The 144,179-nt window shown below is 40.4% G+C and overlaps 8 protein-coding genes across 10 annotated transcripts in view; 3 read left to right on the plus strand and 5 right to left on the minus strand.

Annotated features, from left to right (window-relative positions):
• Positions 1 to 15,671: 15,671 nt before the first annotated feature.
• Positions 15,672 to 27,022, minus strand: LOC117486441 (rac GTPase-activating protein 1-like). 2 transcript variants are annotated; one of them, XM_034134875.1, is made up of 17 exons: positions 26,861 to 27,022; positions 26,380 to 26,476; positions 25,669 to 25,871; positions 25,264 to 25,418; positions 23,269 to 23,338; positions 23,104 to 23,157; positions 22,832 to 22,909; positions 22,571 to 22,685; positions 22,334 to 22,482; positions 20,933 to 21,097; positions 20,754 to 20,849; positions 20,379 to 20,577; positions 20,134 to 20,239; positions 19,002 to 19,134; positions 18,484 to 18,595; positions 18,209 to 18,317; positions 15,672 to 17,198 (listed from the first exon to the last, which is right to left on the minus strand). In XM_034134875.1, exons 2-17 carry the CDS (start codon positions 26,459 to 26,461, stop codon positions 17,123 to 17,125), a joined length of 1,902 nt encoding a protein of 633 aa, XP_033990766.1. In that variant the 5' UTR covers positions 26,462 to 26,476; positions 26,861 to 27,022; the 3' UTR covers positions 15,672 to 17,122. The 2 variants fall into 2 exon arrangements, with proteins under 2 accessions (XP_033990766.1, XP_033990765.1); XM_034134874.1 differs by having other exon boundaries at positions 17,010 to 17,198; positions 26,380 to 26,479.
• A 4,696-nt stretch (positions 27,023 to 31,718) lies between these two features.
• On the minus strand, positions 31,719 to 34,917 carry minar1 (membrane integral NOTCH2 associated receptor 1). The gene is made up of 3 exons (XM_034134865.1): positions 32,950 to 34,917; positions 32,190 to 32,405; positions 31,719 to 31,913 (listed from the first exon to the last, which is right to left on the minus strand). The coding sequence occupies exons 1-3, from the start codon at positions 34,915 to 34,917 to the stop codon at positions 31,719 to 31,721; spliced, it is 2,379 nt and encodes a 792-aa protein (XP_033990756.1).
• A 1,808-nt stretch (positions 34,918 to 36,725) lies between these two features.
• LOC117486585 (ellis-van Creveld syndrome protein) lies at positions 36,726 to 44,532 on the minus strand. Its single transcript, XM_034135097.1, has 20 exons — positions 44,073 to 44,532; positions 43,855 to 43,968; positions 43,549 to 43,635; positions 43,032 to 43,258; positions 42,844 to 42,928; positions 42,573 to 42,671; positions 42,344 to 42,472; positions 42,096 to 42,257; positions 41,774 to 41,990; positions 40,757 to 40,905; positions 40,570 to 40,668; positions 40,275 to 40,487; positions 39,672 to 39,781; positions 39,303 to 39,504; positions 38,951 to 39,169; positions 38,687 to 38,822; positions 38,294 to 38,396; positions 38,070 to 38,196; positions 37,863 to 37,959; positions 36,726 to 37,790 (listed from the first exon to the last, which is right to left on the minus strand). The coding sequence occupies exons 1-20, from the start codon at positions 44,250 to 44,252 to the stop codon at positions 37,645 to 37,647; spliced, it is 2,901 nt and encodes a 966-aa protein (XP_033990988.1). The 5' UTR covers positions 44,253 to 44,532; the 3' UTR covers positions 36,726 to 37,644.
• A 299-nt stretch (positions 44,533 to 44,831) lies between these two features.
• Positions 44,832 to 60,213, plus strand: LOC117486560 (limbin-like). Of its 2 annotated transcripts, none has more exons than XM_034135067.1 (23): positions 44,832 to 45,340; positions 46,085 to 46,160; positions 46,599 to 46,780; positions 47,106 to 47,162; positions 47,300 to 47,477; positions 47,599 to 47,699; positions 47,846 to 47,911; positions 48,031 to 48,165; positions 48,459 to 48,598; positions 49,096 to 49,420; positions 49,697 to 49,936; positions 50,166 to 50,341; positions 50,671 to 50,830; positions 50,948 to 51,124; positions 51,244 to 51,557; positions 51,941 to 52,115; positions 53,604 to 53,747; positions 54,673 to 54,900; positions 55,043 to 55,266; positions 55,366 to 55,453; positions 55,594 to 55,769; positions 58,779 to 58,880; positions 59,117 to 60,213. In XM_034135067.1, the coding sequence occupies exons 1-23, from the start codon at positions 45,107 to 45,109 to the stop codon at positions 59,511 to 59,513; spliced, it is 4,095 nt and encodes a 1,364-aa protein (XP_033990958.1). In that variant the 5' UTR covers positions 44,832 to 45,106; the 3' UTR covers positions 59,514 to 60,213. The 2 variants fall into 2 exon arrangements, with proteins under 2 accessions (XP_033990958.1, XP_033990959.1); XM_034135068.1 differs by having other exon boundaries at positions 46,638 to 46,780; positions 59,117 to 59,513.
• Positions 60,214 to 60,425: 212 nt separating this feature from the next.
• Positions 60,426 to 62,543, plus strand: LOC117486552 (cytokine-like protein 1). The gene is made up of 4 exons (XM_034135059.1): positions 60,426 to 60,681; positions 60,771 to 60,815; positions 61,511 to 61,657; positions 61,755 to 62,543. Exons 1-4 carry the CDS (start codon positions 60,535 to 60,537, stop codon positions 61,854 to 61,856), a joined length of 441 nt encoding a protein of 146 aa, XP_033990950.1. The 5' UTR covers positions 60,426 to 60,534; the 3' UTR covers positions 61,857 to 62,543.
• Positions 62,544 to 69,109: 6,566 nt separating this feature from the next.
• msx1a (muscle segment homeobox 1a) lies at positions 69,110 to 71,054 on the minus strand. Its single transcript, XM_034134873.1, has 2 exons — positions 70,545 to 71,054; positions 69,110 to 70,340 (listed from the first exon to the last, which is right to left on the minus strand). Exons 1-2 carry the CDS (start codon positions 70,969 to 70,971, stop codon positions 69,928 to 69,930), a joined length of 840 nt encoding a protein of 279 aa, XP_033990764.1. The 5' UTR covers positions 70,972 to 71,054; the 3' UTR covers positions 69,110 to 69,927.
• Positions 71,055 to 129,346: 58,292 nt separating this feature from the next.
• On the minus strand, positions 129,347 to 131,230 carry LOC117486548. The gene is made up of 4 exons (XM_034135055.1): positions 131,082 to 131,230; positions 130,575 to 130,878; positions 130,255 to 130,384; positions 129,347 to 129,863 (listed from the first exon to the last, which is right to left on the minus strand). The coding sequence occupies exons 2-4, from the start codon at positions 130,870 to 130,872 to the stop codon at positions 129,485 to 129,487; spliced, it is 807 nt and encodes a 268-aa protein (XP_033990946.1). The 5' UTR covers positions 130,873 to 130,878; positions 131,082 to 131,230; the 3' UTR covers positions 129,347 to 129,484.
• Positions 131,231 to 131,234: 4 nt separating this feature from the next.
• Positions 131,235 to 144,179, plus strand: part of stx18 (syntaxin 18) — an 18,838-nt gene continuing 5,893 nt past the window's right edge. Inside the window, exons 1-2 of the mRNA XM_034135054.1 lie at positions 131,235 to 131,463; positions 141,020 to 141,087. Of these exons, the coding sequence (XP_033990945.1) occupies positions 131,311 to 131,463; positions 141,020 to 141,087 (221 nt within the window). The 5' untranslated portion in view covers positions 131,235 to 131,310. The remainder of the gene's footprint in view (positions 131,464 to 141,019; positions 141,088 to 144,179) is intronic.

Genomic DNA, 144,179 nt, shown 5'->3' on the forward strand with positions numbered 1-144,179 from the left:
CTGAACCTCTTGTCAGCCCCTGATTTTTCCTTCAGTGAAGACAGAAAGGAGCCTAACATAAGCCAAGATTAAGCTGTTGCTGTGGGTGTGCTAACCACGTTTTTCTTGCAGTCCTTTAGAGCCGTGGTGGCCAGGGGTAAAGGTCAAACCTGTTTAGTTTAAGCCTTCACTTTTACAGAGTAATTACACAGGAAAGACTGGAAAGAAATTTCACTTGGGAGCAAATGTAGTTCCTTATAGACCCCTATGGATTTCACTTGGAATTCCTTTCTCTTCAGCTGAAGCTTGGACCATCCCTAATGTATATTTCATAGAGATTCCTAATGTCAGGCTCTAATGAAAGTACAATACAGGGGAATGTGTTATGTTTAAAGCTTGAGGGTTATCACCAGTCGTACAGTAGATCTGGGTCAGTTGCTGTCTCTAGCTTTCACAAGGAGAGGGCTAAAAGCAGGAAGTGGGAGGCCCTGATGATTGGACCTTCTGGGAGAGATCACAAGCTCAGCCAATTAGCTGAAGACAGTCTGGCGTGAACTTTGACCCTGTCTTTTGTATTTGTATTCAACAGAGGGATCTGCATTTGTTCATTAGGTATATTCTCTACTGTCTGGAGTTTACTATTACACAAGCATCAGAGGAAGAGCTTGGCTACAATTGGTCCAATTACAATTTATCTTGAGCATTTTGACGTTTATAAGAGAGAGAGAGAATATGTGAAATAGGATGATATGAATATGAATTATCTTAGAAAGATATAAGTCCTGAAACTCTCTGACCTTTTTGTAAACTTTTGCCCTATGTGCGCCAAAAATATTTTTGATTTTGACATGTTGTGGTTTGTACAATTTTAAGCCTATAAAGGATATGTGATTTTCTATTAGGGAATAGTTTGCTAAGTCTTCACCACAACTTTCACTTCAAAGGCTAACGGCCAGCCCTCATTTAAGATTAAACCCTGACAGAATTCAGCTGCTGCTGTTCATCAGCTCTCTTTTAATGGTAGTCTTTTTTTGGAGGGATATTGTTGTGCATGTGTGTCAATTAAAAATCCTGAAAACCCAAAGCTGTCTGCCTCTTCTTTCACCAAGAAAAGAAAAATCAAAGCACTACCCATCAAAAACAACTGCTGGTTTTTAGTAAGTAAACATACTGAGGAGAATTCCAGTGCATTAAGCCTCCGCTTTCATTTTTAATTATCTCCATCCACCAAAATGTAGTTTCAGAATCTCTCAGTTGATTGGGTTGTGTTTTCTCTATGAAAAAAAGCATGTAGCACAAAAAGAGCACATTATGTAACGTGTAAGACTTCCTTTTCTCTTGTATTTCCCTCTGAGACATAGTGCAATATGTTTCTGAAGGTTTAGCAAAATCCTGATCAATACTTTTATGCTCTGAATTGTGGCATTATGTTATCATACAAAGGCAAATGACATGGAAGTGTTATCATCAGGTATTCTTTCCATTAGCTGGTCTATAATGATAAGAGTTGTCTCCTCTCCACAGCTAATCTTTATCACATATAGCTCCACTGTGTTTGAGTTGGCATTTTACATCTCAGATATGCAGCTTACGTGTTTGCACAGCACATGTGTGGCTCTGTGTTTGCGTGTGAATGTACCGAGCACATGAACCTGTCATCACTATTTAAATGAGGTCTCTCATGCATCATTTCGAAATGCTTGACCATCTGCGGGCGTTCTCTCCACCCTCAGAGGGACTTGGAAAGCATGGCAGTGGCTAACAGTGAGCCCTCTGTGTTTGCACAGGAACACAGTGTGAAATCTGTCATGGCCTCTGTTTATACTTCTGTGCTGCTTCGTGTCTCACCCTGCTGGCGCGCGTGGGTCGCAGTCTGGAGAGGGCCTGATCCTCTGGCGTGGAGGAGGTTTCTTTTTTATCAATTTTTCAAACTGTGTAATGGTGTGCAAGCTTGGCCAGGTGCCTCTCGGAAAATAAATGTTAACCGTGAGGAACTTAAATAAAGGCTAAAAATCCCAATTTTATTTACACAAACATGAAAATACAGAGGTTGGCTAACATGAGCTTTTTCTATAGTTCCTGAATCCCAAAATAGTTAATTTTCTAGCAAATTTAGTCATAGATTAAATGAAAAAAAAGTAATTCATCATATGAGGTTAAAATGTTAACATAGGTTCAGGAGCATGGCCACGCCTAAAACTCCGCCTCAAACCACGGCCACCCCTATTTATATCCGGCAAAAGCTTCCGGCAACCGCTTGTCTCATCTTTCAACCCACCCTCCCTCACCCTTCTACCCATAAACATCCTCTGCCCATCACCATTTATATCTAAACGGTGCATATCTATACTGCGTATACTAACATTAAACTCCAGGTATCGTCTGGGGGACCGTAATCAGCCCACGCAGTTCATGCCGGAGACGGAACCCCCACTCTGAGTCTCCCACAGCACGGACCATAGCTCGTCCTCCCAGATCACCTCTTCACCCCCCTCATATCCTTCACATGTTACTTCAATAAACGCACAAACATCACACTGTTGTGGCGTGGTTCTTGCTAGTGAATTAATATTAACTCGAAATTAGGAAACTATGAAATGTTTTGAGAATGTATTTTTCACTATTTCCACTATTTGTATTTAGATGTACATTTGGTAAACTGTTATTATTCTCATGAGGATGGCTTATTATCATGTTTTAATTTTAAGTATTGAAATCTGAACAGCATATTGTATTGTATGTATTTTTCACTATATTTTGCGTTACTGTTAATACTCTATAGTCCTCTGCAAATAGTTTTAGTATTGCATGTTCATGACGTTTGGTGTGGTAAGCACATTCTAACAAACTAAATCCTTCAATGGACAGCTTGAAAATGTTTGTGTATCAAAGTCAAGCTAAGAAAAATACACATAATTGAGAAGGAAATCAAACTTTTATCCCGTGTTCCCACTTAAGGTCACCAAACATTGAAGTCAGCTCAACACAAGTGGTTAAATCTGAGAGACAAGAGACAACTTTGGGATGATTGACACGCAACAGCTGGGGAGGAGGATAACACAAACATGGAATACAGAGTGACATGCACACAGGTGTCAGTCACAACGGCTAATTAATACAAAGCCCTCAGTGTTAATGAGAAACGATGGGCTGCACCTCTCATTTCTGTCAGTTTACCTTTGACAAACTTATCAGCGAGAAAGACTCAGTGATCTCAAGGAAGTTTGTAGAAAGGAGAATTAATAGAGAGGGTTGTGTTTTCTGACACTTGGTGAGTTCCCTGGAACACCGGGGACACATATTCATGTATAAAAGACGTACAAAAGTGCGTTTTGCATGATAGCTCCCCTTTAACTTAAAGGTAGTTTGAGAAACCGGCTCGAGATACACTTTTTGTTATATTCCATGGAATGCTCTTAACATCCCGATAGCAATGAATATCTTAAGTGCTTTGACAAAAAATCCATAAAAAAATGTCATCTGTGGAAGCCGTAATACTGTAAAAAGCCGGCCCGGCTAAAATAACTGGATGTCAGCCTTCACAAACTTATCTCGTGCCCTCATTGGTCATGTGCGCGTTCGTGTGTGTTGGAGGAGGGGCTCTATAAGGAAGTGGCAGATTTTCTCCGGTTGTGTATTTTCAAATTCTAGCGATCTCGAGCCGGTTTCTCAAATGTACCTACCTTTAACTTGAATTTCAATAACAACCTTTGAGTATAAAACATATTTTTATTCACATTGTAGTTTAGATTTACATTGAGGAGTTGTGACTGCTAGTTATTCCGTTCTTGGTTAGATTAAATGTTTCAAAATACAGCTGTTTGAATACTGTATATGATTCAAAGACACAATAATATAGTTGACTACTTAATGCATATAACATATAACTGTTATTCAAAATATAATAACACTTTAGCCTAAAACAGTATTGTGCTCTTGCAAATAATAACTTCAGTAGTGCATTAGGTTATAAGTCACAGCTTGCTGGTTGTTTTAGTGCTTTTCTTTATAAAAGATTGTAAAAAACGATGAGCTATCAAAGCCTACTTGTGTAATCTAAGCAAATTATTTAAACAACATTTGTATAGTAATGACTCAGTCTCAAGCATTTTGATCCATATAAGAGGTTTCCACTGAGGTCTATATTAAGACTCCTGCACAGGACCTCAACTGTAACAACATCAATAACCATCGAAGGCCGACTCAAGGTCATAGTCATAATAGTCATAGTCAGCTGTGTTTGTGTTTGTAGTCATCCCAGAACCCTCGTCGCTGGATGTGTTTCTCTCTGGTCCCGGGGCCTGATTCTGCTTGAGAAGTTCTCCGAGCAGTTTCTTGTAGCAGGAATATAACTTGTTCTTTGAATGCAGTTGAGTTTGGTTAATCTGGCACACGTCTGCTATCATGGAGCTGTTGAAGGGAATCTGATCTGTGTCTTCTTTTGAATAAACTGAAAGAGGGAAACAGAAATTGCATGATTGCTAAATCTTCCACCATGTAAAAGAACATTGTGACATAAATTGCATTTGTAAGACTAAATGTAGTTGTCCATAACTTACAGGCGAGGCCCAGGGAGAGGTTGAGAGTGGCTTGTAGGATACACAGCACGGCTAAAGTTAGGATACCAATTCTGAGAAGTCTCCTTTCTGTCGGTGTCGAACAAGCACACACACACACACACACACACACACACACACACACACACACACACACACACACACACACACACACACACACACACACACACAGAGACTTTAGTCACTCTGTAATTCGAGAGCATTACATTTCTATACAACCCCCTTTAAATATTGACCACCACCATCATGATCTAAGCCAGTGGTTCTCAACTGGTGGGTCGCGACCCAAAAGTGGGTCGCGGACCCGTTTCGAGTGGGTCGCGGATGTGTGAGTGAAGAAAAAAAAAGTTGAAAAAAAAAAAATTGGAATTTTTTTTTTTTTTTTTTGGGGAAAAAGTCCAACTTTTATTTTGAAGGCCCGATTTTCTAACGCTGTGCATGCAGTCGGCGTTGGACTGGAAGTACCGGAGACCATAAACGGTTTTGAAAACTTCTGTCACGATCATCTTCTCAATAAAATATCTTTGCTGTTGTTTTTTCGAGTCTTCTGACCAATCAGAATCAAGATTGTTGCCGGAAGTCCCCACGGAGAATAACTTTGCGGTAGAACTCTTCTTTATACATCCATGGGTACAACTTCAGATAAAAATGAACACATAATGAAATATGACCCCCGGTTTGATGATTGACAGGTCACAGAACAATGGGAGCTATCTACCCTTACCACAATTTAAAGTAAGTCACACAGACTATCTCCTCTTTGCTCTTCTCTCAGCAAGATGTCAGAACAAAGTGAAAAACAAACAATGGCATAAAATATTATTAATATGTCGGGTAGTAATAGATTTATTTATTTTCTTCTCAGAGTGTACCAGAATGCGTAGTTTATGTTAGTATTTCTAAAAATCTCCAGACCCCCTTCTGGGGTTGGGTTTTCAGTATGTGTGTATAGTTCAGCTTTGATTCCATCATCTCATTAAACCTTTTTTAAAAGCATACTTTGGTTCTGTGAAGGGATATAAGGGATATATGCTCTGTACTTCACTTTAATTAATATTGTATGCTCAAAAGCGTATATATTACAGCACTATTTTTTGTTGAATAGATTTGAGTGGTTCAAAATGTTGGGTCGCGATGTATTGACCAAGTAAAAAGTGGGTCCCGAGGCCTGACCAGTTGAGAACCACTGATCTAAGCAACACATCTGATCATGGTTTGCTGAGGTTTCACCATTTTGATATCAAGTTCATCAAAACGGTAGGGTAGTTAGTTAGTGATCTTTTGTTGTTGTTGAGAAAACACAAGAAACAATCATTAAGCCCTGTTAAACAATGCTGATTTGAAATGAATCTCTAACTGTTATAAATGATTCTTAATTGACTGTGCTCCTACCTGACTGCTCATAGGCACCGCTGTCTTTTTCAGTCCCCTGAAGATCATGCTGTATGGTGTCGTATTCAGAAAGCTCCAACTCCTGCGCCATGGTCAACCACTGAGTGAAGCTTTGGGACTTCAAATCACCGCTCCTCTGACAATGCCAAGGGTTTATATACCGTCCGATATGTGATTACTCAGTAATGTGTGAGTGGTTTTCTCCCTTATTTCGAAAAAAGGAAGTTAGAAGTTGTTTTGAGAAAATATAGCCAAGAGTTAGGTTTCGTTATGAGTCACCAGCTTAAAATAAGAGACAAATTACTATACCCACATTTAATCACTCTTTCACTGAACCGAAACTAATTCGGTGCAGGGTTGGGAAGGCTTTTTGAAATGTAAGAGGCTACAGATCACTAGTTACCCAGTTAAAATGTATGTGACAATTTTATTCTTCCCAAAATATTATTTTACTAGGCATTGAAACCAAAATAAGTTTTAAAAATATCAACTGAAACTAGGAAGTGTAAACCTCACATCAGTATACTCAACACTCATTACAGTCAAACTGGATTTAAGAGTTGAACAGAGCAACAGAGAGATCACATTCTACATTTTAGCTTTTTTACCAAAAAGAATATATTGGGATTTATCCACTTAATAATAGTAGATATTTAATTTGTTTTAATTTGTAATGACATTTCATGTGACTAGTTTATCCCCAATACTGGTTGTGTGACAGACACTGTTCTACCGGGCCAGACGGGCGGTTAACCAGAATTGAGAAGACGTTTCTTAAGAGGATGTGAGAGTCCAGTCACCCACAAGGAAATATCTTAAGCAATGTTTTGTCATTTTCGCTTCTCTCTTCTGTAGAAAAATCTGTGACAGCAGCCAGGAACTGTGGACAGCTATTTAAACATCGAGCACAGATTGAAGAACATCTGCATTCATGTTGAGATGTGTTTGTTTCCACCTGATGAATATATGTTTAATATTAACAATTCTTTTAGCTTTAATTTGGTCTCCACCAACTCGTGAGGAACATTTCTGACTTTTTACTTGCTACTATTCTGGTCAAAGAATTGAGGTATCAATACATATCAATACTGAGTGAAAAGGACCTCTTTAACATTCACATTGTCATTTATCCATCGTTAATTTAAAAACATTTACTGTAGCAGTTTCTAAGCCGGGGTCTTAAACCAGGAATTCACAACTCATTTACTGTAGGGCTACGGAGGGATAGCAGGCTCATGAAGTGGCATGTAACTTAACTTAACTTGAATTTCAATAACAACTTTTGGGTATAAACATATTTGTATTCACATTGTAGTTTAGATTTACATTGAGGAGTTGTGACTGCTAGTTATTCCGTTCTTGGTTAGATTAAATGTTTCAAAATACAGCTGTTTGAATACCGTATATGATTCAAAGACACAATAATATAGTTGACTACTTAATGCATATAACATATAACTGTTATTCAAAATATAATAACACTTTAGCCTAAAACAGTATTGTGCTCTTGCAAATAATAACTTCAGTAGTGCATTAGGTTATAAGTCACAGCTTGCTGGTTGTTTTAGTGCTTTTCTTTATAAAAGATTGTAAAAAACGTTGAGCTAGCAAAGCCTACTTGTGTAATCTAAGCAAATTATTTAAACAGCATTTGTATAGTAATGACTCAGTCTCAAGCATTTTGATCCATATAAGAGGTTTCCACTGAGGTCTATATTAAGACTTCTGCACTGGACCTCAACTGTAACAACATCAATAACCATCGAAGGCTCCTGACTAGGGTTGTAAAGGGGCGGAACTTTTCCAGTACATTTCCGGAAAGTTTCCGCAAAGTTTCCATCGGAAGTTAAGCTGGGGAACTTTGGAAATATTCGATGCAAAATTAAACAAAAAACATGACATTTCAACAGATTTCTTTTCATTTTAACTTTTTTTTTTTTTTAAGTTGAACAGAACAAGTTTTAATTATTTTATTGAATAATTATTTGTTTCATTGAAGAACGAAAACAGGAATGTTGAGTTAAATATTACTCATCCCCCCCAACCCCATTAAAAAATGAACAAAAATGCACCCCCCATCCAAAAATGTTAAATGAAAAGAGCCCTTCTCCCTCCAAACAGTCCCATTAAACATGCAAATCTTCCTTCAAGCAATCCTCTGCATTTTTGCTAAACCCTTTCAGTCAACGGGCTCTTCCTGGGCCTCATCAACATCCAACTCTGAGTCTTCCTCTTCAGTGTCACTGTCCAGCCTTGTTGAGGATGGCTCTGTGTCAGGCTCAAAGAGCCTTAGGTTTGCCCGAATGCCAACCAGTTTTTCCACTCTCACATTAGTGAGCCTGTTGCGAACCTTTGTGTGGTCTCAATAGCCATGCAGTAAGCAGTGTGCTATGGCATGGATATTCAAGTGTACTTGAATGGCATCTGTTTGTTTTAGTCAAGATTATGCTAAAATATACTTTCCCCAACTATATTTAAGTTCCCTATGAAGAGCCAAAATTCAATTTTGAAAATTCCCATAAATTCCCATAAATTCCCATTAATTCCTGTTAATTCCCATGGAAAGTTTCCATCTTTGAAAATACCCGGAATTTTGCAACCCTACTCCTGACCCAAGGTCATCATAGTCAGCTGTGTTTGTGTTTGTAGTCATCCCAGAACCCTCTTCGCTGGATGTGTTTCTCTCTGGTCCCGGGGCCTGATTCTGCTTGAGAAGTTCTCCGAGCAGTTTCTTGTAGCAGGAATATAACTTGTTCTTTGAATGCAGTTGAGTTTGGTTAATCTGGCACACGTCTGCTATCATGGAGCTGTTGAAGGGAATCTGATCTGTGTCTTCTTTTGAATAAACTGAAAGAGGTAAACAGAAATTGCATGATTGCTAAATCTTCCACCATGTAAAAGAACATTGTGACATAAATTGCATTTGTAAGACTAAATGTAGTTGTCCATAACTTACAGGCGAGGCCCAGGGAGAGGTTGAGAGTGGCTTGTAGGATACACAGCACGGCTAAAGTTAGGATACCAATTCTGAGAAGTCTCCTTTCTGTCGGTGTCGAACCAACACACACACACACACGCACACACGCACACACGCACGCACGCACACGCACGCACACACACACACGCACACACACACACACATGCACACACACACACACTTTAGTCACTCTGTAATTCGAGAGCATTACATTTCTATACAACTCTCTTTAAATATTGATCACCAAATATTGACCACCACCATCATGATCTAAGCAACACATCTGATCATTGTTTGCTGAGGTTTCACCATTTTGATATAAAGTTCATCAAAACGATAGGGTAGTTAGTGATATTTTTTTAGAGAAAACACAAGAAACAATCATTAAGCCCTGTTAAACAATGCTGATTTGAAATGAATCTCTAACTGTTATAAATGATTCTTAATTGACTGTGCTCCTACCTGACTGCTCATAGGCACCGCTGTCTTTTTCAGTCCCCTGAAGATCATGCTGTGTGGTGTCGTATTCAGAAAGCTCCAACTCCTGCGCCATGGTCAGCCACTGAGTGAAGCTTTGGGACTTCAAATCACCGCTCCTCTGACAATGCCAAGGGTTTATATACCGTCCGATATGCAGTAATGTGTGAGTGGTTTTCTCCCTTAATTAGAAAAAAGGAAGTTAGAAGTTGTTTTGAGAAAATATAGCCAAGAGTTACAGTAGGTCTCGTTATGAGTCACCAGCTTAAAATAAGAGACAAATTACTGTACCCACATTTAATCACTCATCTTTCACTGTGTACCGAAACTAATTAGAGGTTTGGTTTACAGCATTTTTATAGAAATCATTCAAAGCAAGTCTGCACTTCCAAATTGTAAAAAACTGAAAAGTGAACCAATTTATAAAAGGTCTTAATCTAGGTCAGTGAAATCTTGTAATTGATCCGCATGAATCAACTGAACCCTACTAAATCTTGTATTTTACAAAAGCCTATTGAAAATTGATGCTGTATGTTTTATTAGTTGTATTGACAGTATGTAGGATGCATTCTGTCTTTGTATTCATTTGACCACATTGCCACTGACACTGAGGAGAGGAAGCGCTCTCTGTGAACCAGCAGCCCTGACATGCTTCCTCCATTGCTTGCTTAAAATATGGATGAATGGTGATTGCATTCATTAACTTGAACATGTAAAAATAGAGCCCAGCTTTGACTTTATATTCCTAAAGTGTTGATTGCTAATATAAAAACAACAGGTGTTAGATTTGAATGTATAATTGGTGGGTTATATTTAGTGTGGCGTACTTTATGAGAACGCACTTGTTTCACAGCACAGTAACGTTATGACACTAAATAATTGAGTGTTTTTATTTTTGTTTAAGCCTTTAAATGAATAGCCGCAGCTGGCTGAGGAACATTTAGTGACAGGTATCAAGTCACGCATGCAGGGTGTGATAAAAGGAGAATGCATAAGTTTGTAAAACGGCTGTCGACCTTACAGTTGAGATGAAATCACGATTGTGTGAATTATACGTGTGATAAGGCTCCAACATAAGCTGGTCCCTGTTCAGCTTTCCATGAACTCTGATCTACCCAATTTAATGTTTTCCCTAGAGGTGAAATCCAAGGGAAGAAGATGTTAATACCTGTCACCTGAGCAGACAGCGTAATCACCTTTTATATCATATTAAAGCTTCAAAGGTGCAAATGATATACATACTATATATATACTTTATAGCACTCTCAAATCCTAGCAACCACCGGGTACATGATAGAGTTGTGGAGATGGGTGATATTAATGGGTGTGTTCGGCTGGAGAAGAGCTGCTTCATGACACCAAAGTGGATTACAGGGAGCAACAGTGCATTCTAGTGGCATCAAGAAAATCCCACAGGAAAAATGTGGTTAATTTTTCTCAGATTCATATATTTTTATGGCATGACCAGTTTGAATGTTGAAATATTTTAGTTTTAACTGATTAAATACTGCAAACGATCTTACATCTTTTTATTTAGATGTAAGGTGTTTAGATAATGCTTGTTTAAGGGTGCCTATTGCCTTTTCGCTGTGGGAACTATTATGAGATCAGCCCCAGATTATTAACACCAGTTCTAATGATGCTTCACCAATGCTGCTAAGGTTCAACATGAGCCAAACTGACAAAACAAATTGGTCGTTCCAGTGGTACGCTACAAGTGAAGTTCATGAAAAGAGACGACAGAAGAGATGAGATGTGGGGCTGAGTGGTTTAGAAGATATACGTATATCATATATGGTATGTATACAGTGTTTATAGCTGTCCATCCATGCAGAAGAAAACAATCCCAAACTCTGAGGCAGAGGGGCGCACACGCACGCACACACACACACACACACACACACACACACACACACAAAAACACTTGCACACATGGTTGCTGCCCACACTCAGCCATTCATGCCCGGAGCCCCTCTCACACTATTCCATATCATGCACCCGTGCACACACATTCACAATCAATTACATGCATTCAGATGCACTCGTGCAGGAGGGCACACACACAAACACCCAGCTGCATGCATACAGGTATTTCATGTGTGAGCGTGTGTGTATCGGCATGTGAGTGCTCGGCTTTTGAAAACTATACATAAATCATCGAAGCAATGGCAGCAGTCAATGGTGTGCATGTGTGTGTGTGTGTGTGTGTGTGTGTGTGTGTGTGTGTGTGTGTGTGTGTGTGTGTGTGTGTGTGTGTGTGTGTGTGTGTGTGTGTGTGTGTGTGTGTGTGTGTGTGTGCACAGATATGGATGGGTCCACTAGTGCCTCCAATGATGCCAAACAGGCCATGGTGTCACTATTCTGGGAGTGACACCATGATGATCTCTATTCTTCAATAAATATTCTTTTGCAAAGCTAGGCCAAAAATAACTATTAAATGGATTTCCACAAAATGTGTACAAGCACCTGTGGGCCATACAGGACGAAGTTTACCTTCTGGGTGTTACATTAAGATTCACGAAAACCACCATTAGCTTTTTTTGCATTACATCAACCAACAGTGTTCTGCGTACAGAGGCTTCAGACATGTGTGGCGTTTTTTTTCTTGTACAGGATGACCAAATAAACCCATTATCCTTGTGAGGAAATGATCCAGATGTGGCGTGTTGTTTCTCATTAGTGACATGCAGCTCACTCTTTTCCCTGTTAAAACAAATACTCTATCTTGGCCTTGTGTAGGACAGCTGGAGATGAGTACTCAGTTGAGTGGAAGAATAGAAATCAAAGCACTTGCCATCTTTTAGTGACGATTTGTCTAATTCTGGTATGTCCAATGGAGGGGGGGGGGTTGGGTGGGTGAGAGATGAGCAGGGAGTTGGGGAATTAGGAGATGGTGTGTTTGTGGTGGGGGATGAGAAGAGAGACAGAGAGAAAGTGTGTGTTTGGACCAGCTGCACAGCAAATCTGTTTATTCTGCACAATTTGGCATCAAACACAACAGACTGCTGAGTGCCTGCTACTGCTTGTGGTGCCCCATTAAAAGGGAATTTATGGCTGCCTTAAGAGCAAGCCCGGATTACACATTTTCCGTCCTCCTCCCTCTTTCTTTCTCTTTGAATTTGCTCTTCTTCTTTTTTCCGGCTGTGGTGATGGTAGTGGTGTTTTTTTGTACTTCTATTTCTAGCGGCAGCTATCAGACAAGTCGTCAGAACGGCTCATTACAGACCCAAACGGGCACGTATGGTTGGCATGCCCACCTATACCTGTCAGCCATCTCTGCCATCTCCACTGTCACTCCAGTGGTGCTCAGACATCACATTGAAAATAGCCTGCCCTGGTGGCATCCCCTGGACTCAGTATACACAATAGTATACATGTAATATTGTATAACATCCCCCCTCTGAGGCATTTTGTTGAGAGCTGTGTCATGGTAACAGGAAGACATGTCATCTATGTTGTGTGGGTATTTTTAGAGGACAGTTTAATGACACATCTTTGTCTCATTTCTTCCAAGATGACTGAAATAATCAAGTCCCTGCTTAATCTTTATAACATCATGAAGCTGACAGCTTTTACCCATTTAGTTTGCATTAATTTGTAACCAGACTTTGAACTTGTGCTGTAAAGAGAGCGTGAACTCGGGGCCCACATCTCTCTCCATAAATCTCCTCGGCCAATGATAAATTCATATTTAATGACCATGGCCATCGTCTGTTAAGGAGGAGCATTCTTTCATTATTGCCTCTTTCCCCTGCTGCTTGGTCGAGATAATTGATTTCTCTGTGGTAACAAGGTATCGACCATGCATGGTAGCCGGCTAAGGCGGCAGTTCGATTCAAAGGAGGGGTGGAAATGGGAAAAATAATATAGAGGGGAAGAAGAGATGAGAGCAGGAGCATTGAAAGCCAACTAGCCGTGCAATTATTTGCAGTTAAAAAAACTCCCTGGCTTTAGGTGGGTGTAGATTGGACAATGACTCTTCTCTTGTTTTAAGGGCTATTATAGGCCTAGCGCAAAACGCACAGGATATTTCAGTGTTGAATGTTTTATTCACCAAATGGAAAGCATATTGATCACACAATCTGGCACATAATTCACTGAAAACAGCGTCAGAAACAAATCTGGAGGAGCACTTTTCAAGCACATGCTTAGCCTGCTAAGGAAGCAGTATATTGGTCCTCATGTTCATACATTTGCACTATTACACTTTGCTATATTAACCTTATGTACTGCCTCTTCTCGCTGCACATTTGGATGTGATTTCAAAAGCAAATCTGCATGATCTCTAACCTAATAATAGTGAACAGGTTTAACAACGGCACAGTAGGAACATAGACATGACCCCAGCAAGTAACAGAATATGTAAAACAATGTGTTTCATGGGAAAAGTTATATACAAGACATGAAAGAAACATTGGTCTACCGGTTAACATGGCTTTTTCCCCCCCCTAACAAACGTATTGATTAGACCGGTGGATTTTGACTGGCAGTTATTGAGTTGACATCTCTGAGGTGCCGACATTATTGACCTGGAGCAGGCGGAGCTGCAGACGCCCACTACATGCTACACAGCAAGGGCTTGACACATACTGTATTTTCAATCAGTCAATAACTACACTAAACCTTATGAATTGAATAATGTACGGATTGTATTTGGCTTGCAGAGACGGCAATAGTTCTGTTTCTGGTTCCTTTTGGCATCACTGCCTACAGGTCACTCTATAAATAGAGGAATTAAATAGTGCTGTTGTTGTTGTGTGTTTACCAGCTTACATTTTAATTTATTTAAGAGCTCTTAATTGGACTAGTTACTCATTTGGCCCTCGTTGGTCCCACAGCAGAGTGGAGCTCTATCACTGCACACAGGGGCATGCTGGGATATGGAGCTACAGAGACACACTGTACACAGCCAGCTGTTTGATGTCTGCAACCGCAGAGCGTATGCTGCAGCGTACAGCATAAATAAACACACAATCCCCCGATGAGAGGACAGATCGACACACAGGAGACCTTATTTCAGGCTAATGAACTATTAATGCTGATTTGAAATTCAAAAAAAAATTCAGAGGGTCTTCTCTGCAGTCGTTCATAGCTCTTTGTGTGTGTGAGAGAGAGAAAGGGTTCATTTGGATGAACTCTGCACACCATATTTTCGTTTCTCCCCCAAACAGCTGGGCTCAGATCTCAAAGGGACTTGTGTGTTGTTGAAGCACTGTATTGAATGGGGCCATACAAAATGTATGTCAATGGGTTCAGCCTGGTTTAGCACTCTCAACAGTAAGTGTTAATGGAATAACTATAAGATGTATAAATGATCCCTGCTTTAATTCATAATAATGTTGGCCCTCATCGCCTGCCCACTCAGCCCAATAGATTATGGAAATAGCTGTAATGACTATTGGAACAATGAGCCAAATTGAATTATCATTCAGCGCCACATCGGCTTTGGAATAACTGAAGCTGCTCTTTTGCTTCTTCAGAGACGATTTTAAATTAAAAAAGCCAACATTACATTTCCACCAGGAAAATGAGTGTTAACATATAGGTTTAAGGCTGCACGCATTAGGCATTAACAGCATACTCACAGTTAATAGGGTAACACAAATCCATATTCAGGTGTTTTTTCATTTAATTGCAAAACAAAGCCTACATGTATGCCTCACATGCTCTAGGGCAGGGGTGTCAAACTCAATTTAATCGCGGGCCACATCAGCATTAGGGCTGCACTCAAAGGGCCGGTTGTAACTTTAAGACTATATAAAAATATATATATAAAATAATGTATTATATTACATTATTGCCTCTGCATTGGATTATTATCAGATAGGGTAATAACTTCATAATTAACTATGTCTGAAAGCAGAAGTCTGGGGCAAATAATTTCAAGTCTCTTCAGTGAGATTGTCACAAAATGATTTAAAAAGAAAAGCCAAATTCTGGGAAGGAACTTCAAAAGGAAGTGACATTTAAAAAAAAAAAGTAACATTTAAAAAAAGTCTAATTCTGAGAAAAGGGCAAATTCTGAGAAAAAAAAGTCTAATTTGAGATGCATTGTAGGAAATGTAGTTTATGGGCAACGTGCTTCTGTAAATCATCATGTAACCGTATAATAAACATATAATATTCCTTGCAAACTCTTGTGGGGCCAAAGAAAATGAAGTCACGGGCCAGATTTGGCCCCCGGGCCTTGAGTTTGACACCCCTGCTCTAGGGCCTCATTTAAGCAGAGTTCATTGGAGCACATGTAAGAACACACGCCAAGACAAAAGGACCAGTCATTTGATGTTTTATTTTTAGTTCAGCTGTGAACTTTTTTTGTGAGACATGTTTAACATTTATTGCACAAAATCTGTGGTGAAAGTTACTGAATTAGTTAAGCTACATTACATTAGAGACACCGTATAATGGAATCAAAGTGTACAAGAGTGTATAAAACATGCAGTATTACTGGAGTACAACCGCAAACATTGCAAACGTCTTCATTTTTAGGCAAATCATGATTATATTTGGTTTTAATGACTGAATACTGTGAATCTGGTTTCATCAACATAAATATTTCTCTTCTAAATAACTCATACTTAATTAAGGATGTCATCATCACGCTGAAATCTGGAGCTTGTAAGAAGCGTGACCGTGAGAGCAGCACGCTAGGAAAAAGTCAGAGGAAGTGTCACTTCCTGTAAGAAAACTACAGTGATTAAAATACTGATTGGGCATGCAAATTAGTTTTTACATTAAAACATTTAATAAGCACCAGATTTTAGTTTGTGATGACCACACAGATGTAATCTCAAACCTCTGTTTGTGAGAGAGAAAAATGTTGACTCAACTGTTCTAGGTCACAGGAATAATTGTACAATTTTCCAATTATCTGCTGATTGTAATGAGTGTCAGTAACCCAGACTTTTTTGTGCATAATATACAGTAGATCATTGGTTAGGGCTTGCCCATCAAAAGTGGTGCAACAGCAGCCTCTTGTGGCGTGTGTTTCCAGGTAGAAAACGCATTTACTCAGATTGTTACACCGACTGTGCAAAATGCAACAATACTCCCATTCTATATCAGTGTTAACATTGCAGTAAAGTATATAAATGGCCATGTTTGTTATACTTCATAGGACACAATCACATAAATATAAAACAAAATGTTAAAATCAAGAAAACAAAAAAAGGATATCAGTTCCAGGACAATGACAACCAACGCCAATACACAAAGAGACACTGACCAATAATAACATTTCTTTCCTCTTTGTCCAATGCCACTGTTTGCTTCACGTTTGCTTCACGTTTGCTCGAGGCCCCCCCCCCCCCGTCACTGCGGTTACAACCACAGGTTCAATGATGGCCGCACACAAGTGAATGCATAGCTTTGGGAATCAAACCCAAGAGTTAAACACAAAGCACAATCTGTGAATTGTTGAAAACGGTCGCTGGGTCAAAGCCTTCAAACCTCGTACAATCATATAGATGTCCCACAGTTTTGGTATAAAAAATAAATCATTAGTAATCAAAGATATAAAAACAAAGTTGTGCGGGAATCTTTTCAAAGAAGAAATCTGGTTAGAAAGTCTTGAATAAAAAAACTCTGTTATAAAAGAGTTACATGCTAAAAATTACACAGTAGTTTTCCCACATGATTATGTGAACATTGGCTATATTCAGTTATTGCAGTAGGTATCCCAGAAGTACAATATGGGTGGTGTTTTTTTTCTCCTTTAGCATTACTTCAGCTGTGGAGAGGCGAAGAAGTTGCCCTGGCGATGACAGGCAGCTGACCCTTTGCTTTTGCTCCCAAATCTGGAAGATGAGGGGGACGAGGGTTAAAATGTCAAGCTTAGTGAAAGTCATTTTAACAATTGCAATGTGAAGACAAATGTTTTGAGGTTCAGTCTAAAACTGGAGCTTAATCTGACTGTAAATAATTTAACCAGATCTTTAATACCTCCGTGTCAAACTGTTAACACAATACCTTGGATTATGAAATGTATGCGACATTTTGTCCCGTACATGCATTCATTCATTTAAAGCAGAATGCTAAATGATTATTAATAATTTAGTTTGGAATATTGTGAACATGATCTCGGTTTTTAAACTTTTTTATATAAAGTTAATACCAATATTACATGATCATTTTATTTATAATTCAAGCCAATAAATTAATGGCCCTGCACTTTTGGTACACACGGGTGTTTTCACTAATGCCAAATTAGACCTCCAGGACATTTTGACTTGTCATAGTAGAAAGCACTGGTGTTATTAATAACATTAACGATAGCTCAGTTCAATAAAATGTCCACGAGAAGCAGCAAAGGTAATACCAGGACCCTGAAACTGAAGCTGCCAAATTGAATTCCGCTATCAGTCATTTTGTTATGTTCTTTTGTACAGGTCAAGGTGAAATGTGTAAAATATAAATTTCATGTAGAAGGAATTAAAATGTGTTTCACAAGCCCCTTTGAAATATAAAAACTGTAAATGACCTGCAAGAGAGGTGAGAAATGTAATAAGTAATAGTGTGATTCCAAATGTTCTATTAATTTCAGCAAAAGATGTACATTCATAGTCATATTAGTGCCAATCATAGTTTTTACCATCCTCACATCAGAAAGTTAGTTATCCAAGGTCGACAAATGAATTACCAACTTGGACTTTCTCACTTAAAATAAAAAGGCAGCTAGATGATAATTAACAAAATAATTGGTTACAGGCTTGCTTGGATTAGGCTAGGTGACATTTGAAAAAGCTAGCCCTACTTTGTCTCTGATATCTATTAACAGACCTGAGTGAGAGAGAAGGAGTGAGCTTACATGGTGCTGCTGGAGAGGGTCTGCTTCATGCGCTGGGACAGCGAGCTGGAGGAGGGGGTTTTGGCCATCATCTGGTGCTCTGGAGTGGTCAATGGTCCCAATATGCTCACTGCAGAAACATTGAAGATCACTTGTCATCCAAAGATGATGAGTACAACTGCTCAAATAAAGTGTTATACTCTTTAATGTCGTATCATGTGTACCATATAAAACGTTTAAATTAAATAGAACACAATGTCTTATTTCTATCCACTTTTACTTTTTCAATGATTTACCTTGGTGGTGGTCTGGAGTTACAGTTTGGTGAGAGCTGTCGATGTCAGTATAATCAGGATAAGCAAACTGGCCCCAGTAGTCAGCTGGAATAGAGAACAGGCGCTCCATAACCTAGAAAGACAAAGTAAATCCAGTAAGTGTAGTCACAAACATTCTTAATCACATCTTTCTACATAATAACACTGATCTTGAAGTGAACAAAAGCAAACAAACATCCATATATTTCACCATTGTGCTGCTGTATAAACAGTGGACTGTGAATGTCTCATTATTATTACTACATGTTACTTGTTAGACGCTTTTATCCAAAGTGACTTACATACTCAATACTGTGGGCAATCCCCACAGGAGCAATTTGGGGTGAAGTGTCTAGCCCAGGGACACAACGACATGCTGACTGCAGTGGGGTTTGAACCTGTGCTCCCCTGATCCGAACACCAACGCACTAGGCCACTGCGCCACAGGCCCCCCATGTAATGTAGTCAGAGCAGTTATTCTTTACTCTCTTTCACTTTACCCTTGGTTGTCTGCTTGTGTCATGCAGGATGGTCATTGGTTCTGGATCGGGAACAGCATGACCCACAAGAGTCGGGCCGAACACCCTGGCCAGGTTGTTCACATCCATCTTAGTATCCACACACTGGGAGACCCTTGGGGGGGAAAAGGGTGAAGGGGAATGTCAGTCCTAACTGAAATGAAAGATGACCTGTACTGCAGAGATGTAGGAGGTTACAGAGGTAGGACTTTGCAAGAGACAATAAGAACATTCTATGGAACCATAATCTTTGACGAAAAAACGACACCGTTAATCATCAAGATATGCTTTAAAACTCTTGGAATCACTGAGATTATTTTACCTTACATTTAGTTAAAGAACATATATGTTGTATTGCCCCACAATGTTGTTTTGTGAACATCCTTTTTAGTAAAAACTAAATAAAGAAATCATAAGATATCCCTGAATAAATAATAAAACGGGGCCCATTTTTCACCACAACAAGCTGGACAACATTTTGAAGCCACTTGTGAAAAAAGAACAAGATTATCCCTGTAATGGCAACTCACTATGATCAACCTACTGTGGTCATTTTTAATCCTGAGACACTATAAGGTGCTGTTTACACGAGAACGCAAACGGTTATATCCGATACTTTCCTCTTACGTATAGCCCGTTCGTTCAGACGAGGCCGTAACAGAAACGCGGAAACGGACCCCGCAAATAATAACGGGTCCCAAGGTGGATAGATCTGCAAACGGAACGCTCTGGGGGGCCAAACGGCTCCGTGTCTGCTACTGCTACTGACCATGCTACAGATGTAAGCGCAAAATCTACAGCTCCTCTACCACAACCATCAGCAACAAGTGGACATGGAGAATTACATGAACTACATGTTGCTAAATCCACCGCGGGGCATAAACAGAAGGGCAACCATGGCAACCATGCTCGGGGGTCTTCTTCGCTGCTTTTGGTGTATTTTGTGGCGAAAGTGCAGCGCCACTTACAGGCCCGGCATATGTACTACAGCGTCTCCAGCGCTCCCGAGCGGTCTCGTGTGAACGGAATACTTTTTTGATATCGTATTCGGTTCGTTTGCGTTTCGTATGCGTCCCATCCCAGTTAAGCATTTCTAAAATGTAGAGAAAATTACTTCTGCAGATGGATCATCAGGCAGGCCAGAGTGTCTCGGTTGGGCTGTGGCAGCTCACCGATGGCCTGGAACAGCATGGCGAGACTGTTGCCATCATCCTGGATTTCTACAAAATCAATAACACCAGTCATTTAGTATCAATATTGAAACATTTACTTAAAAAGGCATACAATTGTGTAGAAATTCAGACCAATCAAGAGCACTGGCATACAGCAGTCTTCTTTCTACAAGCCTCTGAAACTCACCGGCTGCTTCCATGAAGACTTTGTTGAGGTGGAAGGTGAGCAGTGGCTCTGGGAGGTTTCTAAGGAAGTCTTTGAGGACACCTGTGATGACATTAATGTCTTCCACTTTGTGAAGCGGAGGCAGAGTCTTTCCTCTAATCAGCTTCTCCTTCAGCTCTTTCACATGGCGCTCTTGGCCGGAGATTCTGTAGAGGCCAACCTGAGGCAAAGGAAGAGATAAAAGAAACAAGCTCTCATTATCCGGCTTTCTGTGATACCGTACTGCTGAATGAGATTACTAATTAAGAGAGAAATTGTAATCGCACAAGGGGAAAAGTATCAGAGCATAACACAGAGGTGACAAGTAAACAAGGACTTTAATATTGTCTGTCTCACCTCGTGTAGGCCTCTGTGTTCTATCTCCTTAATGCAGTAGATAACCAACACTGGGATCTTCGGGGAGCTGGCTGGAGCAAAGTCAGCCAGGGTGCTCTGCACACAGAGTACATACGATTTATCTAAATATAATGCATTATAAAATAGGAAAAAAATAGTGTAACATGCCTTTAATGTACCTCTGTGTTCTTGATCTGAGTGCTGACCGCTGTGGGGCTACAGGGCAGGGGGCAACTGTCGCGACACTCTGGGTGGGTCACAAGCCGACAATCCTGGCAGCGCAGGTACATCTTCCCAAACTTTGTTTTTCTCCCACATGGTACGCACACCTCAGACTTGATCACCTTAGTGAGGGAAAAGTGACAAAGATGAGTATATACGTCAAGTAGTGATACTTAAACAAGGTAAAGAAGTTTGTACTGTTAATTAGTGTTACTTTCGTTGACTAAAACTATGACGAAATATGTTCGTCAACAACCTTTTTTTCCATGACTAAGTCGAGACGATGACGAGACGGCACCGACGTCAGTAAACAATAACTGTAACGATATCAACATGCAATATCGTTGACGAAAAATGACGAGACGAAAATGTAGTTTATTAAATAAAAACGTTGCCAAAATCTCTCTTTACTTTCGTTGACGAAAAAGGAGGAGACAAAATATTATCAAAGATAACGTTACATCTCTGATAGTCAGTTTTTTTTTCTCCAGCAGTTCCATTTCCGGTGCTGCGGCTGGGCACCAGTTGTGTGTCTGTGCTGCGCGCGGCGGCACATTTGAATTACACCGGGCCAGCGGCACACTGAACTGTCAGGAAGACTCGGATCGAACTAACCTTATTTAACAGAAAGGAAAATGGCAACAACAGGGCTTGGGAGCAGTGGTCGCGTTAACCGAATATCCCCCCCGTCAGCGCGAGTGAGTGACGAGTTGTGTACAGACCCGTCGGGTAATAATAGATTTGGACTGTATATTTACGATCCTGTCCGTCAAAATGACGGACAACGAAAAAGTCTAATGCTACCACTGCTTGGGAGAAAGAAACAAGGCGATATTTGGGCCGATTTTCACTACAATGAGGCGGAGAAAAAAAGCAAATGCATTGCTTTATCAGAAGGGAAGCAATGTGGCCATAACACAGGTAAAACACCACAAACCTGACCAGATACTCTCTGCAAAGCTGCATTCTTAATCATTCAACCTGTGTTTTTCATCAAATAAGGATAAGATATAATCTTGTTATTAAATAAGTTTGACACAAATGACAAATTATTGGTTTTGGCTAGCCTAGTTTGACTGACATTTTCAATATAATCTGATGACTAAAAAATACTAAAATGTCAACAGTTTTCATTAACAATTAGTAGACTAAAATAGTTAGTTTTCTTTGACTAAAATAAGACTAAAATGCTCAGACTTTTAGTCGACTAAAACTTGACTAAATAATAACAGGATGAAGGTGACTAAATATGACTAAAACTAAAAAGGACATTTGACACAGGACTAAGACTAAATTGAAAAATAGCTGACAAAATTAACACTACTGTTAATACAGACACACAAATTATACAGGCTTACTGTTTTTCCGATGAACTGGTGCTTCTTTCCTCCTCTGTTAGTTCTGGGGGTTCGGAGCTTGGCGGTGTAATGTGAGACTGCTGTGCTGGGAGCCTCACTGGCCGTCTCTGAATGGTCAGTAGTGGTTGTGTCTCCCCATGCTGGAGCAACTGTCGGCGACATCTCATGTTAGTAAAGTCTCCAAAAGGTGTAGTAAAGGTCCCATAAAGTCAATAAAAAGATCTTAAATATTCTTACCGCTCTTTCTGCTGCTTGTCCAATACGGCACGGTTTCAATAGTAGAGACCGCTTCTACAGCACCGCCATTTACCGGCACAGTGATGGTGGTTTTGGCAATTATAGACTCATTCATCTGAATTGTAAAAAAATAAACAAACAAATAAAATATGTTTAATGCTCTGTCAAACCAAACTGGTGGAAATTGGAAGAGTTTGTTTAGAATAAAAGCTATTTGTGTTAGTGTCATATGGTGCATTCAGCTGCAGGGGTCAGCAGTACCCTGTCTGATGTGCGTCCAGAGGAGCGAGGTTTCTTCAGTGCCTGTGGAGGAACCTCTAAGAGTTTTCTGGAGGAACGCTGTGGATTAGAATTTAGATAAACATTTTAAAAAACACTTTTGTATGTATTGGCTGATGAAAATAAGAATTATACAGCAAGAAAATGCTGTGCTGACGTGTATAAACATGTTTTAAAAGGTTTTGTCAAGATGACTTCATCGTTAATGCATGCAGGAGGCAGTTATTCAAAATGGGAGTAAGGAAATGACTCACTCGTTTCTGGCGCTTCCTCAGTCTCACAGTCTTCATCACGGAGGAATCCCAGTCCTAGAGGCAAAGAGGAGAGATAGAACATGCAAGTTAAATAACTTACATCAACAATGTTGTCTTACTAACTGATCCTTAAAGTCAACAATCCAAGAAAGTGGGTGAATGTACCAGAGAGTCGTCTGTTTGGTCGTAGCTGATGTCTGACAGCAAAGAAGCTGATTCATCAATGGTAGTTAACCTGTAAAATGGATTCAAGTCAGAAATTATTCTTAAGAGATTTTATTGACGAACAAAAAAAAGTCCAGGTGTACAGTACACTTAAGTAAAAGTTCAAGAAAGGATGAGGCACTGAGGTTAGATGAACACACACAATCATTAATATTGTCTATGAGTACTGTCTGTATTGCCGATACCGATCGCCGATCCGATCGAGTGGGCGGGGGCTATGGGGATCTTCCATTTAAAGTGATGTTTAAAACTCAGCTAATGGGGCTCATTCACTGGCGCTTCCACAAACAACAACCAACATAATTATTACATTCAAATGAATGAAGTTCACATTAACTTTGGATAATAACACTGGAGAAATGAGCAGAAGCGCTCTCTTTTCCTCTCTCTCTCCTGACAGCCCGTCAGTATCTCATGCAGCTCGCTGATCCAGTAATGAGTTTAAAAAAAAAAAATGGTATTTAACCTTTATTTAACCAGATAAAAAAGCACTGAGATAAAATCTCATTTACAATGCTGACCTGGCCAAGAAGGCAGCAACGTTACACATAACACAAACATAAAAATACAGAGAACATAACTAAGAAAACAAAAGACGAAAAAGCAGTCACTACATTGTGCACATTAGGACAGTAAGAAAGGTACACTACTTATTACTGCAAGAGCAGCTGGTGGTAAGGACTTCAGACAACTTCAATTTAAAAACACACTACAGGGACAAGTGCCATCAGTTTGAGGCTTGATTGAAGGTCATTCCAAGACCAAGGACCATAATAAGAAAGACTCCTTTTTCCAGCCTCAGTCCGCACAGTAGGTACCTGGAACCGTATCCAAGCACTGGATCTGAGGTTGTAAGAGTCACAAACTGGAGCAAATCTGGCACATGTGTACAGTGGAAGCTTACCTAAAATGGCTTTATACATGAATAAAAACCAATGCTGCATCCTACGCATAGTAAGTGAGGACCATCCAGTTAGGCTATACAGTTTGCAATGATGAGTCCTATAGGGTGCATTTGATATATAACGCTGTGCAGCATGGTAGAGTGGGTCAAGTTTGGCCAAAATAGTGGGACAGGCAAATCTATAAATGGTATCACCGTAGTCCAGCTGGGACAGGAATAAGCCAGAGACCAACCTTTTACGGGATGAAGTTGAAAAACAAAATGTAAGTCTGAAAAGGAAGCCAAGAGTGAATTTCAATTTCTTTGTTAGAACTTCAATATGGTGTTTGAAGTTCAGATTACTGTCCAACCAAAAGCCCAGATATTTGTAGGTATCGACAAACTCAACAGAGACGCCATCAAGGGTGTCAATGGAGAGGCAAGAGGACGCTGACTTGGGAGCAAAAAGCATTTGGTTTTCTTACTGTTCAATAGCAGTTTTGAGTGACCCGACAGTGAAGAATAAATATATTTATAACTAGTTTAGCTTGTTCCAGAGGTAGATAAAATAGCTAAGTGTGTTAGGTCTAACTCTTAGTGTGTGTTTTGCTCCGCTCACCGGTCCGTCACAGCAGGTGGAGCTGCAGGATTTCTGCTTCACACACGTTGCATACCGCTATTTTATTGTCATTTTCAGACACCTTAAAATACTGCCAGACTGGTGAAGCCATTTTGGCGAGCTTGTTTTGCCGCGCGTCATGTGATCGGCTCTCCCGATCGGCATTTATAGAGAGCACCGATCGATCGGCAGAGAGTGAATATCGGCCGATATCGATCGGCCGCCGATCGACTCGCCATACAAGGTACACAAAACGACAATATAATCAATCAATAAAAACAGAAAAACAGAAGACGTGTGGTGTGTGATGTGATCAGGGTGGATATGCCAGTGTGAAGAGATAAGACGTGATTTGAAAATGGAGAGAGTCAGTACAGTACACTGTTAATGGTGCTCCTCTGGCTGTTTTAGAACCAGAGGAGGAGGGACTGACCTTCGACTGGAGTTGAGGTTGGCTTTAGCAGCCTGTGCTGCCTGGGAGTGGGAACTGAGGAAGGCCAGGGCGGAGCGCTGCTCCTCACTCAGGTGGACACTGTTACCGTTGTTTTCTGATATCAGCAGCTCTCGGATCAGCTGTAGCTGACGATCCTGTTACAACCACAAACCAACAGGAAATTAAAAAGAAACCAATGAATGTAGAGAAAAAGGTTCATTATTCCAACAAACAACCGTTAGTTAAAATATTCATGCAGTGACCAGCAAGGTGAGCTTTACATAGTGTAGTCACCGATGGCATTATCTGAAGAAAAGATTAAAGATTTTCCCTTTTCTAATTTCCCATTTCTCCTATAAGCCATTACATAATTATATGACTTATAAGTATTGTAGTTGCACAAACCAGCTTCTCGTAGACTGCCTCAGCTTTCTGCCGCCGGCGGATCTCCACATCCACCTGGTTGCGGGCATGCTTCAGTTTGACCTCCAGGGCTCCCCTTTCAGTCTCTGTTTTAGCCAGCACCTCCTTAGTGGAAACCAGCTCGTCACCTGACCGCTGCCACTTCTTCCGGCACTCCTCAAAGTTTGATGCCATCTGGAGGAACTCTGAATAACACAACAGAAAAGGACATTGTGGTATTGCTGCCATGCACAATATACTTTTTTCCTCTGTTGCTGTTATGTGTTCAAGCTCTCTAAAAACCAATTTGGTTTGCAGTGGAAAATATGCAAATTACCTTGAAGCAGAGCACAAAAAGACAAAAGACACTGGGCTCTGCTGTAAAGTGACATTTCTTTTATGTTATTTAAAATGGAAATGAGTGGCATTATATGGACTATTGAAATGGAAATGATGACAACACCCCAATAGCCATTTCAACCCCCTTTTGTGTCAGGCACCATCAGCATCCACAGCTCTCTGTAGCAGTGGGTCTGGCAGCCTTTATTTACTAAAGCAGAAGCTCTTCACACAGTACTGCAACTGCACCCAATACTAGCCTTCTAAAGTTAGCACCATGCTATAGCGGACCAGCCTTACTAGGCTCCATTGTGTTTCAATGACAACATTCTTCAGAGGTGGCAAATACCAAAACAAAGTGTGGAAATAACTTACGTGGTTCAATGCCCTCATGCAGGCCCTCCACCTGGGCTCTGAGGCTCTGGAACTGGTTGTTCAGGTTCACCACAGACTCCATCGTGTCTCTCTGCTGCTACTTATGGAGTAGAGAGAAACAGGTATATGATAACTCCAGTTAATGCTAACCTATTTATGTTGTTGCTGTGTCAACCATTTAACGTTACTCACATGTCAGTAGGTTAACATTCAAACATGAGAAGTGAAACACGCCTACATTAGCTCTAGCCCTGTGCTAAAGAAAAACAATTTGTTGTTGTTAGCTACTTATGTCGAAGCGTTCGCTATAACATAACCGACACTGTATTCAAAACAACTATGCACTTCGCTAGATAAACGTTAACATTACTGCGGATGTACAGTAAGTAAGCTATCGGGCTGCTAACATTAACATAACAAGTGTATGTTGACTTAGCTAACTATCGTCATGTTGGTCAAAACACAAAAAAAAAACACTTACCTGTGCGATTGTGTTTCTATGAGAGTGTGGCTGACATGTAATGTAAAGACGTCCGATGTTAAAATCAGAGGTTAAATGGTTTATTCCCTCTCCAGCAGCAGAGCCACACCTGTCTGATAAAGTTTGAACATTCTTACAAGAGTTCAAAAATCAGCGCCGGTTTTTTTCTTCGTGGGCTGGGTTGGAGGAGGTCGGTGAGCGTTATCACCCCCAACGGTTTTAAAGGTGGTACTGCAGGGCGTAATGGCCATAAATGCTGCAGCGTCCTCTGGTTCCCAAAACTTAAAGGCTCAAAGGACCCCCTGTGATGCTTTAGGGGTATAGGATTATTCACTAGATGTTAGCCTTATGATAAAGTGGGTTTTATGCATACTATATCGTCTGGGGGGGACGCTGGGGACATGTCCCCACCACTTTTTGAAATGGCCAATTTTGTGGAAATAAATAGCGTGCACAAAGAAATGTCCCTTGGAGGGGGTGTCCCCTTTAGGCTGGCCATGACACAAAATCTCTCAAAACATGAAAACTCACTTCAAAGGAAATTAAAACATAAAAAGTCCTGTGCCTTTGCGTATGTTTCTTTCATAAAGCAGCAAATCTTTGTCCCCATTTAAAAAGAAAATTGAAATTATTATTTTAATTTTTTTTGTTGCTTAGCATTTTTTAATTCAATATCTTTTTCAAGTTTTATATAAATATGTTTTTTAAAAAGTCATGTATTTAATTATTTTCTTTTTTTAATGAAACCTTTTTTTTCAAGTTAGTCTTGTATTTATTTATTCCTGCATGTATTTATTTTCATATTATTTATTTCTGGGTTTGGTTTGTTTTTTCCTGTATTTATGCGTTTTTACCATGGTTTTTACTCATGTCATGTTCTGTCCTCCATACATGCACACTGATGTTAAATCTGTAGAAATCGTCCCCACCACCTTTTCTAACAGTGTGTTATTTTCATAATGCATTAGTTATATGCAGTGGTGTAAGTAGATTTACTCAAGTATTGCATTTAGGTACACATTTGAGGGACTTGTACTCAACTTAAGTACTTCCATTTGTTGCTACTTTCTACTTCTACTCCACTTCAATTAAGATGTAAATCGTGTACTTTTACTACATTTATTTAATACTTTAGTTACTTTGCCAATTTGGATGAATGATGTCAAATATAATCAACAATGTAATAAGACTTAAGTTACACCCAGAGTCAAATTTAACATCTACCCTGCAGTATACAAAGTAATTGAAGTTGGCTGCACCTTGCATTAATTTTTACAATCAAAAATATATGATATATTATATTCTGAAATGGGCCAATATGCACGAGTATACTTCTTCTTTTCGTACGTTTGGTAAGTACATTTTGATGCTAATAATGTTGTACTTTTACTTGAGAAACATTTTGATTGCAGGACATGTACATTACACCCTGGGAGTTCTACTTTTACTCAAGTACAAGATCTGATTACTTCTTCCACCTCTGGTTAAAGGACATTATATAGGCCTATATTATTATGATAGACGAGCTCAGGAGTCTTACCCTGCATTCACCCAAAGTCGTAACATAAATGAATATACAACATTTTAGTCAATTAGTAGTGTGAGTGTATTTAATATGTATAATTTATTAAACATTGATTTTGTCATTTATTTTTCCAATTGTAATATCTCTTTCAACTGTCCAATTAATTATTAATTATTGAACGGATGGCAGCTTCAAGACTTCTAACATCCTTTTAGAGTAGGGAATAATGGGGGTCATACATTATGCAAAATGTTGCCTATAATGACCCAATCAATATTTGTAATCTACCATACAGAAAAACAACAATACTTTTAAATATCTGGATCAAACTCTGTATCAAATATGCTCTGGCGTTTGATAAGTCCTTTCTTTCAAATATCAGCTTCCAACTGTGCCTGGTAGCCCCATTGGTATTGTAAATAACCATAAATGACTGACCATAAATAGCCTTTTCTTTTGCACAAAAAATAAGCAAGTCAATTTTGCTAAAGGTTTGTGAGTCCAGTATCTGCTGTGTCCTGCTTCCAGTGCTTTGTATCACAAATATTCAATTCTGTATAGTGAAATTATGTATGAAATCGTAAAATCCTTTGAAACAGCCAGTGTATTCTGGTTTGTGAGCCTGGCACATGGGATGTTCACAACAGCATCATTAATCAGCCATGCATGGCATATCTGGGTGCAGCAGAAGCTCTACTGTGCAACATTAAATCAGGGTAACACACACAAACACACTAAATCAATTGCAAACCATTTACATGTATGTCTTCATAACACATCAGACTTTATAAACAACTCAACACTTTAACTGATTTGTGTGTACTTGTGTGTTTTTATGATGCATTGACAGCCTGATTTAGCTTCACACTTGTCCCCAGAACATTGTGTGTTCTGAATGCTGCAGGTCCATTAGAGGTAGTTTGAGATAATAAGACCTGTCAGTCAATATGCGCTCTCCGTCTTACTCCATTATTCATCTCTATGTGTACATTTCCTCTAGTCACAGATCATTTAACTGCAAGGATTCTCCTTTTACATCAATCATCGTCTGTCCATTCTTAAACTGAGTTGACTTTTAAAGCTATTTGCATTCATCTGTAATTCGGCATTAAACCTTGCACTACCAACCAGGATCTAAAAAAGGGAAGTAATTTGTCTTTGTATGCACCATTATACCAAAGTAAATTCCTCGTATGTGTAAACGTACTTGGTAATAAAACCGATTCTGATTTTGAATTAATATTGCAAGTCAGAACGGTTGCTTTCATTGGTACATTTTTTACTTACGTAATGTTTTTAAAGAATGTGTGTTTAGAACACAGTGCAAACATTCTATTTATCAGATCATACAACATATTGTAAAAGGCATGTTACCACTTTGTTGAGTTTATTCAGACAGCATATAACTTGTACTGCAATACCTGTACATATATTCTTTCATTTACAAGCTGCTCTTAAGACAGAGTGTTTACCTGAATGATGAGTTCATAGCTGTCCTTCTAAAAGGTGTGTGGAGAATAAAACAACAAAATCAAATGTGAAAAAAGTGTCAGGAGGCTCTAATGCACCAAAGTTTCAGAGGAAGCACCTGCGGATTGTGCTGACTGCAGGGTTAGGCCTCCTCAGTGGCACCATTGGAAAGGTAATGGATCCACAAACAGCCTCATGGGGGACACTTGGCAGATATACATCTATCTACTTAGGAGGATGCGTTGAAGCAGAACACACCCTCTTTACATCCTGTCTATGTGCGCACAAAGCAACATTAACTTTAAGCGTCTGTATACAGAAAAACAAACATTTGGATTTATGGCATTTTCCCCAACAATATGCATAGTTTCTGTCCACTTTGGTGCATAAATGGAAAAAGAGCTTATCTATTGTTAAACAGAAACATATTCATCCATATCTGACAAAGTAGAGGGAGTAGACACAAAACAATATAAACACCTAGAAAACGTAACGCAAATACATTAGCCCTGCAGTTAAAAAGTATTAAGACAGTGTCAGGGTTTGAATTTCACTATTTAGTTATTGACAAGGGTAACACATATTGTAAAGTCAGTCTCTTAAATTGACCGCATTGTAATGCACAATGTATTAAAGGCTTATCTTCGAATTCAATCAATGCCATAAAACCTTACAAGCCTCACAAAGGTAGTTGTTATCGAGGACATATTGAATTTCATTAAATGTTTCCAGTGTGCATGTTTTGTTGTCAGCCCCCGACAGACTTTACAGTCTGGCACCAAAAGTCAATTTATATATAATGTCTCTGAGTTAACAGGATGTTTTTACAAAATGGATTGTCACACCACTGGCAGGACTCAACATCTGTGAAAGGACACCGGATAAATCTGATGGTGCTAAGTGAGTCTGCAGGTATGTGGGGAGGCTTTGGCCAAGTGAGCATAGTGATAAGATAATGTGCATAGATGCACTCCAAACATCCCATCAATTGGATTACAAGTGTAATATCCCACTCAGAGTGTTTACTGGAAGAGGCTCCCTCTTTCCTTTCCTGCTTCAACAACAACAATACTTTTATCTTCCATGTTTTGAAACCTGACACTTGGTAAACACTCCAGCCCGAACACATTCAAGAGTGGATAAAATAGCTTATATTTTATAGTTTGAAAAATGGCAGCGAACTCTATAAAAATAATATTTCTATTGATTTAAGCTTGTTAAAGCAGTATATTGTGTTGCTTCATGAAAAGAAAAGAGCATCTAAACTGAAAAAAGTAAAACAGTTGTTTCAACAGAATCTGTTACTATTTATGAACTGTAGATGTAAAACTCTCATGTACTAATTACATTTTTATCTTAAACTGAATTAAAAGAAACCTGAAAGTGGTGGTATTGTGATTTTTCAGAAAAGGGGTGGAGAAAAAAGGAGAACAAAGATTGCATTGGCACAGTATCACTAGTCTTACCATTCCATCTCAGAGATATCATGACATTATTTTAAACATTCATCCTTAATTACTTTTTATTTGGAGCTACCTGAAACTATTGATAAAGAAAAATTGTGGAATAAATGGCATGGGCGATTACTTACAATTAGTTGTAACTGCACGAGGGAGTGTGATTTCTAAATAAGCTTCACTTCAAATCCTCCAGTGGAAGTCATAAATAATGTTCCTGCATGCAGCGAGGTGTAAAAGGTGACTGAATGTTAACTGATCTCTGATCCAGATCTATGGTCCAAGTGCCACAGTCTCCCCTTTCTCTCTCTCAATGAAAAGGGCGTTCACTTTTCTTGGGTACAGCACATAGCTGCTGAAAATAAATAACTAAAATGACAACGGAATTAGATTTCTGACAAAATCTTCAAGACCCAATGGTGCAAATGGGAACGACGATGATGAGAATGATAGTCACTGCAGTGAGAATGAGTGCAAGCAGCTTGCAGACCTTTGCCCGGCGGAGGTCAGCCTCTTTACGCCTGAGAAGAGCATCGTAGCCAGGAGAGTAAATGTCGTCCATCCAGAACTCCATGTTGTTGGGGTTCAGGGATTCCTGGGTCTGGGGAATATTATGACATTTAAAGATTTTTTGAGCAGAAATAATCCTATTTAGATGAAATCCTGATGTTAGGAAAATAAGAATATTGTATTCTCTTTCCTGCTTTGAATGATTATGTGATGTGAATTGTATTTTACTCCCAATTTTCCATGATGCATGTGTACAAATGAAATATATTTAATTTATTCATTTTAAACATTGACTTTTTATAAAGTCAAGCTACACATTGAAATTCAATTTGTTTAAAAAAATATTTTTACAGTTAACAAATCTGACCTGTAAGTCCAAAGGGGAGATCCGGGCCTCTCTGTCGTCTACAGTCCATACGGGCCTCACCCTTCCCTCAGACAGTCTGGGCTCCAGGACCTTCCCAGATGCAAGTCCTCCTGTTAGACTGCTGTCTTTGTTGCGGAACAGGGACGAATTAAACACTTGTTCCATCAGGTTGGGTTTTTTGGAGAGTAGGTGAGCTGTGCTGCCTGATTCATCTGCCTAAAAGAGAAATGGACCAAACAGAAAAAAATATACAGACTGTTTACACTACATCAATTTAAACCTTTAAAGAATATGACATGTTTCTTAAAGCCCTGACAAAACAGCTCTATATCTATTATTCAATGTGTGTTATAGTGTATATATTTGTGTTCAATGTGTTAGATTCTCCATTTTTACTTATATACATATTTAATGAGCATTGTTGGAGCGAGCGAGCCGGAGATCTACACTTTTCATTCCCAACTAAATGTAATTGTTGAGCATTTGACAAAAATAACTTTTGTTCACTCACTGTAAATGTTTCAACCAACACACCACAAAGTGGCCTGATGTCAGCCTACCACACAATCACATGGGTTTACCCAGCAGACCACAGGGCCAGCTACTGGCCTAACACATTAAATGGTTGCATAGCATGGTAAGTATTGTACTATTTTTGCTTTAAAAAATGTAACACTGATTAAGGACTGATATTCATGTGCTGAAACACTGATCATTGAAAAGAAAATATAATTAAATATATGCAGTAAAATGACTCTACCTGCCCATGTGTAGCTTTGCCATCTTTACTTTTTGAAAACGACACTGTCCAGTCTCTTGCAGAGTTGGAGACTATTAGCTGTTTAGAATCAGAAACCCCCTTTTCTTCAATCTGGGTTTTGGAGGTGCGACGAGACGATGCATCCTTCTTCCCTTCTTTCCCCCCTTTTGAATCAGCCAGAACATTGCTGCTTTCTGTTTGCTCCCCTGCAGCGTTCCACCGGCTCCATTCAAGACTACTCGTGCTGATCCCGGGGAACAGATGCTCAGAGACTGACAGAGGCTGAGGATCCGATGACTCAGAAGGGGTCATAGGGTGGCTCATAAAGGAGGAGACACCACTGAGAGGCTCCAGCCATCGCCCGGTGCCTTGTCCATCAGTGATAGGCTGCTGGATCTTTTCATCCAGCCGCTGCAGTGCAGACAATACCTGCGAAATCTCAGCCTTTACATCATTCAGTGTCCCAAGTTGTCTTTCTATCTGGCTCATACGGAGCAGCAGCTTACATACACTGGCCTTGAGCCCATCATCGCTGCTTTCAAGGGAGTGAAAAAGCCTTGATAGTTGCCCTAGGCGACCGCGTCTGGCCTCATGGGTGTCCTGGTTAAGGGCACCTGGTCCATCACTGGGGTGCAGGACTCCCGTGGAACCGCACATGCTTATATCATCTAAGAAGCGAAAGATGGCGCTGATGTCATCCTCACCTAACTCTGGGTCATCTAATGAGGTCATGAAGGAGAAACGATCAGCGTGGACCAAGCTCCGGAGGCGTCGGGTGTCCGGCGGGTCCGTCTGTGTTCCCTGAGCCTTAACTCCATCGCTTCCACCTGGCAATCCACTATCCCCACTCTCACCTCCTGAGGACCCCCCTAAATTGCTCATAACAGGGGTTGAACGTCTTGGAAGTTGTCCCCCTCCTATTCCAATGCTCCCCAGGCCTATCCGATCCTCTAGACTGTGACTCTTGTTGCTCCAGAAGGGCTTTTGGGTCCTGGGAGGTTGTAGGTGCCGAGGAGACCACTCTGGGATTGGCCGGGGTCCAAAGTAAGTTGAGTCCTGTAGGTCATCGAGGCTCTCATGTTTAACGCACGGCTCTGTTGATTGGTGGACTGTTGCTGGTGATGGGTAAGGATTCTGGATTTTTTCGAAGCTCAGATTGTCAAAGCCTTTCTGTCCTGTGTTGGGACTGGGAGACTCGCTGTTAACAGTCACCTGCGGTATTAGAGGCGGCCGGTTATGGAAGTCTTTCTTAAAGATGCTTCTCTTCTGGTCGACAGACGATCCCTGTTCATCTTCAAACACTTCTATGGGCGCAGAATCTCCACTAGACACGCTTTCTGTCTCCAAAGGTAGGTACATATTATCCATGACCTCGTTGTAGATTTGACCACTGGGGTACAGAAGTGTGGTGTGAGGCAAGCTGAAAGACACAGCCCTCGTCCTGATTGGAGGGGAGGACAGAAGTGAGATGGGATCAGGGGGAAGACTTCCTCGCTTGTGGGCAGAGTAATTAGATCTTGGAAGCAGCAAGTGCTCATCGATCGGCCTGCCACCGGAGTCAGAGTGGGCACGTGGTCTTTCTCGACCAGAAAGGTTCAGCTGTTGGATTCCAGGAAGGTTGGGGCCGGGGGACTGATCGGCGGGGAGGATCATTGGTTGGCTGTCATCAGGAGCCCCTGCGGTCATTTGAATAAGATTGAATATTGTTACAATATCTGCAGCGACGCCTATGGGGGATAGCCCCTGGCCTCTGGTGGAAACCCGGTCTCTGAATAGAGTTGCCGGGAAACAGGGGTCCTGGCTGGCAGCAGCAAACAGTAAACTCCGGAGCTCAACGAGGTTCTCCAGGTCAAAACGGGTGCTGACCATGCGACAAAGATCCTGGAAGGTCAGCCATTGACGCATATTGGCCAGTTCCTCCAGTATCCCCAGAAGGACCCCAGAGTATTCCTGCTGCAGGTTAGCCATGGCTGCTCACCTAAGAGAAAAAAAGAGGCAATTCGTGAGCCAAAGTAAGCCAATTTGTGTAGCAACCCTTCAGAACAAAGATGTTTTAAAATGATCTACGTAACAAATAAAAAGCCATTAAGACAAGAGAGAAAAGTGAGAAAAGAGAGATTTATTAAAAGTACAATTATAAGATAATGATGTAATTTGTATAGCATTATATTATATAAGAAGAATAGGCCTAATGAAGCAATAGAAACAAAACAATAATGTTATACAGTATTGGTTTATTATTAAAATATATATTTGGCTCTACATCCTTAACAATGCTATACATGTTTATAATATAAATGCATTAATAGTATTAATAATACACCAAACGATTTCTATAAAAATATAATCTTGATTTATAGTTTCACTATTACGTTGCATTAGTAGCCTAGCATATATTTCTTGATATGAAAGTACCATAATATGTATAGGGGTAGTGGATAATTAATCAAAGTAGACTTTTCAGCTAGAAGGGAGAAAGCCCTTTAAGAGGGAATTTAGAAAGTGACCTTATTTTTGTGTCCTAAAATAACTGCTCATCTGACCAGAGGACTGTCACGCTGCGCACATCTTTACCTCACTGGACATTTTTAGTCTTCTCATTTCTAGTAACGGCCTAAGGGAACACTCGTCTTTTACAGAACAAATGCGGCATATGTGAATTTTAACGTGCATTCAGTAACTTTATTTCAGACAGATTTAAAACGGTCTAAAGATGAAGGCAGGACAAGACGTTTTGTTGGAAAGCGCCCACAAATATTTACCTTTTGTGCATCCGCTGGGACACCAATGAAATGTCAGTGTTGCAAATGCAATACGGACTGCTAACATTTTGCCAAAGGTGTAGCTTTAAGCAGAGGTGAGCATAGTAGTATTTCCACTTACCTGGTTCTATATATAGAGAATCACGGTCACTCCTGCGTCCATGAGAAATGACAAATAAAATCCCGTTTTACGCAAATAGCAAGGCCATATTCCAAAACGATCCGGTGCGGCTCATACTCTCACACTCCTTTCATGGGCTTCTCTGTTTGTAGCAGAAACTAGCCCACAGCTCAGACAGGAGAGGAGAAAATTAGAAATCAGGTCATCTTCCCACAAGTCTTTGCAGTCCCCTAAGGGACATTAAAACCCATCCAAACGGGTTCCCCTCAACACAGATCACTGATGACACTGGCCAAAGTCAACAGTGTACCCACATTTCTGATTGATACCTAGAAAGGAAAGCACCCTGTTGGCAGGACACTCCGGTGTATGAGTGGCCCAGGAGCATATTTCCACAGGGTGCCATAACGATAATTGGTTGAGTGTGCAAGTAGAGCCTATAGCAATAAAGGACAGATTAAAAATGTATGTTTGCTAATTGACACTCCAACCTGACAGCAAGCCATAAGGTCTAAGGTAAATTGTCTGCTAGATTGCTGCCTACACACAGAACTGTCTGCCAGACCTCAGCACCCTCCCCCAGACTTTTCACCATTACTCTGCATTATCATCCATACAGGCTTGTACTTAAAACTCCATTAGAGCAAGAGAAGGGCAAGGCTTTCATCGGCGAGTAGTAGCACTCCACTACAATCAGAATGGACATCTCTAAATTATCTGACAACTCACAAAAAAGCACATCCATCATCCCATGTACTCAGGAATCACTGGGAATCAATGAGGTGAATGAGCCGTGTTATGTGGATTTAGGTTTAAGACAATACAGTATGACTGCAGGCCTGTAGCATAGGAGTTCTGTATACAGCGGGGAAACAAGTACATAAGATAAATAATGCATTCAAAAGATAATCTACTTTTATTTTAGTGCATTATTTGATGGTACATGGTACAAACAAGAATATAAACTGAGTACAAATATAGTACAGTATAGTTTTTGACATGTGTGCACACCACCAATGGACACGATTTCAGCAACATACTTTAAGCACACTTCTAGAAACATTTCAAATTAGACTGAACATTCAATAAGGTACAAATACCTCTTGCTTAAAAGGTACTGTTGACCCCAAACATACACATTTCCCCTTTAACCTGTAGAGCAGGGGTGCCCAATACGTCGATCGCGATCGACCGGTCCATCGCAAAGGTAGTTCATGGCATTGAAATCTTTTTTTTTTTTTTTAAATGTTTAGCCTATCATCCATCCTTACTATGGCATTTGCCACTTGATTGACGTACAGGTAAGCCAGTCTGAGTTGTATTGTGCCATACGGGTTCATGCAGTTATGAGGGGGCCTCACCTCCTCATCTGAAGCGCAAATGCGGCGCAATTAGTGTAAGCGCGCCACATTTTTTCCACCGTTTAGTCCACTAGCATCCACTAGCACCATGTAGGTAGATCATTTGGGCGTGGTCATTTTAAAAGTAGCTCCCAAGCTGAAAAAGTGTGGGCACCCCTGCTGTAGAGCTATTTATCTAAAAAGTGTTGGTATTAGTTACCTAGTAATGTCACTTCCCTTGTGGTGCTCAAAGCCCCAAAAATATTTCTAGAATCATGACCCAGTTACTCAAGATAAACCACAGACTTTGTTGACCTTTATAAAATAGGCCTATTTTTTTCCTAACATACTACAAATGCCAGTCATCGTGCAGAAGAAGGTAGCAACAGAACAGTAGTGCCATTATTACCAGCTAAGAGACAACATTTTTTTACAAGACATTTACTATATGAATATGTAAAATGTTAAGGTTTCAGCTGAGATGAGATTCTCGTTCTCTTTTCTTCTTTGGTTTTGTTTTCACAGGAGCTACAACTGTTGGGGTCAGAGAAGGATTCAAGGCTGGATCTAAGGCTGGGTTCAGGGCCAGCAGGTCCAATATAGCAGCACCCTGGTAACCTGTTGAGATATGACACCATGAAGGACAGAGATATACAGTATATGAACTATCTGAGCTAAAACGGGGCTTACCAGTGTTGTCCTCTTCCCCGCTGGGTTCTGGGTCGGGACTGCGGAGAGAGACTCGGGCCAAGGCTGCCAGCTCACTTATAAAGCTCTCTTCTGCATCCTAATGGATACAAAAACAAAGTGCTTACAAACAATGATTGCAAGATCGTTAATCAAGTCATAAACCTAATGTCCGACAGGGAAGTACAGAAGAAAAGGAAACATCTTAACCATGATCTGCATTTTGATTTTTTCCATGTTCTGGTCCTGGGCTACTTTCTTCCGCCTCAGTTCCTCATATATCATTTCCTGGTCCAGATCACACTGTTCCAGCACCTTCCTTTTGTGGAGTTCAACCCTGACACACAAGAAAACAATTGTATTTGTATCTGATGTATTTAAGAGTAACACAATTGTGGAGGGAAGAAGATCAGTGTTGTGTGCGGTTGTTGCACCTCTGTTGAAACTCAGCAGAGGTGGGTTTCTTGCCCCAGTTCACCAGCTCCCTCAGCAAGGATCTGCTGAGCTGACTGCTGCTCTCTTGTTGCTCTTTTACCTCTGAAGAAACAGAATCAACACACAGTCACATTTGTAACTTTTTGATCTACTCAAATGTGTATCTTCTGCTGTCTACTTAAATTACGTTGAGTAGGTTATAAGGTTATATATAACAAGTCGAAAAGCAATCCAAATATTCTATCTTGTATTGCAAATATTTTCCCTGTGAGTGAAGCATCTACTACATGCATTTATTAAAAGATAAGGATTAAGGTTGCAGCTGTAACAAGATCAAACCATTTTTTAACACAAGTAAACATGTGTATGTGAGTTGTGATTGTTAATCTCACCTGGGTTGATGTTTGTCTGATCCTGCTGTAATTTCTTTATGATGTCTTGTAGGTGGGAATAGTAGCTCTGGACCAGTGCAGTGAGAGAGTCTTTGGTCACATACACGCTCTCCGAGGCAGTCTCTGTCAGGTGGCGCTAAGAGGGAAAAACATGTTACTCTTTTTTTTCATAAACACAGGTAAGACAATAATATCTGACTTTGAAAACATATCTCCAGAAAAAAGTAAATAAAGTGTTATACTAATTTATTTCCCGAACCCTACCTTCAAGCCATCGTCCTGCTTCGGAGAGGCCTCAGAGGGCGAGTTCTCCATCATCTGTTGGATGGCGTGGCTGAGGGCGTTGCCTAGCACCAGCTGTGCATGGCTCTGTAGAAGCTCTGTCCCTGTTTCCAGTTCAGACAGGAACTCCTGCTGGAAGCTGTGGCCCACCAGCTGACTCTCTGGACCCAGATGCCTCTCTGCTAGGCTGGCACTGCTATTCTGTGATTGGTAGATGCAACAAATGTGTTCAATCTGCTGTTAATCTATTACTTTAGATAAATAAATGGACACATGCTGTATTTTGCAATGGTTATGAGGTGCCTTAAAGAATGTGTTCATCTTTTTCTCCCACCTTGAGGGTTGGATTGACACAGGACTGGCTTTTACTGGGATCTTCCATCAGCACAGCTCTGAAATCAGTCTGAGACAGTGCCTTCAGCTTGGACAGCCTCATCTCCTTCAGCATGTGCAGACAGAAGTGCCTGACCACAAAGTACCTCTGCACCGCCACCAACAGGTGCTCATGTTTCTTCTCTATCAACCTCCCCACGTAGCTGGGAAGAATATTGCATTGCATTATTTCCGAGTATCTCATAACAATTGATTTCGATATTGTATAAGTGGATATGGCTGGGTTGTACATCTGTTTTTAGTACATCAGGAACTCTTTTACAACCTTCATACTCTAAAACTACTTTGGACAGAGGTTTTCCAATCTCACCTGTTGAGTGTGTAGCTCTGTCTGGCCACCATGGCTCTGAGGATGGTCATCTGTTGCTCACTCAGATATTTGAGGCAGGCCTGCACCAAAGCCATCTCCTCACTCCACACCTACAGAGAAAATGCTCAGTTAAAAACAATGGAAAGCCCCTAGAAGGATTAGACTTTTGCAATTATCTCAAGATATATGTGCACACCAACTATGGACAAACTGTGCTGCTGTCAGTAAAGCAGTAAAGGAAAGTCGATATTAGAATGGCTAATTACAAGCAAAAAGGGAGTGCCCTACATATTATACTTTTGGGAACCATCTCAAACAATGGCTTAAGGCGAATGAAAACTGTGATCACTTATAACTTGACATGTAGTACAATGTAATTTGTCTTCTCTTCTTGTGTAATGTAGATTTGTATATTCTGACATTTAATGTTTCTGTTTTTGTTATCTGCCTAGGGACTACGAATGCAGGTAAGCTTTTTTTTTATAACTCTAAAACAGAGTTGATGTCCCTATCAGATAAAATAATGAATTGTACCTAGATCTAAGAGACAGAGTTTAAAAATGAACCTGCTTATAATCATTGATGGAGAAGCTGTATGTGTACCTGTCCATCTCTCTCCAGCTGAGCCCTCATGTCCTCCAGCTGCAGCTTGGTAGTGGTCTCGGCCTGCTGCAGCTGCTCAGCCAGCTCCTGCTCCAGGTCCAACCACAGCCTCTCGCAGCGCTCAGCTGACACGTTTGACTGGGTAGCAACGGAGGTGAGAAAAATATCTTTGACTAGCTCTCCGATCTTTTTGGACCAGGAGGTACGGAGTTTCTAAAAAAACACAAAAACAAACATTAGAATAAAGCAAGTAAACAAAAGAATGCACACAAAAAGAAACTGCAGGATGTTTTACCTTCCAATAGTCACAGAGCGATTCAGCCACCCTGTTTTCCTGCTGCTGCTCCAAGTCAGAAATCTGCTGCCTGTGTTTCATCAGCAGCTCCAGGTACACCTGAAGGAAGGTTGAGGATCAGATTTAAATATCAGTGGGATCTACAAGCAGATCTACATAGTGAGGTATCAGAAGGAAATGTTGTGACCTTGGTGAGCTGCTGGATGTCTGCGTGAGGCTGATCCAGTTCCAGGGCGCGGCTCTTCTCCTTGATCTGGCTCCTCAAAAGCTTCTTCCTCTTTGACTCCATTCTGCTGCACTTCTCATTCACCAGCTCCTTTGTCTTCCTCGTGCACTCTTAACATGATACAATTATAGTTGATAAAGCCAGTTAAAATACTTTGGTATAAAATGTTCATTAAAACAGATTGTTCTTTTAATATGAAAGATGTTGTTAGTGACAACATACTCAATATGAACTATTACAAAAACTTGTTTATATTGTTAAATTATTTGTGATTTGTATGCCTTCCAGGACCTATTTTGTGATTTTGTATACAGTGGAAAGAAAACCCTATTTTCCTATAAAGGTTGTTAAATGCTTATGTTTAAAAAGAATACATATGGTTTTCCTAATGATTAAAATATGTACATATTAACAAATATATTTCCACTTACCATTTTTACTTTGAGGGTCAAACTGCCGTTAGTAATAATAAAAAACATAAAAACTGAAGAGTAAAATCAATCCAGAACATAAAGTATCTCTCCTAACTAATGTAAGCATTATTTGCATTTTATTGCACAATATATCAGAAACAACACAATGTCATAAGTGATGTTGGAAGATAAAACATGAGTCTGGGCTGCAAAGATAGGCATGATATTATATGCTGTCCTGGAAGAACCTGGCCTTATTTAGGAGCTAAAGAGGATTCCCAGAAAATGGTCTATTTTGAGAGAGTCATTTAATTTAAAAAGTAGGCTAGAGATTGTCCACTGATACCTGCCAGAACTAGTTGAGTATGTTGTAAGAAAATGTCACATATCAGTATTTGAACAAGTGCATTACTAACAAAATGTGTTTTTTTCAGTTTTGCATCACATTGATTTACCAACAATATGCTATCTATGAAATGCCTCCTGTCTATTGTCTTTTGACCTGATAGTACCTTGCAGTGAATTTGTTTCGATGACACTGAAACAATGTTTACTTGCATCTTACCCTCAGTGCACTGTTGAAGGCCTTCGGTCAGAGTGGCCTGAACCTCTGAAAGGATCTTTTCCATGTGGCTAAAGCTCAACATGTCATCGCTCGTCAGCTGCTCCAGTGTTGTTGCTATCAAGCCCTGCCTCAGAGACACTTCCCTCTTCAGCAAGGCAGGTTGGGATTGAATAAGCCCCGCCAGCTCCTCCCACCACATCAACTTCTGCTGGATCCTCTAAGAGAAGTGGAAAGCAACTTTCCCATTAGTATATTATGTTCCTCATATGAGGATGAGAAGCAGAATGAATGCTGTGCCAATCAATAGCTCGTATTGCATTACATTGAGATCCGCTTCTTGTGTGTTCATCAGGTGGTTCTCTACTAACAGAAGAGTCTTGATGAGAGAGAGAATCACTTCCTGTGCTTCATCTGGAGAGAAAATGCTGGTCTTCTTCAGCAGATGCTGGCCCAAGTCCTCCACCTGTCTGCTGAAACCTCTGGACTGTAAAGAGACACGGACATTAGTTTTCCTATCAGAACAGTCATTGTAAATAAAGGTGGTTTACCAGACTATCTCTTTGCTTTTACCACTTGCAGGCCACGTTCAAGAAGATCTTTTTGGGCTCTCTCTATTTCCTCCAAAGTACAGGGAGCATCGTTATCTTTCTCACTGTCATTGTGGCCTTTTGGCAACTGTTTCTTTAGCTCATTCAGTTCCTGAAATGACAGATAACAATATTTTTGATGGTGTATCTACAAAAGAAAGTATTTTAGTGTGTGTGTATGGATGTGTACGATACATTTGATTTGACTGTACCTTTTCTTGCATTTGAAGAATATTCTTGGAGAATTCAGCATCATTTTTGTCTTTTGGAAAGCGACTGCTGAACATTACTTTCAGCATTTGAAGAAACATCTATTTGCAGGATAAAAGAAACAAGGGAAATTTAACAACCATGTCTGCCCTTTTAACTTTTGCCTATTTAAAGAAATATGCATATATCATTAGTTAACTATACTGAATCAAGTTAAAAATATAACTACTATCTTTTTAACTATTTTATTAAGCCAAGATGAAAAAAACTCACAAGACATTTTTCTTCCTGAAGCTGGGAGCACTGTTGTTGTATATCCTGCAGGGCCAAACAGTAAAGGCTGATCCTGCCTTCAAAACTGTAGAGATAACAAATAAATATCCTCACATACAGCCAACTTTGGTTTGTGCAAACTAAGATTTACAGTTGAGGTTTAACATTTTAAGACTCCTGGTTCCTACCCTAGTTGTGTCAGTGTCTGAGGGTAGTGAGAGACCCTGATGAAGCTCTGGTTCTGCAGACTCTTGGGGACGAGCGAGGAGGAGATAAACTGACTGCTGTTGTCGTCGTTGTCCTGCTCTTGGCTCAGAGAGTCTCCGTCAGTGGAGGAGGATGAGTCGTCGTTAGGCATTGCTGGCAACTTGGAGTGCTCATGCAATGATGGATTAGACGCTCCATCTGCTAAAGGCTGACAGATCCAGTGAAAGCTTGCAGGTAAGTGTTTAAGTACAATACACAAACTAAATTGCAACACAATTGTTTCTACCTTACTTAACATTGGATTACTTTACAGTTTACTACCTACTCTTATGCTACCATTTCTTTTGAACAGCACACATTTTGCTTTCTTGATTTAATATAATTTAGTATACTAAAGTCACAATACAACTTATACAGTTATTTGTGCACACAAAATAAAAAGTTCATTACTTTGTGTAACGAGCAGAAAGTGTATGTCATCATTTATGATAGACTTACTCTGTATTTTTGATTGATGGGATAAACCACCTTTGCTCTTGATGCAAATGCAGCCACATCACTCCTCACGGGTGGCTGTTTCTTTTCCTGGACAAAAAGTAAACAGACATATACTGTAAGTGGGAAGTTCATTGTTAAGCATCACAAATTGGTAACCCTGAAATAAGCATTAACAGAGTCCTGTGCCACACATTACATAACATATGGCAGTCATGTTCAGGTATGTTACATCCATTTAGCAGTTTATATTTCATGTAACTAGGAGTGTACAGCTATGCAAAGTAACAGTTGAACAGGGAATAGTACTTTTTCCTTTGTGGTGCCACTTGGAGCCTCTTTCCTGCTGTTGCTGATACAGTCACTTTGGTTGTTTTCTAATTCTCCATCATCAGGTTCAAGCAGCCGCCTTGCATTGTGACCCTAATGGGATGATACACGACAATATGTTACGTTCAAGGGCGTAATATGATGTATAGATGATACCTGGTAAATAAAAAGACTGGGTGTGTAGTGCATTTGATTACTTGTCTCGTCAACAGCAAGGGCTTCAGGCAGAAGACATATAACAGAGCAGCAGCTAATATTCCCGAAAGCCCTCCACACACTGTCGCCACAGTTAACAGTCCTGTGTAGATGTGCAGCGACTCTGCGAAACTGACCAACACATTCATGCTGCATTCCGTTATCACGTTCTGCTCTGTCATTTCTCATCAAACAGGGAAAACTAATGTAATGTTTGTTAGCATGTTGTCCACTTCACCCAGCTAACGTTATCAACTCATCTCGAAGAAAGTAGCATCTTGCTGTTCACGCCGAAGTTTCTTGCTCAAATAAGTTTTACACGTCTTTTAAAGGATTTCGATTTTGAAACAAATACAACCTACAATTTGGTACAACTTCTTCCAGTAGAACTTATTTCCCCTAAAGACAAACTTAAATGTTGGCCAATGGGTAACACGGAGATTTTAAGAGAAGGACAGAGCTGCGGCAGGAGGACAGGAGAGCTAGCTCACATTTGGCCGGAAAAAGATAAATTAGCCTTCAACATAAAAGCATAATAATGGCTTTTGGTAGAAAAAGCCCTTACGCAAATACAGTTTGATACTATTAATACTCACGGCGTTTAGGTGTGGTTTCTTGGCAGATTTATTTCTATATTTTAGTTGTTGAAAGTTTCAGTCTCCCCACGGGCTAGCCTACGTTGTTTTATTTTGGAAAGCCTTAACCGGAAACACATCTGTGTACGTTGTTATTAACGGGGCTTTAGAAGTTATCCGCTTTTTCCGAAATTTAGGAAATGTTTTCCGAAGTTGTGCAGCAACGCCTAATATGGACCTATTGTTGTGTAACTATTTAACAGCTTTCATAGTATCTCCTGAAGTATTCGCACACAAGTGAGATGTTAATGATAGTTAGACGAGCTGCTACAACTGATGTTTCTCAAGAAAAAACGGTGGAAATGTTTGCATCGCGGATTTTATCAGGGGCAACATCCAGACACCCAGCCAGCTAGCTAGCTAGCGGCTCTCCTTGGGGAGAGTGGCACACCGACTTACGAATGCTTCAGGGACACTTAACCGTGAAGAGGATCACGATATGGTCATTTGTTCTGAATATCCAAGTTGTGTGTTTGTGTCCACCTTCTCTATTCTCTCCTTGGTGTCACGATGTAACCCGGCGTGAGAATGTTTTGGGTTACAGTGCCAGACATCAGCTTGTAGGGTACAATACATCTCAGGAGGGATCATGGATCACAACACAACTACCCCCTCCTTTCTCTGACAAATGGGAGGTAAGTGGCTTTATTGTGACACTATCATATTGAAATATATATATTTATTATCTGATTTTCATTAGGATTGTACCTCTTTAATCGACTGTAGATGTTGTTTCTACATGAATACTCTGTTACAAGTAAAAGTCCTGCATTCAAAATGTTACTCAAGTAAAAGTCCTGCATTCAAAATGTTACTCAAGTAAAAGTACAAAAGTAGTGGCATCAAAATATACTTTAAGTACTCATTATGCAAATTGGCCCATTTCAGATGAATATATTATATGTTTTTTTACTATAATTATTGATTCATTAATGTGTTTATCAAAGCTGGTAAAGGTGCCACTAACCTTAAATGTTTTGTATACTGCAGAGTTGCTCCAGGTGTAACTAAAGTCTTATTTAAGTGTTGTTTATATTTCTCATTAATCAAAATCTGCAAAGTAACTAAACGTATTAAAAAGATGTAGTAAAAGGACACTATTTACCACTGAATTCTAATGGGGTAGAAGCACAAAGTTGCAGAAAATTGAAATATTTCTGTACTTAGTTAGTTACTTTACACCACTGTATTATTGTGTCCCTTAACCTTAATTTAGCAATCAATATGTTGATTCAGTTGCCATTATGTAATCAGCCCTATAACAGATGTTGCTTTGAGGGGTACACTTGTCCATGCATGTCATTACGCTGTCATTCATATGTTAATAAACATGTTGCATATTAAATCCACAAAACTGAATGCCCCTTATCCATTGTCAGAGCCTCTCCTGTATCCATGTGATGCAACATGACCCCGGAGGGAAATCAGCAGAGCAGACATTGCTTAGGATGGATGGTTTGTTTCTTTCTCGCAATTCTATTCATCTAAAATACGGTGAAAACAAAATGTGTATAAGTGTAAACGTCATTAGTCGGTACATCTGGCCTGTGTTTCTCTAATGCTGTTCACATAGATGTTTTTTTTTATTGTTGCCTCTGTGTTTAGTGTCCTGTCTGTAACTTTGTGTGGTATTGTTACCACTGATCAGGTCTCTCTTGAGAATTAGACCCTGTGTCTCAATGAGATTTTACCTGTATAAATAAAGGCTAAATAAAAAATAGAGTTAGGTCCATAATAGCTACGTATAGGTTGAACATGTAGTTATCTATTAGATAAAAAACCTTTGTTTACTATGTATGAATTTACTGTATGTACGTAGCTGCTTTTACTGATTTATTTTAAATGTTAGCCTTTGTAACTGGATGTTCAAACCCCCAATATTTAACCTGACAGATGCAATGGAAATCAATGGACGCTTGGTGTCTTCTGCAGAGGGGCCGCTCTCTTCTTCAGCGTCCTCTGGTCTATGGGGACGGCCTCTTTACATGCCACTCTCCTACCTGTCAAAGATCTTGCCCCTCAGGAACCGCAGAAGCACACTCACCAGATATAACCCGGGCCTCACTCTGCCTCAGGTGTGTTTCTACCAGGTGCTTGCATCCCTTCAGTCATTGTTCATGTATTTCAGTTTGATGTCAAACCTGTAATGTGTATTATTTTGTTACTGAACAAGTCAGTTGTCCATCAGTAATTTCTTCCCTTTGTTTTTGCTTTTTCTCATATTGGGTTCTGACTGTTTAAAAATAAGAATTTATGAAATGCATACACATACCAGACAAACTGACATCATTGCTTAATATTACATCATTCACATATTTTGTAACTTTACTTTACATGACACGAAGAAAAATTATTATGTTGGGAGAAACTAATCATACCTTGTGTTGAATGTTTCCGCAGATTCAGAGTGTGGCACCTCCATCCTCATCTGAGGTCAAGTTTCACAAGTGTGCACAGGTACGTCACACAATTGTTTAATCCAGCCCTTTCTACTATCAGCATTTAATTCCCAAATATTGGACCAATTTTAAACTGCACATAAACATGTTGAAGACTGTTCAGTCACTCTCCCTGCTTGATCATGTGTCCCCCAGCTGCAGCCGGACACTGACCCTCCTCAGCTGACTTTCTGCCTGCTGATTCACAACGTGGGTGGCACCAACCTGTCTCAGGTGGCTATTCAGGACTCCATCTCTGGAATAGTACCCCTAAAATCTGAAGGCAGGGTGGTGGTAATAGGCTACCAGGAGTTTTCCATTGATTCACTGTCTGGTATGTCTTGGAGTCAATTTCTTTTGAAAGATGATTGTATTGATTTGACCTTTTTAAAAATGTAAAATATTTGAATTTTCTGCTTCCACAATACATAACATAAGATTGATTTGAACTTTAGCTGGATCCAAAGTTTTTTTCAACTATACCGCTCACATAAGGAGTCGTAAGACTGAAGTCCTGGACCTTCCAGCTTCTCTCACCTTTACCAACGCCTCACAGGTATTTTTTATCTTCTACTTGTTTCTGCTCTTTCCAACACAAAAAGCAATCCCCCAACTGTTTAATTTCACCATGTCAGCAACTGTCTATCACTCCTGTACATTTTCTCTCTTCTAAACCCGATTATTGTTTTCTTCAATCTACAGAATGATGTCAATACGGTTAGTCCAATAAAAGCTAATCTAACGTTGAGAGTGAATTCCACCGACAGGGTAAGCTCCTTAACTGGAAACACACCTGACCGCAGCTTCAAGCATTGCATGTTTTGTTCCTGCTTTCTGATTTGTGTTTACTAAATGGATTTGATGTCTGTTTTTGCTTTCAATTTTAGATGTATCTTAACCATGGGGTCCATTTTGCTGGATTTGTTGCTGGGTTCTTTGTCACGCTGGTGCTGCTGTCGCTAGGGTTTCTGGTCATGAACCTGATCGGCCTCAGATCCAGGCTGAACCTTCTCCGGCAAAGGGTATCACAAATGTTATTTCTAATCCTAATAACTGCTAATTAAACCTAAGTACCTTGTTAATTACGTATGCTATATTGTTGTGTTTGTAAATGTCAAAAAGGTGTTGTGATGTGTCTATTAAAAGGATTTATTTAGTTGACAAATTTGTTTCGTTGACCAACTTTTTCAACATAATGTCTAATTATAGTTAACTGTTTTGTCAAATTAACGTCAGTATATGTTGCTCATTTTTTAAAGTTTTATGAATTACGTCAGTCATTTGTTAATATATTGCATATATCATCTTACTTTAGAGAAACAGGCGTGATTCTGTCCCAGAGTATGCACACTGCAACATGAGTGAGACCATAAAAGATGAGGCCGCATTTGAAGACAAGATGGTGGACACGATGGTGCTGGAAGATCCCCAGAACATGTACCAGGCTTTGGAGAAGTGAGTAAACTAGGAGGGAATTTACCATCTTTTCATTGTGCTTGAGACCCTATAATGGATCTAAAAAGAACAACATTATCGGCAAGTGAAAGAAATGGGACACTCACTGCTTGAAAACAGGATATTATGTATTAAACGGATGTTGGGAGTTTATGTTATTCATTAAGTAAAAAATGTAAGTTGAAATTGGATTCATTAAGTAAAAAAATAACTACATTAATGCAGTTATTTCCTGCCTTTTACAATGAGTTGTGATGGTGTTGCTTAGAAGAAACTGTACTTGTGCTTTATAAGGCTTTGCAATAAGCTACTTTTTCACCTAAATCAGTAATCGTAATAACATGTTATTCTCTCACATATTATGATGTTTTCTAATATAACATTTTTAATGTCTTTCTTACCTATCAGCTCCACTGATACAATGAACGTTTTCTGCCTTTAATGATGCATCTCACTTAAATCCCATAAAGTTTACTCTGCATTTTATCCCGTTATAGCCTTGAAATGTCCACGCTGCTGCATGCCACCAAAAACCTGGAGGCCACCCGGATTCAGATCTACAAGGACGTGATGTCCTCCCTGCTGGGCGACCTGCGCTCCCGGGGCTATACCAGCGCCCAGGCCCAGCAGAGGCTCCTGAGTGTGCTCCACGGACAGATGCTGGGTATGGAGGGCCGGCTGAAGGAGGAGCGAGGGGCCCGCCTGGCAGCTCTGAATGGCCGGTGTAACCTGGAGAGCCGGGAAGAAATGGAAGCAGAGCATCGCAGAGAGGCTGCTGAGAAGAACCAGGCTGAGCTGCTGTGTCAACATGCAGACCAACAGGTGAGTCAAAAGTAGTTTGGTAGGGAAATAACATTCATGTTTAATTTTCTTGAATATGAAGGAATCCTGTGTATAACTTTCATCACTGTTACTTAAAGGCTTTCTAAATCTGGTAGAGCTGGTGTTGTGGCTGCCGGATTTGGCCCCTCTGTAACTTTGGCCAGGATGGTCTTAATCTCACCAAAATCACACTCTAGTTTACTCGAACAAAAGCAATTTACTCTGAGCCTATCAGTTGAAATATTAACTGTAAACATCTTTCTGTAATGTAACTAGGAGCTCCTCCACTGCAGTGTCCTGCTGGAGAAGCTGCACAAGCTGAGTCAGAGTCAGCTCCAGCGCATCCTGTTGGTCCGTCATGAGGAAGCCTCGGGGAAGCTCCAGAGGCAGATCATCGAGTGGCGCCGAGTGGAGCTGCACAAGATTTTCTCAGAGGAACTGGAGGAGGCCACCAGGATGGGGGAGCTGGAGAAGAGCACGGCCAAGAGTCTTCAGCACGATTACTTCGCCTGTCAAGTAAGCAACCAAAATGTTTTTCAAAATATTAGAATTGACCTTTTGATTGACATAATTATGTTGGTTTAGTTTGAGCTTTAGACATTCAAAATTGATTCCTGTAAACATGGCAAACAAACCATGGTGAAGAACTTTTGCCATTTTAGATTTTCCTTATTCTTTGCTTCTTTTCAGCCGTATAATTAAAACACATAATGAGACATATCCTTACTTCTTTTTTGTTTCTCAGGATCAGCTTGAGGAGATGCTGGATGTGGTCCTTGCCAACCACCGCTTTGTGCTCGCTGAACGCAACGCACAGAGGAAGTTCTTGGTGCACAGCCTTCACAGCCTCAACAGCCTGATTTCTGACAGCTTCTCCAACACCTCCAGCAACCTGGACCGCTGGTTCACTCACATCAGGAGGTCGGTGCCCATATTGGTTAGAAGTGATGATCATTTCACAAAGCTAAATTATAAATCTGGCCAAGTTAGCTTTTATTGCAGTTTAATGTACATTTTGAGAATTGTATCTAAAGTGCATATATTTGTGTTTCAAAGTATATAATAGAAAATATATTTTGGTGTACACACTTGCAAGACAACATTTAATGAGTACGTTTGACTGAAGGTTATTTTATTGCTTTTATTTATAGTACAGATAATAGACTGGAAATGGAGAGATGCAGCGAGGGCAGCAGGTAGGACCCTGGGGTTGTGTTTTTTAACCCGGCATGGTTTCGTCTCTCCACCAGAGGGAGCCTCGTGTCTGCCGAGCAGATCGATCAGCTGCAGGAGAAAACACAGAAAGAGCTGCTGATGGTGAGGCAGAGACTGGATGAGTCTCTGAGCCAAGAGACGGGGGCCATGCGCTGTGGACTGATCAAGAAGAGGCGGGAGCTCATCTCTGACATGGTGAGGAGAACATGCGTTTGTTGGATTTTTAAGCAAACACCCTATTTTAATGTGTATTGATACCTCAAAACCTGTTCATTGCATACTTTCTTTAATCCTGCTCCCTGCTCTCTGCAGCTCCGGGTCCACAAACAGAGACAGAATGACCTGTCGGGGCTGTCCAAGGGTCTGGAGGGACGGATAGATGTAGCTCAGCACCTGCACTGTTGGAGGAACTTACTAACAGCTCACAGTTTGGAGCTAGCTGAGCTCATCAACAACCTGGATGAAGAGGCTGCTGCAGACATCCGCAAGGTGCCAATCTTAACATTTCACATTCACAACCTTATCACTGAAAGATACAAAAGAAAGACATATGAACATGCCACTTAGTTTGATGTACTCTCTGTCTTGATCCTCAACCTGTTCTCTAGGTGACCATGCGTGTGATCCAGGGTGCCATAACAGAACTCAAAGCCATCCAGCCCTCTGCAGCCCAGGCCCTGCTGACGCTCCTGCCTCCAGGGGCCCAGCGCTCCCTGCTGCAGCTGGACCCGGAGCCGGCGGGACCAGGGACTGCTCAGGGACCAGGTGCGAGCGCGCTCCCCCAGGGCCAGGAGAGGCTACACCAGGAAGGAAAGGCAGCGCTGCGCACCCTCAGCTGCAGCAGGGAGGCTCTGAGGGGAGCCATGGAGAGAGAGCTGCAGGAGCAGAGAGAGCTCCGGGCGCGCTGCAGAGCTTTCTTCAGGTCAGTGATAGCATTACAGTGCTCAATAAAATAGTTATTTGGGTGTTTTCCTATTGGCTGTGGAATTCCGGGAGTAGTTTATATAGAATGGAGACATAAATTAGCACTTTCTGGATAATATGACAGTCTTTAGACAATTTAAGGACATCAGATTATGGTTATCTCTACAGCGAAAGGTTTAATATACAAGACTGGATTCAAATTCAAAGGCTTTATTCCTATTTCCACAGCAGCTACAGCATGGTTTTGGCAATGCAAATCTTGAGTCCCAGGCTATAGCATCTTTAACAAACAATAGTTAAACCATACTGGAATGATGTTATCCTCCTCTCAACACAACCACGTTGTCTCATGGTCCTTCTTCTTATTTCCTTCTCTCCCAGTTGTTTGTGTTCGTCCCAGCTGACTCTGTCTGAAGATGACCGGCTCAGGATGAAACTAGAGTTTCAGAAGTGTCTGTCCGTGATGGACCGCTGCCTGGTGCTGCCCCACGCCGTCTCCAGAACCAAACTTCACAACGCTCTAGCAGCTTGGAGAAAGGAGAGCGAGCAACAAATGGTGAACACATACAATCACACATATCTGAGTGAAGCTGTTATGTTCCCAAAACCTGTGTGTGGTTTAGAACGTTTCTGACTTTGGCTAGTGCTATTGGTAATAGCCACTAAAATGTAACATTTGCTACACTTCTTTTGGTGTATAGTATTTCCATCAACAAGGGCTCTATGGCGCGTTCACACCGGAGTACTTTTCCCGTTTAGTTCCGTTAGTACCCCTTATGTTGCGTTCACACCAAAAAGAGTACTTAGTGCCGGGAACTTTTACCCTAATTTTTAGTGCCTGAGAGGTGGTACCAAAAAAGTACCAATTTCTATTGGCTGGGCGAATTGCAAACCACGCCCCGTAAAACTCTGAAAAGTTTTGTGAAGCCGCCATTGTATTTGTGGCATTAGCATTATTAGCATTAGCATTAGCCCCGCGCACCAACGGAGAGAGAATAATTTATGGCAACACAAAAAAGAACATGGGAGCGGTGGAGTGATGAGGAGGTATCGGCGTTCTGGCGATTTACTCGGAAGGCTTCTACTGAAGCCAGTCCCCAACTCCGGGGACTTCCGGCCGGGGACTTGTTGAGTTGTTTGCGGCCTGCCAGTAAACCCAAAGCAGAAGAAGACGAAGTGACGTCAGCGGCTCATTTGCGTAATCTTCCCTCAGGGAACTTATTCCGGTGTGAACGCGATTGGTACTTAGTGCCCTGGGGTAATAAGTGCAGGGGCACTAAGTGCTGGGCACTAAGTACCGCAAAGTACTTGGTGTGAAAGCGGCTATTGTATCCAATATATTTGATTGAAATGTCTGGTGGAACACTGCTAATGCTATTGAAGTGAAAAATCTTAAGTATGAGTCTTGGTCCAAATTGTAAAGTAAATTCCCCTTTATAGTTTGGCGCTGACATTTTTAAATGATAAACATATTAGTAAAAGCCATTGTTAGACAAAAGGAACAAAAGAGACATTGATCTAAACCACAAATCCCTATAACGGTGTATTTGTATTTTATTTTTACACACAAATTGTGACAAGAACAAGCAAAAAATCCCCATTTTCACTATACACAGATTATATGTTTGCACTATAATTAAGCATTATAGCTCAATTATAAAGATTAAAATGTGATTCTCTTATAATGTGTCCTTCTCATGGGAAAGCATCTCTATGCCCACCTATTTTACTCTGTGCTAACTTATGGTCTTTGTTTAACATTTCATCATGAAACTATTCTAAAGCCCAGATGTAGTCAACTACAGCAGCTGCAGGATATAATGGTGCATTTAATGTTTTCAAATACGTATGAAATGGAGAATGGCGACCGCCAGTGAAAACCACGCTGCCATCAGCCTCAATTGTGTGGCCGCTGGATGGGTGCATTGTAATTTTGAAATAATACGGGCTCCGCAGAGTGGTTTGATTTCTAATTGCATCATATCGGCATGTTTGGAGTCATTTTTGGTTCCAAAACAACTTATGGATATTGTGGTTTCTGCAGACAAATATGCAATCCAAGGGGAAAACCAACGATGCCAGACCAAAAACAGACACCTCTGACCTGCTGCTTTTCCAGAGAAGGCTGGAGGACAGGATCCAACTGTGTGAGAAGGAGAAGGAGACGGAGAGAGGCCTCATGGATGGGGTAAGGCTGTGAAATTACCTTTTACTATAAGTTATTGTTAAGTCTAGTAAGTTACTGAAAGAAGAGAACGGTGGGTGTAATACAGCTGGGGGGGGGCAGTTTATTGGGGCCATTATTGGTCAAGAAAATGTATAATAACATTCCAGCATATTAAAGTTAATGAGGTACCCCAGGGTGGGTAGTTCCTGTAAAAAGGAAAAAATTCTGCCAAAAGAAATACAACATTCATCATGCAGGTCTCCTCTCTCAACTTTCTGTCTTTCTTAAGCTCCTCCTACCTGAAGGGTATGGGCAGTTCGCTTTCTTTATACAGTAACCTGTACTAGTCATTCATTTTAAACATCATCCATATCAAGATTGTGATCACGATGCTTTGATATTGAGGCGATTTTATGAGAAGAATAACATGCTGTGATAAGAGGCTCTAGCTAGCTACAATATTGGTCGCAAATCTTTGGTCACGGTTAGCAGGACGCTAAATTATTAGAAACCTTTTCATGTCAGATTTATTCTTTTGACAAGTATAAAGCCATCTTTCTTTTTGGGTTGCTTTGTAGTGATGGCTGTAGAAATAGAAACTTCTGAATTAGTATATTCAGCAGTTTAATCAGGCTTTTACCGTCTGAAGGGACTTGCAAACACATCTCCATTTGTAGAACAGATGATAAAAAATGCCTTCAAAATGTATCTGATTAGTCTCCAAGAGGAGGTTAATCAGTCACTTTTTCTAGTATTTCTGCCTAATGTCACCTAAAATAAACGACTTGGCTTTAAACAATAATAAACCCTAAGATAATTGGTAGCAGCAAATCTGTTCCTTCAAGTTAATGACAATCTGTGTTGATCCTATATGCCTATCCTGCACACAAGGTGGGTGATAAGTTTATAACGGATGACTGAAATACATTCATTCTCATTTTGCCAGGTGACGGAGGAGATGCGTAAAGAGAGAGAGAATGACCTGCGCTCTCAGGGCGACAGCTTGGCGATGCAGATGGCTACCATCCACTACCAGAAGGCTGAGCGGAGGACCAAGGTCCTGGAAACCTCCAGAGCAATGCTCACTCTGCACAGCCTGCTGATACAGCAGCTCAGAGACAGGAAGAGCCTGGAGAGACAAGACATGGCCCAGAGTATAAACAACCACTGCATGGTAAGTCAACCTCTGTGGTGTAGCATTGCATCTTGGGTGGGATGCTCATGGAGATGTAAAAGGGTTCAAATGAATGTGTAATTCTGAGACTGTAACGTTCTCATTATAGACCTTAATTAGTGTAATTTGACCCTTGCTACAGGGCCTGGAAGAAGCAGAACAGCAGCTTCAAAAGGAAGTAAAGGTGCTGGACGGCCTGCAAATGTCTCCCTCCAGAGTCCCAACGCAGAGAGAAGACCCTGATGAGGGAGACGGGGAAAGTGAGGAGGAGAGAATGTTTAAAGTGCAGCGGGATTGCAGGATGACGTTCATCCTCCAGGGGGCGCTGTACAAAAGCGATCAGGTCCTTGCGCTGTTGGCTGAGAGGTGAGCTGTCATGTCAGAGTTATCTCAAGAGAAATAAGGAATTTCGTGGGTTGACACAGGCGGTTAATTCTCAGTGTTGAAACTCTCTGGTGATTTCAGATTGCAGGAAATGACTGGCAACAACCAAGCCATGGAAGATTTAAAAGAGCAAATGGAGCTCAGGAGACTTTATGCAAACTGTGATCAGGTCTGAATTTATTTGTTACATTTTCTTTTTCCACAGCATGGAAAAACACAGGGATACACTAACTTCTGTGTGCAGGTCAAAGGAAGGAGAGGGGAAAGTGTATTTAATGTGGCTCTGTGCCGTGCTCCTCTTCCTCTCAGGATCTGGAGTTTGCGTCGGGGCTGGTTCGGCAGAGTCAGGTGTCTGCGGAGGTTCTCCTGGAGGCCCTGCGCCTCCTCCTGCCCACCCTGCCTGAGAGCGAACTCCTCTCCATCACCGACGCCCTCTGCCCCAAACAGCACCCGGGCTCATCTTCTGCAGAGCAGGAACACTCGGGGTAAGGAACAGGTCAAGGATCTGTCTACTGGCAAACATTCTGCTCATTTATATTGTGCAGGGTCAACCAGGGTTAATGTGTTTGACTTATGAGATGTGAATGATAGTCAGTGGCGGCTCCAGAGTATTTTTGTTGGGTAATCTATGGTAGGGCTAACCCATACAGTGGTGGGGCAGTAGTCAGTATTTGCAATGTAATTACATACACGCTACTGTATATCGCCCCCCTTGACAGTGAAACGCCACGCGTGAGGTTTAGATTATTTCCCTGTCTCAATCCAAATTGAACTGTATGAAATTATAAAAAGGCATATTTGTCTTGTAGTAAATAAAAAGGGCAACCTGGAGCCATTCCTGCAATTTCCCCACAGGTGAAAGAGTTGACATGCTGAAAACCCAACCCCTGCAGGGGGGTCTGGGGGGCTTCTCCCCCAGGAGATTTTTTTAAATACTAACATAAAATACACATTCTGGTACTCTCTTGAGAAGAAAAATAAATAAATCTATTACTACACATTTAAAAAAATGAATGCCATTTTAGTTTTGTGTTACTTTGTTCTGAAAGCTGAACCTGCTGCTCCTCACAGAGAGAAGAGGGAAGAGGCTGTGTGAATTACTTTACATTGTGGATAAGGGTGGATAGCCCCCATTGTTCTGTGTGTCAAAATGAAAGACAGCCCACACACCTATCAATCATCAAACCGTGGGGTCTTATTTCATTACGTGTTGATTTCTATCAACACGTAATGTTGTATCGATGTAGCCAGATGTACTACAGCAAAAGTATTCTCCGTCGGGACTTCCTGCAACAACACCACGCCGTTATCGTGATTCTGATTGGCCAGAAGACATTATCAAAGATGTTTTATTGAGAAGACGATCACGACGTGACAAAAGTTTTCAAAACCGTTTATAGTCTTCGGTATTTTCAGACAAGTGGCTACTGAAATCAATCTTACTAACTGCTGTCTGTGCAATTTACTCCGCGCGAGTTGGCGGACTTTATTTTGCTTACTTTAACATCATTTTTCATGGTGGGGCTAAGGTGGGGCTAAGCCATTTCTTGGTATGGCTGTAGCCTACCCCAGCCATACCCTGGCGCCGCCACTGATGATAGTTGATAGTTATCTTAAGCCTCAGGGGAGAAGTTGTGTTGATCGTGTGCATGAAATGTGTGTGTGTCTGTCCACCACACATCTTGGATATTACTGGGGCCTAAAATATTTTATGGGCTTATTTATAACTGTGATCCACAATTGTTTTTAAACTATTTTATTAGCTGTTTTATATTGTCGTTGTCTGACTTCTCACTACTTTTAACCAGCCAAAGTGATCAACAAACTGCTTCTGAAGCAAAAGGCATTTCCTGCAATGGGCTAGGCTAAAAAACAAGCCCAATCTAGTCTTTTGAAGGGATGCATTTTGGCCTTTGATTGCTCAAAATCTGACATCCATACAAAAGTGTGGTCTCATTTTGAACCGAAGCATCGGCCCATTAATTTCTTTCCCAGTATGTTATGATCCACTAAAGTTAGGCAGGATATGAGAAGAATAAATCCCTTTTTTGGTTATCTTGGGGGCCATCATGACTGCAAGGGAGGTGGGAGGAGTGAGGGAGATCTAAGATAGAATAAAGATTACCCAGCATCAGACAAAGATCTTTCTGGCTCTACTCGGCTTGCAAACAGAGTTTAGTCACAAACTAATGTGTGTAAAGCTTGCACTACTCCATGATGTGTTTTCTCCCCCCTCCTTTTTACAGGGAAAAATAATAGAATAAATTGAATTAAATAGTTCCAACAATAGTGAATACCCCTTTTCCATAAGTACACAATCATAGTCTCAGAGATTCCAATTCTGTGGTTTAGAAAAAAGTTTGTGGGTGAAGTCAGTTATGAAATAAAAGCAGCGTTTAAACACAGCTGACCGAAACCAACCCATCTCTAAGTGTTGTTTCAAATGTGAAACCTATGTGCAAACTGATCAACTTTCTCTGATCCAACATTGTTGAGATAAAGGATTAAACTCATCATTCAATATAACTGTCTTCCTGATTCACTGGGTCACTCATGTCGGCCCCCGCTGCGTTTGGATTACTTTTCTGATGAATAATGTCTCATGCATGATGATCGGAGTGGTCTGGCCAAAGGACAAGAGGATGAACAATAGGCGAAACATGTGGTTGTCTTTTCTTTTCAGCTCTTTTGTATCTGCTTTTTGTTGGCAGCATAGAGTTTAATGGTTCTTTACAACTGTTTTAAATCATGCTAATGGGAAACAGGGAAACAGTTATGTGTCTGTTTCTGCAGAAACAAGTCCTTCTCCCTTTTTTATTGCCTTTGACTCAACATCTATCCCCAATAAGCTCCCCCATTCAAATGGCTGGCATATCTGTCTTGCTATGGCCGTACTTGTTTAACTTTACCAAGCAAATTATTTACATAAAAGTAATAACTCCCAAATGACCCATCACAATCATTTAAAATGTGTCAGTGCTTTCAGATGTTTGTCTGCAGCATCTGTTTAATATCTAGTCAAACACCATAACGATACAATCATTGGATTGTCCTCTATTAGCTCGATTGATGACTAAAAATGTACTTATCAATGTTGCTTTAATGAGCATTGTAATCAGGTGATAGATGCTGTACTTTTACAGCAACTACTAGACTTTCACAGAAATGCTAATGCATTATGATTCGCTGTTTACCTCTTTTTGGATTCAATCTGCAATATTAAATCCTCTAATGAAGAATGGCCTTGTGACACTTTACAGTTGGAATTATCCGTGCTTATTAAATAATTTGACAAGCTTCACATGATGTACCCTACTATGAAAGAGATAAAATATGTAATCTTTTAATTTAATGGAAAAGATCACAGAGCTCAGTCTCCAAACCAATAAGAAGTTATTACACCGTATGAGAATTTCTTATCAAAGCCGAACATTGTCTGCAGAGATCGTATCGCAGTTACGGGTTTTATAATATATTGATGACTTCTTGACCAGGTGTGCCGGGGGGGTGAACAGAGTTCTTCCTGTCAAACTGAGGGAAGAAGTGGTGCATAAAAATATGCCAACTATGCCAAGCTGCACTGTGGAAAGAGAGAGGTGAGTTCAACACATTTCTGTGTTTGGCTACCAGCTGTTATATAAAGACTTTATTTAACAACATCATTAGGACTCATTTTTTAGTTCAGTGATCAGCCACATCATAAAATATCCTTTATTGATGTATCATGTGCCTTCGCTCAGTTACATGGCTGTGCTGCAGTGACCACATGCATGAGGTAAGCACTTCAACACTCCCACTCACAACAGCTCCTTTGTCCTCCAAATGTTCACAGACTCCTGGAAAAGAGGCCAAGTTTGATGGAAAAACTGCTCCCCAGATCTCCTCTCCTGGCTCCAAGAGATGTTACACCACTGCTGGTTGGAGAGGAAGGAAAGGAGGACAGTCCTACTAAAGCACAACGTCCAATTGATAAATCAACCGTGACTGAAAACACAGTTAGTAAGCCGCTAAATGACACTGAAAAAGAAACATTACAAAGCACAACAGAGGAATACATGATGCCAGCGTCTGCCAGCTCAGTGCTGGGTGTCCACGCTACAGGAGAGAGGCTGTTTGTGTTCAGGGACCCGTCTGAACCATGTGACATTGTAGAGGCTCCTAAAAGAAAAAAGAAAAGGAACTTTCTCAATCTGAAGAAAGGCTCGGTGGCTCCGACACACCTACCTTGAGTCTGAAAAACATTGTCGTCCACAAGATTTTTTATGATGATGGTACTATATCATGGTATATAATACTAAAATCTCAAATAAATCAATAGTTTTGCTGTTTAGCTAAACTTTCTCTGTGCCTTTTTAGAAATGTTAGTTGCATGGTGGTTGTGGTTGAACAGTTTATTATTACCTCAGCCAAAGAAGTTATGTTTTTAGTTTTTTACTGGCAGCAGGATGATGATAAATCTACTGCCCAAATGTTAACGAAACTTGATGGCCGCTTGTAGCATAGGCTGAGGAAAAACCTATAACATTTTGGAAGGGATTTTTCTATAGGTGTATTTCTGCTTTGCCAAAGTACCCTTCTGGATTTTACATTATGTTTGTATACAGATTACAATTGTCTCTTGAATGGACATCTTTTAAATTGTCCACAAAAGTTTAGACTCTTTTTACTGAAAAGGTTACAGTATACAAATGTGTTTTCATAGTATTAAAGTGTACTGTATTCGCATTAAAAAGTGTTTTTATTGATGTTCAAAACTCCAGATATCAGACACTTTTTCTGGTTTGAAGTGAGAATTGTATGCCCTTGATTCAAGATGTACAGAATAATTAAATGTATCCAAATTCCAAGTTATTTCATGTGCAACAGCTTCAATGCATTTTTTTTAAATAAACACGTGTATCTTCCTCTTAATGACCTTTACAACCCAAATCAAGGCTGGAGATTCATCCTTTATTTTGACATGTTGTTGACCCTAAGTGATTATTATAAGCTGTCATTAATATCGTGATTCTAGGGAATTTGTGGCTGTTTATCAGCAGGAGAGACTCAATCATCCGTGGTATTTGGAGCGTGCATGAACACAGCAGACCCCCAAATGTTTTCCTCACTCTCGCTGCGCGTCATCGTCCATCGCTTTTTTTCACTCCACCACTCCATCCTTAAAACTGCTGCAGGTCCTCCTCTTGACTATTTGAAAGCCGGTTCCCTGTGACACAGTTTACAGCAGCAGCAGCAGTGTTATCATCCGATATGAGGCTGGGACTCGCCACCCTCGTGTGTTTCTTCAGCTCGGTGTGGCTGACGGAGTGCGCGCCGCCGACCTGCTACTCCCGAGCGCTCGGCCTCGGCAAAGAAGTCATGACTCTGCTGGATAAGATTCACACGTACCATCGCACGGTAGGAGATTTGACACATTCTGCAGACGAGGCTTTGCAGACTGGTAGGACGTGTTATGTTCAATAATGATCCTGTTTATTGGGTTGCAGAAAACGTGTGCTGAGATTCTACCCACGATCTTCATTGATGTGCACGTAAGTTATAAACAATATTGTGATGTGTTGGGACACATGGAGGGTTAAAGGGGTATGAAACTGAGTTGTTTGCTTGACACTTGTTTTGCATTAAAACATGTAATAGGCCTACATAGTCAACAGGGTGGGTGACACAATCCCGGTGAGATAAGAGCTGTAGCTGCCACAGTGTGCAAGGTGCTAATTACATTCAATGTAGATCTGCAACGTTCGGTTAGTCGACTAATATATTAGTCAATATAAAAGACAACTAATCATTAACCTTTCTGATCATCGATTAATCTCCCAAGTCATTTTTCATTAAAAAATGGCCAAAAAAATGTTTTTCTCAAGCACTCAAATATGGAAATTACATTTTCTTTCTTAGTTTCATATCATGTATAAAGTGAATATACAGTGTGTGGGTATTGGACAGACATCATAATGTTTAAAACCATCAGTTAACTTTTACTGGGACAATTTTGAATAATATTTCATTATTATAAAAATAATCGTTAGTTGGATCCTTGGCCCTTTGTTTGCATGTTTAGGTGTTTATAAAACCCTTTGAGTTCATGAGATTCCAAAAAAGTGTACGGTCTGTTGTGCAAAACCTAAAGCTCTGATAAGGGTAATGTAAAAATGATTCACTAGAAGATGTGTCTGTAGCCGAAGAGAGCACGGTTTGTTATTAAACTGCTGGTTTATCTTTCTAGAACTCATGCGTCACAACCAAGCTTCGTGATTTTCTCTACGTGGTGCTGAACCATCCAAACCCATACTGCAGAGAGCGTCCCAGGATAGTTCTGCTGAAACGTAAAATCCAGAGCTTGTACAACATCATCACCAGAATCTGTTGGCGGGTGAGAGCATCTGAAATGCCCTGCATTGTTTTTGACCTTAACATTCTTTGTTTCCAGGCCTGAGTGTCTAGATCTCATGTTTTCGTTTTGTTGGCAGGACTTGGTGTTTCTCACAGGTGACTGTGAGGGTATTGACACTGGACACAGTCGCCCTTACTATGCAGAGGACCGGCTGCAGCTACTGCAGGAGGAGAGATGAGCAGTATGTTACATTCCTAAAAACACCTCGGCAATATAATAACACATGTGCAATACACACCGCAGCCCGCATGCGTCATTAACAATACATTCCGTGCTGTTTCACGCCGTACCTAGTTGGCTCGTAGCTGCAGACCCATGTTAGTGGACATGTGTGGCTGCATTCCAGCAAGGAGTGCAGGACTTTCCACAGGAAATTTGCTGAATGCCAACCATGCCGATGAAAACCTTGAAATAATAAACCAATAAGAGTTGCTTTTGAGCCAGGGCTTTACAGCTGCTTACTTACCGAGGCTGATCAAAGGTTCATGTGTCATTAAGAAAAAAATGCTGTGTTGCCATAACCCTTGGTCTCACCAACCTGTCTTAGAGGAGCATTGTACAGCATTTTGTAAACATTTGCTGATTTGAACATGGTGGTTGAGAATGTGACATATAAATAGATGTCATAAGCATGGCTTTGGCACACTAAGAAGCACATATAGAAACTTTTTTATTTTTTTTATACCAAAGAAGTAACTACAGTGCTGCTGTTTGTACTTAAACTGAAGAAAATGTACTTGGATTTAAGCAGAATGGGTAGAACATATAGAGCCCCCACTGTCATGGAAATATTAGAAACATGTCTGTTTTTATTTACACAATATATGTGTTTCTCATTTTGTAATAAAACCTCTCTTTAATCTAACAGCCTTTGCTTGTTATATTCTTTGAAGTTATTTCCACAATGTTTGCCGACTGATTCCTGGAACAAAATATATGAAGTCTGTGAATCCACAGGATCTCCTTTTTCTAGTTGTTGGGTTTTTTTTACACAGGGGAGTTACTTTGTATTTTGACAGATGCTCTGATTTTCACTGCATTTGATATTAACCGATGCAATTCATGAAGTCTTGTCACCACTGGACGAAAAGACAGTTGCATTTCCAGGAATCTTAGTTCGGGTCAAACACAAAAAGTAAAAGTAACTGGTTGTTGTGTTTTTAAAATGTGATTGATGAACTATAAGTGAAGCTGTGTGGTTTTCACTCAAACCACAGTTCCCACTCCCACACATAACAGAGTAGTTGCCATTATTTTGACAACAGTGTTATGACATGCTGAGTTTGGGAATTCTTGTTTCTGATATAATGTATGGACTCTGATGCCCTCTGATGGTCAGACTGTAATCTGCATGCAGAAAATCATTTGCTCGATCTTAAGCTTTTTAGACCTTAATTATGTAACAAAAGTTGCTCTTACCCATCACAGACTGAGAAGTTTTACCTCATATTTACGGTGTTTTTTTGTAACCCCTCATGTCAGCGCAGTGGTTTATCATTTTAGAGTACTGCATTTTTGGTTATATGAAGTCTATCCTGAACAATAAACCAGATTTTCTTTTGGTCAAAACGTTATTGCTAAGAAATGCTATGAGTTGTTGGCTGAATAGGCTTCCCTGATATCTCCACATGTCTTTACATCGACAGTTTATTAAAATACTTTCAATCGTAACTTGACTGCCTGACAGCATTATATTTATTGAAAGAAAAAAATCAAATGCAGAATATCTGTGTTTGTATGTGTGATTTGTCTTTCTGATGGCAGACATTGGTTCTTTATTTGATAGATTGTCTACGTGAAAAAAATGCATGTTTGCAATTTGCTGAGACATCTATCCCATAAGCAGCCACAGATTCTGTTGCTGCTTTGCTATTCACCGCTTTGCCGTTTGTTTCTTTGCCGTTTGCTGCTTTGCTGTTTGTTGCATGGCTGTTCGTCGCGTTGCTGTTCTTTGCTTTAATGTGCGTTGCTTTGCTGTCCTTGGTTTGGCTGTCAACATATTCTGCATTTCAGAAAAGCAGCAATATACTGTTAATTTGCCCATACACTGTAGCTGTTGTGCCATTTATTTTTCATGTGTTAGGCCTGAAGCCATTATGCAAGATTACATAGTGTTAGTCGGGTTGCATTGTGCAGGATGCAAGACTGCTGAAAACCTGCTGAGCACAGTTTAAATGCTCTCAGTCATCTTTAGGGTTGTTTAGGTAACAGAAAACCAGGATCTGCAGTGTTCCTGGATGAGGCTCGTCAGGAATAAGAGGCCATCCATGTAAAGGTCATCCATTTAGATATTGAAGGTTTATCCTCACACGGTGTATGACAGTGCCTTGATCTGTCACAAGGTGGTGCTATTTGTTTTAGTTTCATGTTGCCACATCAGACAAGAAAATATTTATACTATTTTATGCTGCTGATAAATCAGTACAATAAACTGTATATATAGGTGACCCTGACAGACTGAAGATGTTTCTCTCTTTGTGTTTGATTCTGTAATTAATATCAATTCAGAGATTTTATAGGTGAGACGCAGCTCAAGAATATGTCAAAAAAAGAATAAAATCTGAAGCCATTATGTTGAAAAGGTTAAAAGTATTGCCTGCTGTGATGAGAACTAATTAACAGTATTTTTATTAGGAGAAGCAAATGCACTAAAACAAAATATATATACGTTTTATTAAATAGACAAGGACATGAATGACAGACTCAAAGTTGTAATAATGTTGCAGTATTTGAAGCAGCAAATCTTCTAATTGCACAATATTTTATTGTTCTAATATCACAATAATGGCAGAAAACTGGATCAAAACTGGTACTAAAAAAACTCTCACAGCTCCATCAGTCCTGTCCAGAAGATTATTTAAATCCGACAACACATACTAACTATAGTTTATAATCATTTAACAGCCAGCAGTTTAATTTGAACCCATGTTTCAAGAACATATCCTGAGCCAAGAATGAAGTTGTTGCAGTTCTAAACTATCAGGTCTGAACCGCTCAATGTTAATGAACTAACCCCAACAAAAACAGGAATGTTAGTGAGCTCAGCAGCATGTGGCTTGTTAAGAAATCAGCCCACAGTGGGCTTATAAAGCTTAATTACGGTGCTTATTGATCATCATTAGAGGGCTGCAGAATCCACTTTATTTTGTTTCATTAAGGCAAAACGAGAACAGAACATTAAGACCGCAGGCGGCCAGGTAATTTAACAAAGTATAATGTTCTGGGACACAGCACCAAAAATGCTGCACAATAAAAACAACAACAACTTAGCCGAAGGGTGACAGCAATCATTCTCTGCTTTGGTGAAATAAATTACCTTGTAAAGGACAGATCAGAAACCCATTTACATTAAAGCATTGGTTATGCAATTTTGTTTATGTGGTTTTCCAGGCAATTTTCCATCACATTTAGCACTTTTATTGCATCTTAAGAGAAATGTTGCCTCATTAGTCCACATAAGAAAATGTTTTTCCCACTTTAATTTCCAATAGATTATTGGCACACATTTGTAATTACGCTGCTGAGTAAATTTGGTTGAGGTCCTAAACTCTCACATATTAGAACAAAGCTTCCCCTCCTGTCAGCAAGGCCTACTAAATAAACGCTCAACTGTTCCACTGGTTTGCACACTGAGGTGTTTAATGAAGGGTCAGTGGAGGAATTCTGATAGCAAAGGTCTAACAAGTTCACCAAACCTCAGTTATGATCAATGGGAGATTACCTTATTGATATATCAGAAGTCAATATTGTCAGTGGCCAAATTCTCAAATGAATCCAAATCAACCATGACACCCCTGCCCCCTAGAGGACATTGCAGGACTTACAAGCACAACATGAAGAGGTTTATGATGAGTCATTTTAAAATTGTAAGCTCTACTTGTAGGTTGCTATTACAGAGTGACTCACGCTGATCAACACATCAGGTAAGTAGTGATAAATGGTATAAGCAGTGTTTATAACTCAATATATTGTTAAAACGTTCATCCCCTTGATGGCATGCGGCCAAACAAAAAAGTTCAACCAAATCATATTTCCTATATTCTTAATTTGACTTTTTCCATGACAGTCTGAACTTGCTGTAAGCATTCCTTTTGTTTTTCTATATATGACCTTTCTATAATATTTCTGTAAGAACATCTGGTTTCTGCAGGAGGTTGACATTATGTCCTTTTGATACAGGCCGCCGCAGGAGACTGGTGATGATATCTCTGCTGGTTAGTGAACATTGATGTATAACATTCTTGCTGCATGAGTCCGTAGCATAATGTGATGCAGAGCAAACACGTGGCTGTGCGTTCAGGTTGGTTGTCCATTATATTTGTAGTAGTAGGCCTACTTGTATTTTGAATGGAAATATTAACCATTCCTCCTCCTACTCTATTATGAATCAGAGTCTGACGAATAATTAATGGCGAAATGTAACTTTTATTTTCCCTTTAAAACGTGAACAGATGAAATCTCATCATGAGACTGAAGGTGAAGTCACAGCATCTTAAAAAGTTCGTTTCGGCGGCTGTTTATAAAAAGTAGACCTACGTTTTTTTTTTGCTGCAAATGATCATTGCGAATCATATTTTAAAACAATTATTATTGTTTTGGTTTGTTCACTCACCGTTCGGATGTTCCTAAATTAAACATGATGCCTAAAGCCAATGTTTGCTCAGGGATATTAATGTTATTCATTTAGGCTTAGCTGGATTCAATTAATATTTAGTTGAGTACGGTATATATTTTTTTAATGTATATTTTCCAGCTTTAAACTTGTTTTTCGAAACGAAAAAGATTGTTTTTATTTAGGGCTACTCCAACTCCGAACAGAAGGTGGTGGTGTGGTATCTGGAAACAAGAGAAAATAACTTGTGTATTCAAAGGATTTTGTCTTGAAAATGATGTGAATTCATCTTTCCTCCGCATTTCATATTATAATAATGCACTTGTTTGGTAAATATTCGGTTCATTACCCTATAAAACTGACAATATTGTGTCTAATATGTTGTGTTAAATGACAAAATGCTACCGATAATAACCAATGCAGAAGAAATAACGTTACATTTCTGTTTGTCTTCATTACATTAACTGGTTTCAAATCATTATGGTAAAACTATATTATTTTTTGTATAAAACGTAATTAATGATCAAGTAGCATAAAGGTTAAACCCTCTACTTGTTTATGTTAACATTTAAATATATATTTGTGCAAATAGTTTTTTTTAGGGAAACAGATTTCAACAGAAAAAAAAATCACATTATGGGTCTTTGCAATTTTGCTAAACAATACAAGTTTTTTTAAACAATGTTTGTTTAAAAATATTCAGAGATTTAAAAAAAAATGGCTATACTTTCTTCAATAACCTATAGGCTAATAATTTGTCTCGTAAAGTCTAATTTCGTGTCCTCTTTAGGCCTATACATCTTATGGAGAAAAACAGGATAATAAAGGTTAAATGTCGATTAAACATCCCCTAAATCCTCTGCCTTAATAACCATTTATCCGAGCTGCAGAGCAGACTTCTAATAACCCATTCTCCTTTTTATTGGGGATCAAGGGCTTTTAACTACAGAGTCAAACAGTGTCGTGTGATCTTTTGGATGATATAAACAAGTGAGTTTTGTTTTCTGTTGAAGTCCTGGCGAGATTGAGGGCGGCAGACAAAAGAAAGAAAGAGTTGAAAGAATAGACAGATCCCCTTTGGCTCTTTTGTGTCAAGTTTCTCTTCTTTTCAGATAGTGCGTCCATCCATGTGATTTATACGCATTGTCAGGGATTATGTATTAATTCATGCTTCCTACTTCTAGACATAGAGGAGCGGAGATTGTGAGAGGAAAATGCACTCTCAATGTTATTTAATACCGTGTTTTTATATTTAGATTTAAATTACACTATCAGAGCAGTTGTGGAAAAGGTACCCAGACCCTTAAGTAAAAGTAGAAATATGAAATTGAATTCAAAATGTTACTTATGTAACTATGAGCGAAGTAGGCTATGTTATGAATATTTAATCTATCAAAAGAAAAAGTCATCACAGAGAACATTTATTTTCACTGAACTAGGATGTTATTGTGATTTCTTTATATCACTACCAATGTAAAAGCATTGTAATCTTATAGTTTGTCAGCCAATTTAAGATAGCCTACCTATAAAACGGTGTGGATTATAATAAATTACTGCATCATATCTTAATGCACATCGTGTGTTTATTGTTATTGAAAAGGAAGCAACCGAGTGTTAGATAATTGTAGTGTAGTAAAAAAAAAATCATAAAATGGAAATACTCGAGTACCTTTTTGACACACTATGTTCTTCTAAGTACAATCCTTGAATACATGTCTTACTCCCCAGCCCTGACTGCAGGACAGCAGCGTGTCAGCGCAGAGGAAATCACAGCAGAGTCAGGAGTGTTGCCCGTCCCAGTCCCCCGTTGACATTTTAGGAATGATAAAAGTTCCGCCTTGCCTGGAGCTACAGCCTCGCTGGAGCCGGCCTCCGTCTGCGGCAGATTGCCTTTGCTCATTACAGCAATTATTTTTACTCCAATTTAACCCCTGCCTGAATGGCACAGAACTCGAGAGAAAGCTTTTAAAAACTGCCGTGGAGTGCATGCCTGTAATTTTCTCCCTATCCCTGTTTTGTCATCTAAGTCTTCTTGATGGCAGAAAATGACTCATCTGAAGGAGGAAATATTTTCTTGGTTGTAACACCCTATATTCTCCATAATGGGGTGTCACCTAGCTCATTTTACACTCTAAACACTCCATAATAACACCCTTGTAGATTGTTTACATGCGATTTAGCCCAGAGAAGAAGTGATCTTCAATATTTATCGGTGTGTTTTGAAGTCATCACAACTGGTTGTCAGCCCCCCCTCCTCAACATCTCCACCCCCTAAACTCTGCTGGCGCCAACCAAATCTAGGTTAGTTGTTTCAAAGCAATAGGCAGCAGCTGTAGCAAGACATTCCTTTAAATAAGATGTGACAAGTGTAAATGCACACTGCACATCAGCACTGCATGGCTGAAATACCTGCTGCAGAAAGGTTTGCATTTAAGACATTATGCTGTCAATATTGTTATGGCATGGGTCACAAAAATCCATAAAAGTCTCCATGATATTTCAAATAGGATAATATTTCAAATGTGCTGTTTGATATTCCTATTTTTTAACATGATTTGAACCGGCCTGGTAAATATAATTCCCGTTGTGTATTTTCCCATGAAATTGTTTGTCTCAAGATGCTATGTCCAATATTAAGACTCACAACAGGCCCAGACTTGATCCTAAAATAGATATAGAATTGTAAAAAAATATATAAACTAAACTACAACTAAAACTACTAAAATTGTAAAAATATACATATAGGCTATTATAAGCAGTTCTCCGCTTTGCAAAAATATAAAGCCACCATGCGAGTGTCAGTCAAAACGAACAAATACTTAATGAAAAAGAATAAACAATTTATTGTTAAGTTATGTCACAAATATATTCATAATATAAATGAGGATATTCTTCAAATATATACAATATTTTACAGTACACATATCCCTTCCGAAGGGAATCATTCCAACAACAGACAGTGTTGTTATAAAAACAAATGCTGTGGTTCTCCAAAGAGCATTACGCATTGATACGAAAGTGTTTGTTTTTTTGCAGTGTGACAGCAGACCACTGATGAAATCCTAAAATAAGTTTGTTGGGGCAAAATGTCATGCTGAGCGGAGTCCCACTTACTCATAGAAGCTGGTTTAATAGCCCTTCTACCTGATGGTATGATGGGGCTATCTTTCACACATTGTGGCACAGAGATTGTCCATACTTTACTGTCCACACTTCACCTACTGCAATGTTGTCCACTTCTGCACCGCAAAAATGTCCACCTTAAAGTCATTTGGTCTCACTCTCAGATTACTTTCTGAAATAAGATATCTATTGATTGGCATTATAATTAAGTAAACTGACAAAAAACAGATTTAAGACTCAAGATTAAGTGACTAATAAAGTTGGATTATTTTTGCAGTGTGTGAACTTACTGGCGAGGTCAAGAGAAGTGGATAAACGTCAAGCTCCTCAGAAGGGGGTCAGTTTGGAGGTCTTGGCCCCCTGACAGGACTTGACACTGAGCTCACCGCCAGGATGCCTCTTTATTTAGTAAAAAGTCACCTGTCCTCGGGCCCCTCTTCTTGCTCGGAGCCCTCAGAAAGTAGTCTAAACCCCCTTTTGTCCCACTGCACTTTCCCCTTGTCCTTCATCCATGTCAAGCGAGGTGGTACATACTGTATCCGACGTGCGCCGCGTACAGTCCCATGGGGGAAACCGGCAGCGAGTGCCTGTGGAACGGGTGCGAGCCATAGGACGCGGGGTGCGCACCGAGAGGAAAGGAAATCCCGAAAGCTGGAGGCAGCATAGGTTTAGCTGCCATTTTCAATTTTTCAAGTTCTGCCTCCTGCAGCCGCTTGGCTTTGGCCCTCCTGTTCTGAAACCAGATTTTCACCTGTGTTTCCGTCAGGTTAAGGGAGCTGGAGAACTCTGCGCGCTCGGCGATGGAAAGGTACTGCTTCTGCCGGAACTTCCTCTCCAGAGCCAGCAGCTGGGACGTGGTGAAGGGGGTCCGGGGCTTTCTGTTCGTCTTGTGTTTACGCAGGGGACACGCAGGAGGACTCAGCCTTCCTGTGAATAGACATAACAAAATTAAAATCATGAACATTTAGCACCATGGATTGAAATACGCAATGGCAAATATATTAAGATATCACATGTAAAGCATGCATTTATTATATTTTATAAAAGTTCAAACACAAGCACAACCCTAAACATATTGAATATAGATAGCCTACTAACTATATCTAGGCCATGCACTGACAACAAACTTACGTGGAGGCGTGGGAGAAAAACGGGGACTCTGTAGCCATGAATTTCTCTCGTTACTGTCCGGGCTCTCGGGTTTTATCAACACGTCGTCAGACATGTTCATGATGTCGCCCACCGAAAACGGGGAGCTCATGGGTAAAGCAGGAGTATCCAGACTACCGAACGAGCCCATCCTAATGCCCTTCCCCAGCGCATGGGACGTCCCGGGAACGGACAGGGCATCCGGTGATACCACCTCTCTGCTGGGTTTCCTATCGGCCATCAACGCCTCGACGCTGAAGGGCAAAATAGCAACTTTGGGCTTCACGGGCTCCTCCGCGGGACTCAGGCTGGTCTGCATCTCGACCCGGCTGACGAGCACTGAGCGGTGGGGAAGCTCTTCGGTTTTCAAAGCAGCGGTTAAAGCTGACATGGCGATCGATGGGGCCATACAGGTCCGAATGGCACTAGTTGACTCTCGTGGGTACAGTGCAAAGAGTTAAGCAAAGTTACTGCGCTGCGCCCTAAGGTGACGGTATCCTCATGTTTATGTGACCAAATTGGAGTGCAGGGATATAATAAGGCAGGCGTGGAGAGAGAGGCGGCCAATCAGGGGCGAGATGGGCTGGACCTGGACTTAAAAAAAAGAAAAAAGAATCACAGTGGGGAAGTTAACAATAGTCACAGAAAAAAAAACTTCAGATGAACGTAAACACAACCCACTCTTAATGGGCCATGGTTTCATTAAGACTAAATCCCACAAAATGATGCATACCCTATAATTATCCTCCCATTAAGTTATTGACATTTTATGAAAGCAGTAGGCATTTCTATTCTTATTTCTGCTCTTTTATAACTTTTCTTTCCTGAACATTTTGACATGCTTTATTCACATGATGACTGCTTTTGGCAATGTGCTAAATCTGGCTGGAGTGAGTCTTGAATGTTGCACAACAGTTTACTGCTGCCTCTTTATGTGATGAACCTCTTGCAGCGCGCTGTTTATTGATGGCTGCGGGGCTCTAATCAGATTGAAACACACAGGCCTTCGCAGTCATTTAGGGGTAATTATCGGGCTTGGGGGAGGGATCAGTAGGATTTTCCCCCTTTGACTACATCCATTAAAGTCAAAAATGATGTGGAGTCGCGGGGGCCAAGGGGGAGGAGGCACCGTGGAGCCAGGGAGAGATCTAACCCAGGACTGTCATTGATTTACCTGGGTATGCTATTTATCTCCCCATTACGCACAGTCCTTAAAAATAGGGGATTTTTGTTGTTGTTGTATTCATTGCAGAAAATAGTAGGCTAATCTGGATATATGGGCAAGGTGAACTATGGTACATTTTGAATTCATACCAAAAAAATATTCTCACTTAAATTATTTGAAATGCCTGAATATTGTTCACCTTTTTTGCTGTGAAGTCAGTTCTCATGAAAGCGTCTGCGTCGCTAATTGCCAAGCATAAACAATCTGTCACGATTTGTCAGTCTCCCTAATGGGCAGACAAGTTATGTTGTTTTTAGGCGCCAGCAGCGCTCGGATCAAAGCGCCCGGCTTTAGGGAGACTATTGAAGGAGTTGAACCCGCACCGAGAGCGCAGCACCGCCTCCTCCGCTGCCCGCCCTAGCCCAGGGACACTGAGCCATTCAGCCTGAAAAATTAGCTTTTTCCCAGCCGATCGCACGCCATTTCCGTCTATTCAAATGAGCGCTATGGTCGGTGTAAAAGTAAGGCTCTTCTGAAGAAAAGGTCAGCGTCCCTTCACTGAAAAGGATTCCTCGATGTGTTTCCCAACATCTACACACTGGACCACAGATCCCTGTCTGAGGAGGTGCTTTTTGCTTTTTGTGCAGGAGTATGTGAGGCGTTAAATACAGTGGGTGGTTGTGAGACCTCAAACCAATCGTCCTCATAATCTGTCTGTCACTGTGCCATAACGTTACCAAAGGGAATGAATAAACCCTTTGCAGGACCACAGGGGTACGTGGACCCCAAACCACTGCCTCATAAAGTTTAATCTTGTGCTGTTGCCTATAGCATTGAAATCATGAATGTCTTTCCTGGCTTGAACATTGCAATTAACATTTCAAAGTGACACTGTTATTTTACCTGACACGTACTTACCTGCTTTGCATCCATGAGCAATAAAGATGACACGATAAGATAAATAATTCACTATTTGGAGAGGTTTTTTATTATGGTAATTTGAGAGGAAGTGGAATCAAATAAAATTATCTTGTTACTCTTATAAATATAAAATAAAAATGTGACATGTATTAGGATAATAAATCAATACAAGTTATCTCTTTGAAAATAGAGATAACAGGCATAGAGTGATTTCCGGTTTCCACGTTCATATTTAAATCGCAGCCTCAGGTGTTTCCTAATAGTCGTTTTGCATTTGACAACAGATAACCTTCTATGTAGAAAAAAAAAACTTAACACAAGTCTTAATTTATCATTTCCTCAGCAGCACATCCTGTGTGTGTGCAGGTAGCAGGGCCTCCACGTGCAGCTGCAGTGTGTTTGGAAACACTTAAAGCCTCTAACCTGGAACGAGTGGCATTGCTCCGAAAAGCTTTGAAGTCACCGGAGTCTCCGGGGCCGCCGCGTCCGTCTGAAGTCCCCTCAGCTCGGGGCTGGAACACTTAACCCGTCCTCCAACACCAACTCGTTAAACGTGTGTGCGTAAACACAAATAGGCACACATGAGACGCATTAACGTGTGCAGTTTGTTAACGTGCAGCAACAACGCGTAGCCTGCTAATTTTTCCTGCTGGTGTGTACTCGTTCAGAAACCCATAAATCATATTGATTCCGAAACACTGCAGATATGTTATAGGGCTACTATTCCCACTGTGTTTCCCTGACTTCTGATTTGATAATATAATGAAGTTGATGAAAAAAATACTTCATGCAATAATCAAATAACATTTGTTTTATTTATGATGTCTGCTTCACACTTCTAACTTTTCTTTACTTGATGATTTATTAACTTGCCCAGAAGTTGATTTTGATGAACCTCTATTTAACCTGTTTGTTATTTTGTCTCCACTTTATTTGTCTTGTGCACAGAGGGACAGTGGTGCTGGAAAACAACGTTGCTAGCAATTAGCATCCCAAACAGTGGCCTTTAAGAAGACTGATGTGCCATGAAGAAGGCGATTACCATACCGTTTTATTTAAATCCCAAGGCAACAAATGAGGGCCGAGCTGAGGTACAAAACAACTGTTAGGCTCATCGGGCCTTTATTTCACTTTATAAACTACTTTGATTCCCAGTCAGGAGGCAGGGACTCTCGCACAAAGGCCCATTGTTGCCTCCTCTCAAAGTTGTCTTAACCCTTTTCATGCAAGGTCTGTCAATTTAGACTGTAAAGACATAAAAGGGAGGGTCGATGTCAAAAGGCATTTTCAGGCAAAATATTTGCACTTGGTGAGAGTAAACGACTTTCGTGTGGGGACAATGCACTCACGTGAGTATGAATCCTAAACCCTGGTCATATTTTAAATGTGGTAAAATGTGTGCCAGTTTACAATTTTAGAAGTGAATTTGTTTGTCACATTTTAGAAAGAAAAAAAAGTTTAACATTTCAGTGATTTTAGGAAAATGTGAACTTTATGATGCACCTCGGGGAGATGATAGGAAACAGCCTGCAGTCTATCTCGAGGTCTGCATAATTATACATAATGTATCTTATTTCAAAGCAATTAGCGCAATCAGGCGAATCGGAGCACTTTGCTGCCAGTAAGTAACAATGCCTCTCGGTCATTTAAGCTTCAACATGCCATTCACACTCTGGCTCACAGGTTCGCCTGCAGACCAGCTTCAGTCCATTTGGCAGGTGTATGTGTCCCAAGTCCAAAAGTCACCCCCGAACCAGTTTATGTTCCTTTAATCCGAAGACACAAAAAGAAACCTTGTAATAGGCCTATACCTACTAGCCTATATTATAAGTGCCTGTTTAAATATTAAATACTGCATTTTATATTTTAAGAAATACCATTTGCATTTGATAATAAACCTTTCATTGACAATACAATGTAAGATGATACAACCAAATCATCCACAGGTATATGTCACCGATTATGGCATTTAGAAATAATTATCATAGTTTTAATAATCAGAAAACCTGGGTAGCTTTGAAATTTAATAAAAACACATCATAGTGATTTTCTATAATAGCATGTTTTACTAACTCAAATATTGCCACAAACAGTTATTATAAGTCAGTCAAAATATAAGAATATGAACTATGAATTAATGTGAAATAAGTGTTATGTAAATTACATAAGAGTTAGCATTCCATTTTATTTATTTGTTTCATACAGACTCAACAGTATTTTAAGTTAAAGCAGCTCGTCCCCTCTGCAGCCTCGGTGAACAGCATGGAAACAGCAGCAGCTCGGAGAAGAAACAGACTCCACGTGAAGGCTGGCTGGCTGGGTCCCGGACCGGTGATAAATGCATTTAAAGCTTCAACGATTAAACGACTTCATACGGCTTGTAGGAAGAGAAGAAGAGCAGGGAAAAGTTTTCGAATTATTAACTCTGTAAGTCAATCAGATCCACCGCTTATAGTGAACTTTATTCGCCATTCATCTCCCTCACCTCTCCCCGGCTGACAGGCAGGATGAATGTGTCCCACGGTGATGATAAAAAAACCTCGTGCGGCTGAGAAAAAAAGAAAACGTTGTCGCCAGCCTAGCGGGGGGCCATATTGTTAGTCTTTCAAAAGAATGACTTACCCTGCATCGATTCAAAGTCACTCGGAAATGACGCCTAACGATTTAAGGTTGTTTGAAATAAAACATATGAAACTGTATTCCCTCTGTTGACTGTTAGTCAGATAAGATAAGAAGAGTGTGTTTTGGTTGAAATCCAAGTGTTTCGGCACATCAGTGGACTGTTGAACAGTTCCGAAACTCGGCTCTGATTGGCTGTTAACCACAGAATTACTTAAACACACACCTGTGACCGCATCACTCTTGTATCAATGCGCTAATTTAAAAACCGCTTTACTGTTATAGGAACTATAATGCTTCTCGACAAATTATAATCAACGTTATTATGTAGTTTAATAATTATAGACTAATGACATTAATAAATGTGCTATAATTTGGTAGGCTATTTATTATTTTCAGTAATGTCTTATACTAATAATTGTTAAATTGTTCTAAAATTACTGGGTTACTTTCCTGACTTTGTGCTTTATAATTTTAAATCTTCATCTAAATGACAATATATTGAAAAAATCTCATAAAACCTGCCTTATCTATTTAATAGACTTGGCAGCATAACTGCACACGTGATGTGCATTTCTTAATAGATTAGTTGCATTTTTTATTACGTTACATTGTTAGTTTGATAACCACATTTATAAATTAGTTAAGTGATCCATCCACCTCATATTGACTATCCAAATCATTGCTATTCAACACTTATGTTATTATTTTTAGCAGCTACATTATCATTATATTATAGTTACTTATTATATTATAGTATTAAGTGTGTGTGTTAAATTATATTTAGCATTAAAATAGAATAAAATACTCAAGACGAGGAACTCTAAATAAGCTTAATTAACAACAATACTTAAATCACATTATTGGAGTGTTTTTCTGTTGCCTTTAAATGGAAAACACACACACACACACACACACACACACACACACACACACACACACACACACACACAGAGCTTCAGTCAGATAGCATCACTACCCCTCTCACCCTGACCTCTGCATGACTTTAAAATCAAAATAATTTCATCGTGTGAGCGGCGGTATCAGTGCTCCTGCCTGCCGTTCACTCCTCTGTAAAACTTAGATAAAACTGCGCCTTTTAAATTTACAACATTCCAGCGTTCAATCACAGACATCTCAATTACCCGAGGTATTGGTGTGAAATTGAATTATCGCCCCTTTATTTCTTCCACGCCATTAAACAGGAAGCATACTCAAATCGTTTGCAAATCACTGGCCTGGGTAATATGATATAGGCCATCTAAATGGACTGATTAACAAATGACAAATCATGGGATTTATTTTGATAAGGCAATTATTTTGGCTTTTCAAAAGCCAAGTGCGCTTGTTGATTAGAAACGAAATAGAGTCTTTAATGAAATGCTTAATAAGCGCATAACAAGCAATAGTTTGGGCAACAAATCATTCCCATAATTGAGTATGTGGGAATTCAAAGGGAAGTTTAATGAGGAAGTAAATGATGTGGAGCGTCAAAACGCTGTCACCCATATTTCCCAGCGCTCAAAACAAATTGCAGGAATAATGAAAACATGCTCAGTCTTATTTTAGAGCAGAAATACTGCTGCAACACTATTAAGGCTGTTGCTACAGAAACAAGTATTGTCACAGCAGTTTATTAATATTATTAATGTTGTTGTTGTATTTTCATTTAAAAGCTTGCTGTTAAATATATTCTACAAATCGCTAGATTTAGCATTTTTTCCAACTATTTTCTTCATTTTGAATATATTGAATTCCTAAATGTGATAATTGTAATGCTGCAATAGAAAATATAGATAACAGGACCTGCATTGATTAAAACCAGGTATCCCTTTTAAGCATTATATCATTATACAGTTTTTAATTTAATATCCAATAATTACACGTTTTTATGATTAAATATGTTCCCTGAGGTAAACACTATATTTTACAATCTCCAATAGATACGTTTACTTGGAAAACAAAAATAATTTCCTATTGTGATCAAGATAGGCAAGAATAAATAACTGGCAATAATTGTGTTGGAAATTAACTCTGTGGGAACTGACATCAGATTAAAAAAGGTTTTGAAATGCAATCATACGGATTTATACAGTGGTGTGTGGGTTCAGCCATTTTAAAATATCACCGCAAAATCACTGCCTTGCCCTTCCAGTGACACCATGTACATAAACCATCCTTCACAAAAACCTTAAGCCCATCATTTTGGGCTGTTCCCTCCCGCTTTAGATCTGGCCAAAGAAAAGCAAAGCAAAACAACAAAGGGGGGGTCAGAATCAGGGGGTTTGTCTGGGAAGTTGCTCAGTGGACGGCGGGCCGCGGCGTGCCCTGTCCTTCAGATCACAGCGTAGCAGACTTGGCTCCATCCTAATCTCACAAGTCTCAACAGTCTGCAACTCAAGTTTATCCAGAGGGGGTTGAGCCTCTCGTATTGCCCCCCATCACCATCCCATGTAGCCCGCCCCTGTCCTTCGCCTGCTTCCACCCAGAGGAACACTCTGTCAGTGACCCTTTGCTGACTCCAGCTGCATAATCCTTTAAATGTGGGCAAAGCCTGAAATGATGAGGAGTTGGGCTTTTTTTATTCAGGTGATGTCCTTTTCTCTCTCTCCTTGTTTCCCTGTGGCCCGCAGGATCAGCCTAAAGACAACAGGAGATCCTCATGGTGTAATGGGCCGGGCGGAGAACCCCACATGGAGCACACTGCAGCAGGAATGCAGAAGGATTTGTGCCACATCCAGCAGGTCACCACTGTAGGGTACATCCTCTCTGTTTGTTGTGAGATGTATTCAAAAGGGCTGGAGGTTTAACAAAGCAGAAGTTTTATTGACCTTTTGTCAGTGTCACAACGTCATTGACAAATAATTGTGTTAGATCAAAGTGAGGGAACTACTTTGGGTAAATTGAATGAAAGGAATACAAGTTCAAGTTCAGCCCAATTAAACTATACCACACCGAATGTTGAATATGAGTAATTTACAGCATGGCCCTGTTCCGTAACAGTAAAGAAACACACCTGAGCTAACTGTCCTTGTGTTAAATCGACCAAATACATCAGTTTTTGATCAGGCTAAAGTTGCATTGTGTTGCCTGTCAGCATGGCCTGGCATTATGCTGTTTTTATTCAGAGGTCAGGGTAAAAAAGGGTTTTTAAAAAGAGGCGTTTATTTCTTAAGGTCACCTTATGATTATCACATTTGTCACTGACGTCATAGCATGTCACTTTATAACCATTTGCCAATTTAAGGGTGTTGTCACATACACACCAGAGATGGCCCTATACAGTCTCCTCAAACAGTGAGCTCACTCGGGCAACAGCACTTGTACCCACCTCCTCCCACAACCCCACCTCTTTCCTATGGGAGACATATTTAATTTAATTAAGGCCTGTCAGCGCTATTGATTTTGGCACTTTCAATTATGGCCCAGCCGTTTATGGGCTCCAAGGGCTGTGGATCTACTGAGCTGTGATGAGGGGGGCCCTATCAGCGCGGGACCACATGGACGAGGAGCCTCTCTGTCTTCCTTATGGCCCTGCGCTGTCTGCAGGAGACACTGACGTATGGCTGCTGCCTCTGTCCTACTCCCCTCCTGCTACCCATAATTAATCCCTCATTAGACAGGTCTTTATTGTTTAATTTGTGCCGTTCGTAATCAAATTGGGCAGATTAATTGCTACAGAATTTAGAAACGGGGGTGAAAAATAACCCTTTTAATTGCCTTCAGGTTTTATGTTGCCCTGTGCTCTTTAGTGAGCCATCACCAGACACGGTGAAATATCTCACACACTCAAGAAATCAGTTTTTGAGTGATGAACCGTTATTGGGGTTTGCTCTTTTTAGAGAGCACGGCTGCTTAGCAGAAGCTCAATAAAATGTTTCTCGGAGATATATTTTCCCTTGCAGTCCTAATTGCAAAAGTCAACCTTACAAATTCTTGTGTTTATTTATGGTCATGCCCTTTTGCTTATGTTCTGTTTGTGATGTTGGCTGGTCATTGTTATGTGTGTGTGTGTGCATGTGTGTGTTTGTAGAAAGTGAAGTTAAATGTTTCATGGAGCTGGGCATGAGGGATAAAGTATTGAATAGAATATTTATTAACAGATTTATATAATATGAAAACCAATTTGAATATGAACACTTTCTCTTTTGGTTTAGGGAGAGTGTGGTGTTATTCACATTGTCTTCAGAGCACAGTGGATACAAGTGATTTGGATGAATAGTCTTAGGTGTGATAATAAAACAGTAACAAGCTATTTGTTTGACACATTTTTACAGCATGTATTTAAGTGGTGACTAAAACACCAGTAGCTGCTAACACTTAATAAAAGTAATACTTTTGTACGCTTTGCACAGGCACCTTGTAAATGCAGTTCTAAGCCAGATTTAAGTGAAAACAGAAATGAATATTACAGTCACTTTGAATGGGTTACAGTTCACAGAGGTGACTGAAAAAGTAGAGGTAACCCTTTGTTCTGTCTGTGCTGAACATATGAACTGTTTCACTGCAAAGGGACATCTGACAATTTAGAGCTGCACTGAATCTGAAAAACAATTTCAAGTCAATAAGTAATTGGATTTCTTTTATTATAAAAAAAGTGATGATGTGAGGCAAACATTTACAATATATAGTATAACTCGTTTAAATAAGGTAAAAGTAAGAGTTATTTTTAATTGCCTCAAGCGTTCATGATCTTAAATTAATAATTGAAACTACTACTGCTCATTGTAAGCTGACAGCAAAGCTGTTTGTAGAAATCTGTTGGATTTAGGACATTTTAAGAATCGCTTAAACCTTTTAGTGCAGCAAAAAAATTCAATTTTAATCCATATATACAAGATACCTGTAAACCCAATTTTGCAAACTGTTCTATGTGTTTTTGACTGGCTGGGTGTGTATGTGTATGCAACGCGTCATGTTTCAATGACATCATTTAATGAGAGCATTGATGTCAAAAGTCGGGTAATTGCGTCGGCTGTCGTGTTACCATACACCTTGGCTATTATAGCGTCACTTAACGATTATGGTTCATTATCTCTCTGAGAGGCCGGCAGTCCAAACAATGGAGTCGCACAAACCTATATGCTAATTGCTAGCAGACACATCTAGATGTGTGGAACCAGCTGAGGAGCTATATATTTAGCTTCTGTTGAGTGTATGGGAATTATGAGTGTGAGTTACGCAAATATGATTACTACATTTCACTTGATGGACAGATGAGCATAGTGGGAAGAACAAGTGTGCTATTTAGTGTTGGATAGCTGTAGCGTAGGAGGACGGGATTGGATGGCTTAGTGGAAAATACCAAGAGCCACTTGAATGGCGGAATTAAGGGTAATTCAGAAAGGCTATCGACTCCAATGCGGACCGCTTTTTGAGATAAAAAGTTGAAGAAAACTTGGCTTTACCTTGAATTATTAAACCCAGACGGGAAGTGATCTACTCACAATGGAATCTCTTTGGCGTGATATGATTTATTAAACTTCTGTACTCCTTCCATATACGTAGACGAAATTTCCCAGTGAAGAGCTAGCACTGTCCACCATTTTGTGCCCTCACTAACCCCTTTGCCCTCTCTGCTCCACATGAGACCTTATAAGGCAGTGTGGATTCCTCAGGCTTGCATGCTTCATATTATCTTCACATCCCCCTTATTCAATATCTCTGATGATTATCTTTGTTGAAGTTTAGGGCCATGACCAGGAGCCTCGGCCCTTTTATGCACAACTGGATCTCGGTTTATGTTTTCTGTGTCACAGTGTAACAATTGTGTAATTAGTTTGGTTTCCAACAGATGGTGGTTCACTGTTACTGCGAACCATTACAAACTCTGAAGTGATTGTTTGGAGACATGCAGATTTAGTTACAATTTATTTCAGGCATGCTTTCAGAGTTATGATTACTCCCACCAGGTGATGACAATCAAACTTGGCATCAAGGACTTTCTTTTATATAACCATACTTCATTTAGTCTAACGTCATGCCATTCAGCTCACTTGGCCTGAAATTGTTCTTAGTTAATAGTCGTTTGGCGAGTACCAAGTGGCAAAGACCCAGAACATTTCAGGCATGATTTAATTTGAGTTTGTCTTGCTAATCCAGTCATATATCAATCAACAGCATTTTCCTCAATGAGTCACAATGAACAGTCTTAATTTTGCCAGCTTCATATTTATAATCCTGCAAAACTCTTTGCTGGTTTATTTGTTGTAAATCCTGGTTACTGGTTTTGGTGCAATACTACAGCTCCCAGAATTCTCAGGGCAGAAACACTCAGAGCTGCAACAGAAGAGCAACTGGTGCATTTGTTTCTATTGCAACTAAACAAACTAACATTGTGTTAAAAGTCATTCAATAATCTTCCTTTATTCCTCATGCCATGACCAATCTTGGTCTGATTCCAGGCTGTGCAGAGCTGCAGTAGTTTTAGATGTAAGAACAGGAGATAATTAGTGTAGAATTTACTTTGCAAAGAAGTTAGGAATATTTAAGTTGTTTTAATGTTTGTAGATGTATTGTTGAGAGAGATGGCTGTCAGTTAACATTAATGACAAACCCAGTCCATTTCCTTTTTGACTGCTTCTCAATGTAGCTACAACATGGTTCTCCAGTTGAAGACTTTTATAGTGAACATACCACACTGCAGCTTTCATTTAAATACACTTTAAAAAGCTCTGATACAGATGAAGGAGAGTGTGGCGCGTGGCACAGTGGATAGAGCCTTGGTATGGGGATCAGATGGTCACAGGTTCAAACCCCACTGCAGTCACCATGTCGTTGTGTCACCTGGGCAAGACACTTCACCCCAAATTGCTCCTGTGGGGATTGCCCACAGTATTGAGTATGTAAGTCGCTTTGGATAAAAGCGTCTAACAAGTGTAATGTAATATAATATAATGGAGAGAGATCCGTGAACAGAGAGGTTGATAACAGTAGGATAAAAGTAAAACAAATTGCAGGATTAAATCAAATCAATGAAAACTCATATGGAAAAATGCTGATCATAAATTGTTCCAAGAATCTTAAGGACTATAACTTCAATTTCCAATTCCATAACACACACATACACACAATTGTGTAATGTATATGTGGAGACTCATTATGAGCAGGGGTAACAGAGATAATTATAGTAGCGTCAGGCCGCAGTGCGAGGCGCGCTCCTCGCTGTGTGGTGGAGCCACAGAGGCTGCACAAACATCTCCTCAGAGGCCCCGCTCCTTGTTTAATGAAACATCGCAGGGGCCCGGCGAATGCACACAGAGAGGCACAGCACAATCTGACGGACAGTGTCACCGGGGCCACGCCAATTATGTTTTCAGCAAAAAGCCCCTCAACCCCTCTACCCCTTTCATCTGTGCCCCATGTCCCACACCTCCTCCCCCCAGCCCAGACATAGAATAACAGGACAGAGATATGATTACTAATCTGCCCCCCAAAAGCCAAACACTCAACATTTTGGGATTTGTTTGTTCAGTCATCAAGAAGTGTTTCAAACTGAAGTGTGGGTCTGCAGGGATGATGGTGTAATGAGAGTTTGCTGCTTCAGATGTTTGTTTTTGCTCTGATTGGGTTGCGTGAGGCTTGATGCGTCTCAGAGTGCTCGATGCTCTCATCTTGGGTGTAGCAATCTATTTTTAATAGCAGCAATTTGTTGCGTTTTCCAGGATTGGTGTCATGGGCTGTAAACTAGTTCTTGACAAGGGTAATGTTATACAATAATCATGTTTTCAGATTTAGTGGCTTGGTAATGTGCTGCATGTCATTTCTACTGTTTGGTAGAATTCGCTGCGGGAGCTTCTGAACATCCTTCTTCCACCTTGCGAGTCTCCGCTCACAGCCACAGACGATAACTTCTCGCTCTCCCTGCTTCTGATTTTCTCCATTCAGGTGCTTCAGCTGCTCCTTCCACATGGATGAGGATGTGATTAAGTACTCCTCTTATGGATCCTTTCAATTCGCCGGCAAAGGTATTACATCCACCTGACAAGAAAGGAGTGGTATTTCATTTGTCAAACCCTGCAATTGTATGGAAGCAAGACAGCACATGTGTAACTGAACAGAGAGCAAGAGACAGGGGAATAGAAGAGAAAGCAGGTACAGAGAGGCTGTTGGAGGTGATTTAGCTTCTGGCTTTAATGTAAATATGATCAGAAGAATGGGAAGCAGCTGTTATTGTCTAACAGAATAAGATCCTTCTCTCTGTCAGTTAGACCTCCACATTCATGAAATCATGTGCCCTGTATTTATGGGATACTTGCAGTTGAACAAAAAGGGCCTGGAAAGCTTAATTATGTATTTTATTCTTTAGTTATATTGATGTATAACCATCCATACTAAAATATTTAAAAGAAAATTAAAACTTTATTTTAATTCAAAACATTGCAACATTCTATTTAAATGTTGTCATATTTTTGGAGCAAGTGGGCCTTCCCTTTCAGTCTTTATTCTCTCGTGCAATGCCATTTAACCAACAATGATGATTAAACCTACATTTATACAAAAGGGGCCTGTAAATGAGCAGCAAAAGGCCCTCAGAGAGAGACGTGGTCCTCACTTGGAAACAGGATTAGCGAGCCCATGACACTAAGTGACACGATTACGGGCGGTGTCAGTTTTTTCTTTACAGTTTCAAGAGCTCCCACTTCTCCCTTCCGGGCGAGCAACCTCAGCGAGATCAACCTCAGCCTCTCGTGAACCCTTCAGGCGTGGCTTTTCCTCGGGCTATTCGAGGCTGACACAGGGGCCTCTTCCACTCGGCCACCCCCTGCAGCGCACAGCTCATTGGGCATAAGAAACACAATTAAATTCAGCTAAAGCACGACCGCTTACTGCTCGGCTGTAGCTTAATAGGCTTAAGAGGGGAAAAATAAATCTAATTGCGTGTTATTGGTCTGAAGTTAATCCCCCGTGGCTTGACACTAGACTGAGTTTTGGCGGGTGTGTGAGCCGTGCTCCGTGGATCTGGAGCAGCTCAAGTTTGACTCGATGTGAAGAGTTTTGGCGGTAACAAAGCTGAGGGGCTGCACTTGACTCTTGACAGGAGCTGAAAACCACTAAAAAGCTTCTTAAGTGGCCCGTAAGTCTTATCAAGTGCACACTCTTGTATGGAGAGAGCGGCCTGTGTAGGTCCGCACACCAGTGAAATGCTGATGTCAGGACCACAGTGCAGAGTGATATAATGTTTCACTTTCTTCATTTGGGGTGAGGGGATTATGAAAGCTTGACAAGGTTCCAGTGACTGCAGGCGTGGGAGGTAGGAGGCGGCGTTATGAATTAATTGTTTCATTACACAGTTTTAAGACATATTATATTGGATTAATATGCAATTACTCTGTCCGCCAGTGACACCTGATCTGATTTCTAAAGGCTACGCTAAACGAACCAAAGCGATATAAAACACTTAACTTGCTGTTTGGTTTCTGAAATGGTTTCCAGTCCTGAAGCAAATCCTGTGAACAGATTGCATTTTCTTCCAGTCCCGCCATAATTGGACCCTCACTTTTGCCCTTTTGTACATATTATTAAGTTGTTAAAACTATCAACTCAGAGGTTTCGCTTTTAACCGCACAGCCACACGCATTGTTAATCCTTTCTCTGTTATTTCAACTCAACAAGATTTGGCCTCTTTCAAGGTTTTTCTCTAAGTGTACAATACCTTTCAGCTGTGCGTATGGTCATGGATGTGCAAAGATGGCTAAATAGCTCAGGGTGTAAATAGGACCCAGACGATTGAGCTCCAAAGTGGATGGAAACAGTTTCCTAACTTATTTACTTTGGAAAAATCGGGAAAACCACGTATTTACTTCCAAGCCTGTCTTCTTCTGAAGAAATAAGTCTGCCTTTAATTTAGTAAGCACTTCAACAACTCACTTCTCACAATGAGTACTAATAGGTCTCCCTTGGACAGCGGCCCTGCGGCATGTGAGATTTGCAGCATTGTGACGGCCTCTTTGCTGCTAGCATACGACACAGAGACAAGTCATTTAAACCTCAGACGACGCTGGATTTGGCTCTTGGCACGAAAAAATTTTTTCCACCCCGCTGCTTAGACACCAAAGGAGCCTGCCGAAACTCCAACCAGGCCTAAGGGCATCTAACCAATGGTGGGAAGGAAAGACCAAATGGTGGTTTGTGGTCACGCCCAATCCTGTTGTGGAAGTAAAGACATTACATTATCTTATTAGGGCCTGTAAAAAATCTCCTATGTTTCTCTAAATTGTTAATGTGAGAAAAGTGAACACCGCAGCAAACAAAACAATTGTTTTAATCTAGCATAGAAGCCACTTATGCCACATGGACTGCCTTGGAGAAATGGAAAAAATATTATAGTGATAAGTACCCATTGCTTATTCAATACTGAACAACAAACTCTGTTTACATATTGATAGTAGAAAATAATCAACTTCCCATTGACTTCTCTCATTCCTATTTGCAGTGATTTAGTTTCAGATTGTGTTTACCTGGTAACACAAGCCAAATGTACGTATACTATGACGTGACTTCGATTCCTGTTTAATTTGTAACTCGCCCTAAACAAAAACTATTCAGCAACAGATGAATTACAATTCTATAAAAAATCCTTTATAATAAGTGCAAAGTGGCACATCCAGGTACATTTTTCAAACTGTATTCATATGATTATACCACATTGCAATTTCACATTGACTTTCATTCATATATTTCAATAGCACATGATCATTCAAAATGGTTTGGTGATATCAAATCCAGATTTCTGCAGAGGCACAGGCAGCTTGTGTAACGTTTAACAACCAGAAAATGGGCAATACATCTGAAGATTAATCCAACTCTTCTAACAGACATCACAGATGGAGCAGTTAGTGCTTATCTTGTTGAATGGGAGTTGGCAGTCGATAATTAGCACACTCAGTCATGTTGTTTTAAAGGAAAGAATCTCCTTGGAAGTATTGTCGAGTCTTTGATCACAGCCCGATCACCTGTCCACTTATCTGCACTGTTTTACACATGAGGCCTCTGTTTAGTGTTCAGATAGTGTCTTTGTTTGCCGAGTGGCTTCTTCCTTTGTGTGGCCAAGCATGGAGCAGATGAGCCTTGAAGAGAGAGAGAGTGGCTGGACTTCTGTAGTGAATGCGCCCAACACTCAGTGAAACCTGAACAGTGCATCGGGATTTTCCCTAACACTGATAAAACCCAGATTTAGTGCCGCTCATAAAACACAAGGCAAATTGTGCGCTTCTAGCTATCTACTTCAGGGCCCTGTAATAGGGTCTACTAAATTTCCATTTGAAATACCACTGCCAAGTGAGGCGGATTTTTCTCTCTGGGTGGGTGGGAGTTTTGATCTTTATTATTCTACCTAAAAGTGAAAACAACCCTGACTTTTTTCAATTATTTTCAAGATTTTTTGTCAGATTTATGGAAAGAAATACACTTATAACACATATTGTCTTGTAATCTTTACATTTTAGTTAGGCGATAAGACGAATGTTTTTAATACTTCCATATTATCTCTGTTTCAAGTAATGGTACATATAAAGGCTTAAAGAGGAAAAGTATACACATTCAAGACCAAAATCTGCAAGCTAAGGGGTAATATAAGTGTTATCATTGGATTAGCTGGTTCATGAGCCTCCTTTCCGCTCCCATGGGTCTGGAAGAAAAGTCCTTTCACACGCAATTGAACCCAAAGTTCATATCCTAACGCATCGCACCAATTATCTCAATATCCGGTTATATGGAGCTTTTAAACTTGAGGAGTATGGCTTACAGAGTCCAAACTATTAATTCATTTATTTCTTATTACCCACCTCAGATGTCCATTGCTACAGTTTACATTGGATAAATAAAGTAATGCTTATTTTCCAATCATCGCTCTCTCAGGGTTTGATTATTGTCAGTTATTCATTATACATACTATAAAATACAGGCAAAATAGATTTTCTATTTAAAAAATAATATTGACCTGCAGTTATATTTTATTTTTACCTGACAACAACATAGTTCTCATTGACATCTGATTCAGCGTACACTAACACCATCATTTCTTAACCACAGTGCTACAGTAGCTCAGCAGTGATGGTGTGGAAACAAATGTGGCAACAGATTCAGCCCGGGGCTCAATTTATGGCTCACTGAAAGTACGGAGAGAAAAGACAGCTGCACTTCCTGCAATTCCATGTAAAGCCTCAAACTAAGTTAATTATCATAATTACAACTTTCATCAATTCACCGCCACACAACTTGGATTTCCTTGCTTTTCCCCTCTCCTGTTTCACAAGAAAAAGAAGGAAACAAGAATAGTATTACGAGTAGTCAAGCGAGTAACTGCAGCCACGTTTTTTGAACAATAATGGGTACAGTGCTTTGTCTTGACCCTTGAAAATGGCCTGCTGTAAAAAGTAAAGTGAAGGAGGAAGGAGGAAAATGTCAGCAGGGAGTTTAACATGCACTCGTACATGTGAATATATCAGTTTATATATTAGTCTTTTATGTGAGGAACGACAGAGCTGAGGGGAAAGAGAGTGGAGCTGAGTGAGAGAGAGCAGGAACCTCCTCTGGTATCTAAATGATTACAATGAGTCCCTTTCAAGCCGTAGCGCCCATTGCTGTGACTTGATATGATTTTTATCAGATGCTGAAATGCTACATTACCAAGTGGGCAGTAAATTATGTCTAAACCAATTACAGTGGGACCCTGTGCGGCCCAACGGCCACGGAGGGCTAAGTGGGAGGGGAAGAAGGAGGATGGAGGAGGGGGGAGGCAGGAATGGGAGAAGGATATGATAGGGTGGGTTTTGGGGGGTGAGGGGGAATAGCTGGAGTTTGTCTTGATTAGTGGAGTCTGGGGACGCATGAGAGTCTGGCGATAAGGCCACTTGCAGGGAGTGTGTGTGTGTGTGTGTGTGTGTGTGTGTGTGTGTGTGTGTGTGTGTGTGTGTGTGTGTGTGTGTGTGTGTGTGTGTGTGTGTGTGTGTGTGTGTGTGTGTGTGTGTGTGTGTGTGTGTGTGTGTGTGTGTGTGTGTGTGTGTGTGTGTGTGTGTAAGAATTGCAGACGAAATGCACATAAACAAAGGTTAGCATGCGCGTCTATGTTTCCTTGTATGTGTGTGGATAGGCGTAGATGTATGTGTGCATTTGAGGAAGGTGTGTGTCTGTCAAAGGTCAGAGAAATCAAAGCAGAGACTCATGGGAAAATGTGTTTCAAAGCTGCCCCCAATAAAGCAATAAATTAGCCTCGGTTACATAAACCGTAACTGCTGAATTGGTTTCATATATCTGGCCAGCAAATCAGTTTATATTCCTTTTTGTATCGTCAATAAAACATCTGAAGTATATCAACAGAAATGGCTGCGTTACCACAGTCCTGAGACGCTTAAAAACAGACTTATTGTTCTACAGAGTTATTGTTACAGTCAGTAGCGCAAGACAGAAGTTAATAACGTGTTTCCTAAGACTGCCATGGGAAATTATTTCAAAACAATGATTTTAACTTATTTAGAAAATGGTAAATTGTGTGCAATTGCTGCAGTATCATAGTCTATATTTCCACACTATAGATAGAAGTTGAATTTCAGTTTGACTTAGTAATGCCTCTCATCTTTGAGTGGAAAAGTGTGTGTGTGTGTGTGTGTGTGTGTGTGTGTGTGTGTGTGTGTGTGTGTGTGTGTGTGTGTGTGTGTGTGTGTGTGTGTGTGTGTGTGTGTGTGTGTGTGTGTGTGTGTGTGTGTGTGTGTGTGTGTGTGTGTGTGTGTGTGTGTGTGTGTGTGTGTGTGTGTGTGTGTGTGTGTGTCTTATCCTGTCCATCTGGCCTAATTTGTTTATTCCGATGCTTTTCATAAACACCATTAGAGGGCAAATAGGTGATCATAAACTGGAATGGCTCTCCCTCCCATTAGCTCAGACAATTAAGATAAAGTGAGGAGATTCAGCGGAACATCTTTATTGGCCTGCGCCGCTTTGAAGACTAATGGAATAAGTTTCCCTTGTCTCTTTTGTGCAGCTTATTCTGCAGAGCTGTGCAATGTGGCTCACTGATTTATTCATTGGGTTCTGTCGTCTTGCAGAGAACAATCAAAATCTATTTTAGTGCAAAGACAAATGGCGACTATAAAAGCAAGATCAATGCAAGTTCTGAAGTTATAATGAGCAATATATAATAATCAGAAACCTGGATATCCACTCCAGCGGCATCAATGCTAAGGTACTTGACGCCAATGTGATACATTTCACCCTTCATGATCTTATCCCTCTTTATACATTTTGTATTTGTGCACGTCTTTTATTCCATTTATTGTAGTGGCCTGTCATGGTTGATTACATGTTCTACATATGATGAAGTCCAGTTTCCAGTTGAACCTTTAACTGCAGAGTAAATTGATATGAACAAAAAATAAATTACTTTGTTGTCTAAAACCACCTGAGCTTTAAAGAGAAGAAAAAACCTTTCCTCCCACATCCAACATTTGCCATTTTTCTATTTTTGTGTTCATTTTCATTGTTAAAAAGCAGGGATTTAAAACTGAAATGAAAATCCCCTTTCTTTCTCATGTTTACTCTGCCTTTTCCCATATCCGCTCCCGCTCCCTCTACAGCCTCCCACCCCTATTCACCATATTCCCGGATGTGAGCGGCTTGGAGCCAGCGATAGACTGCAGATGAAAGGGGAGAAAGAAGGGGGAAGATGGTAATGAAGCGGAGGGAAGAGACAAGAGGTCCCTGCGGGGACTCTGACGCCTCCAGGGACTTGTTTCGCTGTCAGACCACGCTGGCCCCCACGTCCACAGCTCCCTGCGGACAAGATGTGTCGGAAGATGTTCTGGGTCAGCCATGGGAAGAGATCATGTCTGAGCAGATATCAACTTTCTGCCAAATTACCTTTTGATATCGGGTAGTGTAAATAAACTTGAACCAAGGACTAAAAACTAGTCTAGACTAGTTGATCTGGTCTTAAGTTAAATCTGGATGTCTCCAATGTGAACATGCAGTCCTCGCAACAGGACGAAAGCAGATAAAAGGTTAATTTATTAGATGAACAATGTCTAGAAATACATCCTCAAACTTTTTATGTCTTTTAAACAGTGTTAGCCTGACGGTTCTGTGAGTGGCAGGCGGCACCATGCTACGTCATCCTGTGTGTAGCTCTGCTTTTCCTCAACAATTTACCACTTTAAAAGGCCCAATGGCCAATCTGCAGACAATCGTCCCCTGTAACACTATCTGGGCCCTGCTGATAAAATGCAGATGTGGCTCCTCTCAATGTGAATTTGTGACCCATTAAGTGGAGCCCCTCCTCTTTCCTCACCACTCCATCCCTCCTCTTGGCACAGACTCCAGACCGCCTTTTCACATGCATTCCCCAAAAGCAGGTATGTGGATAGTATCAGGCTAACGAGTCACAATGGTGAATTTGTTCAACAAGGAGCACCGCATTACTTAAATCCAAGCGTGGCTCTCCCTCTCTTTGAGATCTGTGGACTAGATTGGCACGGTCTCCCTAGCGTCTCGTTTAGTGACGGACAAAAGGTGAATTCAAGCGCTCCCTTTGAGGATCACGAGACCTGACTCTCGTCTATTGATGTCAAGTCTCCCCTCAGTCTCCCAAAATGTCTCCATTGGTTGGCCAAGGCTGCTGTGTTTCAGGCAAGCCTGGTCAAAGTTTGGTTGTACTTCAGTTATAGGAACAATAACAAATTGAACCACAGTGACACATCCATGTGTACATAGCTTCCTTGAGTTAATCGGAAGGTGTGTTGCCATTTTAGTAATTATATGCACGTCATACCTATTGGTTCTTAACACCTTCTTCTTTGCGCTCAATGGCATGTATGCTGCATTTCTTTGTCATGGATGATATAATATTGTAATTGCAGGGTAATTAAGAGCCAACAATAAAACTAGTTTTGCAAGAACATACAAGGAACCCTATGTTCTTGCTAAAACTAAAACATACAAGGAACCCTATGTTCTTGCCAAAACTAAAACAATGGAAATGTGGTGCAGTGCCTCCCATTGACATAACTGATCCTTAATATTGTTGTTGAAAGGACAGAGGACAGGTAAACATGTTTCATAATGTGTTTGTGTGGCTTGTAGTCATGGTAGCCATGCCAACTTCTTTTCGATTTAAATCTAGACAATTTGTGGCAATGCTATTGTTTCTGATGCTCGAAACATGGTGGTACAGTATAGCTACTACTGGGTTTGCAACTGATGAAGCAGGGGTATATATAGCATGGCTGCAAAGGAGCAAAGTCTTGTATGTCAATCTCTCTCGCTATAAAAAACGAAATTCAGTTCAATTTAAGAAAAGTCATAGCACACGGTACAGTGTATAAGCGCTGGGAACCAGTGGAGGTACAGCTCTCACACTAGAGATGCTATGAGTTTCTCTTTATTTTCACATATAGTAAATTGTATTTCCAGACTTCAATATAATTCCAGTGAATTTTGTTTTGACCACCCTGACCGCTTCTGATCTGAAAACAGCCAAATGACAGTGTCTCAAACTGTTTATACTGACCTCATTGTTCAATTTGTTAAGATCCCCCCTCATCTGTGGCTTGGGCCCAGTAGTGCCTCTGGCTATGCTTTTACATACTCTGTGATCTAGCACATTGCACCACTTCACTGTGAATAGAGAGAGTTAAAGTCGAACCCCGGGCTAACAGAGGAGAGCATTATGGATGAGCAGCCTGTGAAAAAGGCCCATTGAAAAAAGGCTTTTGACAGTTTAATTGGTCGAATTAGTCACGATATTCAAATCGCCTCTGTTGACCAGCCAATGACTGAAGTGTGCACTACTGTAGGCTGGGCCAACCACAGAAGTCTGTCCAGATTGCAAACGAGACACATTAGGCTTTCCCTTCCTGCCAGCAAACCCCAGTCGGGTGGCGCAGCACTTTTTGCCAGTGCTGCTCCTTGAAGAAGTTGCATTGCTTCTCTCTGGCTAATGGAAAACATTGAAAACCCCTTTATAATATCTGTCAGCTCCCCCAGTCTCCAACATAAACAGGTGTTCCACCCAAGGCAGTGTATTTACTTATGTCAATGCAGTGCTTACATATACAGACACTCAACACACTTTTAACATTCTCCTCAATGCTACAGTTGGGCAGCAATTGGCTTCAGTGCTGTGGCCGGCTACACTGTTTCAAAAGGACAAATTAAAGCCACATAATTTGCCTGCTGAAAGACTCGCTCTGTAACACAGGTGTCAGGGCCAAGAGCGGCTAGGCGTTAACTCCCTCCAGCCTCTAGACACACACACACACACACACACACACACACACACACACACACACACACACACACACACACACACACACACACACGGACACGGACACGGACACAAACTGTGCATGCTCACACTAACACGTATGTAGGAAAAAATATCCCAAGCAGTCACTTAAGTCCCCATAGCATGGTTAACGTGGTTGTAAAACATGCTGGTCCGCACATGGCTCCAGCTTGTAATAACTGGTGATGACAGCAATATGAGTTTGTGCGTGTGTGTGTGTGTGTAGAATAGATGATGTGTGTGATTGTGAAAAATGTATATACACGTGTCGGGGCGAAGAGTAAGATGAAGACTTGGATTGTATGGGATTAGTCGATTTGTAGATGTTCTAAAGAAAATAGTTTGACTATGAATGGAAGATTTTGTAAGCTTAGCGGAGCTTATTTGAGCGTAATATGATTATGCAATTTGAATTCACATCTTATAACTTTCAAAAACAGGTTTTGGGAGGCTGGAGAAACAAGCTATAAACAGTTAGCAAAGATACAGAGTCATTATATGGTGTAATTTTTCTGCCCACCTGATGAATGTTGGCCCTATAATCACTCTCCTATTTTTATTCTTTTTATTTGGTTTCCTGAGGGATTTATTTGGCTCTTTAGCTAGTAAATGCTCCAGCATGTTAACCGGCTAGTTGCTAAGTCTGTCTTGACTTTGATGCTTGGCAAGTAGTGAAGAATGGGAGTTTAGTAGAACTTTTTATAAAAGCTGCCTGAACCAGAACAGTTAAGTACATAAACAAGAAAAATCACAACAACAATTGGTGGTTTTAGGGGGACTAAAGTGCTATAACTATTTCTTGGCCAGCATCAATTGGGCGCAGTTTTCAATATCCCGGTTGGTTACACAGATGTCAAGCATACCTTTGGGATGATGGAATTATCTTGAAATCAATATCAAACAATGTGCCGAGCAGTTAGCAACCGTCACTGAAACCGTAGACACAGTTCCAACTTTTTGGCAGATGGATAAGCTGTTTTTCAAAAGTTGCGAAATGTAACATTTGTAAATGTTTACATTTCTGTTTGTGTCAAACCAACAATTTACAGTATAAACAAATCTGGTTTAGAGTTTTTGCTGTTTTCTTGCATGTTTTCTTTTGAAAGCTAACTCCAGTATTGATGCTAAGCTAGGCTAAAAACACCCTGATTCCAGCCAATTGAGAGGACTCTGTTCAAAGACGGCGCCCATTCTTTCCAATGAAAGTTGCTCACTAGCCGAGCTCGGAGACTTCTGCTACAATAATTTACTCATATGTCTATTTAGATGATCTGATAAATATGTACTTTATTTTTTTTAGGAAAATTAATTCAACCTTTCATCAATATTGTGTGATGAAAACATATCTTTTGCCTCTTCTCATCATGTGATCTGCAATTCTACATGTGGCCACTACACCAAAATCACCTCAATGCCCAAAGTTGTTCCTGGGGACTTGCTTCAACTCGTACTAAATGCATCAACATTGACCTTCTCATCTCACTCTGAGAGAAAAAAGTAAAATGAACATATTCCCCAAAACGTTGAAGAATTCCTTTAAAAATAATCTGTGGGGAAAAGTGGATCCAGCCGTGAGGGAAGAGGTGAGCAGGAGGAGAGGACGTGGAGGAAAAGCGATGGAGCACTGAAATGCCTAAAGTAATAATCCTTATGAGACACAAAGGCGTGCACTCCCTGGTGTTCGTATGTGTGATAGTGTGGCTTGGCCTTCAGCCACTTCCAACAGTTAAAGAAAGCACTCGAGAAGAGAACAGAGGCTGTCCCTTCCACTTACCTCCCCCCAACCTCTCTCTCTGACTCTCTCTATATAAATGCTTGGCAGTTTTACGCATGGCTGGGAGCAATTTCCCACAATGTGTAAATTAGTCAATCTCCCAAGTCAGTAAAGTGGCCTTTGATGGGGAGGACATTAATGAAGTGTACCATTAGGCCTCACATTTGTATTCTTAGGGGCTCTCCAAGCTTTTGATGTCGCGGGGCCCCATGGCTGATTATCCACATGCCAGCGCTGCATGCCTCTGTTACTTAGACGAGAGGGAGGGAGGGGAAGAGAGAGAAAGCAAAGATGCTGGACGTTAAATGTTCCCTCTCTTCTTTTGCTGCCCTGCTGGACTGTCCACACTGTCCTGCTGGCCGTTTGAAATTGGCAAGAGAAAGAAAAGACATGGGAAGGCGAGGAGAGAGGGTGAGCGGTCCAAAAAGTGCCGTCTAGGAGCTGGACTTCTCTCTGACACTTCAAAGCGCTGTCTGGAGTAAATTGCTGTGGACCGCTTCATTCAGAGTAGAAGGGCTTTCCCTTCGTGGATGACAGTTGCATGGTGACAAAGTTCAATTGGCACTGGTAGGAGTGGAGAGGGGGGGGGGGGGCGCAGATCAAAGCGGGACCATTGTAATGGTTTTGTTCCGTGGAAAATCGCTTTTTGTCCCCGGCCTTTTCAAGCCAACTCCTGGCTCCAGTCAGAGTAAATGGGATTTCTAACTCCCTTGTGTGGGTGGAAGGGCGAGGGGAGGTGGAAGAGCAGAGGGAGGGGAGATTCTTAGCCTCAGGGTAAGGAACTGAAGACCCCCCCCCCCCCCCCCACCCTCTCCCCTCCTGCTCCTCCTTTAACCCCCCCTAACCCTCTCTCCACCCGCTGACAATGCAAGGCCAACTTTGTTGATGTTATTGGGCCTTTCATCTAAACTCGGCATCGTAATCTTCACAGGGAAAGTTTAACAGAGCAATTGTACAATTACGTTTATTGTAATTACCAGAATGGGACGAGGCAATGACTTATGTCCTCACATTTTTCTCAATCATGCCTTTTTTCTCTCACATAAACACATTTTCTCCATCTGTCTTCATGTCTTTCTTTTTTCCTTCTTCTTTCCCTCTCATCGACGCCTCACACATTATATCTCATTTTGTTGTGCTGACATTCGGGAGATAAAACAGTACTTGAAGAGGTTTATCTCTCATTATGAACAAATAAACATTCAACATAAGCTCTCATCTCCTCTTTCTCCCATGCTCTCTTTTCTCTCATCTGCACTTTCGTAAAAAGGGAGCTATGAAGTCTCGGACGTCGGCTTGCTTTGAGTCAATACAAAGGACCACTTCAAAACTATAACATTAATTAGGGAGTTGCACGAATATGGAATTTGTAATCCTAGTGACCAAACCTATTTGCTTTCCTTGGTCTGTTTTGTCAACCACTTCCAATCACACTAATCTACACTAAAATATCTTTAGAGCTATGGGATGGATTTCCAAGTCATTTAATCACATTCCTTTAGCATTAACTGCACTTTGTGTTGTTTTGCTCCTTAACAAACGTAGCATATTCACATGCTAAACTAAGATGGTATCATTGTACCGTGGTAACAATATACCTATCACGAAAGATGTTGGCATGCAAATGTCAGCGTTACACTCAAAACTCTGCTGTGCCGTTGTGTATCTGAATTGCTGTAGCATTTTGACCTTGGCCTTGTTCAGACTGCCAGCCCAAATAATTTTTTAGCAAATCGGATCCAAACCACATTTTGAAGTGGTTTGAATTGCAATTCCAATCACGTTCCTATCGATGCGTTTCAGTCCGGATGATCTGGCTGCTCAAATCAAGTTTCCCGCAACATGAGGCACAAAACGACATCAAATTCAGAGTGAAAAAAGTGCTGTGGAGAATCCATGGGACCAGCAGCACTGCCAAATTCCCGGGAATGCAACATACATTTCACAGCGCGATTGTTTGGGGGGTGAAATGATGGACCATTTCTCTTGCTTCCTCATTGGAAAGCTGTGTCACCACCAGCATGGCAACTCATTCAAAAAGGTTTGTGTTGTATGGTCACACAAATCCAATCTAATCACTTGCCAATAACAATGCGGACAGCCTGCCTTAAAGATCTGGTTTGAGAACAAATTTGATTTTCGTGAAGTAGGAATGTATCCTTAGCTTTGTTTCAAGTGAATAGCTGTTCCACATTAATAAGACATGCTCAACATTGATAGTATCATCATTTAGGACATATATCACTTAATTGCGACCTCCTCATCCCTCTAATTGGCTTGACTATTTCTACATACTAAGGCTTGCCAACCTCATTTAAACAATTAGCAGTTTTTGCTTTAAATCTTTATATTCGATTACAGTACATAAGTGACAGTATGTTTTTGACTGACTCTAACCAGAGTACCAAAACGTGTGTGTGTGTCTGTGTCTGTGTGTGTGTGTGCTCGCCCGTTTGTATTCCTCCACACACAAGGTATGAGGATATTTTAGTAGCCAAGTGCGTCAGACAGCGCTTGAGCTCGGTCTGTGTGATTGACTGTATGAGCTGCTGGCCAAATGTCTCCGTTTTTTCCCTTGAGCTGGGGGAGAAAAGTGTTATTTCTTCAAAAGCCCCATTGGAGAAACCCTGCAAGCCTGTAATTGCTAGGGAAAAGGCCGGACAACCTGCCAAGCCAAACACTTGAGAGGGAATTTGAAATATTGTAAACAGTAGAGTAACCCACTCACTGTCGGGACCAAGACCAGAGAGGAGAGAGGGTAGACGTGCGGGTGTTGGAGGGATGGAGGGTGGCTGCAGATGAAACATAGAGTGTGAAAGAGAAATGTGTGCAGATTTATACTCATCGATGATGACAACAGCTCACTGCCTTCTTTGAAGTTCCACCAGGAGAGGTACCTCTATTAAATCTAAAAGAGAGTTCTTCTTCTGCAAACTCAAAATGCAGATGTTTGAGGATCACACCTTCAGCCACAACTTCAAAACCTCTTCATCTGTATATTGGACTTGTCAATTCAGCGACACCTCGTCCCCTGCGCACTTTTTGAACAGTGAATGTAGTTTATGATCATCACTAACCTCTTTTATGTGTTGACACAATATTTTTCTTGTGCTGTCAAATAAAAGCGTGGATTATTATTCTAGCGCGACCCCATTTTCCTGTCTTAATGACCCGAGCTATGCTCTCCCGGGGTACGAACCATTAAAACCCAGTTTGAGTTCAATGCAACTCTGCAGTTCTGTGGGCTTATTCTCCCCTCCTCCCTGCTTTCCCCCACCTTCCCCTTTTTAAAAACCCCAACTCCCCCGACACCAATTAGAAGGCAAAAACGGAAATCTTCGACCAAACATGACATTTACAGGCTAGAACTCAAGACTTTTAACAGCTCCCCCCACCCGCGCTCTCAGACACATATTATGCAGGAACTCACGTGCAACACACACACATTGGGTTTGTTGTAACTGCTATCAAAATGCAGAATTACTGCATTTTATGAGTTATATCCTTATGTTCAGCATTATTGTTTGAAGTTTTAAAAGAGTCAGTGATTTACAAGAAAAGGTTTCAGGGTTTTGAACCTTATCAAATGCAAAGTATAAGGAAGTCTTATTTCATTTCTCTACCTGTCAACAAATGAATTCTCCTTTTGCTCATTGCATCTGGTGTCAGACTGCCACCCTCAGCGCCGATCCGTGTCAGTCTCCACAAAATTACATCTACATGTGTCTGTATGCCAGACTGGACCACAGCATTAAATAAGATGGAAACACATCATTAACTCAGACCCCCCTCTTTCCTCCCTCCGTTCTCCTCCCCAACCGAGGACTACAGAGCATACACAAAAACAGTTGGGTAATTACTGATAATTAAATCAATTACAGACAGTCTCTGCCTTACAGCTCTGGATGGCGGCAGCCGTGTCAGGGCACTCCAAATATTTGAACAGCACAATCCAAATATTCTCTGAGAGCTGTTTTTCGCTTCGGAGAAAACCATCCGCCGGCTCGCTCTGACAGCAGAGAGTCAGCGTGGCCATGTGGGCAGTGCCAGCAGGCGGCAGGCCCCCATGGGCCTCAGCATTAATGATGAGGTGATTAGTCAGCTTTCCTTCCTGCGGAAGAGCCTCTGCAATTTCATCCCAATCATAGTTTGCTTTGAAATGTTTTTGGAGGACTGTAAAAACGACATTTGCGGGGCCAATTAAATTGTTTTTACAATTGTTTTCAGGAATAGATTACTATCTCCTTCCCTTGTGGTCATGGTTGACGGAAAAGAGATAAAATGGACCATTTACTGCCTCCTTTTGGGGTGGGCTCGGGATGGGAGTGGGCGACGATGCAGGCCTGGGCAACAGGATGCTTCTTCTTTTCAATGGTTGTGAGGGTCTAAATGTAATTTTCTGTATTGAAAGAAAATCACAAACTGTCTCAGTTATACCAGGAAAGACTATGCCACATGTCTTAATTGTTGCCTTTAATTGCTATTTACAATACAAAGTGATTCATGGGTGTACAAAGACTTGATTTATGTTTCTACATGAGCTGCAACAAGTCAAATCGTTTTGTGTGGACTGCGGTGCCAGTGTAAGCAAAACTTTAATCTCCCACCAGTTTTTGTGTGGCATTATTAGCCGCGTGTGATGTAGAGCAGTGGAGTAGGAAGCGAGGGTGGGGGGGGGGGGGGTTTATCAGATGCAGATTTGGTGGGTAAAGGCAGCCACAGTAGGGAGTGGCCACCAATGTCTCTGTGTGGTTTTGATAAAGATGGAGATTTATGCTCCTCCAGCGTTTATGGGTCTGGGCCATTGTGGCGATGCCTACTCAGACCTGCCGCCACCTCTGTCTCGACAAGCTGGGGGGAGGCGGATATAGTTAACGGCTTCTCATACCCCACCTCTTCCTCTCTATCACCCCCATCATGCCAATTGAGGGCCGAACCGTGATAGACTCTGTGGCTCGGTGACTCGTCACATGCATACAATGACCTCGCTGATAAAGCCTTTTAGCATGAAGAGGTAAAGATGTGACAGCTGCAGGATTTCCCCAGGGGTTCTCTGGCAGGCCGCTGTCTGTTTTGAAGGTTATCAGATCAAACACAGACGTTAATATCAGGGTTAATCAGGAAGGCCTCATTCACATTCATAGGTCAGTGAGTGTTGAAAGGGAAAACCTCAGATCCTGCACACCTCTTATTTAGTAGATAAAGGAAATGAAAAAGGGGGGAAACTCATATATTTGAAGATGCAACTCCATCTGTATTCTAAAACATTAAGAATGTTAGATCAAATTCATTTAAATGTCTTCATAAGAGTTAACGGATAGTCCTTATTGTAATACAAATACAACATGTCAGTGGTTAAATCTGCAGGATTTCTGCTTGGCGGAAGCTCCTGCACTGTAGACTGACATTTGTTGCCGATAGTCCACAGAGGCTTCAGTCGGAAGAGCGAGGGCGCAGAGGGCAGGAGGGGGAAGCTGTGCGCCGCTGCGCTTGTCCCCCCTGGCTTATTGAATTACCTAAATGAGCAGAGGAGACCAGGCTGGGGCTCTTAGTCGTTTGAAGTTTACAAATCATCCTGACTGCTCTGGGGCTTGGGGGGGGGGGGACATCGTGAGGGAGGGAGCGGGTCGGGGTGTCTTTTGATGCTTTAAATAAAAACATCAGGGAAACAAACAAACAAGGGAGAGAGAAAGGGGATGAAGATGAAGACGGGGGAAAGTGGTGAGAAAACACCATGTTACCCATGGCATGGGGATGGTTGAGAAACCACTTCCTGTGTATGATGGGAAAATTGCACAAGTTCACTTTTGTTGTCTGTACAGACTGAAGACTCTGTGTGCGCACAGGGTGCAATACAAGGAACAGTTATATGTTATTGGAAATAAGTTGTTGAGAACTCCTTTTCTTGCAGTAAGTACGTTGACCATTTGAGACCATTCTAATATGTTGAAGCTACATCCAGAAACGGCCTTACCTTAGCATTTAGACTGGAGCATTCAGCCTGGCTCTGTTCAGAGATAACAGGAACATTTCTGTCCTTTTCTGTGCTTAATTTCCTTCCTGTGTGGATATCGTCAGAAAACTCACTTTCAAAACAGAAAACCAAACCACAAGTTCACTTTTTTTTTTATTCTGTTATTTAGTTCACAATCAATTTGAGAATTTGTAAAATATTTTCCTATTACTAATTTAGGGTCTTGAAATAAAAAATTATCTTTCAAGTGGCTTTTGCCCCCCTAACAACGCAGACCTCTATGATTCCAATCAATAATTGATTGCGCCATATGAAAAGCTTGCATGCTGGTAGTACAATCAGGGTCCTTTTAGGTGGAACTAATTAATTATGGCATGGAAATGCATTAAAATGTCTCTCTACCAGTGAAGACAACATCCATTTGCAGAATGGAAAAGCCTGAAATGTAATTAGTTACATAATCATGGCAAAATAAGGTTGACGTGATTCAAACCATATTGTTCACTTTGCATGTCCCCACTTCCCATTTCCATCCCTCAAAGCACCCGTAACACAGTATTTTGTTTTCAAAAGATATTTACCGTTCTCTGTGGCAGTCCCATTTGCAGTTGATTTTTCAGATTCATGTGACAGGTCTCATTTATGTAAAACACATGCACCCATGCTGACGACCGAAGAAATGACAATGGGGAAAGAGTTTTTTTTGGTATACAGATTACCAGGAACTCAATCAACAACTATCTGGGTACGGTAGGAATCTATTTCAACTTCTTGACCCGTTGGCCCTGTGTCTCTGTAACCACGCGACTCCGCTTTAATTGGACGACACAATGTCTGGGAGTTTTGAGGCTGGACAGAACTCACGGCAAATTACCGCTCACTTCCTGTTCAATCTGAGCGGGCACTCCAGCCGTCAAGGGAGCTGTTGGACTTTGAAAAGTGTTTGCTTAGCTTGGCATCTCCAGTAACCGTGACCCAGTTGTAATGAAGAATAATTTAGCATACTTAAAAGTTCATTTTGGTGCATGCCTTATTTACAACGGCAACATCACGGTAGTGCATGGAGCAGATCCAGTAGTTATGCACGGGTAAATTGCAATGGCACTTGGATTTAGTCCCGAAAAATAATCTTTTTAACAGAAAAGAAATGTCAAATGTTTCTCTCTTTTCTTTACATTTATCTTCTAAGTACTGAAGTGCAGTGAAGATGAAAATGTCATTTTTATAATTGTTAGGGACACTTCAGATCAACATAGTTGGAAAATGAAATGTTAGGTTTAGTTTAATCTAATTTGCAGCCTCCATCCCTGGCTTTAAAATGTGGAGCAATACAAATAAATGAATAAAACAGATTCAGGTTAACAAACTATGCTATGTCCAGATGTGCATGTCGTGAGTATGACTGTGCATGTATTGATGTATTGGTGGAAAAGTGCGTATGGAGGTTTCAAAATGAAATTATTCTCCATTAAGGTATGAGGTATGGTAGGTCTTTTAAGTGAAATTATACACAAGTGCATCATTTAAAGTAGAGGTTACAGGTAATGGACATGTATAAAATACGTAGACGTTGCTCAGTCTTTACTTTTGTCCTCGTGTCCTCGTGTCACCATGTTGGCTCCAGCAGGCTCCGTGTCCCCGTGCTGCTGCCGGGTGAAAGCAGCGTCCAGTGGAGGAGGATTGGTAGTGACATCTGGCAGTTTGATAAAGTGGATTTGGTTTCTTAGGGGCAATTCCAGGCTACTCTCCCCGGGCGCCAGGCCTACTCTGGTTAGTATATGACTTACATGTGTAGGCTGCTGAGAGGGAGGACTGGTGTGTGTGTGTGTGTGTGTGTGTGTGTGTGTGTGTGTGTGTGTGTGTGTGTGTGTGTGTGTGTGTGTGTGTGTGTGTGTGTGTGTGTGTGTGTGTGTGTGTGTGAGAGAGAGAGTGTCAGTATGTACAGAATACAGCATATCTAAGCAGGTAGTGTATGTGCGTATGTGTTTGTGTGTGCGGTTTGTTGTATTGAGCAGAGGGGAAGCGGTTAGTTCAAATGGAAAACAGCAGTCCCTCCACCATGTACATTAATGCAAGCCTTTCATCACTCAAACCCCTAAAGCATGGCCTCTCTCCTTCTAATTTACTTTAAACACACACATTAGTCTCATCAATAAACGCTAATGGCTCTTTTATGAAACAGAGGACTATTCCCATTTTTTTTTTTTTTTTTAAATGAAGGCCCTATTTCTCTGCTGAGCCTCCCAGTCCGATCTAATCCATCGCTGAGATGCCTGATCCGTTTTTCCGTAACATCTTCCACCACCGCTGCAAAGTGAAGACAACAAACAACATGCAGACATGTCCAAATACAGAGGCCAGAGCTCGCTGACATGGATCCCTTAAAACAAACAGTAAAAGACCTACATTTTTCCCTTTAAAATGCAAAACAGTTGTCTTACTTACGTTTTTAAGGACTTATTCAATCGTTTTTCCATTGTAAAAATCTTGAATTTCATACATAAACAAAAGCTGAAGTTATTTTTAATCTGTTGATTAAAGTGGCGCTTTAGTTTTTTGTGACTGCTTGTCTAAATCAATAAAAGACCCGAGAAGAACTAAACAGATCACTTTTGAAAAGGATATCAATGGAGCATTCAACAAAACAATATTTACAGAGAGGAATTTGTACAGCAGAGAGAAAATAAATTGTGGCACCAGAATGAAAGCTGGTAGAGCAACTGATTTATATTGCAAAACTTCCCCAGGAATGTCTTTTATTTGCCATATTTCGTTTTTTATGTGGCTTCAAAACTGAATCATTATCGCCGCATTTGTCCAGGGAAGCTGATTTATGAACATGTTGTGGGTTCCGAGGTTTGCTTTAGGATCGGGCCACATGAAAGCCGAGGTGGAGGTCAATAGCACAGGCCCACTGTGGCTATGAAAACATCATGGGTGTTTTCTCGCCCAGGGCTCACACGAACATGCTGGGCTGAAGGACAGACAGCGCATTCTGCAGTGCCACCATCAGAAGGAGAGTTTGCCCAAAAGTGTAAATAGGATTTTTCATCACCAGGCAATTTAAAGTAGAGATACAATCCATGTTGTGACTTGGTGTCTTTCACATGGTGTACATGCATAAGAGGCTAATCTTTTGAATATCTTATCTTTTGCATCTTTACCTTGTTTAACTGTTAATCAAATAATGAGTGGTTTGAATGCATTAAAGTAAAAACACAAAAGTTGTGAGAAAGACATTTCCCCCAAAATACTATTGCACTGTTGTTGTTTTTTTTTATGAGAATGCTTTAAATCTCCAATTTATAATTTACAAAATAACTAATAACATAAGCTGTCAGATAAATGTTGACACTGGTGAAATAACAACTCAAATCCTTTATTTAGGTAAAAGTAGCAGATGTATTATTATCTGGAAGTGGGTTATTTTAAGAAGCTTCCATACTCTTGTGAGAGAAAAATAACTACAGCTGTCAGATAAATGTAGTGCGGTAAAAAGTACTCATTTTGATGAAAAGTACTGGAGTGTAAAGTCACATTAAGTGAAAATATTCAGTACAAGTTTGAAAACATTATGCATAAATTAAGTTGTCAATGAACTCTTAAAGAAGGTGATGCAAGTGTGTGTGTGTTTTAGAAGATGCTCATTGTGAGGCTGTAACATACATCTGAATGATCTTGATTCAGTCTCTGAAAAAAGTTTTTAAAAATATCAATAATTGGGCAAAATTGTGTTCACGATCAACATCTTTCAGAAATGCAATCTGTCTAAATGTATCAAGTAGACAAACAGTGCTTACTGCATTATCAATGTCAATTCTCTCAGTTTTTTCAGTTTTATTTGCTCTGTGTTTGTAATGCTATGAATCATCCCATGCATAATGACAAAAACGTATCGCATTTAAAATCTGATTTAAAATGTGCATAAAGTTTGAAATTAAAGATAACAATTACAAAATATGACAGACGAGATGTAATAATTACATGACATGATCATAGACAAAATTCCCCATATTATGAATTTCACCTTATTCGTTAAAATATCAGCTTTACTTACTCCTCACTCACTCCTGCCTCTCTCTGTCTCTGCTTGTCAGGAGGGAAAGGATCTCCAGTCGGGCCTTACCTCACCCGTGGCATTGGAGGAGGAATTACAGGGCTTAGTTCTCTCAACTTGACCCCGCTCCTAATTACTTGTCGGATAAGTCTTTTGGCTCCTAGCGGAGTGTTGTGCTAACCTCCACTTGTCTGCTGTGTGTCCAAACATGGAGAAAGGAAAACACGTTCCAGTGTACCAAGGGGCTTAGCCTCCACACCGCTTTCTCACAGAGCCAAACGGCCCACCGCAGGCTCCCAGAGACCCACACAGGTTAGTCTGAGGACTCCAGCTTACCTCTGTTGCTTTTACTCTCAGGATGAATGAGTGGTGGGAAAAAGACAGGCCTGTTGTGTCCTGTAACTACCTTTTTATTGTGGTAATGAGGATAGAGGTTAACTTCGAAAATGTAGGAATATTTAACTTCTAGGACTTGGAAAATTCCCTCAGTAAATTCAACAATATGTCCATTTTTTTTAAGCAGAATAAAGACGCACAAACTATTCAACAAAAACAGGAGACAGCTGGTCTGACTATCTGGAGTATTTCAAAGCCATTTTCCTGTCAAATGTCAGTGAGAGCCGCACCAGTAAGTGCAGGCAACCTGCAGCGTATTTGTCTTCGTCAGGCAATATTGTCTCAGACATTTCAAAACCTTTTTTGGCAACCTCCCCTGTAATCATGGCCCCTTCAAAGACAATGATCAGTGCAACAACTTAGTGTGTAATAGAGGCTAATGATGAATAATAACACTGTTGTAAAGAGAGAGACGACTCATCGTGAACAGGCCTTTTAAGCGTTTCTCAATTGACTTTACACTATAGCAGGAACGTGTGGTGTTATATACGTTATTTATTACATTGACTAAGAGACACTTCTTATTCCTTCTCTCTGGAGTGAGACTTACAGCACTTTCTACCTGAATTAGCAAACGAACAAGCTGCAGTTGTGATTCAATATAGCTGAGATGGTTATTAATTTTCTTTCCAAAATCCTCAAAGTTTACTTACTGATCTTATCTCCGCAACTCATCCCTCCCCCCTTTGCCCTAACCCTGGGAACGCTCCCTCCTGAGATTACCATACTTTAAATCATAATTCAAAACAGGGATAATCAGGATCAGAGATTAGCTTTTAAATGAGAGCTCCCCAAACATTTTAAGGTATGTCATCAATTCCATCTAAATGCAGAGCGATAAGGAACCCCGGTAGAAAACGGAAAATCCTCCAGGGACTGAATAAGTTAAAAGAGAGGAGTTTATTCCATTATTGTCTAATAGCTTCCATAACCATCACCCTTTACCCCCAATAAAGTCTCATTGGCCTGAGGATTGGGTCTAGATTACATGGTAGCTCTGCTAATAATGTCAAACACATGAAGAGACCTGACCCCGAAACTCACCCATCACCACAGCAGAAGGTTACCTTTTCACTGAGTTTTAAGTGTAACACACAGTAGTTATACAGTATAAAGAATATAAATAGCATGAGGATGTAGGTTTCTAAACAGGTTTCTTTGTATGTATTATGCGTCAATAATATGTCATGCACGGCATGTGAAACATGTATTTAGGGCGTGTTATATCACAGGGTAATTGCGGCTTTGAGAGGAGACAGAGACAAGATATGAAGGAAGAACAGCCTCTGCCTTTCCTTATGCGTTTGTGTGTACGTGTCTGTGTGTGTGTGTGTGTGTGTGTGTGTGTGTGTGTGTGTGTGTGTGTGTGTGTGTGTGTGTGTGTGTGTGTGTGTGTGTGTGTGTGTATATGTGTGTGTGTGTGTGTGTGTGTGTGTGTGTGTGTGTATATGTGTGTGTGTGTGTGTGCGTGTGTGCGTGCGTGCGTGTGTGTGTGTGTGTGTGCGTGCGTGTGTGTGCGTGCGTGCGCATACCTCAGTTAGTAGGCTAAAGCACTGTACAGCGGCTCCCCCCCCGGGGCTGCACTGAGAGGCTGGTGCCAGAGAGTCTCACCTAGTCAGGTTAGCCTGGGAACATACTCATACTACAGGCATGTCTTACACACACACACACACACACACACACACACACACACACACACACACACACACACACACACACACACACACACACACACACACACACACACACACACACACACACACACACACACACACACACACACACACCCATACACACACACACACACACACACACACCCACACACAGAGACATCCTTGCACACTCACATTGCTGCACCCAATGCTACCCACATCATAAGCTAATGAGCCATTATATTGTCATTAGTGTTTTATTTGCACCACCCTGTCTCTCTGCAATCTGTCACACTGTTCACATGGCGGTGACTCAGAAACTAAACATTTGTTGCGGGTTTGAGTCTGTGTGTGTGTTTCCAGTCTCCTGTGCACACACGTGTGCTTTGGTGCAGGTCTGCATGCTGCGTATTGTCATGTTTTTGTATGATGGAGTGCTCCCATTCCTTTTTTTCCTACATGTTCTTGACAAGTAATCCATTTCCATTTGTCAAAAAAAGACAAAATCAGAATTCATCACGATGTCCAGCTCGTGAGGATGTTTCCCCACACGGCCTCCGAAACCATACATGATTTAAGTAGATCTGAAATGTGTTTGGGGAACATCTTCTGTGTTTGCATGTTGTGTTTATGTACATAGCACATCATTATCTTTTCATCTTGATTAGATTTCCAGTGGTTTCTCATGTTTGTGCACCTAACTAAGAGAATGCCATGGCAGGACCACCCAAACGGAGCAATCCCACATGTAAAATAAGAAAAAGGATGCTCATTATGTGGCAGACAGTTTGACGCTCTTTCTTCACATCACGGTCTCCTTTTGCACTTGATGCCTGAGAAGATCAGTCCTAACAACAAAAAACAGAAACAGTAAACACAGTGATGACGAAGGTTTGGCAATAACTTCAGGCATCACATTCGTCTCGTAAATTGAGATAAGTGATTTATCTCCTCAAATACAAGGGTTCATAATAAGGTAACAGATTTGAACATCAGTCAACATCATTAATATTTCACGACGACGCCTGTGTTAGCTTCCAAATAATCCCACAGTTTTAAGGTGCGATTTTAGTAAATGCTCTTGTCAAAACAAACAGATGAAACCACAGTTTGGAGCAGAGTGATTTCTGTTGCACCCCGAGGGGAGAGCCGGGCTCACGCCGAGCAGACGGGCTCTCCCCAGTGTTCGCTCTGAGGAATGCAGCCTCTCTGCACAATGCTGACAGCAGGCCCTGAATCCTCCCACAAATCCACATGCTGCCAAAGAGTCATCAACGTTCACTTTTTATTGAGATTGATTTGATCTCAAACCTTACATGCAAGATTGGATTTGATTCCGCTTATGTGATGAGCCACACCAACATGTTTGATGATGATTTATGTGGAGCATTTAAAGAGCTCACAAATATGATATTAACTTGGAGAAAAGGTTGCTCAATATGTTGGAGAGTGCCTAATAAAAGCTTGTACGAGTTCTCATTGCCCACGTTTTTACGGGGATCCCCTTTCAACATTTAGACATTTTTAACAGTACCAAAAAATCTTGTAATGCTCTTATCATACCTGATTAAAAGCTGCTGCTTTGATTTAATTTCAACTCAAAACTGACAAACGTTGGTCCTGAAAAATGAGAGATTCAAATGAACTTTCGTTTTTTTTGTACCGTCACTGTCACAGAGCTGAGAAAAATCCTACAGCTATTTTGTTTTTGTTTTTTTGGTGTAGTTGCTAATCATCCTGAGTTGTCAAGGAGTGACTTGTTACAAGGTGTTAAAGTTCCCTTTGTGCCAACAGAAGCTTTCTTTCTCTTAACCTTTGTTCTGTGCTTTCCTACATTTTGAAATCCACATCATATATAATACTCATTGTTTCTTAAGTGACAATACTAAAGCAATTATTACGAAACCAACTGCATTTTCATCATTTAAGTGCAGCTGTAATGGATGTAGCTGTAGTGAAGCCTCTAATTATCTATGAGTGATTGTTTTCCATGAACAAAGCCCAATGATGCTGTTTCGGCAGACATAATTAAATAGCAATTCCTAATTACCAAAAGCAGCATATGTGATTCCTTCCTAAAAATGTTCTTTGGGTAGAGTCAGCTTGTATAACAAATCCCAGGAAGCATTTATGAACACAGTATATATTTAGCTCTATTCAAAGCAGGCCTGGCTCTCACAGCCTGCACCCCGGTGAGTTAGAGTTTCAACATCACCTGAAGAAAAAAAACTTGGCACAGCTACTCAGCAACGATGGAAAATTAAAAAGCCCAGTTGATGCCTGTGGGTGAGAAACAATTATGGTTTTGTGTTCATTACAATGGTGTACAAAGGGAACGAAAATTCCAAAGCTAAGTGTTTTACCATGAAAATGCCAAGAGTGAAATGAATGTAATTAATCCCACAAATACCTCCGGCTTTTGTAACAAAGCTGTTTTACTGCTTTTAGCAGCATGTAAGTACTTTACCCTAAAAGCTTCTGCTGGGAAGGAATCTAAAATCATTCATGCTCAATACAATATGTCATTGTATCTTGTTGCACATTTGTTTGCCCGTTTCCAGATTAAGATACTTTATTGATTTGAAGTCTCCATAAACAGAAGATTTTTCCTTATTAAACTTTTCCATTACTCAGCAGTGTTGTGTTGGGTCGCAGTGTAAGAATCACAGTTTTTTTGTTGGACAGAATATTAGAAGAACATTCATGTTTATACACGTAATGTAGCAGAAGTTAAGGAGGGGATGCAAAAAAGTTATAAGAGTGAAGTTTAATTTTGGACAAAGTTGACATCAGGATCTTGTGGAAGGCGACACAACTCAGTATCAAAAGCCATCCAGTTTGGATTAACGTTGTTAATTCGAAGTTCTTGTTTACAGAATTGATTTATATACCGAAAGTTAAGTAGTTCATGTAAAAAAGCCTATGTTTGTTTAACCCACCCATCCACCATATCCTCCTATGCAACTTTATCCATCTTTATACATCACGTGAGGCAGTTTAACAGACTTCCCACAGGCACAAAGTCATTACACCCAGGACCTTATACAGTGTTTGGTCTGTGCAATTTAAACATTTCTCCTTTTAGCGCTGAATGTTTGCATGAAAAGTCAACTTGTTTTCTCAATGGTGCATGAACCCTATGAACTGCAGGTCATTGTTTCATAATAAATATTAACAGGAGTGCATTAATACTATCTAACAAAAACTTGAGAAACACTCCACACGCACTTTTAATGAAGGATTATCATCAGAAATCTAAGACGCCATAGTACGTGCCTTGTGACCTTTAATAATGCAAGCTTTTTTGAAGAGTTGCTGCAGTATAAATATTATATGTTTGCACGGACTATGTAACACACACAGTTTGTTATGTCTGGTTACAAAGAAAATAACGTGCTAGTGTACCATCCATGTAACCCTGGGGATATTTGGACACAGTTTAAACTGCCTCAGCACTCGTGTGAAAACAGCAACTCTGAATTCATGAAGCAGTGAATGAAAATCTCACCGTGTGTGTGTGTTTGAGTGTGTGTATGGTCTTGTGTTGAGCATTGGTGTCTGCTTGTGTGTGACATATGGAGTATTAATAAGCAGATGTCAGAGCTGCAGTAACGGATGGGAGAAACCACTTGTGAGTGAGGAACAACATAAATCTCTAAGATATGAGCCTATTAGACACAGCATGTTTTATTTCATGTGGACTTAATTCTATCAAACCAACACACTCAAGCGTGCCCTTACAGTACATGTGAGCTCTACATTTCCCTAAATTGAAAACATCTTCATTGAGATACATAAACATATTCAAAAGGCCAATTTCGCTCAACAGTCAGCTCCTGCCTGAGATCTGATTTTACTTTCTTTGATGTTACGTTCATATTCTCCCTTCTCCCCGGCAACACATGTCCCTCGTTACATCACGTCATGCCAACGAACAATCTGTTTGTCAAAACACATCTCCAGGCTCAGAGAGAAGGGATGAGAAAACCTAGTGAGGGGAAGAATGGCTGAAAACAGAAGGGACTGTCAGCAGTATTATTAAAGCAGTAACAGATAGCTGCTCTTAGCGTCGCACGGCTAGTGGCTCCAGGGCCTCGCCCCTAGCACCTTCTCCTTGATGTGAGCACCGGGCCGCTCTGGGACCGGATCGGGGCGGCTCTTTGAGTGACAGCTTCAATAAGAATAATTACAGTGGGCTGCAGGGCCCAGTTATGTTGTCTGGCGACTCCACCCACTGTGGAGCCAGAGCGACTGTGTTAACCATGGTGTTAGACCAAGGTAGGCATCAGTCAGCCACCACTGGACCTCCAACAGTAAACACACACACACACACACACACACACACACACACACACACACAATCAGGCACAAGAGGGAATACACACTGTTCACTTGACACACTTTCATTAAAATAGGAGATTACCCTTGTAACACTCGATGACCTGTGGGTCAATAATGATGACAATGTGGGTTATAATACCAGCAGTGCTTACATTCAAATATCAGGTACTTGGACTTTACTTATTTCCAATTCAGATGGAAATAATATACTTGTTACTCCACTACCTTTGTTTGGCAGCTTTAATTATTAGTTACATTAAAGATTCAGAATCAGCACATCGAACACAAAGAGCTTAACGGCTTATACTTACATATTAATGCATCAGAAAAAAATAATGTGATAGTTAAAACTCACTGGGGTCATTTTTGTATATTACAATTGTTTTTACATTTGAGATTCGTAATGCATGAGTCTTTTTTTTAACAGCAGTGGTTATCAAATATGACTTTCACTAAACGATTATCATTACCAAGAGTATTCACAATAACTGCAGTATATTATATTATAGTTATTTCTATAGAAAATCATTAGAAAACAATTCAGCTTTCACTTTTTTTCTTTTTGGCAGATGAATTACACTCAACAAGCATTTATTACCATGATATCACTATTTCAATGTTTTAAATATTATGGTCAATACCATTATATTGCACACTCTGCTTTGTCCCTATGAAACTGTTGGGTAATCATAATCAATTGATTTAGATGAATTAACATTGGTATGTGGCATTTTTGCTGTTCAAAAGCATTTTAGGGTAAAAGTAAATTCTTTATAATATTAAAAGTTTATGTCTTTTTCTCAGATGAGGTGGTCCACATTTGCCAGAAAAAACAGTGCGGGAAATCGTGGATACACTTCTGCCACATTTAATGTAAGTCAAAAACTGTTTTAATCTTGATGTTGGGTAAAGCAGTCATTGTGTATGATCAGTGTGTGCATGTGTGTGTTAGACGCATCAAACTAAAGACCAAAGGATATCACAATGTTTACACACCGCCTCTGAATGTTTGGGTTCGGCATGTTTACAGTATGTTTACAGTATGTTTACAGCCATCTCCTAAAGCTACATTCAGAGTTATCACTGATTTGCCACGCCATGTCTTTACATTTTCTCAGATATGTTGTGACATTGTTAGATTATGACATATTTAGGAGACAACAACAAACGTTTTGGTTATAGCCAGCAGCCACACTGCTTTGCTTCCCATCAATTATAAATCAGGTGCAGTCTTGCCTGTTTAATTGAAAAGTGGAAATTATGCTTAATTAGATTTAGCTTAATGACTGTCATTACGGCATATTGTAATTCATTATGGTGCATTCTAATTATTGGTTTCTTATGACAATAACCACACAAGACTGTTGTTTCATTTAACATTACAAGAAGTTTTAGTTTACTCAAGAACCTGATGTTTTTCTGGTGCCGCGGTCAGACCACATGAATTAGAACTCTGTAAAGATGATTTAAAACATTTTTAAAATGACATTCATAAGCTGCAGGTATCGGCCACCCGTGAAATACATTAATATAATGTCTATTTTCTAGTCCTGGAGCTAACCTGGGAAGCCACATGACACACCAGCAGTGCAGACTGTGCTGCGGGACAGAGATGTTTGTGAAGTGGCCGGTGTGGGAGGCTCATTCCACAGTGGTGCCAGCGCTGTTTAGAGGCCTGTTGTGTCTGGAGTCTCTCAGGTCACTTTAATATCAGCCCAAGGCCTCGAATCGGCCCCCATGTCGCTCCAGCAATTACAGGAGGATCCCCTTCGTTCTGTCTTCCTCCCTCTGCTGCTCTTCCTCACTTTGTTGTGTCTACCAAACCTCTCGCATTCCTCTGCTTTCACTTTGTGTTCTTCTTCACATTTCATTCTAACACAACTGATGCTGAACACAAAGCATGACATAATATTCTGTGCGAAATCCTATTTGCTACGCCTCCAAACATTGCGTCTTTGCAGTTCCAGAGGAGATTTGAATGAGAACTGAGAACCCCCCTGAGTCCATCATCAACCTTTTCAACCATCCCGCTCTTAACTCAGTGTTTACTCTATCATTGATCTGCCAGTAAACCGAGTTCCTGTCTGTGTATTTGTGTTTAAGCGTACACAAGTCATCCCCGCAAGCTTGCGTGTATGCATTAATGCTTTCAGGGGATTGGGCCCTGCGTTGGGCCTTTTAACTTCAGTCAGCACTGCATCCTGATATCCTGGTGTGACTGGTTTGAGGGGGTAATTCACTCCACCAGAAACACAGGCTTTTAGAGGTTCCACATGTGCCTTGGCACCAGACAGAAGAGAGGCCGGTAGGTTTCATTAATTGTGGCAACATTCCTGTAGCGTTGTCAGGCAGTTTTATTAGTATTAGCTTTGCCTGCAGGCTGTCATTATGCCTCATTTAGAGCCCGAACCCTTCCCATGGCTGTCAGGTCATAACTGTTGGAGAATATTGTTAACCACTAACAACCTTAATCATTAAATTAATAACGCCAGTTGGATATTATTGACTAATTTATCCAATCAGTGCATCTTAAAACAAATTGCTGAATGTGTATTTGTGAAATTCATTTTTTTGAAACTTTGTTCCTGTGCCAAATACGTACAAAATAACCCAACTGTCTCTGCTGTTTTATTTTCAATAAACAAATTACCACAAATTGCAAATAATGATTTAAAACCAAATGATGTGTAACTAATATGCTCTTTCAAAGAGATGAAGCGGCACAAATATTTGCAGGCTTCCCTTGTCAAACATCCCAGAAGAAATGTCAAATGCTCCTTTAATCCAGGCAGCTCACTGGGTGGATTCATCGGAGCAATCATCCTAATAACAGTAAATCCTCAATAATTGACATGTCAAAATTACCTGCAAAAAGTGACTTTTCTCCCCGCCCTTGACACAGAGTTTCAAACAGGCCGAGATGATCCAACAGGTTGAAAATGAAAAGCAGATTGATTGTTGCAGCAGGCATTAACCCCACCTCTGGTTTGATCTCCTCGGGTCAGGCCCGGCTACTGAAACAGCCTCGCTCCTGACTGGTTTGATCCGAGCCCGATGACAAGGTCAGTTGTAGCCGGCTGAGAGGTTGTCATGACTGACTGCAGAGCGCTGCCGACTCATCTGGGCAATCATTTGTCAGCATGTCATGTTTCACAAAAAGTGAGGGCTGCTGGAAAAGAGGCCAACAAATCCTAAAAAATTGCATGTGATAGTCTCTAGTTGGCAAGGAGAGTTTTTAAAATCCTAGCCTGGTATTTTCAGACGATCAGGTTCCATTTTGAAGCTTTATAATTAATAGTTTAAATAAAAATGTACTTTGACTAAAAAGGAAATATCATGGGGTTGAATTTATTTTCTAAATGCTGGGATTTAAGTTCTAACCAACACCACGTGACTTATATAAGGAAAGAATCGTGACTAGTTAGCAGTGCTTATTGTGGCTGCCTGGACATGATTTGTTTGCGCCAATAAAAGCGGGCAGGAATTGTTTGTTTTAATGACCATGTTATCCAGCATGGAAGCATGAAATTTTATGTCTTTTTTCCACTCCGACTTCCAAAATCACCCCAGGATGGTATAATGAAACTGAATTACCCTTTATTAGAAATATATTTTGTTGTTTTAGTGTATAAATGTTTGACTTTGATCCAATCTGTTTATGTGCTCATTGCATGCGAGCACATGCAGGATCTGTTTTTTTGTTTTATGCAAGATTTCCAGCCACTTTCAGAAGAAACTCGTGAAATCATTATGACTTGGTCAGAGGAAAGCAAACTGCATGCACACATCATGCTGTAAGTGGCTGCTAATTCACATTTTACCACTGTGTGTGTGCATGTTTGTGTATGAACCCAGACTCCCTGCTCTCCCGGTGGTTTGCTGTCTCTCCACATGGAGCTGAGATGTGAGGAGTGAATGAGGAGCACTGCTGCCATCCCTCTGCAGATCAAATACACACCAGGCGGCGCGAGGACGACAAACAGTCAAAACAGAACCTGATCTCTAGGGCAATTACCAGTGTTTGCTTAATCTTTGGAACGTGCTGTCGAAAACCAGGGTCAATGACGCCGCTTGACTCTCCCTTTTTAGCTGGGGCGAGAATAGGGATTATTACTCATTAGGACTTCACAGTTTGGTGTTTGGAGAGGGGGGGCAGGAGGGGGAATGTGTGAAGGGAGAGGTCCCAAGGCATGATCCCCCCCATCAAACCCACAGAAGAAAGAAGAGTGGGTTAACTACTGTAAGGGGTGTGTGTGTGAAGGATAATAAAAGGGGATTCAAAAGTGCCATAAAAAGTACATTACATTGGTTTAAACAACAACTGAAGCACATACTTGGTTCAGTTTCAACATTTCCTTAAGCTCACTTTTCAGGGCTTGTGTTGGTGAACAAAGTCCTGACACAGACACTCTTTCAGTATTTCTAAGTTTTCCCGCTGGCAGTGCTCCCCCTGCGATTCTGTTACCTGTTTGTTACCTCAGCATCAATTAAAGCTATTTGAAACCTCAACCACCTACGGGCTGCTGCAACATACAATTAAGGTGGCGTGAGACCCGGGTTTACTTCACACTAATTCGACACGGCGCTTAGATGACAGTGTCGAGGGCCCTAGAGGGTTGTGTGAATGGCTTTATTGGATAGGTGAGGATTTATAATTGCCCAAAAAAGTAATTGCAACAAATAACACCCAGCCTTCAGGGTATTACAAGTTAAGTATTTAGCTGAAAGCTGAGGTGCTCCGGCTCTGATTGCTTATAGAGAAGTGTCAATACCGTAAAGTTGGAACAAAGTGCATGTTTAAAAGAATGACAAACAATAAGTGGTGATGGATCCATTACTGTAATCCATCTATTATAGTTAATACAACAAAATATCTTTATTTGGGGTTTAAAACCGTAAGTCAAAAATGTGTCATTGCAGTAAACTGTGTGTACACAACTATGACAAGCATGTCTTTAAGGAATTGCAATACTTCTCCCAAAAACTTAACTTTAAAAAAAAATCCTAAATAGTTCATTAAAAACGAAAAGTTAATCTATTGCCCTTAAATATATTTTCACATTTAATTCTGTTGGGTATCAAGAATCTTTTAAGACTTTTGTAGATCATCATGCAGCTTTTGTAGAAACTTGAGGTCCTTCTGACAGAAAATACTATGCAGTTTTTTCATTTTTAACCTTAAATCCAAGCAAATAAACACATCTTTCTTACTTAGCATAATTCAATTTTGAAGCCATTAATTAGATATTTTTATTCCATGAAATCTGCTTGGATAGGGTGATTGTGATATTATGACGTACTGAGGGCGGCCTGTCCAGCTTTTTTTAAATGATTAATTCATTGTAATCCTTATTTTTTTTAACTTACCATGTCCTTTGTTCTCATATAGCTGCACATTTATCAGGGGCTTTTATCTTTTTAGAAGCTTCCCCTTTCCTTCTCTCTTTCACCTGCACTGTCCATTTTTTCCACCCACTGCTCGTCCATGCTCACTCCACATGCTCACTAAAGGTTGCGTGCCACCAATCCTGTGTGATGACAGGCAGAGGTTGTACCATCAGGGTAGTATTTCAGATTTCTGCAGTGTAGGTCAGAGTTTAACAAAGTAGTCCTTCCGTGAACTGTAATAAGGTTCAAAATGTCCTATATTTTACCTAAAGAAATGCTGGTCAAAACTTACAAAAATAGGCTTCTTACTCAAAGAAATGTCTCAGTTTGGATTTCTTCATCCGTCTATCTTTTTCAAATTCATCAGCCTCTACAGATTATAAATGTAAATGGGATTTTTAATGATATTTCCTTACAGAGCGCAGAATATAAATTCACTTTGGCTCTATTTAAACTCAACTTTTATAGTTTAAGTAACTGCAAGTTCAACCTTTTCTCCATAGTCTGTTTCCACTGTTCCTTCTTCCTCCTGTATAGGAACTCTCTTCTTCGCTGTCTCTTAAACACACACACACAAACACACACACAAAGACACACACACAAACATCTTGTGGTCATGTAGTGACTAACCCGGGGGATGAGAAGAGGTTTCATGCTGACAGGATGTCAGTGCTCAGTGGGAGATGGCTAACTAGTGGGAGCATCAAAGACCGGCTAAATCAGCTCCCTTCCACCGCATTCCTTCAAGGTGCAGATATGAAAGGGAGTATGCGCTTTGTAGACCCGCCAACGGAAAAATGTACAATATCAGATAAGATTTGAGTATCTTTGGCAGTTAAAGAAGTAGTAGACATGTTTCTATCCATAACTATTTTTACGTTTTATTCCTGATTTCCCCCTCAAACTTCTTCAGATACATTATACAAAACATACATACTTAACAATGTCTTACTACAGCTGTGTTCACTTTGTAGTTTACTGTTGGCTCTTTTCATTACTTTGGCAGCAGCTCCACAGTAACCACCATCCTAAAGAAAGTCTCATATACCACTCAGCGCACACGGAGGGGCCCTGTGCATGTCTGCATATATTCACCAGCATGGAGCAGTAATAGCTGTTTCGGAAAGGAAAGTGAATATAATGAGACATTTATTTGGTGACAGCTTCACTCACTGTTCCTCTGTTTCACACTCGTATAAAGAGATGCCATAAATGACAAAATGGAAGTCGTGAACACGGACAGCGCTTTGATTTTGGAGGCCATGACTCAAATTGAGCTCTCTGCGGAGTAGATGTATTTAAGGTAATGTTGTTGGATACATGCGTTATTTGTGTTTGTTAGCATAAGTTTGTGCTCATACATATAAGTAGTAGTTGTTAAATAAGTACTTTAACAACTTTCCCTCCCTGTTTTTACACAGAGTAACTGTAGGTGAGTAAACATTGACTTTATTTCATCCAAAGTAGGTTTTTCCCTTCTGCGCTTCATAGCCTTGCTATTGTGTTCTGGCCATTCTCATTCATCCCAAACTGCCGCCTCAACCCCGACTCTCCCCCGCCAAGCCCGTCACAGCCAAACAGGACCTGCTTTGACTGCCACTTAATTACGCACCGTTTTACTCCACAGTTTACCAGTCAAAAGGAGGGGCCGGCTGGGGGTATATGGAGGGGTGAGTGGGAAGGGGGGGTCGTTGGGGGCCCCCAGTATCCTCTCCATCAATGTCGACGGCCCCCACAAAGGCCCTCCTGACAGAAGATGAGTAGTTATAATGCCGTGGCCGTGCCTGCCGCTCAAAGTCACCCCATTCCTAATTGCCCTCAGATATGGCAGATAATGGAGGGGCTTTGAAGTGAAAATGACCCCTAATGAGCGAGGGAGAGGGAGAGAGAAAGCAGGGGAGGATGTGGGACAGCATTGGTGTGTATATGGGTGAGGATTACATGTGCTTATATGTAGGATAAAGTAGGTAAATGTATAAAGAAATGTAGGAGAATAGGAGAAGATGTGTGTTGTGCTGCTGTACTCTTCAGGTCGTCCCACTGTGCTCACAGGAGCGCGGAGAAGTCGTAGACGGGAGTCTGAGACGGACGCTCAGCAGGGGGCTGCGTCATCCATCTTCCTGGCTCGCCCCCTTCCTCACCCCTGCGTCTCCAGCGTAGCCTCCAGGCACCTGTCTCCCCCCCCTAATGGTTTGTTTGGAGGCTCCTCTCTCCATCTTTTCTCTCCTTACATCATACTCTCCTTCCTTTCATTCTTCCTTTTTGTCCTCCGTCTGTCTACCCATCCCTCCCTTTGTTCCCATCCCTCCCTCGCTCTCTGTGTTTCGGGTGGACAAATTGACAATGGCACCGCCACTGGGTCTGGCGTCAGGGCCTTCCCATACCAGCAACATGCCTGGGATTCTTTGCACCGTCCTGCATACTTTCACATGACGCCAAGGAAACTCAAATGATTTACATACAAAGCAGTTTTCTTTTACAGCGTGCTCCTTTTGTCATGCTCTTTGGTACTGTCTCTTGATTACCTTTTCTTTGTTATTGTGATGAAGCTCTCTCTCCTATACCTCAGACTTTGTGAGCAGGCTATAAAGTTAATTTACTCTCTTGGCCTACAGTAATACTGATACAGAGTAAATCAAAGCTTATAACACCATCACAAGTATGATGATATTATAGAAGATTGTGTGCAGTAGAAAGTGACAAATAACTAACTAATAATACAACTATACGAATATATCCAACCTATACACAACAATCAGATATTAAGAAGCTCTGTGAAAAAGTTTTTGTTAAGGATTAGATAGATAGATAGATAGATAGATAGATAGATAGATAGATAGATAGATAGATAGATAGATAGATAGATAGATAGATAGATAGATAGATAGATAGATAGATAGATAGATAGATAGATAGATAGGTAGATAGGTAGATAGATAGATAGTATTTTATTGATCCCAAATTGGGAAATTGTTGTTGTTACAGCAGCATAAAAGGCATTTTACAATAAAACAAAACTACAAAATATACAAGAATAGAAAGAAAAATAAAATAAAATATAAAATATACATGTCGAAATAGAAAATATACATGCAGATATTATATATATATATACAAATATATATATATATTCAAAATATATGGAATATGGAGTATAAATATTGAACAGATTATAGAGTAAAATGTCCAACGTGGTTTACAATAAATAAATAATAAATATGTTGTATATGATTTTAAAAAACACAAGTCGTTTAACAACAACAGACTCGTACTCCTTCTCTTGCTCAATACAAAATATTAAACAGCACTATGCGTTTATTTTTCCGAAGACAAAGATTTAAGCCAGAAAAAACAGACATGTTTTTGCTCAATTTCAGTGTGAACCAAAAGTATTATAACTTTTAAACAGTCTATAGTTTTACACTTGGTTTTATGCAGTATATTTATATTTCTCCTATATTTTCATCCAGGATACTATGTTAATTTTCTTCTTGTGTTTTATACATATATCAGGAGATATTTATTCACATTTCTAAATGTTTGCATGATCATTTTAAAAAGGTGCTGTGCTAATGGTAATTTCGTGTTTGTTCTTTTTAAATAATTGCCCTTAGTTTACATAATGTGTAAAGCCTAACAAGACTTTCCCTTTGGTCTTTCTGCCATCTTGCAACACCAGTAGCTCTGTTGTTGACATCCTATTGTTGTTCTAATTTAGATCCTATTGCTACTTGTTAAAGCAGAAAACCAACATTCCCCAATATGAACTGAAGTTACGTCTAATATAACTCAAATAAATATGCGCTGATTAAATCAACAATTTCTCAACATTTGCAATAAAAAAGTTTCTCTTTGAACCTCGGCAGCAGACAGTTCTAGCGACCTGTGTCACGACCCGTCCTTGTATCACAATAAAACACAACCCGCTCTGCTGATGAAACGGCCAGTTGACTGTAATCTGCCTTTATCAGCCATTGTGATACTCCCTCGAGCCTTTGTCCCACTCTCAAACAAGTTGTGTTTTTGGTATGGCCTGCCATTTCAAAGGGGGCCCTCTCTTCTGGACAAAGACCAGAGACAGCGGGGCCCTCCTGAATGACAATACTTTGAGGAATCAGTTGGTATTTACTGCTGAAGAGGTGGAGTGCATTAAGCCAAGAGACTGATTGTTGTTGTGTTTGCCTTTACTAATTGGCTGGAAGGCAGTAAGCCGCTGATACAATTCAGAGGGGAAGCAGTGATCAGAGGAGGAGACGACGGGGAAAAAGGAAAAGGAGGAGTGGAAACTGCAGATTAAAAAACTGCAAGGTTGGTTGGTCTTCTGAGGGCTGATGGGAACATTAAGATTATAAGGACGTGCCAGACAGTGACATGCGGTCCAACCTTGTTTATTCAAAACTAAATTATACAGTGTGTATACCCACTTGCGGAATGAGGTCATGACCCACTTTATCAATGCACTGTTATAATGTCTACACAACACGTATTAACCACCATGGTGGTGAATGATTAAAAGCAGGTTTATTTCAGGAGTGCATCCATGATCCACTTGGGTCCCTCGTCCTTCAGAGAAACCTCAGAGACCGTCACTCCGAGGGGAAACGAGGTCCAGAGTCCCGGTTCTGTCTAACCATGGGTACTTGTCTACTTAGTAATCAGGACAAGCTGTGGGGAGACTTGGCCTAAACTCACAACCGCAATTTCTTCCTCCGCTGTGGAAGAAGACCAGGAGGAATAACAGAGGGGGGAACAGTGAGCAACATTTCATGCTGGAAGAGCAGAATAGTGATTTGTTGTGAAGAAATGGAGGCCCCAGGTCTAAAAGGCGCATATTGTACGCTTGGGCACGCATGTGCACATTTTTGCGTGTAACAGTTGGACCAAAGGCAGTCATCGGTTTGTTTTTTGCTGAAAAGAGCTTCCCCCGAAAACAGAGACGCTACTCATCAACTTTTAGGTCAAGAAGGAGCCCAAATTGAGTGTGTGACATACAGCCGAGAATGAGACAGGAGGAGGAGGAGGTGGGGGAGCCTTGAAATCAATGGGAAAGCCAAAAAGTTGGGCTCTCAAATGGTCATGGTTGAAACCAGTATTCACAGTGAATTTCCGGCCACAGTGCCATGCCTAAGTCCCCTTGATTATTTTCTGGTTCAGGGGTTGCCGCATTTCAAAGCCTCCTCTCTGCCCACGTCTGTGATTCCGTCTTGTTAAGAGGCCTATATTTCAGCAGAGAAACACACATAAAACGTTAAGCAAAATTAAATGTGACTCTCAATCACACAGGGTTCTCAGTCTTCCACTTGGGGTGTGGTGGTGTGGAGGTGGATGTTCAGCGGTCTAGCGCTGCGACACTGACTCGGCTGATATTTGAGTGTGTTTTTAAAGTAGAAGGTTACATTTACAGTGAGACAGGGAAATCGGTAAGTCTTTTAACTCAAGAGAGCCACAGAGCTCAGTTACATTGAGTAGGTCTTTGTCCTTTGTGAAGATGCTTCAGTGGAAATACACAATTGACCTCTGTCGAATAAAAAATCCAATGAATTTGATGTGAGTCAGAGCTTTTGCACTGAAGAAGATTTTGAGTTAAATCTGAAAGTGATCCAGATTCAGATTTTGACAGGCGGACAAAATTGTTCGCCTCTTATGTGCATATTTTAATTTGTTGACACTTTTTATTGACACTTTTTATTGTTGAGCTGTGGTTAGGCTGAGAAAAGTCTTAACCACCCACTATCTAGTAAATGCAAATTGTCATTGTGACTATTCAAAAACAAATGTGGGAGTTTAAAATATATTAACGGGGCATTCCCCCAACTTTACACACAAGTTTCAGTTTGCTCATCAAAACTAGACATCCTCCATAAAAAGTTGTATAATTCTTCTGTGGCTATGACGGGAGCCTTTCTAATTTTAAAACAAAAAACGACTAATGTCGTCAGGGTTATCTCACCTTGAGCTTGAGACTTGAATAGTTATCGCAAACAGAAAACCTTCCTTGAAAAGACAATAGGAGTTGCATAGGATCCAGTTCATTCGAACCTTAATACAGATTTGGAGTCAGTCAGGTCATCTAGGCCTCTGCTAATTGGATCTTGGCCCTTCTTTTTTTTATCGGGTCTCTGTGGGCCTCTTAACAACTTTACCATGCAAATCAAAAATACTGGAGAACCCCTTTAAATATTTTACGGCTGCCTTTTCAGGCCTATGGGTTTGTTTGATGAGAGTCAGGAGTCACTCAGGTAGTGTTATTGTGTGTGAAGATTGATCCATCAAATATCAGATAAAAGTAAAACATATAATTGTCCAAGGTCCCAACTGCTGCTGGTCATAAAAGGAAAAAATAAAGCATTCAGATGAGGGACCAAGTATCTGTTTCACATGAAGTCCCTGTCGCTGTTCATGTCACCCCCAACCCTCCTCTTCCCCCCTTCTTCCCCTCATAAGACATGAAAGAGCGAACCTCATAATAAAATGGAATAAACCATCCTCCAAGGTTGAATTGTTGTAATTACATATAATTGAGTGTTTGGCGGCAAAACCATTTCCTCCTCAGATCCCGCATGTACTTTTTGAAAATCACCATCACTTTGTTCTTGGCCCCAGCCACCGATTGACCTTCTCCAATTGCAGTCTTTCCTGAACGGCTGTGACATGAGACAGAGTGGGACTTGAGGGGGTGGGAGGTAGCGTGCTATGTTGTCACAAGATGAGTTACTCTCCACCGGTTCCATATGGTTTCAGTCATCTGTTGGGCTCATTTCTCTCTTTCCCCTTTTCTCTCTGCCTATTTATAAATACATGAAACCGTTTGCGACGCTCTGCTCTGCCTTGGTCAGAGGCTGGGGTTAAGAATGGGAGAAACCACCAAGACACAAATTAGTTCATGTTTCATTCCAGTGTCTCCGAGGGGGTTGTTCTGGGGCAGAAGTACGTGCCTGTACAGAATACAAGTCTGAGAATGCATAATAGTGGCCATTGTTTTCGGGGTGCGTGGGTCAGCCAACAGCCTCTCAGCAGAGAGTTTAATTGACCTCAACTGGCCAATTGTTGTCCGGGAAGAGTTTTTTCTTTTGTACGTTGTGGGTCAACAAAGATTATACAAAAATTATAGGCCGTTATATTGATGGAGGAGAACATTGCAGTATGTTACCATTGCTACCGCAGTGTAACAGCCTCACAATAAAATACATTTTCTCGGTTAACCCGCCAACTTGTGCTAACGCCCATAGTTCCAACATCACATTTTAACATTACAGCTGTCCAGTAAGGATGAGGCAATGGGGTGACCAGTGGCCTGCCCTGTAAACACTTTCATGGAGCTTTTTACCCCTCAAAGACCATTGTGTCAGTGTGAACTTGTCTATGTAAGCTCTGTCAAGCTGTAATTGGATGACCGTGCAGAAGTTACAAGAAACTATTCAGTGAATCCCAGAGAAATGCGTTTAACTTAAGCTCAGAGGGGCGAAGCAGCATAACTGTCCATTGCAGTGGCGACAAAGCAACATGATTAATTCTGACCTGCACTACTTGCTCACACTAAGCCTGTGTGTTTCTGGTAAGACTCACATATTTCTACAGTAACAGGATGTGACTTTTCAGTCCAGCCAAGGTGGTTTTTCCTTGGTTGACAGGAAAATAAACACAATATTTTGGTTATACTAAAGACTTTGAAAACATAGATTCCCCCAAGTGAAATTTAGCGTCTTCAAAAAGAGAGAGAGAGAAACTTCATAATGAAAATATAATGTATGATAGTAGCATGGGTAGCTGCCACACTTAAATCCATGACGTTACAGTTACAGATCTTGGGAAGGCCCCAATGTTTAAGTAAGTGATAGTGTTAAATAGTAGTACAGTCATAAAACTTACAGTGTACATAGCACATAATTACAATAAGTGGCATTACTCAGGGTTCACTGAAAAAGTAATCATTAGAACCAATAAGAAGTAAAGAGATAATTACACATATTTGACTTTTTGTGGATCAAGTTAAAATGTCTCTTTGATCTTAAAAATAAAAGATTCCATGAGTTATAATGGGTAAATTATAATTCTAGTATTCATAGTCGATTTGTCAGTGGGTATCATGCGCTCCCTCTTGATTACACAGACTCCAGTCAAAAGTGCATTTCGATTGGGAATGTCAGGTTGCCATTTTCTTATGATTGGCTGATGAAAGGTATAATTTGGGACTGCCAGAACAGCAACTTCAAAAGCTTCCAATGCCATATTAGGCTGGAATGTGAAAGCTGTCCAGGCAAAAAATGATCCAATTTTCTACTGGCTTTAATTACAAAGAGGATCCCCTTTCACTGGTGGGGCAATTGCTGTCCATTTCTGAAGACCATTGTGGAAAAATGATCAAGTCAAGCATATCCAGAATGCTTGAATCTGGACCATCTTAGTGTGGACATGGCTTGATTATCATATTTGAAACTCACTTCATGTCCACTTTCTTTGTAAAAACGACCTCCAAACTGATGGCAACAATGAAACTAGAGACCTTTTTGAGCCAAAAAAGACACAATGATAACATTGATGGCCATAGTCCAACCACTCAGTGTCCCAAAGTAGTTTTTTTAATAACCATTTTGTTTGTGCTTGTGGTGGAGGGTAAGACAAAATAAAATAAATGGTTAAAGGGTAATTTTCCCTATAACCGTGACTTTTTAGAAAGTTTCCCTTTCTTGGCTGTCACCCCGCCAACAAAATAAAAGCATAACTTGTGGTTAATCCCTGGAGCAGAGACATTGTGCCTGAAGCCTGTTGGTAATGGGCAATGCCCTTTCTAATCTAAATAAAGTTAAGCGTTTGTAACAGCGACTGCATTATGGAAAATCCAATTTGTGATTGCAACATCTGTACTTAACCTATTGGTAGTTCTTTGTTGGTCCAAGTGGCTAAGCCGCATGTATTTTCCATGATTAGTTTTCCAGGCAACGTACATGCACATGACCTTGCATGCAATGCTTATGATTCAAATGCGAACACTGGGTCTCGGTTATTATAGTGGTAAAAAAGAATTAACATCTAAATATTCTCTGACATGCAAACCCATGTACAGAACCCATAGATGGCCTACTGTGTATGCACACCAGAACCTGATCCTTTCCCACAGTCTCACACACCGGCACACACATGGAAACAGTCATACGCACACACAGTATTACCAACTGTAAATGAGAAATACAGCTTAATTCTTTAATCATCATTTGTTTGACAATAAATCAAAAATAACAAATGTATTCTGTCATTGATAATTAAATTAAACTGACATCATGAGACACAAGGGAACCTCAGATATTTGGGACCTGAGTCAAATACCTGGCACCAACACAAAATACCTTTTGGGCTCTGAAAAGGCTTCTTCTATTTGTCTCGTGACATAATGCCAACCAAAGCAAACTTGATGAGTTAAATAACCATCACGGCCAAAGCTTTCCTCTCTGCCCCCCACTTGTCAAATCATGTCAGACCATATGTCATGGGAAAAAGGACACGAAGAAAAGGGACCAGTCTCACACGTTTGGTACGTGTCCAGAGGCTCATTTGTAAGCCTGCAGGGTGTGGCAGGTAAACTTCCACCTCAAAGGCAACAGCTCCCTCCCATGTAATTGCTCTTCACCAGATCAAGCTGCATGACATTCCTACAGACTGTTTCAAGTGACGACTGCTAAAAGACAGAGAGTTAACTGCCATCAAAGGGGACAATCTCCAATTTGGATCAGTGGCGGTTGCTGGGATAGCATTGCGTCGTTAGCTCAGATTTCAGACTACACCCCAAAATTAACAATGCAGACTGTAGAAGACACACCGACACTGAGGGAGTCAACCAAGCAAAAATCCAGCAGAACGTGTAAGGCAGATACGCCACCAATATGCATATAAAAACGCCCTTACACAAAACAGTGTTATTTGCCCCCAAAAGACGTCCTCTTATCAGGGTTGGGACCATTCTAGCGAGTCGGAGAAAGGATGCATCCCGAGGCAAAGCAGAGATAAGGGCCTTTGATAGAATTAAGCCAACGTCAAACAGCCAGAAGATGAGTCCTGTAAAGATAAAGCGGCCAGGACTGACAGGTCTGATAATAGTGCAAACAAAGAGAAAGTGGAGATTAAGGGGTTCCTTTTCAGGCAGTTAAGTGGACTGCCCAGAGGACACTCCAAAACATGGCTCATCTGTCAGGGACGGGAGGAATGGATACCATCACCGACGCTTCATCCAGAAGACAGATAGGATCAAGGAATTCCTGTAAAGAATGCTGGATCAAAGTTGAGTTCTTGGTGTATCATCAGGAGTCTACATAATCAGTATGTCTGCAGCTTTACAATATTAAAAATATCAGTTTTTAAACAAACAGAACTTTAGTGCTTGGGTCAGACAATATTCGTGGTACATGAATAGAAACAGACTTTTAGAGCAGTGATTCTCAATCATGGTAACCTACACCTCTGAAGTTGTCCAAGGGTATGTGGAAAGTTTAATTAACACAAAAACAAAAAATGAAATAGTAATTGGATTTTAAAAGAACATCCAAGTAGTGGACGTGGAAACTGGAGAGCCAAATATGATCAATGTAGTAATTTACCATTACTAGCATGGAAAATGACAAAGTACATTTACTTTTAAGTACAATTGTGAGGTACTTGGACTTGATTTTATGCTACTTCTTACAGACTTAAAATAAATTGATAAGCAGTTCTTTGTTTGCTCTATAAAAAATATGTTATTTCCATCCAGTTTTATGTATTTGTGTTCAATAGAATAAGGTCTATATTCCACTCATATGAACATATTTACAGGGTGCAGGTGAAGAAGTGTGTAAGCTCATCGGATCGAGTCAGACTACATCAAACAGAAAAGGTTTGGAAAAAGCATGATCGGAGAAAATATGTTTTTTCAGCAAATGAGTGCAAACACTGTGATTCTTCAAACATATTTTGATCCAATCAGTTGTTAAGGAGCAGCTTGCTATCCTTTTTTTCCAGTCAATCCCAGAACAGCTTATGCTTGCAGTAAGCTCAATTAGTGTGTTTTATCCTGCGGTTAGATAAAAGTAAGGAAACTTTAATGCTCCGTTTGACTCCTCATATCAACACATTAGGTATCATAAACGCAGCTGTGCCTTTCCGTGCCCATAACCTTGGTTCTTGAAAAGCTGCTCTCTTTCCGCAGTCAAAACTTAAAAAGTGGATGAAAGAAAATGACGAGCAGTTCCTGCTGAGGCGGCAGAAAGGGAGAGACAGTCACAGCACTGGGTTCTAACACAGTCTGGCACAACACTAACAAAGGAAATGAGCAAACCACACAGCAAATAACAGACTTTTATTCAACACTCAGGGCCCCACTGCTTACATCTGGGTGCCAAGCCCCGTCATTAACAAGTAAACTGAGTTATGAAAAATATTACGCACAAATTACTACATTTGTCTAGACAGAACATTATCGTTGCTTTACTTTCATTGGCATGACCAAGTTCAATTTTCATAAATATGTATATTGGTACATGTCAAACATTTACAGCTTCCAAATTCACACTTAAGAGTAAATGGCATGATTCAGTAAATAAACTACTTTCCTCACAGTGTTTAACCATACATATGAGTTGGACTTCCCTGCAAGATAAAATAAACTAAATTATACTTCCTGTGAAGAATTACTTTGATTTTTCAAGAATTAAAAAACGCTGTAGTTGTAATTCACAGTTTTATGACACATGGTTTTCAGCTGGGAAAATATTTAGGTTATGTGAGCTTTTGTAAAAGTGTAATTTTTTATTTTGTACTCAGAAGTATACAGTCCACTAGCGCAATATTTCATACAAGAGTGTAGATGAGACCTTACTTTACCAATGTGTGATTGATGTACATTATTATAACCAGACAAAGTGTGTGAGAATATAAACTACACTGACTGGCTCGTTATGGGAATGGCATTAAAACGACACACAAATATGCTGACTAAGAATAAGATTCAGTTAAAGGTGGAGACCATACTGCCTTCAAGAGTGACAGTCTCTGAAAAAGGCATTACAAACAACCCAACATATCACACGGTCCATCCAAAGCCTTTTATTTCACATTTTGGTTGCTTTCACCCTCTTCGATTAAGGCCAGCAGTACACTGAGTAAATGGCTTTACAGGACTCTCATAAAACATTTCTGTATTTGTTATAATGAGTAATAATGATTACAGACTATATTCAAAGCTACATTGGTAACATCTTGCCTGGTTGGAGGTGGAAATACTGTAAATGAAATGTTGCTTAGCACCACTGCTATTATCTATTTAACCTTTTCAGACACAATAATGTTGAAATCCTATACTGTAGTATCCACTCATTTTACTGTCAGTACATGTGTATATTTATTTGTATTCCTTTCCTTCCGGTTTTTTTTTTTTAAATAGGGAGGGATGAAACCCTCTTTAATGGTCACACATGCAGAGCACACAGCACACACAGTGAAATTTGGCCTCTGCTTTTAACCCATCCTAGTACAAGGAGTCTAGTACTAGGAGCAGTGGGCAGCTATTGTACAGCGCCCGGGGAGCAATGGGAGTGGGGGGGAAGGGGGGTGTCTGGTGCCTTGCTCAAGGGCACCACGGCAGGGCAGGAGGTGAACTGGGACCTCTCCAAGTAGAAGTCCACACTCCATATTTAGGTCTGGTCGGGGACTTGAACCAGCGACCCTACGGCTCCCAGTCCAAGCCCCTACTGACTGAGCCACTGCCGGTTGTTCATGTTGTTGGGGATTTGACTTGGTTTTCTATTTAATATATTGAGCAGCCAGAGAGAGTTCATTTGTAGAGTTCTTTTCCCTAGCTAGATGAAGAAAATATGTGTGTCCTCTTGGGGATTCCCCAGATTTAAGCTGATGAAGAAGAAGCCTATAAAAGTGGTTCGACACGAATAAAATAAACTAATGAACCAAAACGTTTGTATGAATAATTCAAAAACCTGGCATGATGCAGGTCAGCTAGTAGAAAAGTGTTACTTTTCATAACAACTGGAGGCGGAAATCTGTGTTCCTCATTCAGACAGGGAAACCTAAAGACCTTGGACTGTATGTTTGTGTAATATGTAGGATGTGTGAGCATATAGTGGCTGAGCTGTGTGAAGGTATATTTACGTCTAGATGTATGTCTGGACATGTTTATTTATTTGCATTAATTTGTTATACCTTAAAGAGAAGTCCATACACAGTGTTGTGTTTTCTACTTTTATTCACTGTTCTATTGCTATTTCTATGTCAACATATAATCAATTAAAACAATAATACAAATTCACAACAAAACAAAGGGTTGTTCACAAATACATTTCACAAGAAACAGACCGAAGCAACAGATCGTTCTTTACAGTTACTTCAGTCCTTTGACTATCGGCTTTTTCATCATCTTGATTTTAAGTGTGTAATATTCTTCTTGCAGCTTTAGAACTGCCTCTTGTCTTCTTAGTACTGACATTTCCAAATCCAAACGCTCTTGCAGCGTTGTGCAGTTGCCTGGAGATGAAGAAGAGCAGGAGGTTTCCTGGTGTTCTGCAGAAGCTGCAAAGTCAGCAGCACGAGGAGAACTAAAATGCATTGCGATTGATTTTGGGAAATTAGCAAAAACAGTCATTTTCTGTTCTGCTGGAGAACTTGATGGTCCTGTATGTGTCGGGAGCTCAAGCTCTCTCAGGGGATGATTGGTGGAGAATCTTTCATCAACTGAGTGCTGATTTCCATCTTCATCGCAACTGAAAAAAGACGGTCAATGATTAATATCATTTCTAAGAATTGTCCATTCATCCTCAAGGTTCAGGATTGGTTAATCAAATACTTTTTCTAAATTGCCTCTTGTTATTGAGTTTAATTTGTCCAGGTTGTGAGATTACACATTGGACTTTGTTTGTGGTGTGACAAATTTGATTTGATAAATTAATTTAAGCATCTATTGAAAGAAACAATATTCCTGTTAATAATATAATAAGAATTTTCACAGGGGATTATATATTTGTACAAAGTTGCACTTAAAAATGTTCAAAGTGAGGTTTGTCTATTAACCAAATGAATTAAATAAGAGTCTATGCTTTGATTGGGGTTAACAGACCCAAATAACAGATTTTAAATGAATTAAGTTTGTTTTACCTGTTATGTTGAGTTTCCACCAGTCCTGAGATTAAAGAGTCTTCTCCATCCTGTTGCAGCCTGTCTGAGAGGTTCATCACAGAAACCACGACCTGAGTCACAGCACTTAACTGCTCCATGGACAGGCCTTCTGTAAGTGAATAATCATGTTATGCATGAGGTAATGTACATAATCACATATATTCAATTAAAACTGTGAGGATGTAAATCAGCCCATTTCCTCTTCTAGAAGTTTTTCCTCCAGCCATCCCCACATATCCACACTCAAGGTTTACATTTGTAACACATTTTATTGCTATCAAACTGCATATTTTCCTCACCTGTGCTTGATTGCCTTCTGTGCCGTTTGATCTCCTCCCTTGACTTTGACATTAGATTTTCCCACTTTTTGTTACAGTCAGATACTGTACGCTGAAACAGTGGAAAGGCTTCATTTATGGCTTGGGTTATTTCCTCCCAGCCTTTCCTTTTATCCTGTATTGTAATTCCAGTGCTGCACTTCCCTCTGATTACGTCCTTCTTCTCTTGCATTAGCATAGCAAGAAGAAGACACTCCTGGTCTGTCCAGTTGGGTCTTCTCTTCCTGCTGGACATCCCTTCAATAAGTTGTAGTGGCATTTTTTTCTGGAAGAAACAAAGATAGATTATTGATTACCAGTAGCCTATGCTGGTCCATAATACATCCTTAATATAGTAACGTTGGTGCAAAACATGTAAATATGCCATTACACTTTATGATCTATCTGACAGGTTAAGCCTACCACTTAAGTGTTTTTAGATTTAAGGTATAAAATAAGAGATTTTCGAAGTTTTAAGGTTTTGTTCACCTGTAACTCAATGGCGAGCGACGAGCAACATGAGAGCAGGTCAGCCTTTCTCGAAATGTAAATATTGCGAGGTACAGTACACGCTACATTAATTAATTACTGATAAAAACCCTAAGGTAAAATGTAAGGCTTTCTTCTCCGTCTCAGGGAAAATCCACAGCGTCGCAGGAGAGTGACGTCGTCTCTTGGTGACGTGTCGATTTGTTTACAGCGCTGCAGCTTCACAGACATGGCTGTGGATATAACTTTACTTTTCAAAGCCAGTGTTAAGACTGTAAAAACCAGGAACAAGGCGATAGGAATTGGCCTAGAATCTCCTAAAGATGACATTTTCAAGAGGAGCAGACCCAAGATAGGCTTCTCTCCGAAGGCGAAAGAAGTGGTGAGTGTTTCCTCAAGCTAACTTTAGCTAACCGGGCTAGCATCGGCACAGACTGACTTTACTTGTAATGACAGCTACAAACTGAAGTGGTTTAGCGACAGTGTTGCTCATTTTGAATTATAAAAGCAACAGTACGTTTATGACATGTGTACAGGAAGTTAATCTGTTATCCAGCATGCTCGATAACTGAATGCTGATGTTCAGTACAGTGTGTACCAGCAGTTCACTGTTAGCAGGCCCTCTCTGAGCAGTGCATATCATTATACAACTTTATTATGCAATGTGAATGAGTGTGCAAATTGGATGAAAAAACCTCTATCACATTATTTTATATGACGACACAGAACATGCATTAAATATCTCATAATTATGACACATTCACCAGGTTCATTCATATATATATATACAACCCTGCATTGCCATAACATATCTTGCAGCTGATACATGTATATAATCCTGAAGCAGATATCGTTTTATTGTTCAACACTGATTAAATTAATGTTCTTAGCTGCTGTAGGTTTAGTTGGAAAGAGTTGATGTGTTGTTACATCTGCAGCTGTATTATATGCACTCTTCTGATTTTTGTTCTGTTCTGAAAATAGCAGCCTCCTTTACGATTACTTTACATAATAGTATTACACTTTCATATATGAAAAAGCTCTTTGTGCAACAGTTACTAAATTCTGTGAGAATATATTTGCTATAAGTTAGTTTAGTGTATTAACGAGTGCTGTCGAAATGCAATAAACCAGGTTCAAATCTGTGTCTTTGTGCAAGCAGAATATAATTTATATCAAATGTTTCCTCTTTTTTAGAATAATTTCACCAATTTTTACAAGAAAACAAATTACGTTATCGTCTTCACTATGTATACTTTAATAATTATCACTCATTTAATTCCGAAATCGTACCATTACTTAGTGAGTCATAACTTTATTTTCTCCCTGTGAAAGTTTTAACTCTACTTAAAAATGGTATTACTTTTCCTTAATCGGTATTAGCGATGCTCTGGTTTTCTGTACAACAAAATTCAATTTAAAAGGATGCAATGTCATCTTATGTTTTTAAAACAAAGTAGCTTTCCACATAGCCATTACTTACCCAATGGCCTTCTTTCCTTTCTGTAGCCCATCTCTGCAGCATCTCACAAAGCATTGAGATATTGATGTATATGTATATACTGTATATATCCAGTCTATGATGTTGCTACATACTTCAAACTAAATGACTCAGTCACTTAGTTATATCATGTCTTTACTGTCTGCTAGTCTTCTTTGTGACATGCCTGTTTGACGATCTTCCTGCAAAATTTGAGCAAATTATGCCCAGCGATTATTATTGCCTGCAGTGAAGGCAGTTGTTTTTAGCTTGCGAATCTGTGTGTGTTTCATTATGGCAATACTTCCTCACTGAGACACTTACTGTAGCAGGAACTATCACAGAAGATGTTTTGAATGCTTTGCCAGGTTTCTATATTTGGGTCCACATGTCTTTGGACAGATGTATCTCTCTGTGATAGCACTGCAAATAAGCAAGATACAGTCAACTTAATAGATGAAAAGTGGTGTGGTTTGATCAAGGGACACACACACACACACACACACACACACACACACACACTTTACACCCCTGGCCAAATTTGACATTTGCGCTAGAATGATCCCATCACAAGATGACTGCAATGGACGTTACAACAACTTAGAAGATAAATAAAACACTAACACTATTTTTACTACAACCTCGGTCAGGATTCAGGAATGTTCAAATCCTGCCAAGTGTGGGCAGTTCATAATAAATGACTGCTGTGCTTGAGATCTGGCAAGACAAAAGATAAGTTGTTGGAGGACGAAAATCCCTTTTGGGCCAAATGTCCGCGGACTCAGCAGTTTTGAGCCCAGAATGTTTGGTGCCAACTGTCAGGTCCGAGCGCCACTGCTCCCCCACTGACTGGCCCGAATCTGAGTCTTTAACTGACCCAGAAAAATTACACAATGCGATCTAGAATTTAGGCTGCAGTGGCCCAAACGTTACAAAAAAGGTCAAGAGCATTAAGCTCCCTTTATTAAGACTTCAAAAGTATGTCACATGTGATTCTCTAATTGAGGTTCTGAGACAGCATCAATGGTTGGAAGCAGGAGATGGATCATTTGTGAATAAAAGGCTTCGCTTCATGTCGTGAGTTCTGCTTCTGCAGCCAAACGTCCTTGGCCTGCCATGAATATCATGAACACAAACCTCTTCAAAGGCACCTTGAAGAACCACTTTACGTTTCCCTCGGGGAGTCAGGACTTTAAGTTGTACCTGATGTCTCCAACCATCAGTCTGAGGCAAACATGAGCCCGGTCGCAGCAGCTCTGCACAACCAGGGTTTTGTTATGTTCTGTTACATTTATATTAGAAATGGTGGTTTATTAAAAGCAGTGGTGCTGATTCAAAGAAACCCAAACCTATCCTGTGGTGCCTGCCCTCTGCTCGCCTCCCCCCCCCCCCCCCTCCGCTGTCTCCTTCACGCTGCAGATATTATCTCAAACCATCTCGGTGAAGCAGCTTTTGTAGAAATTGAAATTGGGAGTTTGGAATGTCCTGACTGTGTACAGTTATGTCGCGGTTTTCACCCGCAACTCAACTATCCGTTCTTCTCGGCGCAGCCTGACTTTAGGCAGCATTTTTTGGGCAAGTCCCCTCTTCACATGTACGATTCCATAAACATACTGCAATAACATTTTCTTTCGGCTCTTGGACAATTTCTTGGGGAAAGCCGATCCTCCCAAGAGCCAGTGATTAAAGGTGGAAGATCAAAACAGAGAAAATATTAAATTAGGTCCCCAGTAACAATGTTGACGGCCGGCACCTAATGCAGAACAGATGTGGGTGCCCTTCAAGACATGCATAACTCTCCCAAGTTCCCACTGAAGCTTCACAAAAATAGAAAGAAAACATCAAAGTTGACAAATACACAGTGGTCCTATGAGGCTTTTTCCCACTCAAAAAGCGCTTCAATGGGAAAGGAAATGTAGATCATCTCAAGGCCATAGAAAAAAGGCTTGATTGACTAATAAGAGGGCCAGTTTGTTCAGGGTGGGGTTTGGTCGGGGGAATCTTCTACCTCATAGGGGTCGGTTTGGGGCACTGTGATCTCCATTTCACCGCTCACCTCGTCTCTCTCAGCAGCATGCTGCCCTTCTCAAGTTTAAATGGAGGGGGTCACTTCAAAATTGGTAAATTGTGTGTAGAAAATAGTGCTTGTCTCCCCACTGTGCCTTTAGTATTGGTATTCTGAAATTGGCCCCTTCTCACTGTGTTTTCTTAGAAACCCTGAAAAGTGTGGCCAAGAGCCAGCACTTAAAGATATGTTGGGGGGGGGGGGGGGGGGCTCTTCCCTATGATAGCTTTCATATTGAAATACTATGCTTCTATATACTAAAAACATTTAGTTTAGAATCTAATTTACTTTACTTTTAAGGGTGGTGAAGATTCAAAGTCCCAAATGTTTGTTCACATTTTGGAATTCAACTCAAGTTTGTGGGATGCTCTGGAATATATCATCCCAAAGAATGTCTAATTATGAACATGAAAGTCAAATGTTTCCTCAATGAAATACACTGGGATATGTTAAATCAGTTAAGGCACAATCAAAGTAGGAGACCGAATTGAAAATGGTTTGTCGGATCTTTTTGTATTTGATTGATGTTGTCATGCATATGAAACCGGAGCATATCGGCAGATCTTTTGCATTTAACAGCTCATGTTAAAGGCATAGTGTATAGTAGTATACAGCATATAACATTTATGAGTTGACATTAATGTCAATCATTTAGGGAATAAAGTGCACATTTGAAACTCTGCTTTTTTGTCTTGAACAGTTTTACCAGGCTTATTTTTTTCAATAAAAAGGTTACACATTTAATACATTTATTGCAAAAGCACACAGCCTAAGTCCTGTAGCCAATATATCATACTTGACTAGTCACAAACGTGGTTAAGAAGGTTAAACGACAATTATTTTAGCGAATAAAATGCTAAATCCTGACTTTGATCTATATATTGAAGAGAAAAAGAGTGTAAATATATATTTATAAAATCACCACCAAGGGGAAAACCAGAATAGTCTTTCCATTCCCACAAAACGTTCCCCTTTCATTTCAACACAAGTCACCAACATATTGGCACAGGTAAAACGTGCAGCTGTCAAAGCGGGTCTTTCCCCGGTCAGGACCCCAGCCATGGGGAAGTGATTTTCTGGGATCACCCCGAGATGAACATGCTGCTAAATGGTCTCTTTACCAGTTGGCCTAATCTCTGCACTGTTTTCTCATGAAAGCCATGGCAAATTGAATGTTGCGGCATCTGCTGTCAGGCCTGAGCTAAATCTTGGTTTAGTTTCACTGCGTGCAACAAAATGCTTTTGCATGATTCCTAAAAATGAAAATAAAATAGGAAAAAGTGGTGATACACACATTTACAGATGCATGTCCAACTCTTAATCACGAGACGGACACCAGATACTCGGCAGGCTAAATAGTTTAAGCGGAACAGAAGTAATGTTGAGCTCAATATTCAAGACTCAATTTAAACATGAAGAAACACTAAAGCAGCAGCTGTTGACGCTTTTTGAAGAATGCCGTCCGGCTTTGTCATTAGACAAATCTTAGTTAGTGTGATTTACACTGACTGAAATACTTCCAAATGCAGATGACAGGAGGCTGCATACCTGACCCTGACACTTCAAAACACAGAGTCTGAACCATGAAACTACAACAGATGTGTTCTCTACTTAGAGACTCTGGTGTTTTTGGTTCATGATTTAAGATGTTGTGTTGCTAAAAGACATGCGGTATTCATTTTGTGTACTCATTTCACATTCATATTAACTGTATAACAACAAACATGTTGTTTACTTTCCATTTGTGGTCGCAATTCATCATGAGTACCGGTAGATGAAAGAGACAAAGGTCAACAGATAGTTTTTAAAGTCAGGCTGGGTTACTGCTGCCTCAAAGGTGCAGACACTATAAATCCTGTTGTTTTTAATGAGGCCTGAGTGTTGCAGTGTTGTTACAATTTGTCTTCCACACAGCTGAATATCTGTTGTTTCTTGGCGTACACACGCTTATAGTGGCTTTCTCCATTCTTGAAGTGATAGCTTTATTCAATTGAATTACTGTAGAAGATGGTGATAGGAGATTTACTTTAATGCGTAATTTATGGCGTTCTTTTTTTGCGACCAAACTTGACATTTAGAGTCCAGAGAAACAATTGAACAATTTGACATTGAAGAAATACAAAATAAATGTCTTACTTTCTGTTGTTTGCTTATAATCCTCTACTCTTTCTATAGCAATATCCTGGTTTATCTTGGCAAATATTGGGATTTCAGAGATGCAATTCTTTTTATTAAAAGCAATTTTTGAACATCCGTCATTATTTTTATTTTTTAAATAATAATATATAAAAATAAGGGTTAAGCGAAAATGGCACAGGTTACAGATCTGACAACCAGGTTTGAAGTTTTAAAGATGGCCATCCTGACTACAATAGCCGTATTAAGTAATTAGCCTTATTGAAGCGTGTAATCATTTTTTAATCGTAGCTATGTTCAAAGGAGATTATGAACAATCTGAAACTGCTGACCTGAAACAACCCATGACTTGCACGCACAGTTCAAATTACTTGACAGAAATAAAAAGCAAGGTGGGTGATGAAACACAAGACAAGCTTTAAAAGAGGCACCTTCCCATCGTAAATCCAGCGTGTGTGCAACCCCAGATTTTACACTTTAAAAGAAAAGTTAGGCTTGATGTGAGTAAAACCAGTTACTGTTACTGAGCCAGTAGGTGAAGAAGAGTGTCTAACTTAAAACACTGAGTATTTGGGATGAAGGGAACTGGTTGATTTTGTTTAAAGAAAACTCGACTGTAAAACAAGTTCAGGAATACTTAGAAGGAATCACAAACATTATTAACACAGTATTGCATAAAAGTGTTGCATTTTTTTTTAATGGCTTTGAATTTCTGATTGTGTCACTTAATTTCAAAAATGCCCTTCAACATTGTCTATTTATTTATTTATTTTGTCTTCAGTGGTTTCCAGTTTTTTACGTGACAGTCTCAGCCAATCCATTTGTTTCCTTTGTTGAAACCAGAATTGAGTTGCTTCAAAATGAATGTGTCCAAAGAATACCTTTCTCAGCGCTGACTACACAGTCAATTTCAGTTACCGTGTTGTTCATTATAAATATTGGTCAATAGAGATTTGACAGTCTTGTGTTTGTCTCAGTTTTATACTCTCTTAGTGAACAATATAACATGCATTGTCTCCACTGATGACCCTCAGTGTTTGTTTGTTCTACGTTGATGTTCTGTATCCATGCGTGATCTGAGCTGCACGATCAAAAATGAACAAACATCAAGACTGTATACAAGCGCTGCTAACTACGGCTTTGACTTATCCAGTGGAAATCTAAACACACTAATGCAACTTTAGCACATATAAAAAAGAAAAAGCCGAAGACTCTTTTCATAAATAATCTTAAAAGTTTTCTTTGGTAGGTTTTTTTGTTTGTTTACAAAGTTGACTAAAGCGGTTTAACTGCGAATAGACATAAGAAGACAAAACTAAACCCATTAGAGAGTCAGACATAAACATGATAATAAAACCAGCATGCGGCAGAGTCTTCTCCACTGAAGCATCCTCTGTGTATCGGGCCCACATACTGAAACACAACATCGCATGGCGTCAGTACGGATCGCCCTCGGTCAGGACACGCAGAGACTTAAACCTCATCATGAACTTCTGTCAGTTACCTGGATTTAACAAAACAAAGAGCCATCCAAGCTCTTTAGAAATCTGCCAGCTAAGCCTTTTTCTCTTTTCTTCCTCATAATAATCCCCCCTGATGGTTTGTTTGGGCTCAATCGTGGCTGGAGGGAAACAGGGGGAAGGAGAAAGTGAGGAGGTAAAGTGGGGGTCTTTGATGATGACGAGATTAGATGTAGCCCGGCAGACTGTCTCCTTCTGCCGTCGCTGAGCCCGGCCTCACACACACACACACCTATGGCGGCTGCACGTATACACACACACACACACACTCGCATATAGCAACATACACACATATACGAGGAGCCACATGCACAAGGCCACCCCCTTCCTCATTGTTGAGGAATTACTTGCTCTTTAGGGTCTTAAGTTACAAGAGCAATTGATCCCTCTGACCCCCTGCAAACCCTCGAGGTTGTGCTGGGAATCTGAGCTCCAATGTATACACACAGGAGACAGCTCAACCCCCAGAGCAGCACTCTTGACACTCCCCGGCACCCCCACAACACACACACACACACACACACACACACACACACACACACACACACACACACATACATTGTGTCTGTTGTTCCAATGGTGTGGATTTAGCACTGCCTGCTGGGCAAAAAGGTGCAGTACCATGGACTTAATTCTGCTGGAAAATATAGTTTGTACATAAATAAAAGGTGAAGCCAAGTGCTAATTGCTAACAGAAAATATAGTTTATAGTCAAAGATAAAATAACGCTATGTAAGAGGTTATATTTTCCACTTTGTGGCAGGCACAAAAACAGAATTACTGGAACTTAAAAATGTGCCTCCACAGCGTTTTTTGTGGCTTTAACGATTTTACCACCAGTCTGGATATACTTGAGATTGGGGAGTCGATGGATTAATATAATCATATCATGACAATCTGTTACATTGTACGCACCTGAAAGTGTTGACAAGCTGTGCGTCCTTTTAAAGATTTAATTAATATATTGACAGGAAGATAACCCTAGGGCATCTACAGATCGTTTCATCAATCATTTGTTGATAGTTAGTTAAAAGTTATGTCAAGTTCCCAGTATGTCATGAAATATAAAACATTTTAAATTCATGATCAATGAAGACTAGGAAATCAACATTTTCACTTTCCAAAACCTCAAAGGTCAGTGAGTTTATTTTCTTGCCATTTTTCTTTTTTTTTAATTATTCAATATTCTACTCAATATTCTCACATTAGTTCATTATTAGATTTATTGTAGATGTATTTTTTGGAACATTAGGTTAATCCATTAACTACTTGTTTTAGCTTTAGTACTCATAAAAACGTAATGTTCGTTTTGATAATAAATAAAACCAATCAAAATCACAGAACAGCAAAAATGAAGCAAATGTTATATTTGTCTCCTCGATGAGATACATAGTGGAACGGCTGAATGCATCATCTATTTGCTGAAAATACATTATTGATAACATTGGTAAGAAAGGATAGATTCTTCTTTTAACACGACTAAACAGAACATGTGACTGTGCGTCTGAAGTTTTGGAAAATCCTATCCATCTCGCAGGATTTTGGTTCAATATGTCCTTATTCACTGAGACACTACATAACAGACGCTGTTTGAAAGACTTTGAACCATAATAACAGTTCTCTTCTCCACTGAACCCCCCTCTAAGCTCAACTGCTCTGAACAACAATTAACTCTTGACCTCAAATAATTGTATTATTACAAGGGTCGGCTTGCCTTAACAGCCCTTGCCTGAGTGAGTGCCCCACAGCAGTTTCATACGTCACTGAATTAGCTGCTCCACCAGAAGAAGGAGTGCTAGGTTTCTAACAAATTGCTCGGCTCTGTTTGTCTTGACACCTTCTTTTTGCGTCAGAAAAAAAAAAACATGTCATTTTTCAAACGTCAGCTCGCATAAAACACTGCTTCAGGTTACCGTGACGATAAAAATGAATGTTTGGAGACATTATTAGACGGCTGGTGCCAGGTTACCCCCTTACAGCCAAGGCAATTTGATAATTGAGGTTGTTAGAGTGAAAAAAAAGCTGAAGGCTGAAGACAGCGTCGTTATGTTATCAAAATAATCTCCCACGCTCTGAGGTCGCTGTCACAGTCAAACTCATTGTGTCATTTTTCAATCCTTAGCTTGTCTGGAGTCCTGTCTTCTTGTGGATCCAACAGAGCCCACTGTGTGCGTATCCACAGCCACTTGTAGCCTGCCAGCACAGCTCTGTGGACGGGGAAGCAATTTGGTCTTTTTTAATATTTGACCGAATTACAGGAGCAAATATTGGATTGAACCAAGTTTCCTCTGGTTTGCCTGTGCACACATACACTTGGACGTTTTCCTCGGTGATAAATAGTAACAGATCGTGAATTTAAAGCTTATTAGAGATGGCTCTGTCAGTGCTCTGTATGCCGCCACTCACGGTTTTATTCATGAGAGCAGTTTGACGGCTAAATTGCAGGTCTGATTTTTGTTGTATGTCCATGGCTTAATGAATTGTCGAAAGCAAATATTGAGAATTCACAGAGATAGACAGACATTGGTCGCCTGTCACATCCAATGAATACAACATTACACGTTTGCTCTGGCTCTGTCTGAACATTGGAAATAGTTTCCTGGTACACGTTGAAAAACGTTCTTAAGCCGCGTTGACGCGCTTACATTAGAAGCAGCAAATGAGGCGCAACATTTAAAGAACTCGTTGACATGAGGATAATCAAGTAATGCTTCTTCTTCTCACTTTATCTTGGCAGATCACGAACATCACCAAGCTCAAAGACTTTCTGCTACAACACAGGAAAGATTATGTGAGCGCCGGAAGGTAAGCCTCTCCAAACAGTCGCAGTAATCCTCCACAATCAACAACAGCAGCGGGGAAAACCCTCCAAGGCTGCAGGGGGGGGCTGCTGAAGAGACACAAAACTCAGAGGTCAGGGGTCAGGGCTACTTAAAGGTACCATCAAATATGTCTCCAGTGTGTATGTGTGTGCTGCAGGGTCTGTCTGCTGGCACAAGGTCAGCAGCGAGGAGGGTGGTCCTAAGGCAGGCTCCAGTCTAATTGTCTGGAATAATTGAGCTGCAACCAAGTGGAGAACAAATCACGCCCTGGGACTAATCCGGGCCTTCCTCCCTTCAAGGCCCCCTCTGTGTTCTGTAGGTGTGGGTGTGTGGAGTAGCCTCTGTTTCGTTGGGTTTGTTGATAAAGCCCCAACAGAACACATTAACTAAACATTGGAGATGTCAATGGGTGGAGCGCAGCAGTATTTAGTGGTGGGAAAATCCATCAAGAAGCCATCAGTGGTGTGTGGTAGTCTCGTCTACCATCAGCCGTGCCTGTCTTCCAATTTTCTTATCAACTTCCTTCTTCCTCCACACTTTGACTAAGCCTGACAGAATGATTATAGACTGTGGATGCAACTGAATTCATTCACATTTTTATAGCATTAGTGTAGATGGTCATCATTTCAGACAAATGATGGCTAAAGTTAAATAAAAGTCTTATTGACGGTGCCATGCTATAGCATTTAGTGACTGCATGTTAACCAAACCAAAGCATCTCCCCTAGTTCACCACAGTTATGGTAAAGGATGACTTGTTTAACTTTTATCAATCTGCCTTTGTCAGGGTCATGTTTGTTTTATTTAGAGGCAGCAACTCGTAGTTATTTTCAATATAAATGATCAATCAATGTTTATTTATATAGCCCAATATCACAAATGTTACATTTGTCTCAGTGGACTTCACAGTTTGTACAGAATATCAGTATGACAATACGACACCCTCTGTCCTTAGACCCTCACATCGTACAAGGAAAAACTTCCAGAGAAAATCCACAGTTTAAAGGGGAAAATGGGAGAAACCTGAGGGAGAGCAACAGAGGAGGGATCCCTCTCCCAGGACGGACAGACGTGCAATAGATGCCGTGTGTAAATCGAAAAGATAATACATTTCACAGTATAGGTAGACCAAATGTTTGGAAATGCATGTGTCTATAATAAGAAGATGAATCCACGAGGATGTCAACAATCCTGTGGGAGCCATCAGGGAAGTAGTATGATAAAAGTCAGGCAGGACCACAGTGACCGGTTCAGCCACGACTCGAAATCCAGGACTCAGATCAGGACTCAGGACTCAGGATCAGCCACGACTCAGGATCCCAGCGTAGATAGACACCAAAAAGACATTTGGGGAAGCTGGGTTATTCGGAACATGAGAGTACACAGGTACAGACAGAGAGAAGGAAGAAGTAAGGTGTCCCCCGACAGTCTAAGCCTATAGCAGCAAAACTAGGGGCTGAATCTAATCAGCCCTAACTAAAAGCTTTATCAAAAAGGAAGGTCTTAAGCGCACTCTTAAAAACGGATAGGGTGTCTGCCGCCCGAACACAAACTGGAAGCTGATTCCACAAAAGTGGAGCTTGATAAGAAAAGGCTCTGGTTCCCATTGTACTTTTAGAGACTCTAGGAACAACCAACAACCCTGCATTCTTGGAACGCAATGCCCTCGTAGGACAGTAGGGTATAATGAGTTCTTTAAGGTAAGATGGCGCCTGCCCATTAAGGGCTTTGTAGGCGAGAAGAAGAATTTTAAATTCTATCCTGTGTTCTATAGGGAGCCAGTGTAAGGCAGCCAGAACAGGAGTAATGTGGTCCCTTTTCCGATCTCTGGTTAGTACATGAGCTGCAGCATTTTGAATCAGCTGAAGCGACTTAACTGACTTCTTGGTACACCCTGATAATAAAGAGTTACAATAATCCAGCCTTGAAGTAACAAATGCATGGACTAGTTTCTCTGCATCGTTTTGTCTGTGTATTTTCTCATTTCATCTGTAAGACAATAGCAAACAAATGTGTCCATTGCAAAGTCCCATAGCCTAATGTTCTGTACCCAAATTTAAACCGATTTGGAAGAAGCCTGTGAATCGATTTCCAGCCACATTAAAATCAAACGTAGTTAAATGTTAAACAAATCTCACAATTGCCTTCAAAATGATAATGTGCCACCAACACCCTGCGCAAAAGGTGATCTAAATAACGCTCCAATCAACTCAAGTCATCTGTCACGTTGAGCTACATACATTGGGAAATAGGAGATTCCATACATCATAGAAATACCTAAACATGAAAATGTTGAACATTTGTAATTTAAAACATATTTTTATTATTTATATTTACAGATTGACTTAGCTTAAAGGTGGGGTAGGTAAGTTTGAGATACCGGCTCTAGATACACTTTTTGTTATATTCCATGGAATGCTCTTAACATCCCGATAGCAATAAATATCTTAAGTGCTTTGACAAAAATCCATAAAAAAATGTAATCTGTGGAAGCCGTAATACTGTAAAAAGTACGACCAATCATTTTAGCCGGCCCAGCTAAAATAACTGGATGGCCTACCTGCCTGTCAGCCTTCCATCTGTGCACAAACTTATCTCGTGCCCTCATTGGTCATGTGCACGTTTGTGTGTGTTGGAGGAGGGGCTCTGTAAGGAAGTGGCAGATTTGTTCCGGCTGTGTATTTTCAAATTCCAGCGCACTCGAGCTGGTTTCTCCAACATTACCTACCCCACCTTTAAATAGCTAAGGATTTATCTCCAAAATATGAATCAATTCAGCTTACATTCTTTTACATATTAATTTCAACTTATTTGCTAATGCTTTGTGCAAAAAATAATTAATCAAGTTCAATCAAAAATACAATCTACCATCTATCTATCAAGCAATACCAAAACAGAATCATTACCTATGTGTAATTAGTTGCACTCCTTAGTTGAGGAGTGTATTGTTGTATCTCAGAAGTCCACCAGAGGGAGACACCATCTGAACTACACAACACAACCTGACAGCAATAAGGCTAATATTCAAGTCCTCACATTGCATTACATGTCACTTGTTAGAGTCACATTATGGTCA

Source organism: Trematomus bernacchii, unplaced genomic scaffold (assembly GCF_902827165.1).
Source record: "Trematomus bernacchii unplaced genomic scaffold, fTreBer1.1, whole genome shotgun sequence".
Taxonomy (NCBI): domain Eukaryota; kingdom Metazoa; phylum Chordata; class Actinopteri; order Perciformes; family Nototheniidae; genus Trematomus; species Trematomus bernacchii.

Coding starts and splice junctions, on each gene's coding strand:
- LOC117486441 (XM_034134875.1), bottom strand. CDS start 26,461: ATGGAGTCTGTGGTGAACCTGAACAACCAGTTCCAGAGCCTCAGAGCC. Junction 23,339..25,263: donor AACCTCAACTCCAGTCGAAG/GTCAGTCCCTCC, acceptor TCCATTTTACAG/GTTAACTACCATTGATGAAT. Junction 19,135..20,133: donor CTGATGATCCATCTGCAGAA/GTAATTTTCTCT, acceptor TTCCCCCCCAAG/GGTCTCCCAGTGTGTGGATA.
- minar1 (XM_034134865.1), bottom strand. CDS start 34,917: ATGGCTAACCTGCAGCAGGAATACTCTGGGGTCCTTCTGGGGATACTG. Junction 32,406..32,949: donor GCAAAGCTACACATGGGCAG/GTAGAGTCATTT, acceptor TTTCTCTTTTAG/GCAGATGAATCAGGCAGCAC. Junction 31,914..32,189: donor TCTCCCCTTTGGACTTACAG/GTCAGATTTGTT, acceptor AATATTCCCCAG/ACCCAGGAATCCCTGAACCC.
- LOC117486585 (XM_034135097.1), bottom strand. CDS start 44,252: ATGACAGAGCAGAACGTGATAACGGAATGCAGCATGAATGTGTTGGTC. Junction 43,636..43,854: donor GTGGCACCACAAAGGAAAAA/GTACTATTCCCT, acceptor CTTTTTGTCCAG/GAAAAGAAACAGCCACCCGT. Junction 39,170..39,302: donor GTGTCAATCCAACCCTCAAG/GTGGGAGAAAAA, acceptor TACCAATCACAG/AATAGCAGTGCCAGCCTAGC.
- LOC117486560 (XM_034135067.1), top strand. CDS start 45,107: ATGCTTCAGGGACACTTAACCGTGAAGAGGATCACGATATGGTCATTT. Junction 48,166..48,458: donor TGAACCTTCTCCGGCAAAGG/GTATCACAAATG, acceptor ATCTTACTTTAG/AGAAACAGGCGTGATTCTGT. Junction 49,937..50,165: donor ACGATTACTTCGCCTGTCAA/GTAAGCAACCAA, acceptor TTTGTTTCTCAG/GATCAGCTTGAGGAGATGCT.
- LOC117486552 (XM_034135059.1), top strand. CDS start 60,535: ATGAGGCTGGGACTCGCCACCCTCGTGTGTTTCTTCAGCTCGGTGTGG. Junction 60,682..60,770: donor TTCACACGTACCATCGCACG/GTAGGAGATTTG, acceptor ATTGGGTTGCAG/AAAACGTGTGCTGAGATTCT. Junction 60,816..61,510: donor CGATCTTCATTGATGTGCAC/GTAAGTTATAAA, acceptor TTATCTTTCTAG/AACTCATGCGTCACAACCAA.
- msx1a (XM_034134873.1), bottom strand. CDS start 70,971: ATGGCCCCATCGATCGCCATGTCAGCTTTAACCGCTGCTTTGAAAACC. Junction 70,341..70,544: donor TTTTTCTCCCACGCCTCCAC/GTAAGTTTGTTG, acceptor GTCTATTCACAG/GAAGGCTGAGTCCTCCTGCG.
- LOC117486548 (XM_034135055.1), bottom strand. CDS start 130,872: ATGCCACTACAACTTATTGAAGGGATGTCCAGCAGGAAGAGAAGACCC. Junction 130,385..130,574: donor CAGAAGGCAATCAAGCACAG/GTGAGGAAAATA, acceptor ATTCACTTACAG/AAGGCCTGTCCATGGAGCAG. Junction 129,864..130,254: donor GTGGAAACTCAACATAACAG/GTAAAACAAACT, acceptor GTCTTTTTTCAG/TTGCGATGAAGATGGAAATC.